Source organism: Panthera tigris, chromosome B3, assembly GCF_018350195.1.
Source record: "Panthera tigris isolate Pti1 chromosome B3, P.tigris_Pti1_mat1.1, whole genome shotgun sequence".
NCBI classification, from domain to species: Eukaryota; Metazoa; Chordata; class Mammalia; order Carnivora; family Felidae; genus Panthera; species Panthera tigris.
Window position 1 is genome coordinate 55,838,485 of NC_056665.1, and position 144,179 is coordinate 55,982,663.

At 40.9% G+C, this 144,179-nt stretch overlaps 1 protein-coding gene and 1 pseudogene across 1 annotated transcript; one reads left to right on the top strand and one right to left on the bottom strand.

The window, feature by feature from the left end:
- The first annotated feature begins 2,514 nt into the window (after positions 1-2,514).
- LOC122240018 lies at positions 2,515-2,641 on the top strand (annotated as a pseudogene).
- A 50,752-nt stretch (positions 2,642-53,393) lies between these two features.
- Positions 53,394-108,269, bottom strand: SEMA6D (semaphorin 6D). Its single transcript, XM_042988938.1, has 20 exons — positions 108,002-108,269; positions 106,839-107,011; positions 67,913-68,075; positions 67,387-67,498; positions 66,766-66,826; positions 66,604-66,666; positions 66,394-66,495; positions 66,072-66,162; positions 65,282-65,401; positions 64,500-64,588; positions 63,546-63,763; positions 63,305-63,436; positions 62,843-62,998; positions 62,579-62,752; positions 61,637-61,777; positions 61,465-61,542; positions 60,936-61,036; positions 60,515-60,571; positions 58,886-59,053; positions 53,394-57,098 (listed from the first exon to the last, which is right to left on the bottom strand). Exons 3-20 carry the CDS (start codon positions 68,019-68,021, stop codon positions 55,810-55,812), a joined length of 3,261 nt encoding a protein of 1,086 aa, XP_042844872.1. The 5' UTR covers positions 68,022-68,075; positions 106,839-107,011; positions 108,002-108,269; the 3' UTR covers positions 53,394-55,809.
- Positions 108,270-144,179: the final 35,910 nt, after the last annotated feature.

Below are 144,179 nucleotides of genomic sequence, written 5' to 3' on the forward strand. Positions count from 1 at the left end.
AGATTGCAGATGGCAAGTTGTGGAATCTCCCAGCCTCCACAACTATGTGAGCCAATTCCTGGTAACAAATTTCTTTATATACATACATTTGATTCTGTTTCTCTGGAGAATACTGACTATTACAGTCCCTTATCATGATGTGACTGTGGCTTTGTGACTTTAGGACAACTTGATATCTGGTCCCTTCTGGCCATTTATCTTCGACCTCCAGCATTTCCCCATCAACAGAGGTCAACAGAAGTAATCAAATTGATAGCCCTGTCTGCCTTTTTACCTTTCAGGATGGTCTACTATTCTTTATGACTTTCAAGATTCTATCTTTCCTGATTTCCTTGCAACTTAGTCTTTCCTATCAGAAAAGGACAGCTTTCCACTTTTGCCTTTGAAAAAAAAAAAAAAAAATTTTATATAGCACTCTCTTAAGACAGGCTAGAAATGGTTACCAGACCTGCAATTTAGAGAGAAAAATTACTGGCTAAAATCTTCACAGGCATTTGTTTCAAAATGTTTTAAAATGAAAGCTAAAAGGTAGCTTTAATGTAACTTTCAAAAAAAAATGTTTATTTATTTATTTTGAGAGAGAGAGAGTGTGTGTGCATGTGAGTGGGAGAGGGGCAGAGAGACAATCCCAAGCAGGCTCCACTCTGTCAGCAAGAGCTGGATGTGGGGCTGGAACTCACAAACCATGAGATCATGACCTGACCTGAAATCAAGAGTCAGACGCCTAACTGACTGAGCCACCCAGGCAACCCCAGAATGATGTTTTGAGTACTTGGTGTTCATCTAGTTACTGAGCGAGATATGAACAGGTTTCCTTCCTATTGGGATGCAATTTCAAAGGGAAATATCTGTGTTTTTTGGTTTTGTTTTTTGTTTTTTTTTTTCTTTCTGCCACTTTTGAACACTAGGCTGTGGTCATTCCAAATCTTAGGTCTTATCATATCCCTTACTTTTTTTGACTGTGCCTTCTCCCCTCCTAAAATGTATTTCTGTCTCCTATCTGCCAGCCTTTCCCATGAATGCTTGGGCAGAGAATTTCTTTCAATTTTCTGGAATCTCAGCTTCTAACATCAATAAATAGTCCACCTATCACTTTGAGGACTTGCTGACCTATTGCTTCTTATCAACTTGATACATTTTTATTTTTTGTCTTCGGTTTTTACATATTTTTGCCTCAGTTCTCTGGTGTGGCTTCTTTTCACTTTTCAAAGTTCAGTACAATGGCTACCTAATTTTGGCTCTTCAGACCCTCACCTTCCCCTTCATCTCTTTTGTAGAGGCCCCTCCACCCCCAGGCTCTTGTTCTGCTGCTTACTGATCCTGCCCTTGCTCACCAGGGGTCTGTGTGCTGCTGAGCTGCTTGGGTCACAGCTTTTCTCAGACTCCGTTCATTTACCGCTGTGCCCTTACCCTCCTCCTTCTCTTGCCTATGCTCACTAAATTTCTCTTACCTGATTGTGCAAAACACGATTGTCAGAAATTAGAAAGTCTCTGTACCCACCCTCCCCCAACCCCAGTCCCCATCACCACTCATTGCAGTGAAACAGTGGTTGCTCACAAGAGATTGATTTAGCTGGACAATACTGTGAGCAATACTGGAAATGCCTCATGGCCTCTCCCGGGTACAGTGTCCCCTCTCTTCTCCCTGCTTCTCATCATCTCTTTATTGGCTACAGGGAACCTACTATGCAAAGAGATTTGGGTAATATTTTATTTTGACAGTTTCAACTTACAGAAAAGTTACATAAATAATAGAAGAACTTCCCATAGCCTCTTGACTCAGAGCCCCATTCAAGTTTTGCCAAATGTCTCATCAACATCCCTTATTAGCAGAAGGTCCATAAAAGGAGTATCTACTGAGCCAGTTATCAGTGTCCCAGTCTTTTAACCTGGAATGTTCCTTAGCCTTCCCTAATCTCCATGACCTTCACATTCTTAAAACTGTAGTCTAGTCATTTTATGGACTTCTCATCAATTTAGTTTTCCAGTGCTTCCTCAAGATTAGGCCACAATGATATATTTTGTGGAGGGAATATCATAGATGTAAGAGATTATGTAAAAAGCTGTTTCTCATCCAATTTTTTCCCACAAGTTTTGGCATCCTTTGGGTATGTTTTTTGCCTGAATTGATTACTACTGTGATGGAAATTGCATTTATCCAATACTATCATTCCGTCTACATGTATTATTTGATTTCCTATCCCCCCCCCAAAAAAGACTTTGTCTCTCAACTCATTAATTTATTCATTCATTTATTTATATCAGTGTGGGCTCATGGCTTCCTATTTTATTCAACATGTTGTAATGCACTCCCATATTATTATCTATTTGTTCATGCTCAAAATGTCCAAGTTTGGCCATTGGAAGTCCTTATATATGTGAACTTTTGGCATGTCTTCATCATCCCTCCATAATTTCCTTACTTTCTGTCATTAAAAAGATATTCCAGACTCACTTTGTTCTTTGCCTGACCCAACCCTGGGGAATCAGTCATTTATGTTTATATGTGTATACATCGCTTCTTGGCCTTTTGGCTAAGATCAAGTGTATGTTTATATGTGTATATATATGTATGTATGCATATATACATGTGTGTATATATATGCATATGTGTGTACATACATGCATATGTACATATTCTATATTTATTCTCTTTCTAACTCTATTGAAAACCATGGGTACTCACTGATTCTTCTGATTCTAGTACAACACCACAGGGTTTATTCTAACTTTCCTCCTTTCTATACTTGTACTTCCTTTCGCGACAGTGAGAAATTTGGCTCCAGGATTTCCATCACTCTGTATATAACCAATCTCCTGACCTCACCGGGCTGCTATGCTGCTTGTTGTGAGCCCAGCTCCTTCTTGGGCCTGCCACCTTCAGATAACCTACATACTTGTGAATGCCTTAGTGTCTTTTTGATAAAGGAAATAAATAAACCAAGAAATATTTTTTAAGAAGGGAAGAGAAAAAGCAAAAGCACAGTGCTAAGAGCTTTTATCCAAACCACGTGTGTTATTTCCATGTCTCTTTGAACTTAGACAATTACTTCTTTACTATTTGTGAAACAATCTTAAATAATTTAAAAAGGTATCTTTGACTATTTTGCTCCAATATTTTTATTTTGTCGATGTGTGTTGCTCTTTTTACAAATAGTTACTAGTCAATTGTCTTTGAAAATAGATGGGAAAATAAGACACCCTGTTTAGTGCTGTGAAGAGAATAATTTTCTCTTTGGTCAAAATGGGTTGTTAGGCTGTACAAACATGTATCCCCAAAATCTCAGTAGCTTAACACAACAAAAGCTTAGTTCTTGTTCATGCAGCATGCCCAAAGCAGGTGGAAATATGGAGATCTCGGAGACCTAGACTGTTAGAGGCTTTATTTCCAAATGTACTCCCGTTGGGCACCTGGGTAGCTCAGTCAGCTGAGCATCCGGCTTCAGTTCAGAACATGATCTCAGGGTTGGGGAGTTCGAGCCCGACGTCAGGCTCTCTGCTGTCAGCACAGAGCTCACTTCGTATCCTCCTTTGTATCCCTCTCTCTCTGCCCCTCCTCCACTTGTGTGCTGTCTCTTTCTCTCTCCCAAAAATAAATAAACATTAAAAAATGTGTTCTCGTGATTTCCATAGTTGTAGGAAGAGATTATGGTTAGAGACTATGGTTAATTGTATACTGGCTTTTAATGTTTCTACCGGGATGTGAAACATATCCTTTCTGCTCACATGTCACTGGCCAAAGCAAATCACATGATCATACTTTCCAGGAGATGGAGAATCTCTACCACATGTCTTGAAAGAAGTATGAAATATTTGGAGAAGAACACTAATGACTCCCATAGTGTCCTTTTGACAAGGGACATCAAGGCCCATGCTCTGACTTTGGTTTCCCTTTTACCACCAGTCTTACCTTGCATTGTTCTATTTCTTTATCTGCATGGAAGGAAAACCTAGGTCATGTGGTTATTACAAAAAAAAAAAAATACTAAAAGTGCTTTACAAAATGTAAATATGATAAGAAGCATGAAAGCATCATAACTACTCTAATAGTAATGTCCCCAAATGGCAGATAATTTCCCTGGGAGCTTCCATATCCCAGGTGCTGAGGAGGAAAATCTTTAGATCTGATTATGAAAGCAATAGGTGTTGATCATTTGCCCAATACAAAAATACATGAATAAGAAAATACAAATACCTATTATTTCAAAGCAGAACATTGCTTACCTTTTGGTATTAATCTTTCCAGTTTTTTTCTGTGTATAGTTTAAGTAGTTGAAATAATGCACAATATTTCATATTATTACATTAGTGTGCATTTATTTCAAATTATAATTTGAACTTATGTGCAATATTTTTCTATATTTTTACTTAAATTTTTTTCTCATATAATTATGGATTTCTTTTAAATAGTGTTTTTCAAAGCCCACATAATATTTCATAATTAATTAAACATTTATCTATTGTCGAGCATTTAGACTTTGCACACAGGATACGCATGGTTATTTAACTCTGCTGAAGATGGAAGGCATTCCTTGCTGCCACACTACCCCAGGTCTGTGCTCAGGTTTATGTCCATCCCCCTCTGCTCTGCTCCTCATGGCAGGCCTGAGGGTCATTTGGCTGTGGGCTGAATTCACCTAGTGGAAGACACTAACAGAAGGTTGTAGGACATGTGGAAAGAAGATACCAGGCTACTTCCCCTCATTCCACTCTGCTTTGGATAGTTTCTCTGGCAGTAGCTATGCCTCCTCCTTGTCTTCAGCTCTCACCGGATAGGATCCCCTGGACATGACCCCACCCCTAGGCTCCAGTACCACCCCCCCTCCTCCCTTTGTCTCTCTTGCCTGGGTATGATACTGGCTCCCTGCTGTTGCTAGTCTCTGGGTTATCTCATTATCTCCTGATTGGTACTCAGCTGCTCCATCACTTGGGTTACCAATTCCCTGCATTAAATTCTCTCTGAAGGACGGCTGTGTAGGCAGTAAAGTTAGGAAAACCACTGAGACTTGAAATGGAGAAGAGTTCCCTTTATGATGGAAGGAGTGAGGAAAATGGATCAAGGGATGGCTATCAAGTATTGGCATTGATGTTTGGCAGTGATGTTTTAGTATATAAGCTTGATGGTGAGCATAAGTGCAGTCATTTTATTATTATAATTTGAACTAAGTTAAATGTGTGTCTGCGTATATGATATACTTAGTAAAATAAATAAAACATACATATAATACATATATTTAATATCTAATATGTAAAATTGGCCAAAGCTTAATTTTGAGAATAAAGATTTTAAAATGTGTTTCCCTTACTCTATTTCCATTATAGCTCCTACAGAAAACCATGCACAGCTGCAAATATCCAGGTTTTTCTACCCTCATATGAAAATTCTGTGTAGAACAATTGCAACAAAAAGCTTCCTTCTGCTTACTGCCGTGGTAGGAGGCTACTGTAAATTTTCTTGCGTTCTTGGGGAAAAAGAAAGTCACCTGTGGGACTCTTTCTTATGACTCAGAGGTCCTGATTCCTTGGCTATGCCCTGTGTCACAACATCAAGCATACCACCTGGCCACAGCAGCTGTGGATGAAATGTGTTCATTTACCATCTCACTGGGCTCATGCTATTTACTGTTTAATTCCTACTCCAAGTGAACAGGCTATACAAGATGTATCCAGGGGTCACTCCTTCAGTTACTCCCTGTTGGTGTCTATTCTGCTCCCTTTGTCTACAGCCTAAACGTCCATTCTCATCCACTCATTTTCAGGACTAAGGTGTCTCTTGAGGTCCCCCAAAATGAGAGTATCAGCAGAGCCTCTGCTTTTACACCAATTTTCCCGGACAGTGGGTTCCTCATTTGAAACGTTTATTTCTTAACTCATACACACTCATATCTGCACTTTTATTTATATCAGCCACAGTTGAAAGTCATGTCAGGTTGTTAGTCATGGCCATTGACTCTCCTATTTTTGTGGCCAGGTGTCCCTCAAAACATGGCATCTTTCCACTGTCCCAGGGAACAGCCCTCCGCCTCAGGGTTTATCTCTCATCACTTGTTTTCCTGTGGCATTTGCAGTGATGTGCTGGAGGGAATCATAATAGCCAGTGAGAACTGACTGCTAAATATTCAGGAATTTTGTAAGCCACTTGTTAAACCATTGGTAGTGTGAAATAAAATCATAGTGGGAGTGTTTCCACCATGGAAATTGGCAAATGCTACACAAATCAGGGCTTCTCCCCAACCCCAAAAGCCAGGTTACTAGACACAATGGCATTTGGGTAATTAAAGTGAAAATAATGAGAATTGGGACGCCTGGGTGGCTCAGTCGGTTGAGCATCCTACTTCGGCTCAGGTCATGATCTCACCATTCATGAGTTCAAGCCCCACGTCAGGCTCTGTGCTGACGGCTCAGAGCCTGGAGCCTGCTTCAGATTCTGTGTCTCCTTCACTCTCTACCCCTCCCCTGCTCATGCTTTTTTTCTCTCTCTCTCTCTTTCTCAAATATACATTAAAAACAAAATCAAAAAAATTAAAAAGAAAAGAATGAAAATAAAGACATATTTTGTGAACACAGATAATCAGAAATTTTTATTATTGAGAATACTTAGAAAATGTACTTTAAACAGTTTCAGAAAAAAAAAAAAACCCACCCCAACAGGGAAACAAAAATTTTCTAAAGGAAACAAAATTGCTCAACACAAATGAGTTGATAAACTGGACTTTATAAAAACTTAAAACTCATTTTAAAATACTGCTAAGAAAATGAAAAGGTAAGCCACAGGACTAGAGAACATATTCATAATATGGCAAAGAGCTTGTTTCTAGAATATATAAAAAACTTCTATAAATAAGATAATAAAAAGACAATTTAATAGTGAAATGGGGAAAATTTGAATAGACACTTCTCCAAAGAAATATGTAAATGGCCAGTAATCACATGAAAAAAAACCCTCAACCTTGTTATCATTAGGGAAATGAAAATTAAACCGCAATGAAATGCCATTCCACATTGACTAGAATGGTCCAAGTCAAAATAATGTGTCCAGGGTGTGGCACAACTGGAGCCCTCAAACTACTGCTGGTGGAAATGAAACATGTTATACCACTTTGGAAAACTACATGTCAGTTCCTTATAATGTTACACATATACCCGGCCTTTGATCTTGCTATTCTACCCAAGAGAAGTGAAAATGTACCCACATGATTTGCGTAAGAATGTCTAGAGTAGCTCTATTCACAATAACCCCAACCTGGAAACTACCCAACACTCCATCCACAGGGGAAGGAATATACAAATTGTAGTACATTTATATAATAGAATACAACTCAGAGGTAAAAATGAACAAATTATGTATACATGTACATATATGTGTACACGCCATATAATGACATGGATGAATATTCAAAACTTTTTGAGTAAGGGAATTAGACGCCAAAAGCCATGTTCAGTATGTTTCTATTGATATGAAGTTCAAGAACAGACAATACAAACCTTTGGAATAAGAACAGTGTTTCCCATGCAGGGGATAGAGGTGGTTGGGAGTAATTAGAGAGGGACAAAAGACAGCTCCCTGGGATGATGGAGGTTTTCTATACCTTGATTAAGGAAATGGTTACACAGGTATATACATTTGTCAGAACTCACCATCTGTATGTAAATTCAACTCAATAAGATGAAGAACAGAAAGAAATATGCCCCCAATATAGCAACTTAAAAAACACCACTTGACGTTCATCAAGTCTCAGGACACTGAAGTCACATATTCTCTGCTTTTAGTGATGGAAAATATGTATCAGGAGATGATATCACACAGAGTATCAGACTGTAAGACAAAAAGAGCAGAGAGCAGACAGCAATTTAACCTCATACCATTACACATTTGGCGTGATATTACAAGAAACTCTCCACCAATCATTTTATTTCAGCTTAATGGTACCTCAGGAGTAGTAGTTTCACTCCTGGCCTTAAAAAAAAATTGTTTGGCCTGTTTACTCATATTGGTGGAAATAATAAATCTAATAAATCATCGCAGCCTCCCACACGTCTTGGCCAGTGGTAAGTTGCTGACTGATGGTGTAGCCGCTGGGCTTGGCAGGCCCTGCACCCACCAGGCCTGCTAATTGCTGTACAGCTACGGGGACCTGAGAAAGAGCCTAGAGGAGAGGAGTCAGGGAGTTGAGGAAGTCTGCCTAGGAATTACATGATGGCAGAGGTAGCTAAATCAGCATGTCTGAAACCAGATGTGGTTAGTCCGCCCTGCTGTGCTTGGGGCTGAGGCCACCACTGTGCTCATGGAACGAAGTGGTTTCTGTGTCTTTCATCCCCAGGAGGAGCACACAGGGTCAAGGGACATGATACCCTCCAGTCTTAGACTTCCAGGTTAGCTTTGGTTTTACCATTAAAGGAAGATGGCTCCAGCCCATCCCCCATCTTGACTGCCACACCTTTAGTGTCCCCCTGGGCATATCAGAGAATTCCTCGGTGGTCCCCCTGAGCACTCTCTCCAAACCTGGCTCACTGTCTCAATCCCTGTCGGCCTCTGGGGTCTTGGGACCCTTGAGCACAGTGCACTGCAGCAGTGTTTTCATCAGGCGGACCTAAACCTAATGGCTCCTCCAGCTCTCTAGAACTAGCGAGTGGGAACACGGAAAGGGATTGTGGCACATTCTGGAGATAGACTGCTACTGGCTGTGGAACATCTGCGTTGCTGAGCTCTCTCTCAGTGTTGGGTTCCCTATCACGGGGAGACCTTTCATAGCAGCTGTTTCCTCAGGCCCGGCTTCCTCCTCTTATTAGCCTTATTGAACCCCTCCATCCCTGCCCCGCTCTGCTCCTGAGGCTGGGACAGAGGAAATGAAAACCTCATTTCACATGAAAGCAAGCTCTCAATCTCACGATTGCCTTACTGTGCATAATAGTTTAGGTTCTTCGTCTTGACAAGCCCGTCCTTTGCCCTTGTCTCCCTAACAAAAACCCCTTAAATAAAAGAGTAGTGCCTGTCTGACCTCACTCATGATTTCTGCATGCATAGAAACCCTCTACCTGTTAGGCTGAAAAACTGTCTCCAGCTTCACAAAATAGTATTTTTTCCTTCCCTTTAGCTCTTTTGTCTTCAGCTTTTAATTAGTTTTCCTAACGCTGGTGCCATTTGGGCTAGATGTTGGTGGATGCTCAGCCTTGTATTGATAGGTGTATACCTAGCGCCATTTTGCTGCTCATTTCATGGTTGTGTTCGCAGTTCTTCTCTGTTCCTTTCTTCACTCGCTCTCCTCTCTCATGGTTAATTGGCTTTCTTTAGTGATATACTTGGATTTCTTCCTCTTTATTTTTTGCATATCTGTTACTGGTTTTTGATTTGTGATTACCATTTGGTTTGTATAAGAAGCTCAGCATCCTATGGAACACAGCGTAACACAGGGTTAGATGACCGGGAGGAGAAGGCAGCTTCTCTGAGCACTGCCTGCGTCTATCCTCTTGCCTGGCTGTGGAGGCACTTAATTTCTCAATTTTCTGAGCACTGGGATTAGATGAGCCAGTGTCTGCCTCTGTCACTTGGGGCCTTTCCTCCAGGCCAAGGAGCACCAGGCACATGAACTGAAGGAAGGGGCGGCTGCCATGGGCAGCCAAGCTGCCCCCGCTTGGAAGCATACAATGAGCCCACGCATCTGTATTAAATGCTTGGCAGCTGGTCGGTGGCTTTCACGCAGGCTCTCTTCTCTGGTCCTTGTGTGAGGCACCTGGTGAGGGAACCAAGATTCTTTTTACTACTGAATAGAGCCTGATCTGATTTTTCCTGACCACTGTTTTCCAAAGGCTGGTCTCCTGAAGCAGTTTGGGAATAAGCTTTGCCCTTTTTTTTTCATGGAAAATAAGAAAACACCAAGGCCATTTGCTGTTAGCACCAGCGTCAACTGCTCTTGGTTTTATACTGTGGCAAACTCTTTTTCTACAAGAGTTCTGACCCATAGATGAGGCTGGAACAGAAAACAGGGTTACTTGGGGCTGCCTTGCTACAGGCTGAGGCCATCTATAAACAAACCTGGATTAGCATTTTCAAACAACCTCCATAAAAAGGATAAGTATTCGGGACAGAAGAAAATACTACTAGTTGGAGCCCTCTTAGACTGCCTTTAGACATTCTCCCATGCCTTTAGCCTCCTTTCCAGGTGCTTCTAACAATATTTAAATACAAAGAAGTGCAGCGTGAACATGGGACCTGTGACGCTTTGAGCTGACTCACCTGTATTTTCTTCCATTATAAAGAATAAGAAACCGGAGCTGAAAATGAAAATGTTCACTAGCATTTTCTACACCAGTGCATCAGAGGAGACAGCCATGACTCTTCATTTTTTTCTTTCTTTCTTTTTTTTTTAATTTAAAATAAGTAGCAATAGGAGTTGCAGACATCCAGCTCAGCTTGGGGCAACTTGAAAGGCCCACCTCCAGATCCCCTACCAAGATAAGCAGCCCCACGTCAAGCCATTCTTCCAGATGACCAGGTGACCTTAGCTCATGATAGGAAAAGAGGAGAGGTGCTTTTACAAAAATTACATAATTTGACACTGAGACAAGGAAAAACAAAATGCTGGTTGTGTTCCTTCTTCTTTCCCTTGCTTGCTACCCTGGGTGGAAGCATTAATAGGCTTAGTGCTTATTAAGGTGAAATCAAAATGAAAGAAAGACAGAGAAACAGCATGAACAATATTCCTAGAGACCTAGAGTTTGAGGGTTTCTGCTGGCTTGTTTGCTTCAAGAAAAGCACTTTGGGGAGTGTTAGAGCCTCTTTCTGCCTTCATTTAGCATCAAGAAGAAGAAGGAGTGAAGAAGGACATAGCTAACGGAGAGGATGTGATCCAAAATGAAGGGAACTATTCTATATTTTCATCTCAACATTTATTGAATGCCAAGCATGTGCCCAGCACTGTGCTCGATGAGAGAACTATTAAAAGGCTTCCCCTCTTAGCGTCTTTATAATTGACTCTCTCTGAGAATGAACTAGAGCTCATCTTTGTGAAAGAAGGCCTTCTACTTCTGGGATTGCTGAGACAGCCTTCAGTGATCCACACAGATCAGGTGCTAGCAACATTTTAACTAGTGTCCTGGTGTGAGTCATTCCTGCGTCTCTGCGGTGGGGTTGCTGTGGTGATTTTAAGGTCCAGCTCATTCATCCACTCTAATTTGGGAGGTGTGTATCTCTGCCTTTTCCCCCAACATCCTATATCTGAACTCTTTGCACCATAGTGACATTACTCACATGAAACACTGACCGAATTGCTTTCCCATATTCGACCTCAGTTTTTCCCTATGCGTAGTTACAGAACCATCTAGTTTTAACTCATTCAGTGTCTTGGCAGGGGCTCGGCACACTTGAAAGCTAGGGTGTGCTCGTTTCAAGCCATTATCGTTCAGCCCTCCCTGTCAGGTGTATCTGCCTCGTATCTGCATGTGTTATATCTATAAAGATACCTTATTGGAAAAAAAAATCCCTGGAAATACAGCATAATCGTTTCCTTTCCAGTAATCTGGCATTGTTTTCCATTTAATGAATATAAATATTTCAGAAATATTGTGCATTTAAATTTGCCTTCAGGACAGACCGACATTGAAAAGGTCGGCTGGAATTCTTCCCTTTGAGAAAGAATCTGGCTATGTGATACTATCACAAGCCACTGTAGATGGCCATGTTATCTTCGTTGCCTTCTTTAAGCCTAGCAGCCATATGTGTGTGTGTGTGTGTGTGTGTGTGGTTGAAAAGTTGGAATGGATATGAAACTAGACATTTTTGCAGAAATTAAGCAATTACTATTTGCTGATATAATGTCAATTCATAAGTGACCTTTTAATAGCATCAAAGCAAATCACTTGGAAATATAAAAAAATAACCACTTCACTGAGCAAGCAGATGTATTTGTTTAGGTGAAGCATCCAAGAGTTACCTAACCCTTGCAGCTAACCCAGACTGTAAGAGACAGGGCCCCACGTGCCCATCAGCCCGAAGAGGGACTCAGACACCTCCATCGCCTACGGCCCATGGGTTCTGACAGCAGAGTGAATCACTTCTGGGAAAGACAATGACTTGTTTACTTTTCACTGAATTGAAAATTGAAGATATTTCATAATAGGATCTGGGAAAATTTGCCAGATGTTTCATTCCACTGTGTTCTTCTGGCAGGTCTTCAAGATATAATGCTGAGAAAGGCTAATAAATCAAGGTAGGTATGAAAAGCTTAGGGACAAAATTCATAAAAGCTTGAACTGCGGGAGGACACCTTTTCCCTAGCTGCTGGAATATGAAATTTCCTTCCTTTTTTTTTTTTTTTTTTTTTTGGTGCTTCACAGACAAGCTAATATAAACTATAGATCTTACTTTTACGCATTTCTCTCTCCTCTTTTCCTCCTTCCCTTCTTCCTTTCTGCTCCAATTTTGCCAATTTAAGACTCTCTAAACCCAGAATAGGAAAATACATCTTCCAAACTATTTGAAGGACGATCACATGAATAAATAACCACAGCTTTGGGTGTGAGGACTTTTTCACCTGGCCCAAGGAAAACTACACTGAAACAAATCTTAAGATGTTTTAAGTCACAAGTTCACGTTGCCAGAACAAGTACTGAATGGAAAAGTTTTGGCTCATTTTCATCCTCATCAGATTTTTGAGGTGTTAATGAACTATGGCATTAAGTAGAGAAATATTGGTACACGCTATAATGGTCATCTGTTACTTTGGACACAGTCGGTGTCACAGTGACTATTGTCCCAGTTGCTGGAGATATCAATTGCTGAATAATACATCATCCTAACACTTCGTGGCTTACACCTGCAAACATACTGTCTCAAATTTCTGCTGGTCAGAAGTTTGAGAACGGTCTGGGTGGTCTAGCTCAGGATCTGTTGTGAGGTTGCAGTCAGGATGTTGGCTGGGGCTACAGGCAATGAAGGTTTGAATGGAGCTGGAAGATCTGCTTCCAAGATGGCACTTCCCATTGCTGTTGGCAGAAGGTTCAGTTCCTTGCAGTGGGGACCTCTCCATAGGTTGCCTGAGAGTTTTCCTGGCCTGGCAACTGGCTTCCTGCAGAATAAATGCTCCAAGTGAGAGAGTGAAAAAGAATAAGCATAAAGCCACAAGGCCTTCTATGATCTAGTCTCTGAAGTCACACGTGTGCTTTATTCTATTTGTTAGAAACAAGCACTAAGTCCAGTCCACACTCAAGCGGAAGGGAATTAGTCTCCGTCTCTGAAAGGGAGAGGTGTCAATGAATTTGTGGACATATCTTAAAATCATCTCACTGGTTGAGCAGAATTTCTAATCTGTGCAGTTGATATGGAGATATCAATAAACAACAGACATTTTAAAAAGAAGAAGAAAAGAAAGAAAAAGAAAAGCACAGCTCTATTCCCGTTACTCTTTTTTGTTTGTTTGTTTGTTTGTTTGTTTGTTTTGAGAGAGAGAGAGGGCATGAGCAGGGGTGGGCCAGAGAGAGAGCAAGGGAGAGAGAGAGAGAGAGAGAATCCCAAGCAGGACAGAGGCTGACACAGGGCTCAGACCCTTGAACTCGTGAGATGACGAACTGAGCCGAAATCCAGACTTGGTCATTTAACCAACCGAGCCCCCCAGGTGCCCCAATTCATGTTACTCTTTATTCTCCTCCACTAACTTTCAAGCTCCATCCCCAGCCCTCACCCCACTCTGACACTGCTACTGGCTTTAACTAGCTTTCTCCTTAACTCCAGTTGTCGATCTTACGGTTGCTGAGATCTTACAACATTGAGACCTCTCAGCTCCTTAGGAAAAAGAACTCGACACAGGCAGAGGCCCAGGTACCCCTAAAGTCTAGAGTCATAAAGCCTATGCATCCAGAGGAAAAAGGTGAAGTGATATGTAGGAGGAGAGAAATTCTCACAGTTGTGATCCTCTTTTACCTGCTGTCTCCTGGAGTTCTGGGAGGCGTGGCTAAGGCCTCCCAGAGGATACCCTCTTCTAATGATGGGAGCAGACCCTCTCACCTGTGTGGGGCCAGCGCATCTGCTTTCTCACTCATCACTCTTCTGCAGTTCCTCTGAGCTTCCGGGGCCCAGCGCTTCCGGCCTGCGCTGAGCAATAATCACAGTACTAAATCACTCTCTGCCCATTATTATCCAGAGTTTGCCCATGGACATCTTTATATCCCACCAGGAAGTCTGTTCTGATCAGCCGTTCACCGACTTCTTTTCATACTTACAACAGGCAAGAAAAGTGGCTTCAGGGACTAGCAGCACACAGGGTGCAGTCAGTCCTAATGGCCTTATCACTCGGCTACCTGCTCCTTCTTCCCAAAGGGAACACCAGTTAGTGTATGTGAGCCAGAGAGTCTGGCTGAGCCATCCTATTACTGTTTTATATAAAGCACTTACTGAATTCCTAGAGGGAAGAGGAGTCTCCAAGGGGGATTTGTCTCATTAAACTGCTGTCTGCTTTCCAAGCAGCCAGAGAGGATCTGAAAGGTGATGAGCAGGGGGAGGCAAGACCTTTGTGGGTCTCAGTGATGCTAATGCACTAACCTCTGGGCACATGGGCAGCGTTATGGGGGGATAACCTCAGAGGAGAAAATGAGAAATGTACTTTTTTCCTTTGTCCCATTTAATGGAGTTGAAGAAGAAACAAAGATTTTTTTTTTATAGAGTGATAAAAATATCCCCAGTATCAAAGCTTCCAGGTTCCTGTACCTAAAAATGCTTTATGATTTCTTTTCTTTCTTCTTTCTTTCTTTCTTTCTTTCTTTCTTTCTTTCTTTCTTTCTTTCTTTCTTTCTTCCTTTCTTTTTTATAAAGAAAATTCTCCTTCTGTCTCAGTCCTATAGAATTCTCTACTTAGCCATAGATAGATAGAGAAAATGGCTTCTGAAGATGAGATCTTCTAAAAGCTTGGAGAAGAAAGAACAGAAATTTCTTTAAAAGACCTCTGGCCATGGTGTCTTTTAACTCCAGTTTATAGGAACCATTCACAGGAACCCACTGGAAAATTGCTTTTTGCTAAGAAAGCACCACAGAAAACAAGCCAACTCCCAGGTTGACTGGAAGCTGTCTATAAAGATCTTGGGGATTGCATTTACAAAGGTTTCCAGAGGAGACTGAGGCATCTGGATGCAATGGACTCTGGGTGTCAGATCATTGGGGACTTTGTTCTACCGCCAAGGCTAAGTCTGTAGGAAGAGGAGGAAGCCCTCGCCACAGCGGAAGACAAGCAGGGCATGATTTCTGAACACCATTCTGCCCCAAAAGGGGACTGGGAAGCTTCTATTTTTCCCCCTTCTTAGCTTTTCAACACAGAGTGGGGGTGTCCAATTCTCCTCCCTCTTATATGGAGGGTTAAGTAAACACACACACACGAGCCAATCTGAGGAAGAGCGTGTGTATGTTGTCATAGCGGTAATGTTATGCTTGCGTGGTAGCACCTTTCAATACGTGAGAACACCTGGATATCTACTCTGACCTCAAAGAGAGCCAGCTATACTTAGAACAAAATGTTTACTGACTTTCCTTTCCCAGGATGTGATTGCTTTCTTTGGTGACAGTGCACAGAGCTAGTCATTAGGGCTGAAAGCAAATATTCCAGTACTCCTTTAGGAAATTTGGCAGAACTATTTTCCGCCGGCCCCTTTGAAATGAGCTGTGGCCATCTGATTTGCCTTCCTCACTAAAATTTGAGTGGAAATAATTTTGCCACTTTCTGTTGAAGCTTTAAAGTTACTGAACCTCTTCTCTTACCTGCCACGGTGACTGGCAATGGTCTGGTGATGGCTGGTTTCAAAGTGAGAATGACTTGGAACCGAGCCCCTGCCAACCCGTGATGGACGTACAGGGAGAGTAAGAGAATTGCCCTGCTTGTTATGGCAGCATGGCCTGCTCTGTTCTACCTGACTCTCCTAAGCTCTGGGAAGAGGGGGGCTTCTGGCTGCCAACAGAAACAATCATGTTTCCGGTTCATAGAAACATCTTTGTAGATGACTGTTGGAAAAAACCCTTCTCACTTCCAGTCCAGAAAGTATATGTTATGTGGGCCACAAGAAAGAACCAAGGTTCTATAAAAAATTTCAGCTTTATGTGATGTTACTGTGGAAAGATAGAAAATTAACTAGTTTTTTTTCCTGTGGCTTTGTTAAAGTTTACTATTAAGTGAATCTGTCTTCCTTTCTAGGCCTATGTTCAACCTACAGCCTCTCCACCATGTGTGTGTATGCTATTTCCACTTTTTATCTGAATGCACTTTATCCCTTGCACAGAATTGAGGTGGAAGATCATGGCCAATCATGATTCAACAGTAATAAAACCTGGCAGCATTTTCTAGAGCATAATTATTTTCTTAATGAACTTCTACATCTATCTGTGCTCTGCAGGAGAAGCTTTGGGAGAGATCCACTTTAGCACCCTTAAGAGTAAACAAAGGGTTATAAGTAGTGGCCTATCCCAATTTTATTCTTTTCAAATGGGCAAGTAAGGAGTATTACGTGTAAAATTCTGTAGAGTAAGGTTCAGTATGCCTGAGCTACAATTATAAGGATGATTGTCTTAAAAATAGGGAAAACCCTTGGATATATGTGGAACTGCTGGCCTGGGTCCCCTAGAACAGAGCTTAAGGCAGGGTTTAAATGCTGACATTTTATCAGGGGGGTACAACTGCAGGGCATAGGAAGTAAGGCAAGGGAAGCATGCAGAGCAAGTCAAGGGTGATGCTTTCTGAGCAGACCACAGCTCCACAAGAAAACGCAGCTGGTTGCTACAAAGGGCTCTCAAGATGTCAAAAGCAACCACTGCATTTTAAATTTTTTTTTTCAACGTTTTTTATTTATTTTTGGGACAGAGAGAGACAGAGCATGAACGGGGGAGGGGCAGAGAGAGAGGGAGACACAGAATCGGAAACAGGCTCCAGGCTCCGAGCCATCAGCCCAGAGCCTGACGCGGGGCTCGAACTCACGGACCGCGAGATCGTGACCTGGCTGAAGTCGGATGCTTAACCGACTGCGCCACCCAGGCGCCCCAACCACTGCATTTTAGAACAATCTCTTGAGGTGGGGACAGAAGCAGAGTTTTCCTGTTGGCTTCTTCCTGCCTCCTGCCTCTTCCTGGTCATGTGTTGCCTTATTGGGTGTTAATCCCACCAACCTCAGAGCCCTCCTCCCCCCGACACGAACACACACAAGCACTACCAGGTTGTGTTAGCCCTTCTGAGAGAGGGCCAAACCCCTGCCTCATGTCGTAGTGTTTAATCCATGTCTCAAAATTAAGAGGGACTGACCCTTGGTGGATCCACTAAAGTCTGTCTAGGGCGCCTGAGCTACTGCTGGTGGTGATAGAAAGCAGGGTGGCAATAGCCAGGACTCTCCACTGAGCAAAATGCAAGACCTAGGGATGTGAGGGGCAGAGTAATCTGGAGAGGAACATAAACTGAGTCGAACACAGGTACTTGGCTATTTAATTGAAAGAAGTATATGTCTATATAGAGACAATGATGAGAGTCCTTGGAATTTTATTATACGTGGATAATTACATGCTTGTAATTAGAGATGGTCGTCAACCTATTTGGGAGGGCTGTGGAGCTTCTTGGGGGAAAGCCGCTTGGATAAAGTTTAATATTCAGATACTACAAGCTGCTTCAGGAGTGGTGTACCCTGATTGCCCAGACTATTGGAAATCAGGAGGCCCCTTTAGCCCACTGCAACCTTTGTGACTGTGAGATCTGAATCAATTCTGCAAGAGTCGTCTCTCTGTCCTCTGTGGCAAAGCTTTCAAAGACAAAGGGCTAGAGATGACACTCATGATATTGCAACCAAGTAGGGCTCGCCGGCATATAGGCATGCCCGTACTCAAAAAACAGAAAACTGAGGCATTAAGTTACTGGTCACTGAAATAATTTGAATAGTAGGTCATGCTTCCTCGGTACCAGAAATCAGCCAAATATCCAAACATTGGGTATCATATACACCAGTGAATATCCTTTCTTGGAGTGCTTTCCAAGATGCAAGATGATCTGGAAGTAAAGGTCTATATGGTCGTGTGCATTTGGATCGCTACATGCATTGCTTTGTCTTGGAACACGTAAGTAGCATGAAGGCTCCAAAATGTCTGATTGTAAAGCAGCCTGCTTAACATAGCAATCATGTGCCAAACTTATTTCATCATCGACCACTCCCCTTCTGTATCACAATTATCCACCTTCCAAGGAACTTGAAATCCTTAGAGAACACTTAGGCAGGCTCTCGACTATTGAGAAAGGACTTGTGACTTGGTAGAAATTCAGACAGCTAAGAGCCTGACAGTTGTGCTCTCGCACTACTTTGGACGTTAAAGCTCCGTGACTCGACAATGAAGTCACACAACCCCACCTTTCCCCCGTTTCTTTGTTTTCCAGATAGAAATATATTAAAAGGTAACAAGTAGTGGCAAGGTAGCGTGGTACAAGTTTGCCAGGAAGCCCAGATGGAGGAATGGATGTGAAGGCATTTTGAAAAATTGAAGGGAAAGAAGAAACAAGCGAACGGTCTACTTTTCAAATGAATGTTGTGGCCTACGACTGACTCAATAAGCACCCCTCCCCCCCCTGTGTTGAGGATGAATCTTGTGCTGATCTGAGCAGGTTTTGGCTTTTTCAACAGGCTCTCACACAGTTCTGTGAATGCCTGGGACATGGAGAGACTGGTTACCAGCAGGAAGAGAGGAAGCCCCTTCATCAGCTTCCACCAAGAAGTAAGTGCTTGGACCATGTTATCCAAAACCAGTTCTTTGAAGGCACTAAGTGCTGAATAAATGCCACTAAAGTATGCATTTGGCTGCTCTGCTTTAAAGCAGAAAGAAAATGAATAACAGAGTTTAGGGTTCACCGCTGTACATATCTGTTCCTGCACACGTTCCTTCTGGGCAGAAACAGAAAGAGTGTGAATCATCAAGTCCTAGAATGGAAGAATAGGAAGGGACTTTCAGGCTCATCTTCTCCTTCTCTCCACTTGACAGAGGGGAAAACTGAGACCCAAGAGCTACACCAACTTATCTCTTAATGAAATGAGTGTTTGTAATGGAACTGGACCCAGCCCCTTCTCATTCTAAGCCAGCTCTCCTACACTACAGGATGTAGCATCGTTTTCTTCTCCCCAGTGATCTGAAACCATTACTACCAGAGACCCACTAGCCCCTTAAGTGTAGATGAACCACAGAGGAAATTTGTTAGGATTACATAAAGCCTCCAAAGGGCAGCCATGCAGCAAAGCATTCTGTCTACCAGTTAAAGTGGCTTTTCTAGAAGGGGATTATATGGAATGTCTGAGGAGAGATGAGCTGAGTCAGGCTGGGTCCCTTAGAAGCAAAGCCTGACACAGGGCAGGGTAGGGGGAGAAGCCTAGCAAGGATGCGGTCTTGGGTAAAGCCTGGCTTTGGTCTATTCATGGGAGAAATATTCTGGAGTGTGTGCTACATAGAACACCCGTCCCCTTTTAGGCAGGGAGGTCATCTCTCTCTATGCCTGTCGACATCATATGGGCCTCTAGGGAGGGAATTTATCTTCCCAGGCAAGACAGATTCTGTCCTCTGAGGGTGGTTCTCTGGAGAAGGGGGTAGCTGTGAGTCATTAACAGCCACCTCTCACAGCGGGTGGGGTAGGAGCACTGGGCCAGGCCCCCACAGCATCTGCCATAGGAGCAGAGTGTGGGTACAGGAGAGGGAAATGGTTTAATAGTGGGCAGACATAAAAAGTCAGGTTTAATGTCATTTCCTTGGAAATGGGTATTGGTTCACACCCATCAATGCTGGGCAAAACGGTCAGCCAAATGAAATCATCAGAGGAACATGGTCATGGCCAGAAAGCAATGTCCCTCTCAACTTCACATTTCCTTCAGGCTTTCTTCTGCATTTCCATTGTAGTATTCTGAGCAAAGAAAACAAGGAGAAGGACAGATGTGATGATATCTCAATGCGTTGGCAGCCATCCTTAACCCTCATGTTGCCCTGGAGAAGCCATCCAGAACTTTCCCATCTGCACAGTGGGTGGACAACTATGGCAAGCACTCATAGAATAAACATGGGATATGGTACTCTCCTATCCTGATAAGATAGAAAGTATGTCTCTTGCATCCCTTCTCAGTTCTCTTCAGTACGAGAACTTGTGGGTCCAGGCCAAATGAGTAGATGGAGAGGGCAACGTGAATTTATTTGCACAGATATATGTCAACAGTTCTCTTAAAAAACCATTCTTATCATATTATGAAGAAAATACTAATTCTTCACTTTGGAGAGATTGGCCATTATGCTGTGTCACAGCATTTTATTGTTGGGAGAGGCTTTAGGACAATTCTTGTCCAACTTCCTCATTGTAAAATGGAGGAAACTGAGGCCAGAGAAATGGCAATGATTTAGCTAAGAGTGCAGAGCTAGTTAGTGAAAGAAACTGTAAATAGCATTCTTTAAAAGCAGACAAACACACAAACTACTGGATGTCAGAGTGCCCAAACTTCTACTGGAAGCTAAACATTCCAAGTTGGCTAGGACCCAGTGGCCACTCTCTATGGAGGCACCATGTACCATGAACAGGAATGAAACACTTTACAGCATGTGCTCCACCTGAAATCCTCTGGACTGGGAGGGTCCTGGGAGGCAGATATAATGAGCTCTGACTGAGGAATTTGGGCGAAGTCTTTGCAGAGGAAGGGGTATTTATGTTGGCGCTCACAGGGCTGAATCCGATTTTGAAATTCAGGAAAGGTAAAAAGAAGAAGGATAAGAAAGGCACCCCTACAAAATGGACAGCCTAAATTAAGGCAGGGAGATGGGAATGGAAGCCAGTTTTTAGGAGAAGGGGCAGGTGGATATGACTAGCTGCAACGGAGAGCTGGAATGGATTCCAGAGGAGAAATGGTATATGAGCCATGGGTTTGGAAACAGAGCATGGAAGGGGAGGGAGGAGAGAAGGTAATGAATAAGATTGAACTGTCAAAGCAGACTTGACCTATGAGCAGTGATTTGAAGAACAAAGATCAGGGCCTCCTCAGTACAAAATCTCCCTCTGACCCTATACAGCACCATTTTTACCCACAGTGCTTAGAATTCACTGTTCAAGATTTATTTCTTTGGGTATTGATTATGTCTGTTTTTGGGAGAGAGAGAGAGAGAGAGACAGAGAGAGGGAAAGAGTAAGGGAAAGGGGCAGAGGGAGAGAGAGAATCTTAAGCAGTCTCTGCACTGTCAGCAAAGAGTCTGACATGGGGCTGTATCCCATGACCCTGGGATCATGACCTGAACTGGAATCAAGAGCTGGACCTTTAACCTACTGAGCCACCCAGGCACCCTGATGATGTCTTTGTGTTAAATCAGCACTATTAAAATGTAATGTTCCTGGGTGGTTCAGTTGGTTGAGAGCATCTGGCCCTTGATTTTGGCTCAGGTCATGATCCCAGGGTCGTGGGATTGAGCCCCATGTGGGACTCTATCCTGGGTGTGAAAACTGCTTAAGATTCTCTCTGTCTCTTCCTTTGACCCTCTCCCTCCCTCATGCTCTAAAATTTAAAACAAAAAAATGTAATGCTTCTGAGTGAGATAAGTAAAATGCATCAGGTAATACTTCCAGCAATTTGTCAACAAGAAAATGACAGCTAGCTGAACACAAGATTTGGAGGCAAGAAAACAGAGGACACACACTAGGGACTGAGCAGGGTGGCAAGAAAAAGGGAAAGGTGTTGAGAGGGGAGTCTTCGAAATTTGTGCCCGAGCCAGGCCCTGCCTGAGAACAGCATGTGCAGGCCAAGGATGGGGTCAAAAGGAGCTCTGTTTGGCCTGGAGATTGGTGGGGGGTTCCCAGGCCCTAGTTCTGAAGGTGAAGACAACATGTGTTCAGCCAATGGCCTCCAGGAATGAGAGTGTGGCTTCTGAATAGTTCACCTTATTTGATTTGAAGGGAGAAAGAGGGAGTGCCTGCTCACATCAGCCTCCAGTTTCTCTTCTGGAGAAACACGATGAAAGCAACCCCAAATCTGGATATTCTCAGGGTCTGTTAGGAACGTGCTTGTACATACTGCTGACTGGTGGAGATTTTACATTAAATGCACCTCAGTCTTCTGCAGGGTAGGCATGGCCCTTTTGTCCAAATTTGGACTCAATCGCCTGCCCCTTGTATAATAACAGAAATGTTACATAGCTCATAGTGAGACAGCTAAAAAGTTGAAAAGTGAGCTGGCAGAGAAAAGAAATGGAAGAGAAGAATCCAACCATCGGAAAGAAGAAATCCATGTAAAGAAAATACAAAAGGTAAGAAGAAACTGGTTGGAAACATCAGAAACATGAATAACAAGCCTGAGGGAATTATCACTTAAGAATCATAGGAAATGTTTTTTAAAAGTACAGTGATAATAATACAGTGAAAAATATGAAAGCAGAAGGCATACAAAGGCAACTGTATATACTTGAAAGTAGATGTCAATTTCATAAGTATACTGGACTGAATGTTTGTGCCTCCCCTCCCCAAATTCATATTTTGAGCCTAGTGTGGCTGTCTTTGGAGATGGCCCTCTAAGGGAGTAATTAAGGTTACAATAAGCATAGGGCCTTGACCCAATAGGATGTGTCCTTACAAGAGGAGACCCCAGAGAGCTCACATTCTGTCTCTGTTTGTCTGTTCTTGTTCTCGCTCTTGCTCTCTCACTCTGGACCATGTGAGCAGGACGATGCTCCCCAGAACCCAGCCATGATGGCGTACTGATATCAGACTTCCAGTCTCCAGAGAAATTAATGCCTGTTATTTAAGCCACACAGTCTACAGTATTTTGTTACAGTGGTCGATACAGACTTACACAATAGGTGATAAAAAACAAGGCACAAAGAGGTTCAGTAACATAGCCAAGTTCACTTAGAAGGTAAGCAGCAGAGCTGATGTTTGAAACCTGCAATCTGGTTCCGGGGTCCATGTTCTAAACTGCTGTCCTATACATCTCCTCACGTGATACAAGACAAATGGAGCCTTAAAATATTCAGAGATATAATAAAAGAAACTTTTATTGAAACATTAAGAGTAATAGTAAAATATCATATGGCATTCATTGGGTGTCAGGCTATACAAAATAACTTACTGTGTCACGAAAAAACCTAATAAAGTGATCTACATCAAAATAATTCATGATAAAGGATTTTTAAAAAAAGAATCTTATAGCAATCCAAGCTATTAATAAGTATAAGAAAAAATATGAGTGACCTCACACTAATCCATGACAACATGTAATAATAAACTACAATTGACCACTTGTGAGAAATCCATATGAAAAATAATTTTGATTGTTTTAAGTTTATGTTTACCTTAATTTACACTTCTGACCCAAACATATTCACATAGTATATGAAAATTACATTTTGTGTTAATTCTTTATCTCACTACTGTGAGTAGAATACATGTTATGTGAAAATCTCAGTTATAAAAACGTAATAGGTGATTTGGCTAAAATACAAAAAATAAATACCTAATACTTCATAAATTATGTATGTATTTGATCACTTATTTAAACATTAGAAAACATCAGTAGAAGCAAAAATAATTATAAACACTTGTCTATGATATTCGCCAACTGTCAGCCATATGCAGAAACTATAGTTTCACACGTTTTTAAATTTTGTCATTATGAAGGTATGTTTGTTGAAGTAGGAGGTTAAAGAGAATTTCATTTGACAGCTAGCATTTATAACACTTAAATGTTTAGGCACAGGTTAAGTAAGTTTTTATTTTATTGTTGCCACAGACCTCACAAATGTTTGGGCTGGATTGACTAGCTTAAATAATAATAATCAAGAGGTGGGGAGAAAGAGTGGGATGCTGATTTCCTTATAATTTCTAGGAGGGAATCAATAAACAGGAAAGTCAAAACAGGAATTTTTTGAAAAATAATTCTCAGTCTATAAATGCTACCCATAATCTTCACTTTCAAATTTTAGGCGTCTTAGAAATTAAAAAACATTTTACCTGAAGACCGGTGTATGTTTTATTGGCTTTTATCCTGTTAAAAGGTAAAATTAAACTTGATAAATTAGGTAAATTAAACTTGATACATTTTGATAAAAATAACTTGTATAGCAACTTCATTTTTGTGAAATTTGTTTTCCATCCTTCGTTCTTCTGTATGTATATAGATCTCTGGAATGATGTTCCCTTAAGTTCCCTGATACCTCTCTGGGGCTATTTATACGGGGAGCCTTCATGTGGTTTGTTTGTTTGTTTGTTTTTGCTTTGCTCTTTGTACTCTGTATTGCTTGATTTCCGCTGGCCCCGCAACTGGCAGCAATCACTTTTTCAAAAAAAAGTAAGTAAAAGTGGGTGTGTATATATGTGTTTAGAGAAGACAAAGACAATTATATTAGCTTCATCTACCAGGGCACAGTAATCGTTCCACGATCTGTTGAATTGGGGTTCCCTGGTTTGATGATATCAGCCTATGTCATCTCATTCAGATTCCATCTGACCTGATTTGCATCATTCTTGGTGATTTGCATAGTACCATATGCTGTCCCAACTGAATCTTTGCACAGTATGAAGTAATTCCTTTTGACAGGATAACCACTATTACAGCAGGTAGGCCAAACTGGGGGAAAACTGTAATCAAATTAAGGAAGCAGTAACTAGACAATTAGGTTTACCCCACCACCAAATGCTGGCACTAATCTGTTCAGGATATCTAGACAGCATTTGGTTGGGAATGGCTTGAGGGCCACTTAGAGCATTTCTGCAGCGTGAACGTGAGATCTCCTGAAGGTTCTTATTCATGAGCTGTTTAAGCCTTGTTGGTGATGTGGAGTCCTGATTTTTGCCATATTTTGAAAAACGAACATTTCAGTCCATGCCTCAAAACCCAAAGGTATAGTCTCGGGACCAAGAATGCAACTACAAATTGGATTCTCTATTTAGCCCAATGGCCTCGTGCATTAGTTTAATAACCACGTGTTTACATTTTTGTGTCATAGTTTAATGCCTAATTATCTGACTGGAAGATCTGGTTGCATGCTCTGGAACATAATGCTCAGATGATCCTATCTATCCTACAACCCTGCCGTCTTCCTGCCTCCCTTTTGCACTGTCAATGGGCAAGCATTTCAGTAGGTTGCAGAGTGTGGATGTGATTTTACAGTTATCTCAGAGAAATGCCTGCTCAAGTAGGCAGGCCACAGGGCACCAGTAATCCCTTTACACTCTGAAACTTCACCCTTTTCCTTGATCAACATGAGGCACTTGACCTCTAGATTCTTGAGAAAATTGCTGCTTTTTCCCCTCCCCAATGTGTGCACTTGCTCAGAGCTGAGACCCCCCTCCCCCTCAAGCCAAACCGAAGCATCTGAGTTGAAAATTCACTCTGGAAATGATGGAATGTGAGAGGTCAGAGTTCCGTGGGACATCTCTGGGAGCGAGTGAAACTTCTGTTTATAAGGGAGCTGAGCCATTCTGTAGGATGTCATGGAAGTGGGAATGCTTTTTCATGTCTCCTGAAGTTTGGAGAAAAAACTCAAGAGTGTAATTGTGGGGTCTGATGGATTTTTTATAACCTGAGTCTTTAGGAACAGTCAATTAAGGTTTACCTGTTGGAGCATTTTGCAAAACAAATTAATATCTCATTTATTAAAAATGAAGAACCCATAAGCCTCTAATACACATGTGAAAAAGCAGGGAGGCCATGTAGCAATGAAGGCTTGGGGGACTAAGGGAAAAGAAGCATAACATACTTTTATGATTTAAATATGCCACAAAGTCTGGGGTAATGTCACACTGCACTGCATGGCATTCACATAATCAAATTTGCTTACTTTTAGTTTATGAGCTACAAGCTACCGTTAGGCTTGGTTTGTATTCAGTTTCTTCTAGATCACAGGCTCCAGCTCTGAAGGTGGGAGAGGAGTTAAGGAAGGGACTCAGGCTGGACAGAGTAAGCGGACTGCTGGCCTTCTCTGAAATGGAATAGGAAACAGAAAACGTAACCAAGTGAAGACTTCTTACTGAACTTTCCACTTCTAAATTTTGAGTGGGTCTCTTCACCCAAAAACACCCCCACCCCCATGAAACAGTTCCTCTCCCTGTCCCTATACCATAACTTGAAAAGCAACAGGCTGTTGGCATTCCACAAATGCTCCTGCCTGCCCATTCCCCAGCTCAGTCACCGATTGACTCGTCCTGTCAGTACCTGCAACCACAAGTTCTTAAACTTGTTTGTGCATTTGAATCACCGGGAGAGTTTTAGAAAAGGCCAATGCCTTGATCCTACCCCACAAAAATTCTGATATAATCCATATGGAGGACAGATGGGGCATTGGGATTCTTAAATTCCCTAAGTCATTCTGGTGCGTGGCCAAGTTTAGGAACCACTGAAAGAATTGGTGCTTCTTGAAATGTGGTCCTCAGACCAGCAGCATCGGGATCCCCTGGGAGCTTGTCCACCACAGCCTTAATCCATTATCTCTAGGCTATAACTGTCCTTTGACTGGTCTACCAGCTTTGCACGTCACAGGGAAGCAGGCTGATCTTTTCATAAACTTTTCTCAGATTATCACCACAGTTCATCTCCCATTGCAAAGCACTCAGATGGCTTTGAGAGAAAATCCAAACAGGGCATTGTGAACTTTGATCTCTGTCTCCACTTCTGACTCCATTTCTTCCTCACTTCCTCTACTGCAGCCAGAGGAACTCATCTCATCTGTGGGCCTCCTTACCGCCCCTTTTCTCCAGGCCTCTCCTTTCCCAGAAAATTGCATGTCTGTCTTCCTCTACTCAGAGCTAAACTTAAAGGCCTTATCCTCAGAGAGGTCTTTCCCTGACCACACTCTCTAAAGCCAGTTCTCTCCTCATCCTAATAACATTCCAATGTCTAAGCCTATCGCTTTCTGAATCATCCTGTTAATGTTTTCCCCCACTGTTCCTTTGTATGTATCACCACTAGCATAGAAGTTCAGGAGAGCAAATACCTTCCATAAATCAAAGAGAATGGGGGCAGCAGATATGATGAAGGCTCTCTCCATTTCCATGTTAATTCATTTAGTTTTATAATAGTCATAAACAAAGACCATTGACAAAATGAGCGGCGCAGGTCAGAAAAATCTATATAAATGGACTCATACTTGAACCATCAACCATAACCCCAGCCAGCTGGGGTACCTGGTGGTGCAATGGGGATGAATTGCCCTCTGCTCTTACTTTTCAGACCTTGTCTGTATTCTGTACTTGAAGACCTGTATTCAGGTTTATGCTGTCTTCCCACATTTCTTGCCATCCAAAGGAATCACTTCCCACTGAATTTGCCACTCCCGCTTCAGTATTACATCCAAAAGCTACAGGAGACATACCTGGTAGTTATCCATTATTTCACCTATCATTTTACCTTCGTGACAGACTCGTATGACTTAATCACAAAATAGGCAACCAAACAAACAAGTAATCTGATTTAAAGATAGGCAGAGTACTTGAATAGATATTTTCCCAAAGGACATGCAAAAGACCAACAGGTACATGAAAAGATCCTCAAAGTCATTAATCATCAAGGAAAGGCAAATCAAAGTGGCGAGGTATCAGTTCACATCTGTAAGAATGGCTTTTGTAAAAAAGATAAGGGATAACCAGTGTTAGTAAGAACACAGAGAGAAGAGAACCCTTGTGCAATGTTGGTGGGGATGCAAATTGGTACAGCCACTGTGGAAAGCAGTATAGAATTTCCTTTTAAAAATTAAAAATAAAACTACCATATGATCCAGCAATTCCACTTCTGCGTCTGTATCCAAGGGAAATGAAATCACTGTCTTGAAGAGATATCTGTACTCCTGTGTTCGCTGCAACAGTATCCATAATAGCCAAGACATGAAAACAACTTGTGTGCATCGACAGATGAATGGATAAAGAAGATGTGGTGTTTATATACACAATGGTATATTATTTGGCCATAAAAAAAGAAACTCCTGACATTTGTGACAACATGGGTAGACCATGGGGGCATTATGATAAGTGAAATAAGTGAGACAAAGAAAGACAAAAACTGTATATTACTTACATGTGGAATCTAAAAAAGCCAAACTCATAGAAACAGAGAGTAGAATTGTTGTGAGGGGCTGGAAGTTGGGGAAAATGAGAAGATGTTTGTTAAAGGGCACAAACTTCTAATTGTAAAATAGTAAGTTCTGGGGATATAATGGGCAGCACGTGACTATAATTAGCAACAGTGTATTATATACTTGAAAGATGCTTAGAGAGTAGATCTTAAATGTTCTCATACACAAAAATGGTAATTATGTGAGGTGATGGATGTATTCACTTAACCTTATTGTGGTAGCTGTTTCATGATATATAGTTGTATCAAATCATCATGTTGTATACTTTAAACATACACAATAGTTATATGTTAATTATGTCTCAATAAAGCTGGGGCAAGTTACTTAATGATTCAGAGGTATTTGTATGTTCAGCCTACACAATGACTCATGGTCTTTTCTTTCCTCTAGTTTTTATTTTCTTTTCAAAAGATGAACTGACTTTTTCATCATGCTATCTGAGAGATAAATTCTCTCTCTCACACAAGGAGTGGTTATTTTTTCTCTCTCCTTCTCTACATGTACATATGTATACAGATACACACATGTCTGTGGTTTCTCCATATGTCCTCTCTAACATATGAATGTTGAATCAAAAGATCATTTTTGATCTAAACAATTTATTCTCTTCTCATTTCTATACTTGTTATTCCTAAATAATACATCTAAATGTTAGTAGGCTTATTCTTTACCTTTTTGAGAAAGTTGTCTTAAAAAGGAAGGAGAGAAAAGAGAATATTAAACACAGCATTGCCTCAAGTCCATTGGAAATCACAACAACAACTATTATGAAATTGTCACCTCATTAATAGAAACTGAGTTACACTGCAATTCAAATTGAAGTTTAAAACTAAGATCATCTCGGGGCACCTGGATGGCTCAGTCGGTTAAGCGTCCGACTTCAGCTCAGGTCACGATCTTGCGGTCCATGAGTTCGAGCCCCACATCGGGCTCTGGGCTGATGGCTCAGAGCCTGGAGCCTGCTTCCGATTCTGTGTCTCCCTCTCTCTCTGCCCCTCCTCCATTCATGCTCTGTCTCTCTCTGTCTCAAAAATAAATAAAATGTTAAAAAAAATTTAAAAAAATAAAAAAATAAAACTAAGATCATCTCAACTGATGATATATATGTGATAAAGCAAGTATATTCACAATGTTAATGGTATAATCTTATTGGATATACAGTTGTTCACAGCAGCATTCTTCCAAGTTGGTTGTATGCTTAAAATTTCAACATAAGAAGTTGGAGGGAAAAAAGAGAAGAAGGAGAAGGAGATGGACGATTAGATTGCCAATACCTTCTCTTTATTAACTTCTCCCCTTCATGAAATGACTATATATAGTGAAATGTGATATTCATATTTATGAAAAATAAACGAGAAGAGGGACTTAGCAGGACATGGTTACAAATGATGCTTCCATTAAGAATTTCCTTTTTGTTTTTCAAGTTTCAGGTTTACAATTTACGCACTTATAATCCAAGGGGAAAAAAGATGTAGGGATGTTCAGCCTGTTTCCAGCCTGAAGCAGGATCACTTTGTGGATGCCCAAGGGACCTCTGCAAAAGCCTGTAACTGGAGCTCAGGAGGACCTCCCACCTCTCTGATGAGGTCTGAAACACAAACTGTCCATGTGGAGAAGGAAGGCAATGGAGCGGAAGAAAGGACATGATTTTACATCACTCTTCTATTGTTTTCACTTTTCCTTTTGCTACGTCAGGTGTCAGTAGCTAGCTGATGTTTTATTTTAATTCTGTTCACTAAAGTAAGTTGGAAGAAAGAAAGAAAGAAAGAAAGAGTAAAGAAAAAGAAAAGAAGAGAAAAAAAAGAAAAGGAAAGAAAAGAGAAGAAAAGAAAAGGGAAAAGAAAAACGATCCCATCTATGTAAGGTGCTCAACTCAGGCTCCACCAGCCAATCAGCCAAAGTTGTTTGAACACCCAGATCTCAAAGGCTCCAAGTCCCTTACATATTTAACTGCATACCCCACCCCACTCCTTCTCCAGGGTAACTGGTCTTTTTTGGTTCATCTCTACCACTTTCTAAACCTGGTCTCTATCTCACCAAGACTCTGTAGCCCTGCCCTGATGTTTCTAGGGAGAGACCATTCTGATTCTAGAAAGAATGCAATTCCTGTCTCAGTTACTGTTGCTTGAATCCCGCAGAAATTGAAAATTAACCATTTTCCATGTCAGGGAAACTGGAGCGCTACCCAGACAGCCTTATCAGAAGGGGAGGAAGGGGCCGGTCATGTTGAGAGTGGAAGGCAGGATTTCCTGCAGAAAGTCAGATTGAGCTTCAAAATATCACCACAATCAGTGATCCAGCTCTTTCTTCCTCCCTAGGTGAGGCATAGTCCCCCTACCAGATGAGCAGTCCACAGGTCAGCAGTTCCTCAGAGATACAGATGTGAGGTGGAAATCTGCTTGTATCACCACAGCGGTGAGTACTGCCGTCACCTCGCCGAGGTCTAAGGTGGTGTGCCAGATGTGCTTGAAACAAAGGGTAGAAAATGACTTCACTTTTAACTTTGAAAAAGACGAAATATCCAGTGTATGATCATATGAACGGCCCTCAAGTGTTTGAAGATCTGTTCTTTTATTGTCCACACACACACACACACACACACACACAGCTGGATGTGGCAGACTGTAGATGTGGGCAAACTCTCTGATGCACTTTTGCCCATGAATCTAGCTGGCCTGTGTTTGGCTGAAAGTACAGGGAGGTGAATCTACAGTGGATCTTGGCCTGATCTTCACACCTCTGCCCTGACCTCTTGGAACACTGCACCGTCCTCTAAATCCAACAACCCTGCTGGAGAAACTATGTGGAGAGGAAGTGGGCTCTGCTGAGTCCAGCCTTCCAGCCATCCTGCCAAGGCCCCAAGCATGTGAACCCGGTCACCGGCTGAATAACACAGGGTGACCTCAGTAATGCCACCTGATGCAGAGGAATTGGCCAAACCCAGTCCTTTATACAATGGTTGTTGCTTTAATTTACTAAACTGGGGAATACTCTGTTATCCAGCCATAGGTTCCTGGAGTCCTGGATAAGGACCACTTCTACAGGCACCTTCAAGCTGTGCTCAGAACCCCCAATCCCTTTCAGGACATAGGCCTGTGTCTTATCTGACCTTCCTCAACAGATTCCTTTCCCCTGGGTGCAGACATTTTGGGGCCCCTAGAAGTATAGTCCACATGGCACCAACCAGGCTCATTAGATAAGTTGCAACATATGTTCTACTAGTAATTGTAGGTACAATTACTATATGGAAAGAGACACACTCAAAATATTGGAACCCCATTCTCTGCCCAGCCAGGATATCCTGTTATGCTTATTTTACTAGTTGTAATAATTGCTATTTTAAAGCTTTTTCTTAAAGTTGGGTGGGGGGAAGTTTAGGAGATGAAGATTAATCAGGAGAAAACGTAAATATTTTCAAAAATTTTCTTAGAATTTGAGTGGAAGGAAATACTCAAGGATGGAAAGTACATGAATAATTATGGTACTTTACTCCTTCCTTATTTTTCCTTTGTAATCATTATGTTTTCTCTTCCCCACACTCTGATTCCTAAAGCCTGTGCTGCATTTCAAGATAAGAGATCTAAAAGTTCTCAATTAATATTCTCCATTAGAGCTATTTTCTTCCCAATTTCTCTTTCTCTTCCCCTGCTAAAATTAGCGTTCCTAGCTGGGATCCATAGTTAACTCAGTACATCGCTCTAGCTCTGACTCAGATGCCAGAACACCTTTTCAATCTGGTTCCCAGGGTGTTGGCATTGATGTGCTATGCTGGGGCATCAATATGATGTTCAGTGATGCATAGTTCTTTCTATTCTAAGGGCTACGTTTGACTGTTTATAGAACAACAAGAAACAGACTAAATCTTCACCTGCTGACAAAATGAATGTGGGTGAGATGCTTCTAGATTCACAGCAGTGATGCTCGTGACCAGTGATCAGCTGAGGTCGGGTGTGGCTTATAGCAGGCAGGAGCTCACTGGATCTTAGATCCCCAAATGGCCTTTTCATTAGATTTGTGCATGGAGAGACCTTTTCTTAGCTGACCAAAAGAAAGAAGGAGTCAGGAATTTGACATGCCAAAGTTATCATGCTCCGTTTATCAGGGATCTTTAATTATCTTCTGATCTTCTCACAGCCAGTTGCACAGTATTTGTGAAAAGCATAAGAAGAAATAAAGTCTGACTGAAAAAGAACTGAATCGGTTAGGACTTGTTCTTTCAAGTTATAGAAAAAGTAGGGTGGCCATATGATTTATTACCCAAAGTAGGATACTTTAAGAATGAAAGCAGGCATTGCTAATAATTATTCCAGGATAACAGGTATCAACCTGGACTGTCCTAGACAAATGGGACACAGTTTCACCCTTACAATACCCCAATTCAAGTTGACTTAAACCATAAAGGGGATTTCACTAGTCCAGATAACAAGAACTCCTGAGGCTGAGCAGGTTTCAAAACAGCTCAATCAGTTTCTTCCAATACCTCCACTCTGCCTTCTGGATGGCACTTTATCCTAGGACTGGTGTTTCTTGTGCTCCTAGGATGAGTGTCTGTAGCAATTGGAATGTCATGCTGCTGCTTTCACATTAAGAACAGGGAGAATGCTTCTGCTCTGGCCTTCCAAGCAAGAAGTTTGAGGTTTAGACATTTATTTATTTATTTTTAATTTTTAAAAAATGTTTATTTGTTGTTGAGAGAGCAGAGACAGAGTGCAAGTGGGGGAGGGGCAGAGAAAGAGAGGGAGACACAGAATTCGAAGCAGGATTCTGTCAGCACAGAGCCCGACGGGGGGCTCGAACTCAAGTACTGCAAGATAATGACCTGAGCTGAAGTCGGACGCTTAACCGACGGAGCCACCCAGGTGCCCCGAGGTTTGGACACTTGTGTCACATGTCTACCATTATATAAATGAATGGAATGGACATGGAATACCTTGATTAGTTTCAGTCAACAAGGGTCCATTGTTGGAGCTGTAAGCGGGGTCAGTTTCTCACAAGTACTGGGACAATTTGGGGATGAGTGACCTTTTGGTTTTTCATGAAATCCTGGGTACTATTAAGAAACGAGAGGGGGATGGACCCTGGATAAATGACCAGCAAACGCCTGCTCTATTGGAAACAAAGCTGAAATGTGATGACGTGACTTATTTTATGCCGTGATAGTTAAGAGGGGAACTTCCTGGGTGAAAACCCATTCACGTGCGTTAACTATGAGAATTTGGACAAGTTGTTTAACTTGAATCTCATTTCCCCAACTTGGAAAATGAGATATTAACTGGCCTTAAATGGCTGTTATGGCATTAAATGAAATAACATATGCAACGTGCTTATGACACTGTCTGGCTCATAGTCAGTGCTTAATAAATATGAGCCTCTATTGCAAAGGTCATTTAATTGACTCTTGAGGGAGTTATTCACAGGATTTTGTAAGGAAATGTTAAGGTATCAATAATAGAGAAATCCATGTATGTGGTTGAGGGGGAAATAATGAAGGCAGAAATACGAGCTAGAAGAAGGAGTGATGTGAGGGCTGCCTAGAAGAGAGAAGAATGACCACAAATAAGCAGATGAGTAAAGTTGGGTTTCAGAAAATTTAAACTGGTTCCTGTCCAAGGTGAGTCTGTCATTCTTAAACATTACAAGACTCTCTTAGGAGCCTTTTCCAATGTTTCATGGTCAAGAAATTCTCCCTTACATTCAAGGTAAATCCCTCCAGTTGTCACATAAGCCCGTTTTATGTCTTCGCACAGGATAAAACATGGGTAAGGGTTTAACAGACTTGGAGAGCTAGGACAGAACTTTAGAGATGTTACAAAGGAAAAGTGACAAGGCTTAGTGACATTTATTTCTTAGTGATGGGGAGAAAAGGGCAGTGTCAGATGCAGGCCTGTGATAGTGAGCATGAAAGATGAGGGAGACAATGGCATCTCTGACAAACAGGGAGAGGGGAGAGGTCAGTCTGTCCGATAAGGCACCGGATTTATAAACATAAGGTAGTGGTATCACCAGAGCTTTGATAGTAAAATCAAAATGGTGCCAGAATAGTAAAGAAGACATATTCTCTTCTCTCTGTCCTCTCGTAGAAAAGTAAGCAGTTAAAAAGAGAGGAGAGGGGGAAATGTTTCACACAATGCGAACTTTTAGCCATCTGTACACATTCTGGCAAGGTTTACTCATTAGAAAATTTCAAAAATAGATATTATCAAGTTCTAGTTTTTGGTGTCTGGGGAACGGGGTTGGAGATGGTTGTTGGCTTTTCTTTGCTTCCCAGGCACTTTGGTAACAAAAACGGTACTTTTTTGCACCAGTTGTCAATCAAATGAGCCTTCTGCCTTGTAAATGCAGTCTGAACCAGTCACAACAACCACACATGTGCAGTCACTTCAGTGTTTGTTTTCCTGCATTTCCCTGTGGATTTTCTGGGAGACTAGTGTCCTGGATTTAAAAAGAAATTATATTTTCTTACGAATGGTTTCAACAAAAGACAAATTACATTATCCAAATTTTGGTTGCTTCTTAATATAATTGCATTAAATGTAACTTGCCCAACAATTAAATACATTTTTATTATGAAAAGTTATCTGTGGTTTCATAAGTACTTAATTTAACTTGCTATACACATAGCATCTGTTAATCATTTTGTATCAAAAATAAAGAGTAGAGGTCTGCCTCTGAAATTTGTACATTGATTTGGGAAAAGAAATATCTAGTTGTATCGCTGGTAGAAAATTGAAATCCTAAATAGGATTGTGTGCCATGAAAATAATTCGTTTTTTTTCTTCTGTTTTGCTCTCCCAGCATACTCGTGTCTCAAATTATGGATTTTTTATACAACGAACTTATCTCCATTATCAAACTGATTGTAAGTAACATGCTTTTTTTTAAGTAGTAGTTTCTCAAAAGATGAGTGTAAGTGAATGAATAAATCTATTATACTTGAGAAAATAATTCATGAATTTGAGTTCTGAATTTGTCCATGAGTTGCACTGAAATTTTATTGGTATTGATGCAAATTTATGAACACAACAAACTTGCATTTTATATTTTAAAATTATCTGACCCCAATTTATTAATACGTGTAATAACTTAATTCTTGCTTAACCACTTGACCTACCATTGTCCACTAGTCTCAATTATTCAACAACTTAAACTGACACTTAATAAGTATGTAAATGGAAAGCACCTTAACGTAATACAGGTATATTCCTAAGTGCCAATTATATGCCTCAACATTCCCTTCAATTTAAATGTGTTAGTAAGAATCTAATTACACTGGTTTATAGCTGATGGAATTACAGCAGGAGAAGATTTCTCTCCTACATACTTATTAGACCTCAATAAGTATTCCTTTGCAATCTGTTGCTATTCAATTACCAAGTAATAACTGTCTTAATGAATCTAATTGAAATGCTTATTTCAGACTCCTATCACACACACAAAAAAAAGATAGTCTTCACTTAGAATGATTTCACTGGAAGGGGTCTTGACTTGTTTATCCAGAAAGAAGTAACGTCACTGGGAAAAGGTTCACATTTGTGACTATTTTTGCAGAGTTTCAAGGACATTCACATCTCTTTCATCCATATATCATAAAACTGAAGCCCCTCCACAAATCTTTGCTACTCAAATGCATGCCTACAAGAACAGTCACACAATCACTGGGCCTGCATTACCCCTGGCAATGAGAAACTTTGGATTAGCTTTCCTCAATGAAGACAGAACAATAATAAAAATTAAAATATTTAGCTAATAGCTAATATATAGAGTGTATTTCCTGGTGCCAATGCTGCCTGAACACTTTATACATAGAAACTCATTTAATCTCCATAAACTCTCTAAGAAGGATATACGCTATTATCATACCCATTTAACAGATGAAGAAACTGGTTAGTTTATTTTTTGGAGAAGGGCAAATTTGCACGGCATATAGGCTCGTAAATCGCCGAGATCATGGGGCAACCCCAGGTCAACCGGCTTCTGCAGTATAAAGTTAGACTTGAAACATGTTAGATCTTGGTTGATATAATCTTGTTACTTAGGAAATTGAGGATTTGAACTCGCACAGCATAGATGGCACAGCAAAAATAGCTGAAAAACAAAAACAGCAAAACTCTTTGATGCCTTTTTTTTAATTTTTGAGAGAGAGAGAGAGAGAGAGAGAGAGAAAGAGAACGCTAGCAGGGGGAGGAGGAGGGGTCAGAGACAGAGGGAGACCCAGAGTCTGAAGCAGGCTCCAGCTGTCAGCACAGAGCCCTATGTGGGGCCCAAATCCACTGAGCAGTGAGATCACGACCTGAGGCTTAACTGACTGAACCACCCAAGTGCCCCTAAAACTCTTTGAGCTAGATGTTCTGTATAACACTCCCTGCCCTCTCCCTCTGCCTTTTTGTAACTTTTGTTTGGAACAGCAGCCGTTAAAGATCATTCATCTCAAGACAATGACAATTTGCTTGAAAAAATGTATATGAGGACAGCCCAAAACGTACCACTATGTGTATTTTCTGAAAGAAATATAAATTTTATTGGCCAAAAGTCAGATTGATTCAAGGAACTGTGGGTCACTGACAATTCACAATTTTTATGCAGATTTTGTACTGCTGCTGCATGTATATGCAAAACCACCTTTGGAGAACCCGCTAAGCCCCAGAGGTGCTAACACAGATGTGCTAAGCCAAGGGACTCGCTGAAAGTCAAGTTGGTCGCAGCTGCATGTGCTGTCCACAGATTGTGTCCTCACAGTCATGGAGATGGGCAGAAGCCATGGTTCACCTTTGGGACATAGGATGCATGGATTTTCTTCTCCAGAAGTGATGGTGTGCGGTCAGGTAACAGGACAGTGATGGCAAGGATTTCTTCACGGTGTGTCTATGGAGTTTACAAGGATTTTAGATACAGAAAACTATCTGACAAGAAAAAAAAAAAAAAACAGTAAATACTTCACACAAGTTATCTAGGTTTGCTTATGACTTGCATGGATGTGGTCTTTATTTGCAGCCTTTGTTTGATGTCAGCAGGGACCGGAGCCTTTGGGTCCAGTTAAGACTAGCCAGCAAGGGAGTCACTCAGGCTTGTCCCTGTCCCATGGTGTCATCTGTACACTATTCTTATCCTAAACTGCAGTGCTTTTCTGCAGATGTTCATGCTGCTCCGTGCCAATGCCAGGGATTTTAAGGCTCCTTTTGAATTCACTCAGGAACAGTTTTTAAGGAGCAAAGGCCTTTATATCTAACCAGTTAATATAGTATCAAAACAGAGACTTCTAATAGAGCAATAACTTATATGGAAAGGAAAAAACATGATAGCCGTAAGTTATTTATTCTTTTGAGGAAGCCCTAAGTTCCTCCAGGTAGCCAACCAAATCGTTCCATTTATGTGCCAAGCACAGTACTAGGTTCCCAGGCTCAAGGATTTACAGCCTGGAGAACTACAGACTATAGTTTTGGGGAAGCTTCCAGGGATGTCCTTGCAGTGATGTCTGTGGGGAATTTGCAGTGGGGAGCAGGGAACACAGTGTTGACTGGTGGATTGAGGAGGTCCCAAGGAGACCTTGAATTAGCCTGTCCAAAGCTCCTGTTCTCATCATGAGAAGGAATTCAAGGACAGACAAAACACAGAGGATAAGCAGTACAAGCAGGAAAGTTTATTATAGCAAAAGTACACTCTCACGATGTGAGGGCAGGCAAGCTCCAGAGAGAGCTGCATGCTGGGGTTTGGTTTCTGTCTTTTATTGAGAGTTGTTAACAAGGGACTGGAATAATCATTACTTGGGGCAGAGATTTCTTGGAAGCAAGGTTTCCTGCTTTTTCTTCCTTATTTGGTCAGGGGTTTCCGGCTGCCTTGGTCAGCCATCTTGGGCCTGCGTGGTTTGATCTGGCTTCTTGTGGCTTTATTTTGGAATGCTGCCAGGACAGGCCTCTGACTTTCCCGATAGCTGGCCATGACTTCCTCCCTGCTGGCCTCCAGGCATCCGGTTAGAACCTAACTGCCTCTAACAACATGATGGAGAAATGAGAGTTTAACTTATTCCTGTCCTTCCTAGACAAAAAAAAAAAAAAAAAAAAAAAAAAAAAAAAGCCCAGAATAAAGGTTCATGTATACATCCATCAGACAGGGCCAGCTCTATGCAGAGAGACTGGTTATGGGACAAAATGAAAGGATTGTCAAGAATTTTTTAAGACCAAAATTGGTTTGGGTGGGGGGAGATGACTACTTATATGTATGGAAGGATCATATGGATTTGAAATATTTTCATTTGAAATTTTAAAATATTTTAAATGTGACATTGTGTAGGTGTATACAATAGTCACTAGCAATAAATTTAGTAGAGCATGTGGAAATTTTTTTCCACAGGAAATAGATTGCAGAGTATTTACAGAATATATACTACATACTCTATTCTCAATTGATTTTTTTTCAAAAGAGTGGATTGTTTGGTTTTGAAATTCTACAGGGGTTACTTATTTATTAAATTGTTTATTCAATTTTATTTATTTATTTATTTATTTATTAAATTGTGACTATTTTTACTTTGCTGTTGCTTTAAGGTGCAATGTCAACAACCTTTGAAGTCTTTGCACCACCCTACCTCTTATTTCCCACCCCCACCTGTCTCTCAACTCTGCTTTTTCTTGATTGGCTTTTTAATTTTTCTGTTACAGTATCAAAATCAACTTGAGATTCCCTATTTTGGGCCCAAAGAGTGGATGTGGATATAATTTCATAATTTAAACTCTGGGTTTGAAGATCTTGATGCAAATGGAAAGGACACAATCCCAGGCTACTCCTAGTGTAAAGGAAGGTTTACAGGATTGAAGAGTGTCTCTCATTCATTCAACATATAGTTACTGAGTATCAAGTATGTTCCAGAGGGTAAAGCCCTGAATGAAATGAAGTCCTGCTTCTGCAGAGCACACATTCTGATTGGATGAGACAAGTCAATAATACACCAACAAGTTAGAGAATATCTGATGGTGTTATAAAAGGGATAAAAAAGTCAAGGTAGAGCTCAGGAGGAAGGGGATATTTCAAGTACTAAGAACTCCTGTAAGAAGGCAACATGAATTGAGACCTTACAACTTTAGATAACTTCAGATAAATTACTTAACTTTACTGAATCCCTGGAGGGTAAAATTAGGTTAAAATTATCCAACTTTTAGTTTATTATAAGAACAAAGGAGAGGGAAAATATATATATAAAGTGGTCCCACAAATAGTAGCTGTTATTACTGTCGTTGACAAAATACTATGTCAGTTAGGGTCTGAGGAAGAAACGGACAACACACTCATATTAGGATAATCTGAGTAGAGTCTCACAGAGGCAGAATTTACAAACTGTGAGTAAGGTGTGGGGAAACGAGAAGAGAAGTCCAGTGTCTGGGGTCTAGTAAGAGCAAACATGATCATCAACTCTAGACCCACAGGAGGCAACAGAGCATGGTTAGTCACAAAGAGGCAGAGAGGGCTGTGTGGAGCAGGCAGCCAGAATGAGCTAAAACTTCAGTTTCATGGCCCTGAGACGTATAAGTGTCTAAATACATGCAGGATTAGGTTAGGAATTGTTGGGGAGAATTACAAAGGTGTGCTAGCTATTGGAGTCTGCCACCGATTTAAGATCACACTCAAGAATGGGAAATGGCATGCACCTGAGATCTGATTGTGATGTAGACAATAATAAAGCCATCAAAGGAGTTCATAGGGAGACCAAGGAGATCAGGGGCTAGACTGCTTCCAGTCAGCACATCAGAGGAAATGTCAGAGAAGAGGTGGCTGTGCTTGCCCTGGACCTTAAAGCAGGGACAGGATTCACACATGTAGCAGTGAAGACAATGGCAAAACCCTACCTATGCAGGCAATAGGAAGTTTGGTTTGATAGGAGCCCCAGGCATTAAAAGGGGATTTAGATTTATCATTTCTGTGAATCTGTCGAATCTTCACCCTCTTGCCCTTCTCCTTTCCTCTTTCAACCTACACCTACTCGTTCTGTGTTACATTGACGTTCTCATTTTCCTTATGAGAAAGCTTTGGGTGGAAGGGCAGATGGGAGTGAAGGGGGGCTCCATGCAGTATCAGATGGCAGGCTATGCCTGGATTTCCCAGGCTCCAGCTCAGTCCTAGTCCAGACTTCCCATCCCACAGGATGGGAAATAATCGGGACAAGATACAAAACAACCCCAGAATGAAGGCAATTTACTTTATCTCTTTAACCCAATTCCTCTGTTTCTCTCCCCATTTTCCAAGAACCACAATCAGAAAACTTGGGAGAACAGAAGGGAAACAGATTTGAGAGAGAATGTTAGCCTGTCCTTTGTCCCAAGTCTGCCACTGACACTTTCAGGGAAAACATTTTCATGTCACAACCCCACCAATGTGGACAACCAGGTCAGTACTTGAGTCACATGCTTTCTCATGGGTCACAGGGCAGCAGCATTTTCTAACATGCTCTACAATCACCCAGACTAGAGGTTCTTCCTGTCACAGGACAGTGCTGCCCAAGGAAAGACAGATAAGCTCTCCTGAATCTACCTTTATACACTTTCTTCCCACCCTCCTCCTACCCCTCCCCCTCCTACTACCCTTCCTCCTACTTCTCCTTCTCTTCCTCCTCCTCCTCCTCCTTCTGGTTTGTTTCTTCATTCACCATGGAGGTCCAATTAAAGCTCAATGTCTTCCCACTAGTTTCTCTAGGTACTTTCACAATGCTCAGCAGTAGGCACTCACCAAATGTACATTGAATAAAGGAATGTTTGCAAAAGGGTATCTAGGTTGAAGAACCATCATAATTACCACACTGTGTCCACTTTAATTGTCATTTATTATCTTTGTTATTTTCTCCAGTAAGCCTCATCCGGATTGGGAAAAGAAACAATACTTTGTTCATCTTTGAATCTCTAGGAACTAGATGACTATCTATGGCTCACAATAGGCCCTCAAAGCATACTTGTGTGAATGAATGAATAACTAAATTAATGAATGAACAATCCTGGCTTCCAAGCATGATTTAGAGAAATAACGGGAGATGATAAGGTCCCATCGTTGAGGCCATTTTGGCAAAGGCCTTGTATACAAGACTAAGGAAGTTGGGATTTATTTTTTATTTTTTTTTGCTACAGGCAATGATGGAAGCTTTTTTAAGCAATAAGGGAGTAATTTAGTGACCAAGGCCATTTAGAAAAATCATTCTGATGGTGATGTAAAAGATCAATTGCTGTGGAGCAACATCCAAGCTACTGTTGATTTCCAAATGTGACAATGGAAATTTCAGTGAACAAAGGACTTTTTAGTTTAACAGATGTGGCTGCCTTGACTCTATTGTTTATTAATGGAAATAAAAGCACTTTACCCACCTTTCAAGTAATGGAAATAAATATACTTTATTCGCCTTTCATGGTGGAAGAGTGTTGTATAGTTGTGGAAGACAACATGTCCTCATGAAACAAATGTTAACTAAATATGTTCAATTATTTATCATTTCAGCAAAGTTATAAGGTTAGGAGGGACTCCTAAATCCTTAATGGCAACAAGGGTCTCCTCAAACTAATGGAGAGAAATGCTCCTCTTCTCACTATTTGACATTCATCTGGGAAAGAGAATTCTTTGATTCTTGTGGCTCTTTCAAGAGCTGTACAGCAAGTTGCACAATGTCGTCACTAAGATTTGAAAGCTTAGACTTGGAGCAGCTGATTGTTTCTGCCATCTGAGTAGCTTGCACCTGATGGTCATACCTTCACATAGTTTTGGTCAGTCACTTGGGATTTTCTCAGAGCGACCTGAAATATTTTGGGCTCTAGCTGAGAAAAGCTCAGATCCATCTACTTGTGCTCTCTGTGCCTCTAAAACCACACCCAACACTCTTTTGTTAACATATCATCATAAATACCGATTACTCACTATGATATGTTATACACGGCTATAAATGTTTTACTGCTCCTTCTGTCAAGTAGTGGAGTCTGTCTCCCCTACTTCCCGAGTCTCAAGTGGCCTCATGACTTGCTTTGACCAAAAGGAAGTGGCAGACGTGATTTTGTGCGATTTTCAAAAGAGATCTTAGAGCTTCCACTCTCACTCTCTTGGACCTCTACATCTTGAGGCAAGCCCAGGCTAGCCTCTTTGAAGATAAAGAACCTGTGGGGTGAGAGCAAAACAAAGACCATGTGATAATTGAGGCGAGGCCATCCCAGACATACCAGCTGAGGCCCAAGGTATGTGAAGTAATCAAGGACCAGCCAGTATCACAGTCAGCTCTACCAACTGACTGCAAATACATGAGTGAGCCCCGCTCACCCCATGTGGAGCAGAGGTGAGCTGTCCTCGCTGAGCCCGACTGCCAACCTACAGAATTGTGAGAAATAAATGGTTATTGTTGTCAGCCAGGAAATTTTGGAGTATTGTGGCAGACAGAATTCTAAAGATGCCCTCCTGCCAAGATTCTCCTTCTCTTGTTATTCAATCAAATACTAAAGTAGGGACTGCTGTGAACAGAGTTTTCAATATAATTAAAGCCCCAAGTCAGCTGACCTGGTGCTATGGCCTTGACATGATCATTTAAAACGCTGAGATGAACACTTCAAAAGCAGCGAGTTTTTTTCTGACTTGTTACAGAAGGGTACATCAAAAAGATTCAAAGAATGAGAAGGAGTTGTTGTACCTTTGCTGGTTCACAGATAGAAGGGGCCATGTGACAAGAAATATAGGAGCCTCTAGAAGCTCCGAGCAGAGTCAGCTGCTGCCTAACAAGAGAAGTGGGATCTCAGTCAGACAACCACAAGAAATGGAATCCTACAGAGCCTAAAAAGAGTTAAAAGCAGATTCTTGTCCAGAACATCCACATAAGAGCCTGGTTTAGCCAAGACCTTGATTTCAGCCTTGTGAGACCCTGAGCAGAGAACCCAGTCAAACCTGCCCACATTATCTCTGACCTACATAATGGTGTGCTAATAAGTCTCTATATCTATGCTAATTTGTTATTCAACAGTAGAAAATTTATACAGTTTATTTTATAGTCCTGGATGACAAACACACACACTAACATTTTTTTTTTTTTTTTTTACAACACATGGAAACACACAACACAAAGTAGGGGATTTCCATTCTGGCTGCACATTGAAATCTTGTGGAAAGCACTCCAAAAATATTAATGCCTGGGCCCACCCCAGAGATGCTGATTTAATTGATTTAATTGTTCTGGGATGTGGCCCAGGCATTGGTATTTTTGAAAAGCTCCCCAGGTGATTCTAACATCCAGCTAGACTTGAAAACCACTAATATAGAACAAAATATATATGGACAGATAGATGGGAGAGGAAGATTGTCACCCCATCAGCTCCCATCACCCTCCACACTGACATAACCATCTTAAGAACATGCTGGTGACTAACATTCTACTATGAATTCTAATACGAGGGTTTCTTCCCCATACCCAGCAATTCTCAGACACTGGCAGGGTGTCCTACAATTCACCTCAGTTCTGACACTACCTACTTGAAGGTAGTACCAGATTCCACAGGTTATTTGGTCCTACAAAACTGCTCTTCATCCCTCTTCTTCAGTTGCCAGTTACAAGTTCAGGTTGTTGCCTGTGATTCTGACTGGCTATAGATTGGAGGTTCGAACAACCCCTCTTCTTGGGTTCAATGAATTCACTAGAGTGGCTTATAGAACTCAGAGAAACATTTTGCTTAGTAGGTTATGTGTTTATTATAAAAGGGTTTAACTCGGGAACAGCAAGATAAAAGAGATGCACAGGGCAAAGTCTGGGGAAAGGATGTGGGACTTCCGCCCTCTCCAGGCGTGCCCCTCTCCCTGTACCTCCATGTGTTAACCAACCTGGAAGCTCTCTGAACCCTACCCTGTCAGGTTTTTATAGAAGCTTCATTACATTAGCAAAACTGACCAGATAATCAACCGTTGGCCACCAGTGAAACCTCTAATCCCTCTACCCTACTTGGAAACCTTGCCGTGGCGCAAGATGGAAAGATCTAACCCTCTAATCATGGTTGACTCCACTGGCAACTGATTCCCATCCTTAGGTTCTAGGGCTTTCCCAAGGCTGCCTCATTAACATAAAAAAAGACATCTTCATCTTTCTCATCACTGGAAGTTCCTAGGGTTTTAGGAGCTTTGTGCCAGGAGTTGGATGACCACATACATATTTCTTATGAGAAACCACAGTATCACAATGCCTCTATCAGTTAGAGCACTTTTGGCAATGGGACAAGAACATTAATCTATCCCTTAATAGCAAATCCAGATATGAGGGGCTTTAATGTTGACTAGTTCAGGAGCTCTACACAGCCACCAAGGACTTAAGGGCTTTCCATCTCTTTGGTCTGCCATTTTCAGCATATGATCTTTCTCCTAGTTTGCCTTTATAGTACCAATATGGTGGCTACTGATCCATGGAATGTATGTTATGGCATCATCCAAAGAGATGAAGTTTCTCCTCATGTATTCTCTATTAGGGAAGGAACACCTTCCTCCAAAACTTTCCCATGGTTTCATTTAGGTTCTACTGGCCAGAATTGGGTTATATTCATGTCCTCACTGCAAGAGAGAATAGAAAAGAAGTATTTGACATTTTTAGCTTCTATAGTGGGAGGTGAGTGGGCTTTCCCAGCAAGTTAGAAGCAGGAGAAGGTGGGTGGATAGTTACTGGGTAGATTAACAACCATGTCAATTCTTTCACACATCTCCTTATGCTCACATAAAAACATTTATTTATGTTTGCATATATAGATACACACACATGAATGGGATTATATCATAGATGTTCTTCACTGTAGTCATTCTCCCTCTCACATTGTGCTATTATTATTATTATAGTTTTGACTCACTGCACATAACCCCAGTAACAAATGTTCACACCTATCCTTCAGTGCTTTTCTCAGGGCTTATATAAAGCATAAAAAAATGCATATAGTTATGTGATGGAGGTGGGGGGGTGTCATTTATTTAACACAATAGGATCATGTAGCACCTTATGGCAATTTTTTCAAGTCAAGTATATACACTTAGGTATCTTGCTTTCTAATCTCTAAATGTTACCCATTAGTTCTCAACTTTTCCCTGTTTCCTCTGATTCAACTCTCCACTTCCTTCAGCTTTTATCAAAGAGCCCAATTAAGACTGAGTATGGAGCTCTCTAGCCTAACTCCTACTTTGTTGTTTGGGATGTCAGGGCAACAGTATTATGAAGCCAAGGGTCCTCGATGTATTCCTCTAGCTTCAACTGGCTCTCATTAACTAACTTCATCTGACTAACTGCTCACATGCAGAGAAGTTTTCTGGGTCTCCTGCCATCAATTTTGTCCATCCTAAGCTTCTAGAAGCTACATTCTCTCCTAGGGGAATATAAGAACTTGGGATGAATTTTTGCATTTCTAAACATGCCACATTTTCCCATGACTTTTGCTGCCCAAATGGTTGAAGTTTCCTATTGCAGGCTGGAAAGGAATTTGTTCTTTCAGACCCTTTTCCTTCTTTTCCCATGTTTATTCCAAAGGAGAGTTTCTTCACAAAGCTCTAAAATTCAACTGTTCTGCCAAGGGTTTTTGTTTTGTTTTACTGTTATTTGTTTTTAGGAGCTATGGGTTTTCAGTTATTTTTTAGTTAGATGTGAACAAAACCAAACAGTTGTTAGAAACATTTATATAGGAGTTATGTTATAGATTTCTGTCAAACACAGTTAGCCTGAATGATATGTTTCTTCCAAACCACTCCCTCAATATACAGTGTCTGAGAAGAGAAGAAAAGAAGCAAAAGACCCGATCAGTGGAAAAGACATAACACATTCAAAAAAGATTCCAACAAAATTGGGATTCCTGGCCACCTTCAGTTCAGGCACAGGGCTTTGTCGTATTAGAATCTGACCAGATTTTAATCAAACATGAATGATCCAAGAGCAGCAGGGGTCTAGAAAAGTTGTAACTGATGTGTCTTTAGTGTACCCAGGCCAACTATTTTTCGGTATTGGGGATTGAGAAATTAAAATTATTCTGTTGGGGTGATTTCATATGTAAATATGGGAAAAGTACTCTCTTGAGAGAGATCTCTTAATTCCCTGGTAGTAGGTGACCAGTCTAAAACCAAGAGACAAGTCCAGTTATGTGACTAATTAAAATGTTTTTCATACAGAGGGTAATTTTCTTTACAGTGGCTGCATTCTTCCTTTTATATCCCAAGCTTATTTTCAGAGAAAAAGAAATTGAATTGTCTTGGTAATTGACAATCTTGATGCAAGTTAGAACAGAGGAAATACCAATGAAAAAATATAATACAAATCACTTAGCAACAGGGAAATGCAAATCAAAAGCACAATGAGATATCACCTTACACCTGCCAGAATGGCTAGAATCAAAAAGACAAGAAAACACAAGTGCTGGTAAGGCTGTGCACTGTTGGTAGGAATGCAAGCTGGTGCAACCACTGAAGAAAGCAATATGGAGGCTCCTTAAAAAATTAAAAATAGAATTATCATATGATTCAGTAATTCAACTGCTAGGTATTTACCCCCACCAAAAAAAAAGAAAAAATTGAAAACACTACTTTGAAAAGACATATTCACCCTTATGTTTATTGTAGCATTATTTACAATAGCCAAGATATGGAAGCAACCAAAGTGTCTATGGATAGATGAATGGATAAAGAAATAGTGGCATATATATATATATATATATATATATATATATAGGAATATTGCTCAGCCATGAAAAAGAATGAAATCTTGCCATTTGGGGCAATATGGATGGGGCTAGAGAGTATTATGCTAAGTGAAATAAGTCAGAAAAAGACAAATACTATATGATTTCACTCATATGTGGAATTTAAGAAAAAAAAACACACAAATAAATGAATGATAAAAGAGACAAACAAACCAGACTCTTGAATACAGAGAACAAACTAGTGGCCTCCAAAGCGAAGGTAAATGGGGGGATGGGTGAAATAGGTGAAGGGGATTGTGTACATTTATCATGAGGAGCACTGAGTAACCTATAAAATTATTGAATCATTATATAATACGCTTGAAACTAATGTAACACTGTATGTTAATTATTCTTCAATGAAAAAAAAAAGAAAAAATATGACTACATACAGCTAGGCTCCTGAATTCCACTTTGGCTGGCTATCCTGGTTAAGATGATCCAAACACCTTTAATCTCTGTGGTCCACTGCTTCAATAGATAGGAAGAGCAAAGCCCTTCTTCAAAGGGAGAGCCTGTTAAATTGAGAAAATTGAGTCCTTTTTCAAAGTTTTATTTATTTAAGGAATCTCTACACCCAGTGTGAGACTTTAACCCATGACACCTGGGGTCACGAGTTTCACACTCCTCCAACAGAGCCGGTCAGGTGCTCTAAAATTTATTTATTTTTAAATGTTTATTTATTTTTGAGAAAGAGAGAGACAGGGTGTAAGTGGGGGAGGGGCAGAGAGAGAGGGAGACACAGAATCCAGGCGGGCTCCGGGTTCTGGGCTGTGAGCACAGAGCCTGACTCGGGGCTCGAACCCAAGAACCGTGAGATGATGACCTGAGCTGAAGTCGAGTGCTTCACTGACTGAGACACCCAGGCGCCCCTAAAATTCATTTTTTAAGAAGTAGGTGGAGGGGAGGAAACTCAGGGACTTTTGGAAGGGGGTGTGGCTTTCCTGATAGCCACAGAGGAGAGGATTTTGCTCTACTAATTATTTCGTATTTTCACAAGTTATCAGTATTATAACAGTCTCATTGTCCTCAGAGCTACCTGCTCTCCATTCATCAGCTTCCTTGTTTTTGTTATCCTGGAGGCCAGGGACAAGAAGACAAAGGAGAAAATGGGGCTTTACAGGGTTTTGTGTCCTTGCTCTTTGAAGCTGACTCAGCTTCTCCACTCTGGGTTCCTCTCAGCCTGCTCAGCCACTGCTGCCCCAGCTAATCTGTCGCAGTCATGGTTCTGTCCCTTGGAAGCCTCTTTTCCTTCCGCCTTTCAGTATTTTCAAAGTTTCCATATTTCATCAGTTCAGTCTTAGCATCTCCAACTAAAAAAGAAATACTGTGTAGACACTTTAGAAACCAAAGGAGATCACAGACCTCTCCCTTGTAGCTAAATTATACCTTCTAGGAGTTTGGTTTTGGCCACCAATAGACTTCATCCTTTCTTGAGACCAGATAAACAAGCAAAGCCAGAGTCTGTTTCCAAGGTTTTTTCTTGCTTAGAATCAAACTTAAAGAAACTTTTGCAAAATATATGTTTGAGTGAAGCTACATTTCAAAAAAAGATATGTCAATTTTACTGATTATAACCAGTTTTCAATATTTTTGTATGTTTCTTATTTGTTTGTTTATTTATTTAAATGTTTATTTTTGAGAGAGAGAGAGAGAGAGAACATGAGCAAGAGGGCAGGGGCAGAGAGAGAGGGAGACACAGAATTGGCTCTAAACGGGCTCCATGCTCTGAGCCACCAGGACAGAGCTGGATGACAGGCTCAAACTCATGAACTGTGATATCATGACCTAAGCTGAAATCGGATGTTTAACCGACTGAGCCACCCAGGCACCTCTGTTTCTTTTTCTTTTTCTTTTCTTTTTTTTAAATGTTTATTTAGTTTGGAGAGAGAGTGAGAGAGAGAACACGTGAGTGGGGCAGGGGTAGAGAGAAAGGGAGACACAGAATTAGAAACAGGCTCCAGGCTCCTAGCTGTCAGCACAGAGCTTGACACGGGGCTTGAACCCACGAAACGCAAGATCATGACCTTGAGCCTAAGTCGGATGCTTAACCGACTGAGCCACATGTGAGCCACCAGCCATACAGGTGCCCCATGTATGTTCCTTTCTAGACTCCTTTCTATATGTAAAATGATTTGAATGCTATTGCATTCTTCAGTTTGGCATTTTGCTATTTTCATTGAATAGATTTCTAATAAATATTTATGTAAATTAAGCAAACATCAAGAGTTCAACTGTTTATACCTCTCTGGAGGTGGGTTGCAAAGGTAATTGGAAATAATCTCTGAGTAAATCCTGGCAATCAGATGGAGTTAATGAAGGGGCAGCCTTAACTGAAGAGACCATCATCAAGTCATGTTGAATCTAAAGTTTTGACTTTAATTTTATGAGTTGCTGCAGTTACATAAAGACCAACAAACATCCAGTTGCCTGGGCCAGCAAATGGTCCTATTTTTCACCCTGAGATGTTATTGAGCTTTGGAGCCTGACTGAAATTCCAAATGTTCACTAGCACTGGAGGCTTTCACATCTGTGAAAGTACTCCGTGGGTTCCACTTCCCAAAACCCATGGAATGCTCCTTTCCCAGAATGTTTAAAGAATTCTATAATCCTTTTATTTGGGAACCCGATTTTACAAATTCTAAGGGGGGGTGGGTAATATGCTTCTACTGTGCTTATTAGCACTAACAGTTGCAAATGTCCGGCGAGGCTGTGCTACCTGACAGGATAAACTCTGGAGTCATCATTAAATTTGGTCCTTCAACAGACATTTTCTGTGTGCTTACTCTGTGCCTCATGGAGGCCAGGCAGCTCAGGTCATCAGGAAACCTTCTCCTTCATCTCACTGCTCTAGCTCCCCAACTAGAAGAAGCAGTCAAAAAATTACAACCGTATTTAACTCCCAACATGTAACCCCAGCTCAATATGAAGAAATTCCAAAATAAGAAATAAAATGAATGCTCCCCTGAGACACCGACAGTGCACAGATGTCGATCTGGCAGGATGCCCAGAGACTTAGATGGGTACAACTTGGACACATCAGGTTGGTTTCTTTCAACAGCTCTGCACTCATCCTCTTTGGTTGCTTTCAGCCTACACTGTGTCAACTCAATCCATGGATTTTTTTCCAAATAATTGACTTGGCGTGTTCATTAAGATGGCCCAGCATGTGACTGATTCACTGAATGTTTCATTTTTCACTGGATACTTGGCACGTACTCCTGGATACTGTAATTATCCTACCTTTTTTGTTTCGCCTCACTATGCATGAAGTGTTGGAGAGAGGCCATCCTTCCTGATTGAACACTGATATTCCCTGTCAGCCCTTTCGTGAAGGGTGTTTTGGTTTATGCACAGGGCATGAGTCTGAGAACATGTGAATTAGCCCTGATTTGTGAATCGGCTGTCATCTATGTTTCCATAGTTGTCAGCCCCGTTGACCTCAACTTCTATGCCTTGAAAATGGGAATGACAAATCTTGTCCTGTTTCAACTGCATAGGGCTCAAGAGCACTCAGAAAAACCAAGAGAAGTCTGTCCTCCCAACCTGCTGAATCTCGCAGGTACCAATGGATGGGCTCACCGCAGTTTCTAAATAAGAAAAAAGAAAAACAAACACCACATCCTCAAACTAGATCTGTGATTGGGTGATTAATTGTGAGCCCAGATCACTGGGAAGGACAAGGGTCAATATACAAAAGGCACAATGTGTATCTTACCTTTTAATCAGAGTCCAATACCCCTTGGAATTGCTGTATTCAGAGCAGCAGTCTGACCTCTGACAGTTGTGGCAGCAGAAGCAGTGGCTTTCTGGACCAGTGCTGTCCAATATAGCATCTCAATGGCACTGGCTATATTCCACATGCTCAGAAGCCATACACTGCATGCCAGTGGCTACAATAGTGGACAGCACATATACGGAACATCTCTACCGGTACAGAAGGTTCCACTGGACAGTGCTTCTTGACACTGACAAATCTGTCCTCTCACCACTACGCTAACTAGCCTCAAGTCCATATTTACAGTAGCATCACGTGGTTCCATCTCATACAAATGAAGAAAACTCCTAAGCAACAGTGCATAGGCAACGAATGCCATGTTTTCATAATTTCCTTCATTCAGTGTAAGAGGGTAAGATAAACCAAAGGGCATATTACAAAGAGATTTATCAACCATTAATCAATATTTAATTTTAAAAAAGAATTATATCACAGGCCAGGGACTAGAAATATTCTATTTTCTTTTATGTGTGAATCCCAATTGATTCATGGTCTGAATATCCAGGATTTGACTGCCCCCCCCATTCCTCTCACCTCCCCCATTCCTCTGTGAATTAAAGATTGATTTTATTATAGGCCCATTTCCTTCTTGTTTATGGTATCACATCTATTTGATAAAGAATGCAACACTGGCAGAGATTTAAGTGTTTTGCATGTTATATATGCAAAAAGGGTAAACATCAAATATAGACCGGAGCTAAATGGCTTAAAGTGCATTGTTTATCATGCCTTATTTTATTGCTAATCTCACATATATCTCACATCTAACAGGGAACAGACCTCACACACCCATAAAAAGCCTACAAACCAAGCTATTGAAAGAGTAATATTTAAGCATGGCATTCATAAAGTACGTAATGGAATTGTAGCGTTGACAGATATCACGGAACTGTCAACAAAATGGATTCTGAGCCATCTCCTTTCAAAAATGAGAAAACTGAAATCGAGAGCAGTGCAGTGCCACAAAGTTACTTGCTGAGTGACGGAGTCAGAATTAGAACCCAGCTCCCACATGTGGAGCCAGAGTTATTTTGGGTACCTCCTTTGTCGCCCTGCTCTGACCAAGGGGATGAAGATGATGAGCTGGGAGGGAAACGCAGAAAGATGGCCACTCTCAGATGGCAGGAAGACGAGTCCTCCTGGCACCTGGCCAGCACCTAGGCCACACAAGGCCCACTATGGGAGACACGTGGCTGGGAGACACTCTTTCTTCTTAGCCCATACAGGCATTCTCAAGTACGCCACTTGCCTTCAAAACCGCCATTTCCCAGAGTAACCTAAATGCCAATCAATGGGATTTCTGGAACCAGAGTACAGGTGGTCTGTCCTGGTTAGTTAAATTTTTGAGCGTTCCTTTACTAGGTCTTACTTATGAAAAGCTCCAAGTTCTCTAATCCCACTTCTCTAAAATGGCATCTAAGCATTTACCTTGAGGTTTAATAGGTGTGGTTTTAGGGGCCCGTAAATCCCCCGAAAAGGCAAGTGAAAATCAGCTCCCAGTCTATAGTATTCATTAAATTATCAAAGATATCCATGACTGCAAAAGGTCCAAAAAGATCTGCTATAAAGGGAGAGGAGAAAGATGCACTTTCTAGAAGGAAAAAAAAAAAAATCACTGAACCCAGGAAAACAGCATGATGACCAAAAGGTCTAATAAACATCAATTTAATAGAAACAGGCAATGTGAATGAAAAGGGAGTCCAATGCTTAAGAATCCCCGGAAGAAACAAGGTTGAAGACACAGTTCCCTTGTCTCTACCTTCCTTCATTTGTCCAAGAGCTGAGCTACAAATCCACTTCTGCAAGTAAGTGGGATAGGAAAACACCTTCCACCTTCTTCTCCAGCACCACACCCTGAGGGTCCAGGTTGACCCAGACTGCCTGCAACGGTAAGGCAGGGTTCAGGGTGCCAAGTCGGGCTCCATGACCGGTGGCACTGCCTTGCTGCCTACCAGCTGTAAAAAGGGGCAAATCGCCATCCCACGTACTTTACCTGTCATGATAGGATCCTTGCATACCCTTCCTCACATCTTTAGATGACAGTGTGCCATGATGGGAGTGAAAAACGACCCCTGATACACTGAACTAATGTTGAAATACAGCCCCCAAATTAAAGGACATCATGAAAGAGAGCAAGTCCCCAGCAGGAATGTGTAGAAATACTGCTGGGGCTCTTGGAGAAAACCTGGCCTGGGAGGAGGCAGACATGGGCTTCGGTCAGGAGCAGCAGCTGGAAGCCAGAGCACAGAGGCTGCTACAAACACGCTCATCGTCTCTCCCAGAAATTTCGCGACACATTCAACACCCACAAGAGGCCATGACAGCGGCTGCCAACTCATTCCATGCCAAGCGAAGGAGCAAATGGAATCGTAATTTTATCTTCCATTTCAGTACGGGGGGAATGTACCTCTTAATATGTTCTATTCAATGAAAACAATGGAATCGAGAAATGCCAGATACCAAACAGCAAGAAATGTTCACAGGAACCTGGTTTGTCAGCTATGATTCTGGACTAAAATGACATTAAAATTTTCATGGGGGAATACAAATCACGGATTTAAAAAATGTCTGCTGAACTAGATACGCGGACAAGGTGAGTCACTGGTACGCCTGCCTCACGCATTTGACTGCTGATCAGCATAATTCATCTGGTTTTCTGACTCGTGTCTCAGTTTTTCAGTATCAGCTTTCCACAAAGAGAATGGTGGTATAACCATTACCAAATAGCAAACATTGCAGATAAGAATATTCTGGTACATTTTAAAAGAAACTCTCACTGGTGCTGATGGACTATAAAATATTTTTAAAACATGGTTAAGTCATAAATCTCTTCAATACCAAGAGGCAGGGTGTAATGATTTGTATATTTTATTTTGACTTTACATGCGGTGTTAAAAACCCAAAGTACATATTATTTACACATCCACAATACAAGTTTACAAGATATCTATACATGTTAAAGTACTCTATAAAACAGTATAGAGCCACTTCACTTTAGGGTTACTTTTTATGCCGTACCATTAAAAAAGATACAATCTGTGTTTACCTTTGCACAAATGGATAAAGCATTTAAAAATTAAATTAACAGGATAGAGACTAGATTTTATGTTAGAAATTTCAACATAAATACTGATCGAACTCACATTACAAACTACAAGGCAGCACAATGTTACAAAATGTTATCTGGGTTCACATAGAGTTACTGTTCCGTTTTCTGCACGCCGGGATTAATATCAGTAAGGTGAACTCAAACGCATTTGTTGGCGGTGGACTGAGTAGTGTTTACCGTTGGTTGGTTTAATTTACGATTAATCTGTAACATTTTAGTTGCAAAGCTGAAGTGTTTCGAGAACAGAAGTTCTAGATTTTGAGCTTCCACAGATCTCAGGGAATCACATTCTTTAGAAAGCAATATTCTCAAAGGAAAAGAATAACTCTATCAGTATTCTACAATCTGTATAAAAATGCTCTGGTCTTCTGCAACCCATCCTCCCCCAAGTCATATGTATCATCAGTGTTATCCCAAGAAATCGGTTGAACTTATTTGTCTGACTTAAGTCAGGAGCATTCCTCTGCCTGGATACTTTCTAGATTAGGTTCAATAAACCATGGTGTGGTGTGCAGCATATTAACTGCATCAGGGTTACACATCATCAGCTGTAAGTGGCTTCTGCAAAACTACCAATAAATGACTCTATGGTTTCCACAGGTGTCACATTACCCGAGAAACCTCATTTGACTTCACATTATCACTGTTTCATCCTTAGGAAAGCAGGAGTGGAATGTTTATCATGGCAAAGGATGTAATGCTGCTATTTGAGTGGATTGTTTCACAATTAATTGTTCTAGGTTGTTTTAACGATTTTTTAAAAGTCTTTTCAGGTGCTGGTTGAAAAACATTTACAACTGGCACTCGGCAAATGATGTGCTCTACTGAAAACACTTGACATATTTTAGTACTTCTATCATTCTCATGAATAAGGCACAAAATGCACAGATTCAGGTAAACTCACATGTAATATTTACAGTATATTGTCATTACCTGCATGACTTCAAAGAAAACTCTCATATTAACACAACATAGACAACATGATTGCACCACTGTTCGGCTTTCATAGACACTCTCTGTTAGGCCAATTATAATCGCTTTCATACTTCCTTCCTCTGTCTTCTGTTTTGTTCATTTATCTTGGGGGTAGGAGGAGTTAAAGGAAGAGAAATTGTACTACATGGGAGAAACCAAACAACATCAAAATAAAACCTTATTAGTGTGTCCAAGGTTAAATACAGTGAGTCAGGCTTGGATTCACAGTGGACAGGTAAATTTTACTACTGAATACTGGTGGATAAATGAAGGATCCCTCTTAACATCTCTATCTCCTTAAGCTGGCAAGACTGTAATAGAAGTTTTAATGAATAGCAGCACAAAATTACTTAGAACTCTTACATTCTGGCATTGGGGACCATGTAAGTCAAGTTAATCATTTTGATGGTCAGATCAGCCTTGATTTTATTTCTTTCTCAAAGCTGAACCCAATGGACTGCTGTGGGAAGAAGTTATTGTCTCTTGTTCAGTCATGCGCAATGTAAACAAGTCCATAGCACAAAAAGATGCAATGGGCACCAGAACAAATCCTCATGGGTACAGAACACACACACGCACACACGCACACACACACACACACACACACACACACACAGGCAACACAGTCCATTGGTGGCATGAAAAAAAATGCCACCCTTTGAAAAAAATGCTACAGTTTGGGTCAAAGACTGGAGTTTTAGCAAATTGTTTGGTAATCTACAAGTTCATTTCTTTGAGACATTACCATTGTTTTTTGACATTTGTGCAAGAGGCAAGGTGAATGCATACAATTAAAATGTTCACATTTAATGGGAAGACCACACATCATGGTAGTCTAAGTTGAACCCATTTTCAAGTATTTGCTTACAGACTCTTCTGAGTACTGTATCAGCTCTCTATACTGGTAAGGTAGCCCCCTGGGTGCTACACATCTCTTTAGCTTCAAACAAAAGAAATGGAATGACCAGCACCTTCCTTTGTTTTCAGGCAAGTACACAGAAGCTTTGCTGTAGTAGCTACATGTGGCAAGTTCTGATGTTGCCAAAGTTAGAAAGAGTTTCTTTGGCCACTTGGTTCTCTTAAAATACAAGGGAGTCTCTTGTCTTAAGGTACCCTTACAACATCATCCTCTCAACAACATGGACAGGATAAAGCCACACGGAGAATAGCACACACTTGAGGCCTAGTAAGTGTATTTGTTCAGTGGTCTGACAGATGTGGTTTGAGGAACAAAGGAAGGCTTTGGTGGCACATCAGGTTTTAAGGACGGTGTCCTCTTTAGTCCCGTCCTAGGAAGGGTGCCATTACTGGTATAGCTGCTCTGTCTGGAGAGGGAAGGCTGCAGATGAACACTCACTGGTGTTCCCTGAATATAGTCCACCTTTGCCCCTGTGGAGGTGGGCAGGTACCCTCCACGGTTCATACTCGGCTGTCTAGATAACAAAACACCATTTGGTGAGTTTAAGTTTTTAGGCATAGCAGATATAGAGTGCCTCTGGGAGGAATTTTTGTGATAACCCCTTTGTCTTTCCAGAGAAGTCATTGGGACTCCAGGAGTGGTGGGGACATCCACTCGCTTGGTTGGGCTGTTTCTGGGGAGAGTTGAAGGAGGAGAGTACAGCGATGCTTCCCGGTTAGGGACCTTGGGTGGGACCTCTGACATAGGTCCCACAGGATCCAGCATTAGGGTCTGGTGGGCCATCTGGATGTCTCCCATGATGGCTTTGGGGTTGCTATTTGGGTCATTTAGATGCTTCAGGAGATCATTGAGGGTATTTCTGGAATCCACAGAACGCCGGTGATCTCTTTTGCTGGATGACTTTGTAAGTGGGTGGTCAATGTTCTGAAGCTTCTTTTCAGCTTTGTGAGCATTGGAGTTTGAGAAAGACGTGTTGTAGTCATGAGTGGCATTAGGAAGAACAATGGCACTGGGGATATGCCCATGACTTAATGGGGAATGGGGTGGTGGACTAGAAGGAAAAAACTGGGGGGTTTCTTTCCTTGAAGCCCCATGGCCGTGGGCCTTGTCTGAGTGGCTCTTCATGGCCTGCAGGGTCTTCTGGTGAAGCACAGGTGTAGACTCAGGCGTGGGGAGAGCAGCCAGTTCGGGAGGTTGGCCCCGATGGTCCATTACCATGGATTTGGTATCTCCACTGGGTGGCAGCTCTTTCCGACTGGTCAACAGGTTACTATACAATTTGGGAGAATCAATATTCTGTTGATATTCCTTGACTGGGCTGTCAAAGAGACCATTCAGTTTGGCAAAGCTTCCACTGGAGTCTGTGCACGACTGGGCAGATTCTGCATCTTTATGAATCTTTCTGTTTTTCCGAACGAACATGTCGCGATAGCAGTATACTGCCACCCCGGCAATGAACGCACCCAAAACAAAAGCGGCAAAGACACAGGTGATGAGGACATTCATGTGGACCATCTGGTTGGACTCTCCAGACTGGACTTCCCATCGTACACCTGCAACAGATACACAGGAAAAAAGTCTGAGTGAGGTGCTTCTTTCAGACAGTATCAGCCAGCAAATGGCTTCCTGTGAGCCAGCACCACCTTCACATGGTCCATATGCTTAGCTTGGAGGGTCAGGGAGACTCTAAAAGTCCACCTACACATTTTTCTTTAATCGCGATCAGATCCCCAGAGACATATAGGATTGCTGCAAATGCCAGGATAACTCTGATCTCCCACTGATTCCTACGTGCCTGTCTTTCCCCCCAAAATCTCTTGTAAGTAGTTGTTATCTAACATCCAAAACTCCAAGGTTTTTTGTTTTTGTTTTTTTGCCTAAAAATTAAGAGTTAGAAAGTAGGTATTTTCTAAATGGCCAACTTTAAATTCAAGAAATGTTTTGTCTCATGATTTTCTCCTAATTCATAAATCAGGATTAAAGGGCAACTGCTGGAATTAGGAAAACGTATGGATTGGCATGAATGTCCATTATGCTAAAATAATTAAGCAGATAAACTTATGCAATCTTAACTAGAATAAAGACACACAATTGGTTCACAAACTAAAAGCACCTGCTTGGTCACTGTTAGCTACAAATACGGACTTTCATGTTTACTTTGCTAATTTTTTTCATTCCACCTTCAGGTGAAGTACTCTTGAATTGCCTGCTATGAAAGAAATCCAGACAGTCTAAAGAAGTTTAATATGTATCAGTTAAGTAATATTATCCAATTGTCTTGAGCTATTTAAGAAATATTTAAGTTAGACCAGACGAAGAGTGAATTAGTTTATAATTATTGGGATTTTCAATGCAACCACAGACATCTAACAGTCAATCAAAGAAATGTTAGTTTAAGAGGTATCCAAGTCTGTTACATGCCATAAGCACAGTTATCCCAGTATAAGGTAAGTCAGAAGAATTCTGAAGATTCTGTTGTTTTAGGTTAGTACTAAGGCCTTTGGTCATTAGTTGTTTTTAATCACTGTTCGGGATTATGGCATTCAGTGTCATTGGAAAAGACAAAGAAGGAAAAGCAGAAAGAAATGATATTACTAAGGAAAACAAAACAGAAAGAATGATTATAAAATTGCTTACAATGGAAACATATAAAACCCAAATCAACAGATGTAAATCATAAATGACAATGCACTGGCATAAAAACTGATTGGAAACCTGATACCATAGTTTACTAAGCACCAAAGAATAGATTTTTTTTTCCCCCAGAGTAAGATGTCTAATAAGCTACCTCATCCAGGCAACTGTTGTATAACTGCTTCTATTAAGGGCAGAAAATGATAGTTAGGGATAAGTGCTCTGTTATGTTTTATTGCTTGTGACATTCAAGCAACTTACTAGCACCTCATATATCCTTTTCATATTGCATTCGGAATTGAAGTTAAACAGAAGGCTGGGAAAGGCTTTTAGACAAAACATCTGATATCAGGATATTTGCAATTAATGAGTTTTGTGTTTTGATGTTGTTGGGGTGGCCCTGGAAATTCTCTGCCATTGAGCAGACTCTCAGTGTCTTCGGGCAGAAACCAACACAGATGAGATTGTCTGAGTGGCTACGTCATCACCTCTTTCTTTCACAGCTTCCCACCTCTTTCATCTGTGAAGGAATGCACTCCGATACAAGCACAGAAAGCAGAGTGAGGCAGCCAGCGGAGGTGGCGTGAACAACAGCAGGGCTCTGTTTTGGTTCACCTCTGGGAAACCCTAAGTCCACTAGCTCCTCAGAGATATCAGGAATCAGGTTTCCACTCAGCGAGAGATGAGTTCCCTGGTGAGGCCTTACCCTTTGGGATACCTGATAAAGGATCAGTAAAATCAGAAGTGTTTGGGTCATCTTGAACTACAAATTTCCGGGAGCTCGTCAGTTTAGGTCTCCAGGTATCAATCACTTTAGGTGTAATTTCTGGGATACTTGCCATTGTGGTAACAGATGATGAAGATACCTCCATGTCTGTGGTGGCAAACAGATTTTTATTAACGTGGGTAGATTTTTTTTTCTGACTGGTCTGTTGCATTTTTAAGTAAAGTTTAAGTCAATTTTATGAGAAATCCTATTCTATGATTTCATAAAAACACATCCAAAGAGACTACACCAAATTGCTTTCTTGCAAGGGAAAAGAAAAAACTAAAAATGAACAAAAGAGACGTATTAAGCAGATTTCAAAATTAAAGACATTCAAAACACTCCTACCGAAGCCCCTCAGGTGATTAATGACCCTCATGGAATGGGTAACACAAATCCCAGAGATTAATTGCTTTTTTCTCGTCATTTTGTGAGACAGCATCATTTCCTTTCTTTTTGTGTATATGTTTAAAAGCATTTCCATGGACTGTTAGAGATGTATCCTTCACTGGGGAACCTACAGTGTAACTCCATCAGGAAACACCTGGTTATGTCCGTGTCAACACTTGGGTTTTGACCTGATAAAGCAGGTTGCTCTGCTTTACCACGGACTCCCCATCCATCTGTGCACTGAGGCCTCACACCATCCATGGTAAAGCACCGAAGCACGGATGAACCTTGCCTGTACCCTTCAAAATGCTCGGGGAATTTATTCCAAAGAATTAGCAGCAACTCATGCAAAAGAAATGGCATTCATAAGCCAGATAAGGATGTTCTGATACATAAGACCTGCCATCCTTTTCTCCCTTCTGAAGAATGAAACTGCTGTGAGTTTTGGAAGCAGCAATCGGACCAGAAGGAACTTAACCTCTTAGCACGTGTGTTACTGATTTCCACAAAGTAGCTTTGCCCTCAGAATGTAAGCATACGGTTTTAGATTAAAACTCTGGAGACCCCCGTTCAGAGTGGCACGATGGTCACAGACGAAGGCTCCAGAACAGATACAGACAGCGGGTCGTTGAACACCTTAATACATCAGATACCGGCTTCCTTCAACAGGAGCCTTTTTCACAACACTGAGACCACAACATTCAAAGATTCCCGGGATCCCCACAAACCATTCAAAAAAGATGTCTAAAATGTATAAATACACATTTTGGGGAAATGTGTATTTGTTTACTAGGTCTTAGGAAAGGTAAGGAAAGAAGGGGAAAATAATGAAATTCTGCCATCCATTGGATATAGATGGCCAGAGGGAACATCCACAATGCACAAGGGTGAGAGAGAAGGAAGCTTGGGTGGGCAGGCGTGCAGCTGGAATGCAGTCTATGTGAATCCATTTGATTTTTCATAGGGGATGTGCCTTGGTCAATGATGAACTGTTAACATGCTACACAGAGGTGGAGTGCTGAGTAAGAAAAAGTCTTTCAGTACCATCAGTGGGATTATGAGTCAAAGCAGAAACATGAAGGGCTGCCAAACTGCGCAAAAGGAGGGGAGAAGGGGCTGAAAATGCTGAACTGAAGGAAAGAAAAGGTTGTTAATTCAAAAAAATTAAAAAAAACTAACCAGATGTTGGACCGCCAAATATTTTGTAATCTGGTGTAGTTGAAGTAGGCAAAATTTCTAAAAGAATTAAAGGAACAAGTAATCAGTAAAAAGTAACCAAAAGAAAGCAAAAATTTATGAATTCCAATTAACTAAAAAAGTCAAAAGAAAAGACTATAAATAAAAAGATTAACCTACTGGTTAGACTACCTTTCTCTAGATTTTCTACCAAATTGTAAATGGTGAAGGAAAAAAAAAAAAAAAAGGTAAGACTCTTCTCTAATGTATCCCCATGACCAAACAGCTCAGCTTTTGCGAAGTTTAAGTTAAATGCTATGTGGTTATGTGTCCTGAGTCATTAAAAGGCTGATTGTAAAATAATGTTCACGTGCAAATGTGGTTAAAAAGAATTGCCAGGAGGGAAAGGAAGATCCGGTCTTACCGTGGCAGTCCCCTAGGTGGGCCGTGTTGCCGTATTCTGTGTCTTGTTCATATCCTCCAGCACTGTGGTTATGGAAAGCAAAGAAGTCTTCGGTTAACAGCCTTCATAGGGACACAAGTGACAACCAGAGCAGAATCAAGAACACAGACTGATTAGTAAGAAAAAATGGACATTTCAACACAGCTTGCTAAAACGAGGATTCCTGTTCAACATCTGGCCACTAAAATGTTTAAGACAGGGGAGAGAATTGTTTTTTCTCTCCATCCATTTCCCTTAGGCTACTGTCTACAATCTCCCTTCCTTCTTACAACTCCCGATTTTCTTGTTTATTTCTCCCATAAAAAAGAAAGAAAGAAAGAAAGAAAGAAAGAAAGAAAGAAAGAAAGAAAAGAAAATGAAGAAAAGAAAGGAAGAAAAAAAACAAAAGTAGTATTATCGGAATTTTTCTAACATTTCTAGCTTTAGAGACCCTAGAGAAGACAGAGGCAGCTCTCAGAAGCTCTCAGCTAATGTAACAAAACACACTTACAGCATCCCTGGGGTCACTCTGCCACAAGCCCCCTGGCTTAACCAGCCACAGTATGGGTCCCGAGATGCAATACAAGACCTATATAAAAACAAACAGAACACAACTTGGATTTTCTCATCATTGAAGGTCAAGATGCTGCAAGACTCATGGTAAGTAAAGACCCTCAGCTTACTTTTTACAGGATCCGTAACGCTCACAGCGACTGAGGGGGAGGCGAATAACGCAGCTAGAGAACGCCACATACACAGCGTGATGATCTTTATCCAACTGTAATGAGATGACCTTTCTGTCCTCCTCATTCTCAGCATTACACCTATATTTTGGGATGCATTTTGAAGCCATATGTTTAGTAAATCAAAAGCTACATGAAATGTACAAGACAAGTGGGGTTTGGTTGTACAATTACTAAGAGCTGAGGTATCTTAAGGAATATTCCTGGTAGCAAACCAGGTAGGTACAGAGTTTGGGAAGTAATAAATCTGTGGTTCAACTTCTGATGCTCTGCACGGTTGGTTCAATTTCAGGTTGGACAAAGAGTTTTTTTAAGATCACTTTCTTATTCTGGTGACCGAAGGGAACTATGTTTGTGAAGACCACGTTGGACTACAGGGAAGAAAAAGGACAGTGTTTCAATGGACTTAAATTTCGCTGCGCTAGATGTTTCTGGGTCTCTCTTTAGTCTCCTTTGCTCCATTTCCATCACCTATTTCTTCTTTGTTTTAGTGGCCATTATTTTTTTATATCCGAGGTTGGAAGAGTGGTATTGCGTGTGTGTGTGTGCACGTGTGCATACTTACTACCTACTGTCTGCAGCAGGTGACGTCCTGAAACATACCTGAAGGTGTCAGGGGTGGTGCTAACATGTTCTCATTGCCCACAGGTGAACAACATGGGGTGAGTTATTTTAAACTCGTCAACTGTCCACCATTTTAGCCCCAGTGGACTCAGGAAGCACAACAAACAGGATTTATTTCAGGGAGGGGGAAAAAAACCCCAAAACACTCAATATGCCAAACCACTGCTAATTTCAAGGACTAAAAGGAAATTGCTGGATGAAACACACACCGGAAAGCTTTGAGCAGTGCTGAAAAGCATTCTCGTAAAATACACCTACTTTGCGTGGTTGTACGCTTCAATCTCTTCCAGTAATACGCTGTCATTCAAAGAGAAAGGACTGGTCTTTGCCAAAACTTTAAGCACCACGCCAGCTTCAGAGCCAACAAAGATGACTGTATAGTTCCGGTGGGGCCCAGCAGAATGGTCAACAGCAATGGCCGTCAGTCTGTACCTGCCAGAGGAGGTGTGCCAAGTCAGAGGGGAGGCCGACAGGAAGAGAGGGGCTTTGAGGGTGGTGGGCTGCTGTTTCCTGCAGTCTTACCTGATCCGAGTCTTTGTGAACCAGGGCTCATCGGCGATGGGTGGGACGGCAGAGTCCATTAGCGGGTGGGATTTGATGAACGACAGGGTTTCATCAGGGAAATCAATGGAGGTTTTATAGGCTTCAGCAAGGCCATGCTTTGCACAACAGCCAGGCCTGAAAGGAAAACAGTGTGTTTTTTCCCCTCACAAACTATCTAAGGAATAAGTGTCCATTCTGAAAGAAGAGGCCAAGGAAGAAAGGAGAATGAGCGAAACCAAGGAGCATCGCTATCTCCCTGCACTCAGTGGGTTCTCTGCACTCACCCCTGCAGGGCTATGTTTACTGACTTTGTCTGCAGTGCTGCCCAGGGACCCCATTCTGGCATGGGAGGTTGGCCCCCTCTGCTCTCTGAGGATGGCTGCTTCCAGTGACCAGAGGGTTTTGTTAAAGACAAAAACACTTTCTGTCTTTTTTCTTTACCTTGGCTTTGGTACTTTGTCTTCAGGGACTGCTGTCCAAACAGAATCTGGGGTTTTCTGTTCTTTAAACCGTCCTTTGAATACTTTTTCAATGTCATCCATGCTAAATGCACACACTGCAGAACCAGGAATGCTGAAAAGGGGGAAACCATCAGGAAAACCATCAGGCAATCATAGGCCCACTCTTGGGTCCCTTAGGCAAGCACAGAACAGCTTTTGAAGTGCCAGGGATCTGTCCTCACCTGTTGAGCTGTGTGGTAAACACCCCGACCACAGTGGGGATGCCATTGATTTGTATTATGTCTGTGATAGACTGCAGGACATCAAAGTAGAAAAACGAATCTCCGGGGACAGAACAGTTAAGCCGAGCCTTCAGAAATGAAGTCCAGTGTTTCTCCAGGACCCGCTGGGAGCCACCCATGTCATTTTTACATATGCGGGCCACACGGGAATAGACAGCCTGCCCAAGGGACAAAAGCAAAGCAACAGGGTTATGAGCTTGGAGGGGGAATGGAAACAAAAAGCTGCAATTTAAGGGAGGGACACAAAAATGCTAAAGATATGTCTGGCTGCAAAGAATCTAGCAATCTTCTCTCTAGGGATTTGTACAGTTAGAATGTAAAACTAGTTTTACCTGTAAGGAAAAAAAAAGGCCATTTCCCTGTTCTGCCAAACAACCTCCCCAAGAAGCGAGCTCTGGAAATGCCTGAGTGAATGCAAACCATTCCCACAATTTGCCTCCCACCCTGTTTCTTGTATTGTTAATGAAATGTACCATCCTTAAACTTGGCATAACGACGTTGTGATACTTTCAAATTACATGGGCTTCTGCTGAAGCACTCAAAATTGAAAAGTGGCCTCTACTTTCCATTCTGTCTTTTGACTCTGACAAAGAATAAACTACCAACAGATTTCTAAAGTGTTAAAGAAGCATCCATAGCTCAAGGGTGCCTGAAGAACACTCTCTGTAGTGACAGAAAAAATGAAACCTTCTCAAGGCCCAAGGCTGCTGTTCTCACTCTGGTCGTTGTTCAGGTGTTTTCCAGCAATTATTCTCATGATAAGCAACTCACTTCTTTGCACTTGACCCTAAATGCACTGAGTGCTGGAAAATACACAGAGAGCATAACTCTACTGAAGCGGGCTCGATTCCATGCAGGGCAAGTCCATAAGATGAGTCAAGTGCATATACTTGCCTTGCCTAAATTATTATGTTCCACAGCAATTTCTCGAAAGAAGAAATACACATAGTTTCCATATTCTATGGCATGAAGAAAATGTGGCTCTGAAAGAAAAATTGAAAACAAACTGGTTTCTAAAGGATACTCCAATTCGCATAAGACCCCAACTGCTAGGCATGACTGACAGATACTGCATGGCTATATACAAGCCAATGTGAATTTCAATACACCAGTGAGCTCCAGGAGTGCCAGTATGGGGGTGTGGAAGCTTCAAGGAACCCAGAGTCTTTAATGTCAGCTAATGGACTGTAAAAAGCCTACAGGAACTGAACTACAGCAAAGGTCTTTGTTTTAACAGATTTATTCATTAACCTATTTAACTGGGGAAGAAAACTCCTTACACTGAGAATAAAAAAATCTTGATATCTGGACTCCAGAGAACAAGACGGATCTGCAGATATGAACTAATTGATTCTCACTACTAACTCTGCAGGATAGGTAGGTGGGTGTGGACCAGGAGCATATGTGCACTTAGAGGTAGGCACTTTGGCACACAGAAATGAGATCTCTCTTTTTTGAAGTCACTAGTATAAAATCGTAGATGAATCTACTTTCCCAACATGGCTACTAGTCTCCTCTTTCCTTGTCAATGCTCCTGTTCACAACTGAAGCAACTTGGACTTGCCCTCTGTAAACAATATAAAGTCATGCACTGAACCTCCTGATGCCACGGCTCCTGTTCCCACTTGGTCATCCCACCACCCTTGGCATTCGCACACCCTGCTTTCCAAAGGTACCTTTTATCCATTTGGAATCATATTTTATTGTGCGAAGGGCAGATCCATCCCCCATGCTTCGATAAATAACAGCATCACTGGCCAAGAAGTCAGCCACCGTGGCAGAATATAGCTTCCCATCTGAAACCAGAGTTGTAATTTGGGTAAGATGACCATACTAATCCTGTAGTGTGTTATCCTATGTAGTGCTTTCCTTCGGAGTGTTTTCACCTGTTATCCCTATGTATACAAATAAACCTAGATCTGATGCTCATAATCAACCTGCTACAAGTCGGCCCATGGTATTACCTAATTTTACAGGTGAGGGATCTAAGTATCAATAAGTTAAGCAACTTATTCAGGGTCACTGACCTAGTTAACAACAGAGCCATGTGTGAGACTATTTATAATATGTTCACTGTTTAAAATAATTTTTTTAAGTTTTTTACTTATTTTGAGAGAGACAGAGACAGCACAAGTGGGGAGCGGCAGAGAGAGAGGGGGAGAGAAATCCAAGCAGGCTCTGTGCTATCAGCTTAGAGTCTGATGAGGGCTGGAACCCAGGAAATGTGAGATCATGACCTGAGCTTAAGGTGAATGCTTAACTGACTGAGCCATCTAGGTGCCCCTGGGTGCCTTATATGTTCACTTTTAATCCCTGTTTTTGGGAAATTTTTTTTCATAGCTCCTAGACTTCGAAACACCTATATCAAGGTAGCTACCCCAGTTATGAGCTTTTTTCCTTCCTTTAAATTCCTTTTTACCTTCAATGTCATTAATCATTTATATTCATTACACTAAAGGATCTTACCAGCAAAAAGGGCAACATTGGTTTGTCTGGCATCAAATGGGCATCTTGCCAGGCCACTAATTTCCTCCCCGTCATACTCTAAGGTATTCAACTATAAAAGAAAAATAAATAGCCAGTGTCACATCTGTTCAATGTACCTGTTTGAAGGCAATGCTCCTTTATTTGTACTGAAATTCTATTTGAAGAATTTTGTCTTTATTATTCCATAGCATTAGAGATAAATGGGTATAGCAGAAAGGATTCAACTCTAAAAGCATGGCAGTGAGGGGAAAAAAAAAAAAGTTGGTACAAAAAGCACACCGTATGAAATAAATATACTTACCCTATAGTATCTACACATGGGATTGAATGCATTGGTACCACATACAAAAACCATCTCATCGTTTCTTGGGACAAATACTTTAATAAAGTTGTGGCATTCATCCTAAAGAAAGTAATAATTCAATTAATATTAGACATTCCATAGGTGGACACCGTGGGATGAGGCCCACATAAAGACTAACTCTGGCAGACACTCGTCTGTTTTACTTACTTTATGTTTGCCTTTCATGGCACAGTTTTCTCGGTCCTGTTGTCTTGACCGCCATGTCAGTTTCTGTAGTAATCAAGCAAAACCAAAGTTCAATATTTTAACTGAAAAATCTTGGACATTATTCAAGTTCTGAGGGAATGCAAATAAATTTCACTCGCTCACCTTGTTTGGTATGACTTCTGTTTTGGGGATTTCATTTAAGTTTACCGTATAAACTTGATCCCTGTTGGAAACAAGGCAGTACGTCAAATCATGTGAATGCATAAAAATGTTAAGCTGCTTCTTCTTATTTTATTTTTACAGATCTGCCTTTATTGTATTTGGGAGATCATTTGGATTTTCTATGTCTCCCACAAAGTCAACAAAGAGTACTTTTTCATTAGTGAGATGCTTTTATATATTGCTGTGGTTAGAGAGCAAAGAACGCTCTTCTCTTCAGGCATGGGTCAAGCTGCTACTTGGTATTAGCATAGACATACTTCTAATATTTGCTTGAATAATTCCAAGTTAAAAAAGAATAAAGAAAGATTTTTTTTCCTGCTGCTTTAGGAATAAAGAATGGTGTATGATTTCTTGATGGCAGTAATAAAATAGCACCGCTGAAGGCTTTAGCTCTGTATTTTGTTCCTGGTACACAACACTGCCTCTTCTCAGTGAATATTTTTGGCTACTTGCAATTTTTGATCACAATCACATATTAGTTTTTCATGAACTAGACACATTAATGCAAGCACCACAAGAGAAAAGAATTTTAATCTAATAAACCAACCAGAGGAAAATTACCTGCCAGCAATATAAAGTGTGTCTCGAATTTTCAACATCAGCTGAAAGTCCAGCCTGTGCTGGGATTCATTGCCCGAAGGGCGTCCTCTAAAAACCGGATATTGCCTTGAATCTGCAAGTAAAAATGGGCTAAACCATCAGTCAGGATTATGGAGCTGAAGAATCAATATACAGCATTGATTAGCTGTATATACTAGTTGTAGAAGGGTTTTAACTAAATTCCTCTCTTAAGGTCTTGAATATAAATGAATAAAAGACAGGGAGTGTGAGCAAATGGTCTTTTTCTTTTAACTGGAAATATATAACCTATACATGGGTAGCTTTAGAAAAGCAGCCAACAAAGCTGTCCCACTTTCTCTAAACACTAAGAAATGATTATGGATAAATTAATATGCAAAACATTGATTAGACATAAAAAAAAACAAAAAAAAAACACCCCTCTCTTTCTAAAAACAAATACACCTAGAAAATCAAAACCAAAAAAGCTCCCTTCTCAGAAAAGAGGAACGTTCTTAAGGTTACTTACAGTGATAGTCGACTGTATTAAGGGGTTCATCATCTTCGGGAAAGCTGACTGCCCTCAGCTGGGAAATCATCAGGAGCAGCATGTAGGCACAGAGCAAGAAGCACCTCATGGTGGGCCAAGGTGAAGTCAGAGCAGCCCCTCCTCAGAAATCCCACTTAGCTACCTGGAAACCAGAAACAAGTTGGAAAGATCTCTATGGTGTAATGAAACTTTCTCATTTGTAATCAGCTCCATTTGCACCACCAGCTCTCTCCAGGGCCCTCCTCCAGCCAGGAATCCTGGCAGGGCTGGGTGAGGTATCTCTGAAAATACAGGCAAAAGATGGCACCATGCCAGGTCTGATTAAAGCATCTGGTGAGCATATTGAAGGTTTAGGCACATTTGCAAGAGTTTTTTGAGGTAACTACGTATGTCATCGCAGCAAGATCACCAGAACCACAAACAGAAACGCTGGCTGCTGACTTGGCAAGAAGATGGGCTAAGTTGGGATTAGAATTTTAATTAAACTCCAATCTGCTTCCCTTCCCCCAGCCTGAAATACAACCAGTACAGCTTGTCTCTTGACCCCACCCCACCCCCCACCATAAAATGCCCAAGCTGCTTCACAAATTTCCAGGGAGCTGACGGTCCTGTCGCCTCTCATCAGACCTTTGCTAAAGGCATTGCCAGATTCCCAGCATTACTCAAGCCTTCGTCCTAAATCCTAAAGTTGAACAGTTCCCTTAGCTTACTAAGACCAATATGGAGGCAATGACATGAATGACATTGAATCTGGGTGAAAGAGAATTAAAAGAAATGAAATGATTTCACGATCTATCAATTAAGCAGGACAGCACTGAGGAGTCACAGCTGACACCAGACCACTGGGGATGTCTACCTCTTTACATAAAACCATTTGGACACAAACCAATACCCTAAGTATGCCTATCCTCTTAGCTTTATTGAACTTTAGAACCGTAGGGGGCCTTAGGGACCATCTAGTCCAACCCCCTCATTTTTCAGATGAGAAAGCCAAGGGCTGGAAAAATTAAGGGACTCACTGAATTTCAGGGAGCTATTTAGAACATGATCAGGGTATAGACTTACATCACCTGTGTCCCCATCCGGGCTCTTTTCATCAAATTACATGATGAAATTAACTGACTTTTTTTTTTCTCTTCAAAAAACAGCATTACAAAAAATATTTTGGGGGTAATGAATACATTCATTATCTTTGTTAAAGTGATGTTTCACATGTGTATGCATAAGTTACATTTTATTTTATTAATTTTTTTAATGTTTATTTATTTTTGAGACAGAGAGACAGAGACAGAGAGAGAGAGAGAGACAGGGTGTGAGTGGGGGAGGGACAGAAAGAGAGGGAGACACAGAATCTGAAGCAGGCTCCAGGCTCTGAGCTGTCAGCACAGAGTCTGATGCAGGGCTCGAACCCACGAACCGCGAGATCATGACCTGAGCTAGTCTGACGCTTAACCAACTGAGCCACCCATGTGCCCTGCATATGTTACATTTCAACTGCACATTTACATATGTGCAGTATATTGTATGTCAATATCTCAACAAAGTTCATAGCATTAAGTGTATAATATTAACTGTCAAAAATTAAAAAAAAATCTTTAGCTGGTACTAATTTATTTAAAAAGTAAATTAGAGCTCTGTTGGGGCAATGGGATAGGTTTTTTTTTTGTTTTTTTTTTTTTTTGAGACCATAAATGCTCTATTCTACAACAATACTACCCCTTCCTTAGCCATACTTGTCACAGCTACTGTACTGAATGGTATAACATTTAGCTTTGTCACAGTCTCATTTCCCTCATTTCCTAACTTTAGGAGATCACTTCAAATTGTGGGTGAGTCCAACCACTCAGCTGGGTACTTACTATGCCTCTTCTATCATCTTAATGTCAAACACACAGATGTACAGGCGTGTAAGCTATGCAATACTCTCAGTGTTGGTCTTTTTAACTAAAGTAGAAGGCAAGTAATATGGGAGTTTTAGAATTCTAGTTTTGCAAAAAGAGAGAACAATATTGCAATACATTTTTTCCTAGTGGAGGATGAATCCAGCAGTAAGTCAACACACTGAAAATGCCCTGCAAAAAGCATGGTGGAGTGGGATCCGTGGCAGCATCGTTTTGTACTCAAGGCGAAAGAGTGTGAACGTTGGCAAACTCGGACTTGGGCTTGGATGGACATCCACCATTACGAGCTGTTTGGCCGGGGGAAGCTTCTTCAGTCTCTTTGAGCATTCGTGTCTTTATTTGCAACATGTAGATAATACCACCTCATCCACTTGGTGAAAAGGAACTAACTGTCTCCTTCATTCAAATTCTGAGCACAGTCAGTCCTTCTCACCCATTGCCTAGGGGACATCATCACATGACCTTGACCTTAAGAATCCGGGCAGAGTCTGGGAAAAAGATGTCCTAAAATATTAAAGCTATTTGGCCATTTTTTTTCTCAAAGGATTTCTTTAAAATACAAAAATATTATGTTTAGAATAATTTTGTACAACTTGAGCCTATTTATCGAACCTAGAAAAGAAGGTAAAAAACAATCACTGTCAATCCTACCATCCTAATGCAACAAACGAAATGATTTGGTTCTACCTTCTTGCCACATGCACATATTTCCAATCATGACAAGGTGACCTCTTTTAATGTACCAGTTTTTCTGAAGCAGCGTCTTCCTGTCTCACTTTTCCACCATGCTTCCATGTTTTGCCATTTATACAGGCCCTGGAAAGCTGAAGTAGTAAAAAATATGAAATGTCGCCATAAGAAGAAAATTCTGCTATGATACGCATCCCAAACTTCATCCTCTGGATGGAAGGTCACTGGGTGTTTCTGCTGGGTAACAGGGGTAAAGATCAGGAACACCCATCCATCCTAAGGACACTTAGAAATATTTGTGTGAAAACAAGAGGCAGATAGTTCTGTGAATCTTTTTCCACCATGACAGGTAAGTTCACATCATGTGGGCAGAGCCTTGATGTCCCAGACCTCAGGACAGGGAGGGGCCCTCACCAGGAAGGGTGTCTCTCACATCTGTGATTCCAGCATTGAGGCTGAGGATGAAATCACTGCTGACTCACTGGCAAGCACTAAGTTGCCGGCTGAGCTATCATTTCCTATAACTCATTCATCTGACACTGCAGAAAGCAATTTCTCCCCATACCCCACCCCCACCCATCTCATCCTCTAAAAATAAAGCCCCACCACTAATTGCTTCCTGTCCCTGCATAAAGCTTTATTTTAAAAAAAATACTTTCAGATTTGCCATAGAAATTATAAATGGAAGTATTTAATGTAAAATATACATCAAAGTAAGACTAAATGGGGGAGGCACGGATCTAGAAATAACCAAATACCTGAGAGAAATTAACCAAAGAGAACTTCTTGCATGCAAACCCCTCAGAATATCTGGCTTTTACCTTATTTAAGGAAGTATCTCAGAATTGCAGGGCCCAGGAAAATCATAAGACTAGTTTTGCTGAAGGAGGACAAGTTAAGAGGCAGGGCAAAATGCTGGAAAAGAATATAGACCTCGGGGTTTGAAAAGTCTGAGTTCACACTTGCTTGTGCCATTTACTTCCTGGCTCTGGGACCTTGTTTAGGTTGACTTCACCTCTTTAAGCCTCAGTTTCCTTAAGTGCAAATTAGGAAAATTGCCATTACTACCTCATAGGCTCTTCTGAGGATGAAATGAGACAATCTCTATAAAACACCTAACATAGAACCTGGCCCATAGTAAACCTCTAGTAGATTTTCACAGGTATCATTATGACTATTATTGTTATATATTATTGGGCAAAAATGGCCCTAGAAGGAGAAAGAAATGCTTTCTCTTTTATCTTGTACAACTGTTCACAAACCATTTATGTATACCATCGTAACAATGGTAGGGGTGCTCCTAGAGGATTAAGGTACTGCTTCACGGACATAGATGCTTCCAAGGAAGAGGAGCAAGCCACCTTCCTCATGCGTAAGGTTACAGTAAAGAACATGCTGATAAGAGATTTTTCCCTTTAGCCAGAGAACAGGGGAAACTGAGTAAGCATATTTTTGGTATTATACATAGGCATCTCCCACATATTTCTGAGGTTAAAGCCTAAATGTAATGAGAGAAGCTCTTAAAAGCAGTTCAGAGCTGTCAAGATAGCAAGGGCTTGAGTGGCAGAATCCTTGAGAGAAGGAAGGGTGGCAGGAAATTGGATCCACACTTGGCACTTGATTTTATATTATGGAATTTGTTCATTCTTAAGCTATCTAAAAAGGAGAGTGTAGCTATCCAGAAAAGCCAGATTTTGGGCAGTATCAAGTTGAGGACCAAGAAGGAGCCCCCATAAATACCAACAGGCTCTCTTTTGGATCTCTGAAGATCTACATCTTAGGAAGATCCTTCCTAAGGAGAGGAAGCAAACATGAGGTAGACCAAACTACAAAAACTCCAACTTGGGGTCCAATAAAATAAATCCTGGATTGAACAGATGTAATCTCCCACCACTCTAGCTCCTTGCATAAAAGATGAGGTGAGTCCTCTCTAGAGGAAAATAATGTTATCTGGAGTGTACATTTTTTTATACAAAATGCTTAACAGCAATTACTAAACATTCCAATAACTAAGACTAAGAGAGAAAACAACAGAAATAGGCTCATAGGTACCCAGATATTATAGTTATTAAACATAAGTTAAAAAAAATAATTGTTTATTTTGTTCAAGAAAAAAGATGACAAGATAATTTCACCAGAGAACTGGACTTTATTAAAAAAGAACTAAATGGAAATTCTACAACACAAAAGCACAGTCATCAAGCATCTTAATAGATGTGTTTAGCAACACATTTCTTGTAGCTGAAGAAAAGATTAGTGAACTAGAAGATGGGTTAATAGAAAATATCAGATAGAAACATGGAGAGCAAAAAGGTCGGGAAATACAGATTAGGGAGTAAGACACACATAGGATCTTATGAAAACATCTAACATTAGAGTGCCTGAGAGTGAAAAGAGAGAGAGAAGTGGACAAAAGCAATATTTGACAGATAATGGCCGCATTCTTTTTCAAAACTGACAAAAAAAAAACAAACAAACATGTAAGTCTCACATTCAAGAAACTAGAATTTCTAAATACAAAGAAAAACACAGTTAAACACATCATAGTCAAGATGCTGAAAACAAAGACCAAAACAATGTTAGAAGCTGAAAGACATTTTACCTTTGAAGAAACAAGAATAGTACTGACAGCTGACTTATCAATAGAAATGATACAATCCAATAGGCCACAGAATGACATTTTTAAAGTGCTGAAAGCAAATAAATTTGGGGGCTAGAGTTCTATTACCAGTGAAAATATTCCTCAAAAATGAAGGCAAAATCAAGACATCTTAGACACATAAAAGTCAAGAGATTTGTTGTTAGCAGATCCAAACTAAAAGGAATACTGAAAGGGAGTTCTTTAAGCAGGATAACATATAGGGTTGGTTAACACAAGTTCTTTTTATGATTATAGCATAGTGGCCAAATTTGAAATTCATGAATCCCAGATAAATAAATTGGTCTAGAGTTCTTGTCTCTTTGAAACTTATATTTGTGCAAAGAAGTGAGAATTCAGGAATGAAGTAGCCATACTTTATCCCCAGCCCAAAGACCCCAGGGACACACCAGAGACATGCTGATTTTAAAGCTCTACCCTAGCTATCTTCTGGAGATGCCACTTCTTGAAGAGGTGTTCAGGCTATCACGCTGCATACACCTCAGGATCTGAAAGTGGAGTTGGTTCCTCCCACTTTCCCAATCACTTCTCCAGATCTTGGACCTTCATGCTCTTGCAAACAAACAAACAAACAAACAAAAACGAAAACAAAAAAACCCAACAACTTTCTATTTGAGGTTCTACCTCTTCTCCTCCTTTTTAACTGGTAACTTCCTAGTCACTTTCTCTAACAGACTTTTCAAAGATTTTAGTAGCCTCAGTCTATGCTTCCACTTTGGCATGTGTCAAAAGCTTTAGCTTCTTCACCCCAAAACTCATTAAGTCAAGCACTGCATGCTCTGCTGTCAATCTCTTGTCCTTAACGCTTGCTTGTCTGACCACTTTCACTGTGACTGCTCCTCCTTCTCATCAGGGTCATCAGTCTACCAACCGATCTAATTTCTTCTAATTCACTAGCCTTTTGCAATCTGGACATATCACCTTACCCTTCTTAGATGTAACCGGCAATAGTCAATCATTTCAATAATACTTTAGCTTATATTCTAGACTCCTTCATCCTTTGTATCCTTGTCAGACTTTGTTGAAAAGTTCTTTCCTTGGATGGAGTCAATCATTCACCTTCTGCACTGCCCCAGAACAGCTGAGAACCAGTCAAGACAACCACACACCGGGGCAATTTGGTAGTAACACCACAGAATTCTTGGCCCCCCACTACATCTAGCACGATCATCTTGTGGGGATGCTATATTTCTCTATGAGATATGCCTGCTCCCCAAATGAATACATTTAAGCTTTTCCTATTGTCTGAAAAACCCTCATCTGTTCCTTCTCACTTTACTACACTCTTTCTAGATGCCCCACAGCTACCTCACTCAGAAAGTAAAAGCCATGGGATAGGAACTTCTTTACCTCTCCTGTCCCCTTCCCATTACCAAACAGATTCACTGTCTGCATCCTTATCTAGTGTTTCTTCCTCCCGTCCTGTTTTAAGAGAGACTTCCACTTCCCAAGTCCTCTCCATGTGCTTTAAACCCAACCTTTTCTGTCTTTCCTGGAATAGAAAAAAAAATGACAAAAACATGGATTATATTTTCCTCTCTCTGGTATATTCTCTAACTTTTCATTGATTAAATACTATCCATCAGCGCTTAATCTGTCTAAGCTTCTCTCATCTCAAAAAAAATGGTAAAAAAGCTCCTGTGACCCCTGATTCTTCTCTAGCCCCCACCTTCCTTTTTCTTTCCATTCACGGGCACTTAAAAAAGTTTTGTATTCTCACTGTTGTCATTTCCTCACCTCCCACTCATTCTTCTACTTTCTCTGTTCTAGCTCCTCTCTCAATAATGCCTTTCAGTAAAGACAGGATGACCTCCAGGTAGCTAAATGCAATGGATGCTTCCAGTTCTGTCTCCTAGGATTGCTCAGTAGCTTTAGACACAGTTGACTGTTCACAGCTTTTTAAAACACCAACTTCCCTTATATCACATTCTTCTGACCTCTTGCCTATTCGGTCTGCCCTTCGTTTGTCTCTCATGTATTTCTAGATGAAACAAGCATTATCTTTTCAGAATATAAATCCCATACTATTATTTCACAGTCCTCCAGTAACTTTCTCTTACTCTTAGAAGGCCCTGATCTGTGTAATGGGGCTGTAAGACTTTCCGTGTTCTGAGTCCTGTCTCCTTCTCCAGTCTAATTTGAGCCTATATCCTTCTTTACTTGTGTTCTACCACTCTGGCCCTGTGTCTGGCCCTGCAATGTATCATTCCACCTACTTCCATCAAGTACTTTGTTCCTACTTTCACTCTGGATGGCCCTTCTTGTCTCTCATCTTTGGCTTAGTTAAGTCTTACTAAGTTTTTAGAGTCTAGAGGGTATTCTTCTCAGTGTCAGGGGATAAGCATGTGTCACAGTTGTCTATACTTGAGACAATTGTGAATGAAAGGTGAATGAAGGAAGAAACAAAAGAACTAATCAGGTGTCCTGAATCACCATGAGCCCTGCTGAATCTCTCAGGGCAAGATCAGAATTTTGGACTCCCATCTAATCTAAATGTATTTAATACTGTTGAAAAAAACAAACAGGTATAACAAAGAACAGCAGACCCAGGGAACCCTAGGTTCGACTCCCAAATAGCACTATTTCTTTTAGTTGAATATTCTGTGAGCTAAATGAAAGAATGGGGGTAGAACCAGAGCTGCAGCACCAGGGACAGCATTCATTCTATAGCACATGAAATTCCAGGGGGCACTGTTCACACTGAGAATGATAGCCAGCTCCTGGAGTTACAGGAGTTATAGGTCTACTGCCTAACAGCCCCCCACCCCAAGGACAGAATGGAAAGGTAGCAACGGGTTTCGGTTGACTGAAAAAGAGCAAAGAGAAGCAAATTAGTTGCCATTCTTTGGAGCCAACCAAGACAGGGTTGTAACTGAAGGTCAATTACAAAAGGCTTATGTTTATACAGCATTCACTTGTCTGGATTCTATGCAGTATGTCCTGGTTAGGGCTGTAGGTTTTAGTAAATGTTTAGTCAGAATTATATGACAACCAGGCTGACAGCATAGCCTGTTAAATATAAGAAAGTGAGAGGAAGAGATGATGAACCACTATTAGTCCAGAAGACGCTTAAGCAGAGTTGAGGTAGGTATTCTGGGACCTTCTAAGGAGCTCCCTGAATCCAGGCTCACCAAGTGACTCTGGACTGATGGTGTCTCTTGGAGTCTCTTGTTTAAGGAATCTCTACTGCTACCCCACTGACCTCCACCCAATCCTCTCTTGCACACAAGCTTGGGGACCAGGTGCCATATATGAACAAATATACCCTCTCTTACTCTGGGCCAGGAAGAGGTGGCTGAAAGGCCCTTGAGTCTGAGACCTTTCCGTCTTCTGGGAACTTGGGTGCCCAGGTGAGAGGAAAAGGCTTCGAGAGCTGTGATGTTAATGTCACTTTATAATCAACCATTTAAAACACTGCCCCATGGCATGTTGAGGAAATGACAAATCAGCTCTCTGACTCACCCTCCACACAGCTGAGTTCCTGCTGACAGATTAGAATCTGGAAGGACATGCATCTTCAAGGAGCAGGGAAGAGTCCCCGTGGGGAACTGGGGACTTGGAACAAAGAACCTGTCGGGGATTCTTCTCCCACTGACACTGGAAGGAGAGGAAAAGCACCGGAAACCAGGAGATTTGGGATCACAGACTTGCTGCGTGATCGCCAAGTCATTTCACATCTCTGGCTTAGGTTTCTTCATATAATAAAAAGAAAGGGGGCGGGGAGTTGGAAATGTAGGAACACTTCTTTCTCTTAAGAGTCATGATCTCCTGAAGGCTGGAGGAGAGATTATTGCTTCCCCTGCCTACTCAGATAAATGTCCTGGGGTAATCCCCACTGCCCCACAGGTTCTTTCTCCTCAATGTGTGAGCATCCCAAGTGACTCCCATCACAGACAAACAGAATTTTCCCCAATCCTGAGGCAGTTTCTGTTATCTCCCTGTCTTTCACCTCCTCCACCAAGTTTCTTTGAAGAGATGTCTGAGCCCATTTGTCTCCACTTTTTATTAAATTTTTAACCCACTTCAGTTTAACTTCAACTCTTGCCCATCAACCACCTAATTGGCAAACCCAACTCAACCCTCATTCTAAACCTTCTTTCATCTCCGCAAGGTATTTAATCATGTTGACCTCTCCTCAGTTCTTGAATGTCTACCTCTGGCCTTCATAGTTTTTTCCTTATCTATCTAGCTACTCCTATTCAGCAAACTTCCCCAACTCATCCCAACACACTCACTCTTAGATGGGATTCTTCACGGTTCCACTTGGCTCTTTGGAGATTCACTCACCTTATACCCACCTTTTTCACTACCACCAATTATCTGATGAATCCCAAATCCACATGTCCAGCACAAACCACATTCCTCAGTTATAGAGCCAGCTGTTCAATTCTTTGCCAGATATTTTGACCTCAGTAAGATATAAGCAATTTAAATTCAGAAGGGGCAAGCCTGAACTTCATATATGTTGCCCTGACTTGTCCTCCTGCTAAATACCTTATAGAGCACATGGTCTCAGCTCAAAGTGCCAGGGTTCAAATTCATGTACTATAACTTCCAAACATGTGACCTTGGATATATTATTTCATCTCTTAAAGTCCCAAGTTTTCTCACCAAAAATGAGGATAATTGTAGCACTTACATCATTACAGTGCCTCAATGAAATAATCTATGCAACACATATAACTAAACCTTTTGTACATGATAAGGATTCAATAATTACAACTACTAGTATTGTTCTTATTGATATTTTAAATATCCTACTCCATCACTTAAGCCTTAAATTTGAGAGTCATCCTAGATTTCTCCCCTTCATCCTCTCTAATCTGTTAGCACACCCTATTGATTTTTCTCTTCCTCGTTCTAGAATGCACTCTTAACCAGTTTTTGCTCTCCTAGACTTAAGTTCATTCTCCAAAAAGCCACTAGAATGATCTTTCCAAAGCACAAATAGTATCATGTTACTTTTTTTCTAAAAACAGTTTAATGGTTTCTAAAGTCCTCTATGATAAAATCCAAGTTCATTTCCAAGATTTACAAGGTTCTTCACAAGCTGATTCTTGCCAGCTTCTGTCCCTCAAATGCCCATCTTGGAAATTGTCTACTTATCACCACAAACTGTCCCTGGCCTTTACTTCTGGCCATTCTTCCCCCCAACCCCTAATCCCTCTTCTCTGGCCACACTGCTCTCCTAATGATGGCTAATCATACTGTAGTACCACATAAATACTTGTATTACAGATCTTATCATTTCATAGTAATTACTTGTTTTCACAGCTTCTCTGCTGGGATGCTTCTGGGAGAGAGCAGATCTTATTCATCCTCTATCCCAGCATCAGGACAGGAACTGGCATCTAGGAGGTCTTCAGTCAGTATTTAATGAATACAGGAAGAGGTAAATCTACAAAAGAGGTTGTACATGTTACAGGACTCTGCTATGGCACAGGTGCCACATGAACATCTCTCTACCATTGCCTCAAATACCTAGAGTCTTGAGCCTACAATTGCTCTCCTAGCACACAATCCTCATCAGCCCCCAATCCATGAGTTTCCAGGTGCTGCAAAACCAACAGGTCCTTTACAAACGGCAACAGATGTCTCTTTTCACACTTAGCCATCATTAACAAATTGCTCTTTGATCCAGGAGCCATGGGTAACAAGGGCCAAAGGAGTTAAGCGATTTCTGCCACACACACGTTGCCCCTCCACTGGAATTCCTGTTCATTTTGAAGCTTCCCCAGAACAAAGAAAAGGAAAGCAGAGCTGTTCCTGAGATTAAAGAACAGGGTATATGGGACTGGCAGAGAAAGAAGCCTGCTTGGCTCCCCACTACCCAACAAACAAAAATAAAATAAAAGTTAGCCTGCCTAATGGCTGGCTGATGTCTGAGATCCTGCAATGGGAAATTCTTTTCTTTGGCAGATGGCCTTTTGTCCAGTTATAAAGTAAGTAGCGCTAAAGCACACTGCATAAGCCAGAAATCAGGACGAGTACCTTCCTAAGATCTTTTCTTTGGGCTAGATTCTAATAGGAGAAAAAGGAAAGGTGGGAATAGATGCCATGGAAGGGAGGCAGGGGCATGCTGTAGGATGCGGAAGCCTGTTGTGTTCTTTATTAATGCCTTGCTCTTATAATTGATGCTTTCCTCAAAGTTGGGTCAATTTTGTTTATTTTAATTTCATTTTACATGCATGAGGAAAGCTGGCTATTTTAAAAAGTTTTCTGAAAATTAAAGCAGCTTTTTATGTAAGGTTTTCAGTTTAAGTCTGAATTTTTTTTTTTAAGCAAAGCATACCAATATCTCCATCAGTAATGCTTCTGGTCAAATATTAATAATTCAAAAAGGAATTGAACTTAAAAGGAACTGAGCAGGAAGGTACATAAAACAGGATCTAACCTGTCTTTGCCAAATTCTGAGCAAATCAGAAACAGGGATCTCAGAATTGGACCTCTGATTAGAGCCATGGCTCCGGGGAATGTAATTCTAGTGACAACTTGTCTAGAAGTTCTGCCGGTCGGCCCTAACTCAGATTGGGTAACATTTGAAAGCAAAATTGTCCTAGAAACGATCTTCATTTAATGAGAAAGTAACACAAGAAACTAATGAGAGGACGAGCCCCACATCTAAGCAGAGAGAACCCGCCATCCAGGCAGATGACAAACACATCAGCTTCTTAAGAGATCAAGATGAGGACTAGCTTTGTGAAAATACAAAACATAGGAACCTTCTATGATTGACAAAGAAAACCAAATTAGATAGCAGAAGATCGCTGTGGCAGATACTCACACAACAGTGTGCTCTCTTTTCAGGGAGGACTGTGGGGCTTTCGAGGCTAACTTGGTGACAAGAGAAATTAAAAGCCTTTTCTTTTGTTATCTCCTCCACACAGGGAGCTCTGGCCAATCCCGGCTGCTCCCCCAGGGCCTCCAGGAGAGGAACCATTCTAGACAAAGGAAGAGCTCAGGGTTCCAAGGGATGACTGAGATGCCAAAGGACTCAGCCTGTCTTTGGAACATTGGCTTATTCTACCAGATGACCTGCTGGGGCTGCCATATGGCCTGCGCGTGACATTCTGTTCAGGATAAAAGGGCCTGGGTCCATGCCTGCTTCTGCCCTCTGGGCTAGGATGACAGAAGTAGAGCACGTTTGTTCTGATTCTACTGACTTTCTGATGCCGCCACCACTACTGACTTTCCGATGCTGCTTTCAATATCCTCCATGGTGTCTTTTTCAGCTTTTCAAAGAACATGAACAACACTGAGGCAAGGAAAGACTAGGATGAGCTGCTGCTACTATTCCTGGGAGAGAAGAAGCAGATAAATGAAGGAACTTCTACTCCAAGAGTGGTGAAGCCAGTGCAGAACCTAGATGTCACAAGAGTCCAGTGATCTATGCTTACAGCCACTGCCAACAACAATAGCAATTGTTCTGCATTAAAGAGCTCGTGTCTTCACGTTTTATATTCTGCAAACCACCTCACCAGAGATTTCCAGAAGATGTCATGATTTAAAACAGTGTCCGAGGGTTTAGAGAAGGGTTAAACTCTAACAATCCAGAGTAAGAGAAGCAGCCTTTCTTAAAATTTTAAAAGTCAAAAATTCCTGGTTCAAATCCTGTGATTTTCAGCTGCCAAAAACATGGCTTTTATCTGCCTTCTGCATTTGAGTAAGCCAACAGTAATGGTTGCTTGTCCGTGGCAAATATGGAGAACGATTATTAATGGTTTCAAAGGACCTAAAGCATTACTGTTATCCACATTCCATTAGAAAATTCAGTTCCACTTTGTTTTTAAAAATGCCCTTCCTGCGTCAAGAGTATGTGGCCTTTGTACTATTGTTGCAACTCCCTGTGAGGTTATAATTATTTTGAAATAATTATTTATTTATTTATTAAAATTTTTAAATGTTTATTTTTGAGAAAGAGAGAGAGAGGAGAGAGAGCACAAGCAGGGGAGGGGCATGGAGGAAGACACAGAATCCAAAGCAGACTTCAGGCTCTGAGCTGTCAACACAGAACCTGACACAGTGCTCTCAAACTCACAAACCACAAGATCCTGACCTCAGCTGAAGCTGGATGCTAAATGGACTGAGTCATCCAGGTGCCCCTCAAAATAATTTTTTAAAGATTTTTTTAACTGTTTATTTATTTTTGATAGAGAGAGAGAGAGAGAGTGAGTATGAGCAGGGGAGGGGCAGAGAGAGAGGGAGACACAGAATCTGAAGCAGGCTCCAGGCTCTGAGCTGTCAGCACAGAGCCCGACGCGGGGCTCAAACTCACAAACTGTGAGATCATGACCTGAGGCGAAATCAGATGCTTAACTGACTGACCAACCCTGTTGCCCCTCAAAATAATTTTTTAAAAGAAAACTATTTTGTCCCAGGGAGCCTGGGTGGCTCAGCTGGTTGAGCGTCTAACTTCGGCTCAGGTCACGATCTTGCAGTTGATGGGTTCGAGCCCCACATCGGGCTCTCTGCTGTCAACGCAGAGCCTGCTTCTGATCCTCTGTCCCCTTCTCTCTGCCCATCACCCCCACTCCCTCTATCTTTCTCTCTCAAAAATAAACATTTGCCCTACTGATAGAAACGAGATCCCTGGTGACTTATGTTAGCCCAAAAGTCCTAGACTGAAAGAGAGGTTGTAATCAAGAGTGAGAATAATGGCCCAAGTGTATTTTATGAGCAGCACAACCTCTGTGAGGGCCCAGCCTAGGCCTGGGTTAGTTTACCTGTGGATTTTTGAAACATCGGGGGCCACAGAGACAAAATGGGAGTTTAGGTAAATTGATGCTGATTCCTTATTTTTAACTAACTCAACTCAACACCCAGAGGGTATGAGAAAAGCTGGGCCCTTCCTTCTATGAAGGGTGGGGCCTGACTAAAGTATGGGGGTTGGGAACAGGGACTCTGGAGCCACAATGTCTAGGTAGGAGTCCCAGCTTTGCCACTTAATTAGCTGTTTGCTCTTGAGCAAGTGGTTAACTACTCTGTACCTCACTTCCCTGTAAACCAGGAATAATGTTAGCAGCTTTCTCACAGAGTTGGTCTGAGGATGGAATGAGTTATTAAAGCAGCATACAGAATTCCCAGCACATGTTATGTGATTGGGCGAGTACCAGGAAGATGGTGCAAGGCTGAAGGCACAGCCTTGAGAAAGGGTTGTGTGCTTCCAGTGCTAGTGCTGGAGGTAATTATGCTTCAAACGTTATATTACCCCTATCTACATCTATTCTGGCCTCACCTTATGAATCACCTCGGTGGCGGGGGGTGGGTACTAATCTTACCCCAGACATCAAATACACCTGGAGATAATAGGGAGTTAGGAAATCTGGATTCTACCTTTAAAAATTTTTTTTAATGTTTATTTATTATTGAGACACAGAGAGAGACAGAGCATGAGCAGGGGAGGGGCAGAGAGAGAGGGAGACACAGAATCTGAAGCAGACTCCAGGCTCTGAGCTGTTAGCACAGAGCTCAACACGGGGCTTGAACTCACCAGGAGGTCATGACCTGAGCTGAAGTCGGATGCTTAACTGATTGAGCCACCCAGGCATCCCTGGATTCTACCTTTGATTCAGCTTGAGCTAGCTGAGAGGCCACAAGAAAGCTAACGTACATTCTCTGGCTTCAGTTTCCTCACCTATATGATGATGAGAGGGTTGGGCTAGAATGTCCAAAGTCTCTACGGACTCCTCCAAGTCATTAGCTTTTATGATTCTGATCTTATGTGCCTGGTTTGAGAAAGGCTCTTTACCAAAAGCAAAATGATTCCCAATTCACACTTCTGAATTTTTCCTATAGCACTGATGTTGCCTAGGATACAAAGTGCAAGTACTCCTTCTGAATCCCGAGGACTGGGGAGCGCTGTGATCACTGCCTCTGACGTGTAACGCCAAACCACAGACAGGCTTCGCAGTACAAACTGATGGGCTGAACATGGAATGAGTCTCCACTGGCATGTATGAATGGGGATGTGGCATTCTGATGGTGTACCAGATGCAACGGCAGAGGGTAAATTTTTTCCCTCACTGTCACGTGGCTTTGAGAAATACTAGCTTTAAGTGCTGTCTCTAGCTTCTTTGGAACTGGGGATCAGGTGGTGCAAGCCCTCCCACAGGTCAACAGATCACTTCCAATGTCTTTAAATTTCATGATATACTTGTGGGAAGCTTAGCTCACATACACCCAGAAGCCCTAGGTCTCTTCAACTCTCTCTGTCCCCACATGTACTTCATAGCTGACAAAGGTATTTCATTAACTTCTGTGTGTGAGAACAGCCCCCAGGTCTCAGGGATATTCATCCTACTCCAGGGACTGGGCCAATGAAGCTTTCACTTTTATTGTGTTTTATGCTTTTAAAACAAAAATGCCTTGTCTATTTTGGTCCTTAAAGGCTTAGGACAGAAATGATTACCTCCACTGAATTTCATGTCAGCTTCATGAGGACACAAGTTACGTCTGTTCTGTTCTTGGCTTTTATCTTTATAACCACCATGGTATCTGGTACCAGATACCTACTCACAGAATGTTTACCGAGTTAGTGCATGAATTTCCACCACACAGATGAGAAGTTAAAGAACTGCTTGAGGTTAGGCTGTTAAAAAGAGGCTGCTGGATCATCTGTCTCCGGGTCTGTTGCTCTTTCTATCACCTCAGTGGCTAATCTCAGAGAGGCTCAAAATGGAATTGCATAGACAAACATAAAAACTAGGTTCCACAAGGACATTCAGCAGTGACCTTACAAATTCGAGGCCTAAGAGGGAGCAGCGGGCAGCATTTGGATGATGCCTCTCTTAGCCATGTACATTCTGGGTGTATGGAGTCACCCAATTCCAAAATAAGCCTGCTTCCCCTGCCTCGCTGCCTTTGCATGTGCTGTGCCTGCCACTTGGAATGTCTTTCCTATCTTTTCCTCACCAGCTCCTAATCAGAAGTCACTTTCCACCAAGATTTTCCCTTTCCTGCCTTCTGCCACCAAAATCTGAGTTCACCTTTGTTAAGAACACATACCACACAATGTTAGGCTTCCTCATTTCCTCAGCTTCCTTTCTTTTCCCCAGCCCCACGCTGTAAGATCCTTGAGTTCAGGGACTGTCTCTTATATCCATAAATAAATTCCTAAAAAGTGGTTGGGATACAGGTTTTTAATAATTGTTTGTTGAATGAATTGTTGTGTGCAACCCTGTACCTTATAAAAAAAAAAAAAGTTTAAAAATCTCCAAAGAGCACTTTTCCCACTAATGATGAGCCGGTAGCAATGGTCACCCATATGCACCAGTAATGAATACACACCGGCATGAAATTATGCGGCCGTGTGTGTGGGAGGCACTCGTGCTCATAGCTGCTGAATGTGACCACAGTAAGACACAGGCTCCTGCTGATGTTGTGATTGCTGCAATTGCGGAGATAAATACACAGGAGTTACAATGCTCCAGTAATATTATCTGGCCCATTTTCTACAATGACCTGAGCCTTGGACCTGCGGCTCCAAATTCCATCCCAGCCATATAGGAAGTGGAAGCACCCTGGGAAGGTACACACACACACACACACACACGCACGCACACGCACACACACACAGTGTTGCTTACCACATGCAAACAGGCTGAACATTACAGAAGAAAGATTGACAGAAATTAGTCTAATTACTTTTGGAGAGAAAAGTGTGGCTGACTTTCCTTTTCACCACTTACCCTTATTACAGACTTGCAGCTCCTTGGTAAAAATAATTATAAAATCAGGAAGGTGGAAGGTTTGGGGGTCTTTTATGTAAAGGATACAGGGACAAAGAGGGATTATAAAAAGCATAGGCAAAGAACTCTACCAGGACTGAGGGAAAGCAAACAGGAGGGACCTGTAGGTTTCTTCCCAAGTTGTGTCTCTTCCAAGCTGGGGAGAGAGGGAACGCTGCCTCTTTCCTGTTGCACATGCTGAAGGTCCCAGAGAGCTTTTGGGGTAGTGGGGACCCAAGAAGAGGAGGCCATTAACACAGGCACAATCCTCACTCCAATGTGGGTGGGGAGACCGCTTTTCAGAGGCATTCTGATCAAAGGTTCCCAGGCCCTAAACTGTATCTCAAAAGAGCCTGTACCACCTTCTCTACTTCCTGTGTCTTTCTGAGCCCCCAACCTTCCAAGGCAGAGGAGGAAACAAGGGCGCTGTGGAGCACCTGAGGGCTGGACAGAAGGGGCCCCAGCAGCGTGGGCTTCTGTGCCCTCCCACGCTCCCAGGCCAGATCTGTCACCTCTTCTGAAATGAGATTAGGGAGCATTGCTGCTGAGTGCCTCGCCACAGTTTTTTAAAGGGACAAGTGAGAAAATGGAAGTAAAAATACTTTGTAGACTGTAAAGGTGCTATACAAGTGTGAAGAAGTAGTATTATTATCGGTGCTTTATTTAGTTGGAGTCTGCATCAGCACCGTATACTGACATCGCTTACGCTTTGGCTCAAATCAATATGAACATTCCTTATTCCACAGATGCAGCTGCTCCTCGAGTGGCCGGCCTTCGGGGCCTCCTGCCCTTTGCTCCTGCTGTTCTCTGGACCTAGAATGCCTTCCGAGTGAGGATGCTCTGACTGGCAAGTTCCTAATCATCCCTTAGGGCCCATCACCGGTTCGGGCCGCTTTCCATCTCTCTCTAGTCTCCTTTCACAACACCCTATCCATTTCAACTATGGATTTGCCATGGTGGGTAGCACTGGCCACCTTCTTGCTCCCTTTCTGATTAGACTGTGAGTTCCTGGAAGCAGGATGTAGGACTTCTTAGTGGAAATAAGCTCGTATGCCAGTACGTGAGATATTGCCCACGCCCGCCCCACTAAGAGAGCAAAGATGGCCATCGATAACATACTCCTTCGGTTTACAGGCGACGCGTCTGGGGTCCTGTGTAATCTGCACAAGCTGGAGGCTGGAGAAGTGGAGGCCGTAATGATCCATGACAAGCCATGGATGAATGCTAAGGAGGCAAGAGACATTGTGCTCAGCGCCCCCTAGGTTGCTGGTGCTATTTCTCCAAATTTGCAGATGAGGAAATAAAGAGGCAGTCGGCCTTCAGTCCCAAAACTAAATAGCGGGGCTTAAGTCAGTTTGACTCTAATGCCTGTGGTCTTAATCACTACACCCGGAAAAGGTACGGCAGAAGAAATGGACAGGAGAGGAGAGAAGAGGCATTTGTAATTTGCTAAGAAAAGAAAAATACCTATCTTTAGCTTGATTTTATCATTGTTGTTTTAAGATATGGACTACATTAGTTCCCTTGCATCCCTTCTTTCAGCCTGATGACATAGCAGGTAATGGTAGCAAATAAAGGTTCTGTGAAAAACATAAAATAGTAAGAGGTCTTTCATGCAGGACAAGAGCCAAGATCCTGCCTCCCTAAGTCTTGGGGGCTGGCTTCCACCTTTTCCCCCTGTCTCCACCATTGAAGCAGTGAGAGGCCACTTCCCTACCATCCTTGACATAATCAGCAGTCTTTCAGTTGTTTCCAAGGATGCCACAGCAGGAATGCAGCAGGGACCCGCCTCCGGGGCCAGGGAATCTCCCTGTTTGGGTGCTCTTGTGTACGCATAGACTAGGGTGGAAGGCCTGATGGAAGGTGGAAGGCCTCTTTGCTCCCGGGTCCTTCAAAGCTCAAGAAAGCCTGGCTTGGGAACCTGTTCCTTTAAATGTCTGGCAGGCCAGGCAGAGCAGATGTGAGGGGGAGGCGCGCGGCAAGGTAGTCTCTGCCTCTAGAGAGCTTGTCCGCTTTTCAAGTTTCTGTCTTCAAGGACCAATAAGAGGACATCAAAGGGGAAGTTCTCACCCACCTCCCACTTCGGCCCCGTAAAATGGCTGGAAATGCGCTGTCGCTGCATGGAACTCAAGGAAAGAGCAACGGGATGATGGTCCATCTTTTCACCACTCCTGAGAAGAAATCCTCTTATCCAATCCAACGAGGAAACACATTTGAAAAATATTCTGGTTCCACTACCCACTAGATGTGTGACCTTGGAAAAATTACTTAACCTTGCATCTCTGAAAAATAGAAAATGATTCCACTTATCCTAAAGGATTGTTCTGAGGGTTGTAGGCTTAATATACAGCGAACCTTTAGAACTGCCTGGTGAATAAGCGCAGTGAGTACTAGCTATTAGCATGGTTATTGCTGTTGGTATTATTATTAGCATCACTCTGTTTTCTCTCTGCTCTGTTCCCTGCCCTGTGATAATCTAATCTTTTCTGCATATAAACTCTAGAGATTTCAGTTCCAAATTCTCCCTTGTAATATTCTTTGGAAGACTGGACAAAGAAACTGACTTCAAAAAATTTCCCTTTTCGTGGTAGTAGCAATGGAAACACCTAAGTCAACCACTCAGCAATCAGGCAAGATCCTCATAAAGATGGCTGTCGGCACATTAGAAGTTAAGCATTTTGCCAGTATAAATGCACCAAATATATTTAATGTCATTATTCTTCTGGAGACACATCACACACTCAAGCCCATCTCTAATATCTATCTTAATAGAAAAGAGCCCTGACAACCGATGATTAATAGCACTGAGACCTGGCTTCCTGAAGAAGGCTGCGTAATAGAAGGAATACTGCTAGATTCCCAGTAGCAGAAATGTTAGTCCAAGAGATGCTGGGCTGAATTCCTTGTGGGAAAGGTAAATGGGGTCAATGGAGATCTCACTCCTGAGGAATTCTGAAAAGTAGGGAGTGGGAATTACTGCTACAATACATCCCAGGCCGTGATGTTCCAAGTATCTAGATTTTCAACCTCTCAAAGGGTTAGAAATTCTGTATAGCACTTTAAAAACATGGCAACCAAATATTTTTACACTGTTCCCATTTAGAAGTGGGATATACATATACATATATATATATATATATATATATATATATATATATATATCCATATCCTCCCCTGAATCTGGCATATGACTACTTGAATAATGGAATATGCTGGAAGTGATGTGCCAGTTTCTGGGCCCAGGACGTAATAAATGGGCACCTTCCACTTCCGATTTCTTCAGATACTTGATGTTGACCAGTCACCATTGTATGAGGAGGCTCAAGCTGCTCGTGGAGAAGGCCCCTATAATGAGGAACTCAGGCCAGTCCTTGCTGAACTCTCTGCTGAAGAGCAACACCACTGGGCCCCATGTGAATGGGCTGTCTCAGAACTGGATCCTATAGTCCCTGGTTGAGCCATCCCAGACGATCCTACGTGGAGCAGAGTAGTGTCTTCCAAAAAGCAGATCCATGAGTCAAATAAATGATTTTTTTTTTTTTTTTAGTCAATGCTGTGCCCAACGTGGGGCTGGGACTCATGACCCCGAGATCAAGAGGAGAATGCTCCACCGACCGAGCCAGCCAGGTGCTCCTTGATTGTTTTTGTTTTAAACACCTGGTTTTGAGATGGTTTCTAATGCAGCTAGATAATTTGTAGACTCCATGTTTAGGTGAGAATCCCTTCCTGGATCTTTTCTAGGTATTCTATCTTGAAATATTGCTTTCTTTGCTTTCTCCTCTTAGACCAGCAAAAGACTCAAATTAGCTAGCTGTCAGATATATTGCAGAAGATTCTGCTGGCGGTATTGCAGAAACAGAGGGAGCCTTTGGTCAGAATGCAGATGCCATGACAATTCCTCAGCAGCAATTTTCAGATTGTTTTTCTATGTGTCAAGCAGTACAAAACTTGTCCCTAAGATGTTTTGTCCCAGTCTCTTAAGATAATGTCTTCTTGTTATTAATCATAGAAAAGCAAATTATATCAATGAGGTACTATCTTAAATTAGCTTTTTTTTTTTGAAAAAAGGATACTATTTAATGCTAGTGAAGCTGGGATTGCAATATATCTCAATCAATATATTGCACATAGCAGGGTAACTTAGCACAACTAAGTTAGAAAAAACTAACCTTTGACTCAGTAATTTTACCTCTAATGATTTATCCTAAGTAAATAATCTAAAGAAGGAAAAATAAAGAAACTTAATCGAGGAAGATGTTCACTGTAGTCTTATTCATCACGGTGAAAAAACTGGAAGCAGGTTAAATTTCTAAACATGGAGAAGAAATTATATCAAAAGTATATTACATCAGCCTTGTGGAATATTATGCAACCATTAAGATGACAGTAAGGAAGACCAGCAATCCTTGGCTTATGATGTAATAATACTAAATGGGGAAAGAATCAGAATATAAAACTGTAAATCTACTGGCTACAACTTTATAAAGACAGAGATACATATAAAGCAAATATTAAAATGGAAAAGATAAAGAAGGTATTTTATATAATAGCTTGTATCAGTATTTTTGCCTTTTAAAAACAAAACTGTGTATTTTTTTTAATATTTAAAGAAGGTGGGATGGAGAGACGAGCCATTAAACAAATTAAAATTACCCTCCAACTCAATTAAGCAGTTAATTGACCATTGTGGTCAAGATGGTTATTGCCCTTCTGTTGAATAAAACCAAGAACTGATAGTTGGATCCCATGAAAAACAGCTTATTTTAGGCAGTAACTTCCTAGAGAATAAGTCCTCTATCATTTTGTATCATATTTATACTCTGGGTGTTCAGTCAGAGAAAATGGAGGTAATTCAGAAATTGAAGTTAAATTAGCACATTATAATTTTGGCTTTGTTCCTCTCCCCTCCCAACCTTCTACTTTTCCCTTCCTAGACTTTCAAAATATAAACTGCCAAAATAAAACCAGCAACAACAGTTTCTATTTTTAGAGTGAACTTTAATCCAATTTTCACAAAGATCCATGCCAATTCAAAATCACTGCTCTTCTCTTGGTGCTAGTAATACAGTGATTGTCTTTTGCATTAAAAATTAAGAATTACAGTCACACAGGAGAAAGAAAACTTGGCTTCGACTTCTTAGTGGTCAAATGTACACCAGCAAAAGCAAGTGGAAAACTGATTGCCATCGAGTACTTGGATATTTAAAGCCAAAACCATTTTTACCCCAACGGTTCAAACACTGGCATTACGGTCTCCTTTCTCGACTCTAAAATCATGCACAGGGAAGTGGAGAAGGAAGACCTGGCTCATTCAAATCCCAAATTTCCACTTAAAGCCCTGTGAGTGGAGTGGCAGGAAGTAAGGACACTTTCTCTGCCAGCTTTCTTGCTCACTGTGTAGTCATCACCTTCCTTCACCGTGATCCAACCAAGTGACAATCTAAGCGTTAGATTAACTTTCATTTGAATGTGTAGCAAAACATTAAGTACATGTTTTTATAAACTAATTTCCAAGCAGAACTGTTTATATATTTTACCTTAGAGATAAGTGGCTGCTGGAACACTGAATCTATTTCAGAATTTCGTCACACTGAGCCATTTTTCTTAGTCATAAAATAAATACCACAGCAGATAAGGATAATTCTGTACCTCTGTCACTAGCTGTTAGAGCAACAAGAAGTCAGACTTCAGCTCTCTCTACAGCCCTTTTCAAATCAGCCCACTCAATGCTAATGCAAATGTAAACACATCATTCCACCAACCATTAGGACTGAAGAAATCTCTTGGGAGCTAAAATGTGAGCTCCCATTTGGTTCCAAGGCTTCTAAGTGAAGCACTCTATTGCACACAGTAAAATAGGCAGAAGTCAAGATGTTTTCCATCAGGAGAAAATAAAATTAAATAAGGTTAAGTTAAATTAGAGTAAGTAAATAAATACACAACCCCCTAAACTGGATACATTTTAGGAGGCCTTAAGACATGATAGTTGTAGCTCTTGAACGTAGAAAAATTACCTCTCTCTCTCTCTTACAAACACACACAAACCCCCTAAACTATTTCAGTTGTTTAAAAGAATCTACATTAACACTTCTTGATCAAGGCCAAAGGAAAAATTCCTTAAAATTTAAGTGATGAAATCCATGGCACTAGCATCATGGCTTTGATCTTAATTGGCTCCTGCTAGTCTTACACCAGAGTTGTTTGTAGGCTTTTAACCCTGCAGACGGACCCCATCTCTTCGCTCAAACAGGCCAACAGCGTGCCTATAAAGTGGAGAAGCCCACTTGATGATGCAAACGTTTAGGTGGGTGATTAGACACACTTGGAGCATCAACTTGTCTTGTGATTTAAAATTTACTAAAGTAGAAGGTGGCTTCCGGTAGAGCTGAAGGTGTATCTCAAAACAAGGACGCTGAATCTCAGTTAATTTAAAGGCTGTTTTTCTTTGAAATGTCTTTACTCATTGCAATTTGCTGGTGATCTCAACTTGATGAAAAACAAACACACAAACACGAGTGCATCTTAAGTCTGTGCTTGCCATTAAATAGCTGTAAGCTTTAATACAGGATTTGTAACTGTGCTCTCAGAGATGTCAGGATGACTGAACCAGAAGATATCTTGGTTCTCACACTAAGGAAATGTAGATTGCATAGCGGTACCTTATTTTTTACACCTTGGGGAGGCCGAGTCTGTGCAGACATCCAGGCCACCCTGAGTATGGTGGTACCTTTCTAACAGTTAACACTGAGTGTCAGACTACATGGTATATACCCTGAGCTGGTGTTCACTTGGTATCGCATTGTGGAGTCTGTTTTCATTGGCCAGTACCCATGCCAGAGGGCTGGCTAAATATTTTGGCTATCACCCTACAATATACCAAACTTCTTGGATAGTAAATTAGAAAATTCTCAAGGATGCCGGCATTTATACATTAGAATTTTAAGGCCTTAGATATAGATTTCTTTTTAAGTGCAGCCAAAGTACTGGAGTTAGTTAAGTCTCCTCTGGAATATCAGCATAAAAATCTAGAGAGAGGAAAGGACAGATCCAAATGAAATGAGCAGAATAATGCCCATCTCAATGAATTTGATTTTATGTTGTAAAACCACCCAAAAGCTTGTAGGCCTAGTCTAGAGGTCAAAGGTTTCAGCTATACAGCTCAAATTCTCAAAAGGAGTTGTGATTTCCACTTTGTGTTTCTTTTGCTTCCATAATCCCCATGTCTTAATATGAAGTCTTGAGAGTGTAATCATCACAATTACAATCCAAATGCAGGCCTGACATAATTTTATACTAGGATTTTAGTCTACTGAAGTGTGAGGATTGCCGGCAGTGACCCTGGAGGCCATGTCTATTCTGCCTTAGTTTACAACTGAAAGGACCAAGGCCCAGGGAAATTACATGGTTTGTCTGAGTAGATGATGCAGCGGGAACTCAGAGCCAGAGCCCAGGACTCTTTACAACTCATGTCCGTCTACTCAGATCAATACAAAACAAATGCCATTGTTGAAAAGCAGCCATCAGGACAGGCTACATGATCTGCAGGGGCCAGTCCGGTGCAAAATGAAAACATGGAGGTCCTTATTAAAAAATTATTATGAATTTTAAGATGGCTACAGCAGAGTGTTCTTGGCATGGGGCCAAGTGTGACTGCACAGGTAACACACCCAGGAAACTGAACCTGGGTACGATTATTTAATTGTTTACTGGACTTGGACTCATGGAAGGCAAAAGGGAAGAAAGGCTCTTCGAATGCTGGAAATGCTCCAAAATTATCTGTCATGTGGGTAAGTGAATGAGTGAATAAGGAAATGAGGGAAGGAATGCATCTTGGAGACTACGGCTAAGACTCAGCGTCAGGCTGAGTTAATACAGCAAGTCACTGCGAGTGCTTGGTCCATTATTTAAGTGTCACAATTCATAATCTGAAAATACCGCATAACATAATAAACCTTCCCAGTCCCAATACAGATAACTTGCCAGATCTATGTCCAGGACGTGAATGGCAATGCACCCATGTGGTGGCACTACCGTGCTATTATGTGCTCGAGAAACGCCAACTTCCTACCAGGATGGTTTTGGCTTTTTTTCTCTTTCTGCTTTTAGAAGTAGCCGTCCAGATATATTTTATGGAACCTACCCATGTGCAAAATCTTCAAGCCCTTCAGATATGAATATTTCATACATTGCCAGGCATCTTTGATTTAAAAACAATAGTAATAACAATAAAACTACTACAGTATATTGAGTTTTTATTATGTCAGATATCATGTCAAGTGCTTTGAATATATTTCCTCCGGAAGAAGACCCTATAACATCTCTATGAGGTAGATATATTACCCTGATCTTCCAGTGAGGAAAACAAGGCTCTGAGAGGCTGAGTGGTGGAATCAGAATTTGACCTTAGACTATTTGGATTCCTGGAGACTCACTGTTCTTTGAAAGGAAAATAGTGCAGGTTGGATATACCGAGAAGAGCAGAACAGGAGCTATTGCTTGACTTGAAAGAATGAGACTTTTATTTGATAAGGCCTGAGTGAAGTTTCACTTTGGTGAATAGAAATGAAAATCTAGGCGGTTAATTTTCAGCTTACTACAAAGGCAGATCAGTTGTACAAAGGCAGGTAAAGGAGGAGCCTCCTTGCCCACATTTTATGGGGCCTTAGGACTGATTTATTGCGTTACTATACCGGGAAAAGAGGTTAACAGTACAGAGTGAAAGGAGGCTCAGAGCCAAGCTAAGATTTCCACTCAGGTAGTTTGTAGTATATTTGTTTCATTAAGGGACAAGAAAGATTAAAAAAAAAAAAAGTGGGTAACTTTCCTCAGTAGATACAGATTTACAATGTGTAACAGAAACACGTGAAACTTCACAGAGATTTAGGGGCTAATGGTTTTTTGAAGTAGGAACCATAAGAAAATGTGAGTTTAAAATCATGAAATGTCTCAGAATTGAAGAAAATACAGTTAGTGTTTCTGTATCTACCTCTCAAGTGATAAGGGTGCCTTCATAATTATGGCTTGTATTTATTATGACATTTCAAAGTGGCAAGGGTATCTTACTTCTTATTTAAAACAACCTACGGGGGAAAATAAAGGAAAAATGTAGAAGCATAGCAAAAGCAAATTCATTTTTTTATTAAAAATTTTTAATGTTTATTTTTGAGACAGAGAGAGACAGACAGACAGACAGAGGGTGTTAACTATGAATGGGAGAGGGGCAGAGAGAGAGGGAGACACAGCAGGCTCCAGGTTCTGAGCTGTCAGCACAAAGCCTGACATGGGCTTGAGCTCAAGAGCTGTGAGATCATGAATTGAGCTGAAGGCAGACACTAAACTGACTAAACCACTCAGATGCCCCTTAAATTCATTGTATATATGTTCTGTCCACATTTTGTAGCATTGTCCTCTGGTGTCATATCTTTTATAATTTTTAATTGCCAGACTGATTAAATAAAAAAAATCTGCTTTAGATATGCAAAATTTTCAAATAATGGCAGAAAAATATTTTTGGCCAAACACCAAAATTTTATAGATTGAGCACACTCATGAACATGTTTATGTAATAGACACTGTGTGTACACATTATGCATATATAACAATGTATACATACAAACACAGTTTGTAACAAAATGCTGATTTTGTTCACATGTCTGTAGATAAGAAAGTCTTCCCCATCTAAGTCCATTGCGGTGGACCCATCCCCCTGCCCAAGACTACTTTGGGCTTCAGCCATGAAAAGATGTCAATGATTCTATCCACAGAGACCAAGGAGAAATGTGTTACTAGGAAAGGTTTCTTAGTTAGACTTGGTCTCTTGATCTGTTGGATACTCACATAGAATGTGTCAGTTTTATTGGGAATATGAAAAGAGCTCACCAAGGACAAGATGACAGGCTGAGAATGGCAGAGAACACAGAAAGCACCTGAGTCTTTGATGACATTATTGAACCAAAGAAGTTACCAGTCCTGGAGCCACTCTGTCTCATGATTTCTTATAATGCGACTTAATATACACATGTCCTCATTGTTGAGGCAACTTTGAGTTGGATTTTCTGTTACTGGTTGCCAAACCCAACATGACTAACACCTATTATGCTCTAAGGACTATTCTGGCCAATTTCCATGCAATATCTCTAATTGATTTCACATCTCTAAGCTAAGTGATATTTTCTCCACTTAACACAAAAGGAAACTAGGAATTAGAGAAACTAATGATATACCCAATTACTCACATCTAGTTAGCAGATAGGGCAGGATTCCAACCCTAGTCTGTGTGTCTTTGAAAGTTATCATTTAAAATCTCTGTATGTGTTTGTGTACATGTGTGGTGATGTTCCATTTTTATACACATCCATGTTTATATACCTATGGTGAGGGTGTTATCTGTAGCGGCACAATCATTTATCACATTTTGGAGTCTGAAATGTTAAAACGCTGAACATAAACATGTTTAACATAAAACGTTACACACAGGCATTACTGAGGGAATATGCAACAAAAGAAAGCAAATGGCAAGAACTGGGAAAAGTAATCATTACCAGGTTTTCTTTTCCATTGGGAGTTACTTATTTTCCTTCTCATGGGTCAGATAATTCAAGCTCTGTTCTCGGGGCTAGCTGAGACATCAACATCACGCCAGATGACATCTGCACTAAATACTTATCAACCTATATGGATACCATTAGTGACTATGAGTGTTGCAAGGGAGATATGTGTCCCTAAAGAAAATACTGAATCAAAGACGGCAAATTTGCTGTAAAGGGGCTACCATTCACCATACCCTTTTCACAGAAGATTTTACTAATCAGTCAAGGCTTTCCTTTTCTCTCTGACCTTGGATGCAGTCTCACAAATTTCTACAATGCAAGCTGCAACAGCCACTACCAATCCGTCAGGTTTGGCTCTCTACTTTAAAACTCATTTGCCCTATCTGTCCTACATGTTCAATGGGGGATGGCTCTTCAGGGATGTAACTGAAATTACAGGGAAATTGTGCAATGGTAGTTTATCAACCCCTGAGAGCTGAATGAGTGAAATTACTGCTAACTGAAAATACTATCTATGTATTCCTGAAAATTGAGTCTAAAAACTATATTAGCAGCGATGAAGTTTAAGTGATCCCAAAAGAAAAGAGCAAAGTGTTGTAAAATATAAATGGCGATAATAAATTTGAAAGTTGGACTATCTGTGTGTCTGTCTCTTTTTGCGGACACATTTTTAGAATGTGTCTCTTTACGAAGTGAATTCAAATTTTTAAAAATCACCAATAGATTTGATCCTACTACCAAGGTAATTAAAATATGAAAGTTAATATAGCATTAAGAGGTCCTGCTACTAGAAAGAATCTTGGAGATTCTCTAGACTCTGTGCTGCCCATTTCTACTTCACTTTGTTCTAATGAGAGAACTAAAGGCAGCAAGGCCAGTGCCTTGCCCATAGATGTCTGGTAAACCCATTAAAACACCTTCCTTACAATCCTCCAAAATTGTCCTCTAGTCCCCTAAATTCTTCTTCTTTATTCAATCATCCCATGAAAGACACCTTGATTCAGGGACTCTGTAAATGCAGTTAATCAGGTAAATAATACTGAAACTCACACAAAATAAATGAAAGACTATGTATAGTACGCTTAGTAAAAAGTAGGACATGAAGATCAGTATGGTTAACTTTTGTTTTGTTACTACTATAATGATTATTTTTAAAAGCCCCCAATTGATTATTCTAAAAGTAACAGGGCCCTCCTGAGCACTTATGTTCTATGACTTTACTGTATCTTCCATTGATTGACTCAAGAACGTTTTATAGTGAGTGGCTGAGATTGTGGGCTTTGAAGTCAGACAGGCTTGGGCATGAATTCTGACTGCCTCTGCCATCTCCTAGTGAGGTACTGAACTGTGGCAGACAGAATATTGTCCCAACCCCTCCCCAAAGACGTCCACACCCTGATCCCTGGAACCTGTGAAGAAGCTGCTTTACTCGGCAAGAGGGATTTTGTATATGTGATTAAACAAAGGATCTTAAAAGAGGGAGATTTTCCTGGATTATCTGGGCGGGCCCAATGTAATCAGAAGGGTCCTTAAAAGATGGAAGGGGGAGGCATACATCCAAGAAAGAGATGTGACCATAGAAGGAGAAGTCAGAGTCAGGGATGGCTGGCTTTGAAGCTGGAGGAAGGGACCACAAGTGAAGAAATGAAGGCAGCCTCTAGAAGGTGGAAAAGACAAGGAAATGGCTTCTCCCCTAGAGCCTGCCGAAGAAACACAGTCCTGCTTTAGCCCAGTGAAACCCATCTGGGCCTTCTCACCTCCAGAACTGTGAGGTAATAGAGTTGTGTTGTTGTAAGCATCTAAATTTGTGATCATTTGTTATAACAGCAATAGGAGTCTAACTGATGCTCCTCGAGCATCTGTGTCCTGATCTATAAAATGGGAATAAAAAATAATGTGCCCCAAAGGGCTGATGTGATGATTACATTAAGAGAATATAAATAAAACACTTCAGTGCTTGGCAGATTAAAAACTCAAAGAATGTACACTGTGATTATGCATTTGATATCATCATGTAGATTAGGGATTTACATATTGCTGATTATAATAAATGGTGATTCCACAAAATGTAATTCATTTTATCATAATAATACCTTACATAAGAGTAGCATTTAGCTGGCTTTTATGGAGCACATTCACCTCTGATGTCTTATGTGATGCTTATTATAATTGTGAGTCCACAGAGGAGGAGACTGAGGGTCCGAGGGGACAGTGCTTTCTTCATTCACTCAGAGAGCACTCTGTTGGCCACAGGTCATCTGATTCCAAACATAGTACACTCCCAATCTCATCATGTGGTTTACAGAAATACACAGTCATGGTATGCAGAATCCTCACATGAAACAAAAATGATGAAGGCAAAGGATGGTGGGGTTAATCATCACATACCAGCCCATTTCCCATATGATCTCGCCCAGCTCAGTTTCCACTAGGGCCTCCAGCCCCAGCTCTCCAGTGCAGCCTGAGTACTCTGTCTAATGCATCTAGTCAATTGTGCAAAGCACAGGGGAAAAAATTCCATCCTGACCGCAGCAGGCAATCACCTTATGCCCTGAAGCATGAAGTTTGATTACCCTTATCTCAGTTTATCATTAAATCAAAAACTGTTGCTATGAATACTGGCCTAGGACTCCATTTATGAAATGATATAGGCCAGTCAGCAGAAATAAGTGAGTGCCCTTTTTCTTTCTTAATTTCTGCTCACTGTGAAGTTGTTTTTTTTTTGTTTTTTGTTTTTTTTTTGCAACTAGGGGGAAAAAAGCCTCTTTAGCTTTGAGCAGATTTTATAACTTTCTTCACTCTTTCATGAGCTAGCTGGGATGCCTCTGGCTCATCACCATTCTTCCCGTGCTGTAGGGGAGAGGTTTCAGATCTGCTACCTAGTGGCCTGCCAACACTAGACTTGAAGTCTAGCACTTTGTCGGGGTGGGGATCCGTGCTCTGGGCACACCACAGCATCATTTCCAAAAGCATGGTCAAGGGCCTGCAGGGTGTGAGTCACCTGAGATGTTGGTTGCAAACACAGACTCCAGACCCAGCAGAACAGAGCTCCTAGTGCTGGAGCCCTGGGAATCTGCATTTTAACCATGTGTGATTCTGATGAGAGGACCACTGGTAGAGATCGAAGATGTGGGTAATGACAGGACTAGTCTGGGACTGTGCCTAGATTTTCGGGGTGTTATTCAGCTTTTCATCAGCCCAGGGGGCAACCAGCACAGAACACATACCAATCATCTGTATCAGCCTTCAAAACAATCAACAGTAGAAGCCAGATTTCTGCCATCATGAATCTGAAATGACTGACATCAGGGTCAGGGATATGCAACCAGGCATCAAGGTCTGGGTTAAATCTCCAGGCTGCTGCACCTCCCCAGCCAAACTCTCCTTTCCAGTCTGGCTGAATTTGTAGCAAGTATGGTGCATGAGGGTAGAGGGTAGCTGGTTGTGAAACTGGCCTCAAGGTCTCTGTATCAGTTAAGAGATATGATAAAGTCACCTGTGAAGAGACAGCACAGGATAAGGGCTAAAAGCATGGGCTCTGGAGCCAGACTGCATTTACTTTTGTTTAACAGACACTGACGTATACATAGCACTCACTACCTGCCAAGCGCTATTCTAACTGCTGTTCAACTATTAATTCATTTAGGTCCCACAACAACCCTTCCAGGTGGGGACTACCAACATCAGCCACCTTTTATGTGGTGACACTGAGGCTCAGAGAGGTCAAATAATTTGCTCAAGATCACAGCTGATCAGTCACACAGCCAGGACTCACAGCCAGGACTCACACCCTATAGGCTGGCTCCAGAGTTCAAGGTGTTAAACACCCTGCTATGCTCTTTCTCATGGATCTAAGTCCCCTGGGGTTTGACCCTAGGAAAATTACTTAACCTCCCCGACTTCAGTTTCCTGTATAAAACTAGGATATTATTAATAATCATACCTCCCTCAATGCACGCTGATCAAATCATTTAGTATATGCACTTAAAAGTGTATCAGGCACACAGTGAGCACTCAGTAGATGCTAGCTCGAGGTTACCTATCAGTCCTATACTCTCAGGGGTAGCCTGAGGATTAAATTAGATAACATATTTAGAGTGCTGGGCACAGCGCCATGGCACACAGTAAGCGCTAGCTCCTATTATTAGCGCAGTTGAGCCAGGCCAGTTTATTTTAGGTCCTGTCTGGAAGGCAACTGTGCTTTTTATGCAGGGGGAGGCAGCGTGTCCTTGGCTTCAAAAAATAACTGGGTGGGAGCCAGACTAATTATTTGACTGAACAGGTTCTTTGCTTTATGTCACTGGAATATTCCTGAAAAGTTCCTGATATTGAACTTGTATATGCTTAATCCTTTTTCCCCATTGACCTATTTTATAATTTCTGATTGATCTTTCATTGGCAGTGATTCTTTAGACCTAAGTCTTCTCTCAGACTGTCTGTCACGTAACTATTAGCTTGTAAAAGACTTAAATATACCAAGGAAAATTGAACCACAGGAACAATTCTTGGCAAAGTAATTGGCTTAATCATTCCCTAATGTAATTGTTTTCATTTTATTTTTCCTTTATTATGCGTTCTAATAAGCATGTTTATACTATACTGAATGACCCGTCTTTCTTTCCATGAAGCTTAGTACCTCCACCATTAAACTTAACTGTGGTTAAGTGGTTTGATTACAATTTATGTTAACTTGAGGGGTTAACGATGGCTTGGAAACCCTCATACCCAACAGCCTATCTTGGAGTAGGGCTGGGCATAGGAGGGAGAAGGGAGGTGGGGAGGGAGCTGGAAAGGTGGGGTTGTGGGCAACCACCGATGGGGCTGAGTTTATCTTGAAAGCTCAGACCCAGAAAGTGGAGCTGAAACCCCAGGGTCTCTGGAGGATGAGATTTTCCAAAAGGAAGCATTAGTAACTTTCCAAGTTGTTCACTGCTACGTTTTCATTTTATTGGGAAAAAACTGTCAGCTCCAACCTCATTTTTTGCAGAGTTTACCAGGCATGATAGGCTACATCTGCAGTGTAATAAAATGTTAAACTCGATAGACACATTTACTAAGATATTTGTTGCACATCACTCGCTGTGCTACCTTTCAGGGATGAACAGGCAATCCAGCCTCATGGGACCTGCAGGGTGGACTGAGCACCTAGAGTCCAGCTCATGCTATTTCTACTCTCTTCAGCTTCCTCTCTCCATATCCCCCTTTCCCATCTCCAATCCTCCTCATAGATGTACGCAATCTATTCCTTATAGAGTCTATGTCTAGAGTTATTTCAGGTTAAAAAAGATGAAACCAATGAGGCAGGAGCCTTCTAGTTTGGCTCTGCTACACAACCCCGTGGGGGGAACCATCTTGAGGCAAAAATCGTATTTTCCCTTGCAATGTTCTCGTGCAACACTGAACCAGTTGGCAGTTGATATGGAGTTTTTAGCACTGATCACAGAGCAGTCTACTGAATCACCACAAGATTGATCCCATTCATTCTGATGGCTTAAGCCTCGGGGCCATCTGCTGAATGGCTAAGAGGAGTAGACCAGAGATACTCAATAAATATTTGTGGATTGCTTGGCAAACTGCCTCTTCACACCTGAAAGACAAGTCTGTGCTAGGTTATAACTCAAATGTGGACAACTGATCTAGATCCCTGCCCCCACCCTCACCCCAGGGCCTTTGCCTAAGCTGTTCTCTATGCTTGGAATGCCCTCCCTCTCACCACCTCCCCCACTGCCCCTCACAGTCCACCTGTCCAAATCCCACCTAGTTCAAGGACCAGCTCAAATATCAGTGGCTCCATAAAGCTTTCCCTGACTACCCTAGCCAGAAATAACTTCTCACTCCTCTCAATTTCCATAGGTCTGTGTGCATGTTTTCTGGCACTTACAATGCTCGCCATTTTATTTTGGCTATGTGTTCACCTCGTCTTTTCTATACCACTCAATAAGACCCTTGAGCTCTGGAACTCTGTGTCAGTTCCTCTTTGAACCATTTCCCCACCCTGGCACCTACTTTGTCAGAGCAGACACTTGGTAAAAGATGACTGAGTGAACAAATGGTTACCCCAGCAATGACAAAAACAGAAACAACTGCAACATTCTTTATTCCTTCTTCTGCCCCTCCTTCTCCTCCTCCCTCTCCTCCTTCTGTAGCTTTTAAACACCTATTTACTTGATCTACCAATTACCCAGGGGAGGAGGTTTGGGGACTTACTGATAGGTGTAGACAACTCTGCAGACCAAAAAAGCTTCCAGAGACCCCTATAATGACAAGTGGTGCCTAGGCCAACGCAGACGCAGGGGGGAGTCAGTCTCTGGTCTGCTGACAGCCGGCTCCTGGGAATGGAAGTGTTATTTTCTCAAAGAGCTTCATCTGCTCTGGTTCATATGTGCCAGTTCTTCGTCTGAGTAGAAATTCCTGACTTTATTTTTAAATACAGACTCCAGTAATAGGCTAAGTAATTGCAGATCTTCCCGAGGCCTTATTATACATGTACCAACATACTGAACTTCTTAAAACCCGTATTTCTTTCCCGTAAATATATGTTGAACACCTTAAATTTCAGCATTCTGTGTAGTGGTAATGTGTATTTGTTGTTCTCCCTCCCATAGGAATCCTGAATAAGAAAAAAAAAAAAAAAAGGGCAACCAGAGAAATGTTGAGGCACCAGTGACAATTTCTCAACAATGTGTGTGATTATTCGTATAGGTAAAAGGACTCTCCTGCAGCCATAAGTAAGAAAAATGCGTATTACAATATAATACATAGTCAAGCTTCAATAATACACTTTCCATCCTGGTGCCACTAATGCATGAACAGCTGCACCTCTCACTGTCTTTGCTGATGGGGCCCATAAATACTCCTGGGAAATGGGACAGGGATACATAATGGATCTTCACCTGCCAAGATCAGGGAAATGAATGTCAATTGCACCCTGATGCAGACTCACTTTTTTGGTGGAGAGTGATGAATATTGCCATTTGTCCTATGCCACTGTAATCTTGGACAGGAAAGCCTACCATGGAGAAAAATGGCGGGAGAAGAAGATGCTGTTCTAGGACACTTGAAAAGAAGAGTGTCATAATTATTTGGCCACCAGGAATAAAAGTGAAAGAAGAGTGCAACAATATGATTTAGTTTAGAGCAAGGTTAAAATTTAAGAGGACAGCCACACTGTACATATAATTTCATTCAGTGTAAAATTCTCCCTCAAAGTAGGACTCTTTTATTGAAAACAAAAGTCAGAAATATCAGGGAGTCACAAAATAGTAGCGTGGTCCATGTTCCCAGAAACAATTCAGGGTCATGACTAAAGGGTGTGGGCTGACATGTGAGGCAGACCTAAGTTCATATTCTGACTCTACCTCCTACCTCCCTGCTGTACAGCCTCAGGAAAATGACCTGGCTTCTCAGGTCCCTGAGTTTTCTTTTTAGATAAAGCAGTGATAATAATAACAGAGCCCACATAGTGCAGTTGATTGAAGGTTACACAATGTAATTAAGATCAAGACTAACAGTAAGTGGTAGGTATTATGGTTGTTGCTGTTTTCCCCCTTCCCCTTTCTCTATCACCTTCATCACTGTCATATCATCCCAGCTGATCTGTGGCTGATTTCAGTAGCAAATATCAGGGAGAGAAGCGAGAAGACTATCCTGACCAAAATACCAGGCAGTCTCCCCCTCTCACATCAAACTCTAAAAGCAGTACTTCCAATTATAAAAGTTGGTTTTTAAAGTTTTGCAACATAACTTAACAAACGTATCCACCTCATGTCACTCTTGTTTTATCAAACAATTACTGCTGTAACAGGTTATCTTCTTAGAAAAAAGAAGAAAGCCAAAAAAACAAAAAAAGGTGATAGAAAGCACTGGGTTCTATTAGACATGGGCCCCAGATTTAGTTATATCACATGCTCTTTGGGAAAAGGGAGGAAGCAATGACATGTTCAGTTCTCCAAAGAACTTTGACAAAGTCCTTTTCTGTTTTCTGTCATTTGGAGTCACGGGCTAAAGGCTACTTTCATTCTGTTCTTCCCTTTTTCCAAAAGACTGCATTCTGACGGTGAATGAAGAATGGTGTCTGAAAGCCTTCTAATTCTGTAATTCTGGTGCTGTAATTGTATCGAGCCCAAAGAGGCTTTGCTCTGGGCTGTACCAGGCTGTGGCTCGTCCTCGCTCACATGGAGCGCACCGTTGCAAGTCAGCAGAGTCTTACTGCAGGTGTGTGCCCAGAACTGGACGAGGGGCCCAGCACAGGTTGCCAAACAATGGAAACTTCCCGTTCTGGGTGTTAACTTTAGTTACCACAGCCAGACAATGCTGCCAGTGGTGTGGAAGAAAAAATTGCTGTAGCCAGCTGTGCTGTTCACAGTCGGATGGATTCTGTGTAGCTCCAAATGGTGATGGAGCCAGCAGCCTGTTGTAGCCAAGGACAGGATGATGGATGATCTACACACTGTGTCCAAGTAGAGAGAATGGCAGAAGTTCACTTCAGGGTTGTTAAAATGCTAATCTGGGTGAGCTAACAAAAGCTTAATAGAAACGAAAAGTTTGAGAAATAAGTCCACCTCATGTGGTATCTATGTGGACCACTGATTTGATCGCCCTTGGTTACATAAATGGTCGCTTTTCAAAGCAAGGACATTTCCTAGTTTTCCTGTTGGACGAGGGGAAGTAGAAGCGGCCCCACTTGTATCAGCTGCACGTATTAGCTGTTGTCAGGTCTGAGGACAAAAAAGTCCGCCCAACAACAGCCACCTCAACTGAAGAGGGTTCTGATATGCTTAACACAGTCCTATGAATTTTATTCTCTCTATGTGTCATGGGAACAAATCAAAGAGCACTTTTTTCCCTCCGAACGAGAAGTAGGCAGCCGTTCATGAAATAAGCAGCAACCTAAGACACTGGCTTTGGTAGATTTCAATGCTCAGTCTCCATTCACATGAGTTCTCCTGCTCTAATGACAGTTTCAACTCGTGAACTACACTAATAGGATGTTGAATTCTTAGTGTGAATCTTTAGGATTAAACAACATGGTTCAAAAAATGATGCATATTTACATTTCTTGCCAAGGGATCCATTTTGCCATTCTCTATTTCTTTGCATTCTTACTTAAGTTGAACATACAGAAACATGTCTGCCTCACCTGGTATTGAAACATTGGCTAGCACAGCTCCTTGCAAATGACAGGTACTCAATAAACACCGACTGGCTGGCATACCCCGAGTACCTCTTGCTTCCTCTAGAAATGAACCTAGAATATTCAGCCTTAAAGTCTATTAATTGGAATAAAAGGTAATATTTTATCCTGCAATATGGGAGGGAGGGAGTTCACCTCCTACGGTGACACCAATAATGGTTAGGCACTCAGCCAGGCTCCTAAGTCTGTGTTAAATGCATCAGAAGGGTAAAAAATGACCCCATTTCAGATGCATTTTTCACTCTTTGTATCTTAGTGAAACTCACATGCAAGAACAATGACTAAGCTAATTACCAGCGTTCATTATGATGGAGCAGCAAGAAGTGAAGAACTTCTCCAGTTTCAAGAAGTCCTTAACAATGTTGGGCATCTTTGTGAACCAAAGCTCTGGTTCCTGCTTACTTGCCTGTGTGCCTTTCAAGCAATAGAAACCACCACACAAGGATGCAGGGGCCCAGTTACCCAGAGCACAGTTACTGGACAGATCCTTCCTGCGCTGCAAGCGGCCAGTGAACTGAAGTCCACCGGATTTCTAAGTTGCCCTCACTCTAAGGACTAATAGGTTTACATCACAGGCATCTTTCAAATCCATCAAACCAGGGGAGACATGACCAGATGGTGCTATTAGTGGGCACCAAAAAAACCCACCAAAAAACCAAAAAACAAACAAAAACAAAGAAAAAAAAAAAACGAAAGAAAGAGAGAAGACAGAAAGAAAAAAAAAGGAAGAGGGCAGAATGCCCACAAATCGAAATCAAACTGGAGTTAACCAGATGTTGGGTGATGGAGAAGTCACAATATTCCTGGCATACTGTCCTGCATCACAGAAATGTTCCTCAAAAAAGGTAATCTATGTAGCATCTCTGGTAGAAGCGATGACCGGTGGCAATATTCTGCAGAATCCAGTAAGAAACAGTAACTGGCTGTTAATCTAACTAAACGTGCTAATGGAAGAAAATGGTTTGCTAAACAACACATTTTGGAGATCCTAGGGTGATTTACTTAACTGTCTTTCTGACAGCACAAGCCAGGGACCTAAATCAAAGCACAGACATTAACTATAAAAAACAAAACCCAGCTATGGCTTAAGGTAAATAGTTTATTTACCTTAAGATGTTTTAAATGCATGATAATCTGGGGCCAAATCTCAGAGTTTACTTGGCAACTTCTATTTATCTAAGCCGGGTAAATGTTTGTGTAATATTTGTCAGCCTGACAGAATATGCCTGTCACTCACTATGTTAAACAGAACTACATACAACTTAATTTCCCGAGTTAGACACCTAAGAGAGCAATAGGATTTTTTAACAACTTGAACAGACCACCATCAAAACCTATTGTTTAAACTACCAAAAGGACCGTGAAATCCTCACCTTGAACTGTCTGAGGTTTTTCTCAGTTCTATAAGGAAGAAACCTGGAAAAATTTCTCCAAACAAGTATTTCTCCTATTCCGAGGAGCAGAGACGAAAACAGTTTAGAAAAAAAAGTGTTAAACCTTTCCCTAGGACTTTAGCCTTGAAATAAACACAATAATCCACTTTACTACTCCAAAGGACAAGCAGAGGGAAGGACAGTCCTTAAAAAAGCACCTAGACTTTTTACTGCAGACTTAAGATTCTTAGTACCCAGAAGTTCTTAGGAAAATTGCCCCAGACCTTTCTTTTCCCAAATAACTGGAAACACTACCGTTATTTTAAAGAGAAAGCAGCCGTCCATAGTGGTGGGCATGAGGTCCAATTACTGTTTACAAAGTCTATATATCTATAATAACGATCTACTGTCCCTTCTGTGAAAGTCACCCGCCTGAGACTGGTGAGGGCAACTGGGGTTGCTGACTGGTCACCTCAGAAACAGAGAGTGCTACCCTCAGCTCCTTTAATGCCTTAATTAATACTGCTACTTCATTTTCCTCTAGTTCCATGACATTCAGCTCTTTACAAGTTCGGTATTTAAACAATCACCTGACAGAGGTGGTCCTGAGAGTCGATTTAGTAGAAGAAATTCTTAAAACCCACTTCTCATCCACACCAAGTCTTTTATGACCTTTTATTTCAATCCAACACTTACACACGACAGAGCAAGCTTTAAGCCCTTCGAAATTACCCAAGGCGGCTGCTATATCAGTTTCTGCAGACTAGGAACAAACATCATCGCTGTCAAGACGGGAAATAAAAGTTTCCCTACCTTCCTCCTCACCATCCCCCTGCCGACGCGAGCGGCGGCTCCCTCCCGGCTGCAGGACGCCTCTCGCTGCCGGAGAAGGGGCTCATGCAAAATTGACTCTTCCTTATTTGTTTCCATCCATAATTGATGGGTAGATGAGAACGTCACACATCTCAGCGCTGGGCTCTTGCCGCCTGGCGGAGACCCCATCCAAGACGCTTCCGTAAATCATTTCCAGCCGTAGAACAAAGCACGGAAAGTTGCGGGGGAGAGTGGCCGGCAGAAGAAACCGGGGCGCCGGGTGGGCGGTGGGGGGTGGGCTGTGGGCAGCTCCGGGCCCCAGCGCCCGCCCGCGGCGCGCTCGGCCAGCAGGGGGAGAGGGCGGGTGGGAAGTGGCTGCCCTCCGGACTGCAGCCCGGGGGGCTGGGGGGCTGGGGGGCTGGAGGGGCCGAGGACCCGAGCCCCCGCCCCCGCCCCCAGGCGCTGCCGGGGGCCGTCCGAGCCCGGGGCGCACCGACAGGTAGCGGGCTTCCGCGGTGAGCCGCTAGGGTCTCGGTGCCAGCGCTGCGCCCCCTCTACGGGCGCAGGCGAATGCTCGCGGGTCCCCTCCTAGCCTTGCGGGCGCTGCGCGACCCCGATGGTCCCGGCGTCGGCTTCGGGGCCGGCGGGCGGAAGGGGGCGGCCGAGTCCGCAGCCGGCTCTTCGGCCTCGGCGCGGCTCCCGCCCCGGCTGGAGACGCCGTGCCCGAGCACCCGAGCAGCCCGGGTTCCCACTGATAGCGTGCGGGGGAGCGCCGAGCCGGCGCTGCCTGGCAAGAAACTTTTACTTGCCCCCCTCCTTCCGCCCTTTTTTTGTTCCCGGGTGGGGGGTGCACAGTGGAGGGGGGTCTCCAAGTCCATGTGCCCCTCCCCTTAGGCCTCCCCATTGCCAGTTTTGACGGGTCCGCCAAACCTCTCCAGCCCGCTGCGCGTCCGCAGGCGGACAGAGCTGCTGGCAATAGAAATCAACTCTCCAGTGACAACACACACGCACGCGCGCGCGCGCGCACACACGCACACACACGCACACACACGCACACACACACACACACACACACACACACGGGCTGCGATTCGGGCTCTGAGGATCTGGGTCCGATCCCCACCAGGAGCCCAGAGCATTAGCAGATTACAAGATGGTCTTACCTCATGGGGGGTCAGCTGGTAACAATTAAAAAAAAAAAGGAAAAAAAAAAGGGGGAAAAAAAAGCAGCTTGTCACGCGCAGGGAAAAAAGAAAATAAAAGAAAAAATATATAGCCCTCTCTCTCTTTAGGTCTTGGCTTCCTCGATATGATCCTGCAATTCGCCACCACCAGTCCTTGCAGCAGCGACAGCAGCAGCAGCAGCAGCAGCAGCGGGACGGAGCGGGAGCAAAACAAATCGAGGCAAGGCAAATGGTGTAATTCGATCCATCTCCAAGTCAATCCATCAGGCGAGCTGGAGCTGGTTCCCTCCCCGCACTAGGCGGCTCGCGGCGCGGGGCCCACCCCCGGGCTCGGACGGCAGGAGGCGCGAGCGGCCCGGCGCGCTCACCCTCGCCTGAGCGCCGCGGCCAGCGCCGCCTGGAGGCCCCCAGCCCGGCGCCGCGGCCCCGCTGACCCCGCGGTGGCCTCCGCGTCCCTCCTCCCCGGCGCTCTGCCGCGCACCCTCCCTCTCCCCGCCTCTGAAGGGCTGCTCCTTCAGCAACTCCCGGAGCCTCAGTCATCCAGCTCGCTGTGGCTGCCGCCGCCAGACAAGCAGCCCTGTCGCGTCCCTCCCTCTTTCCCTCTTTTTCTCCTTCCCTCACTTTTTTTCAGCGCTTTCCTCCAGACAATCCAGAGGACAAATCCTTGCAGCCTCGAGGAGCAGCAGGCCCAGTTGTTCTGTGAAGTTCTGCCTCGGTTTCCTAATCTAAGATTTATTTTTTAAACACACCCTTACGCACCCCGCCCCCATATTACCTTTCTCGCCCCCCCCCCCCCGCCAACCCCCTCCAATTTCTCTTTATAAACACTAAGCAAAACAGCTGGGAAGAAGCAATCAAACATTGCTTTATCTTTATAAAATACAGAAATTGCCTACTAAAAATCCCATTTCTACTTTGAATGAAAGCCATTCAGTACAGTATAATTTTGCAGGCTAATGAGCCGGTTTTACAGGCAAGTGTTTCGTGTAATATGTTGTGGGAGAAATGAAAATGTCCTTGAAGTGACATCATTTAAAATTGACTGTCACAAATGAAAAAAAAAGAGAAAAAAACAAGAAGATTTTAATCCAAACTTCTTTTCCAAGAACGGGGGCTGTGTTTTATTAATTTCCAGTTGAGTTATGAATCACTGAGGACTCTAAATGGCTGGAATGAACCAAGATACCCCTATTTAAAGAAAAAGAAAGAAGAGCTTTTCCACCAAACTTTTCCTTTTCATTTGAGTATGGTTAGTTACCGTGAAAGAGTGAAGGGGGCAAGAGAAAGGATTTTCCTCTCTTCAATGGTTCCTGCTTTCTCCCCTGCACAAAGTTACATGCTCACATTTAGAAAAAGTACCCTTGTTCTGAGTTGTTTCTGAAACTTCCACTGACAGCCTTGAAAAGGAACTCAAAAAAGACACCCCAAGGAACTGCTGGGGGACCCATCCTGAGCACTGTTTCCTCACTAGTTAACACTTTGTTACCAAAAGGAAGAAGGAGGGAGGAGGACGGAGAGTCTTTTAAAATATAAACTCTCTTCCTGCTGTTCTTCCTATTCGAAGAAAGGGGTAGGGGGCGGAAAGAACAGCTTTGGCAAGGCAGCTCTGTGATTTTTCTGTTGTTGTTAAGGCTTTTGTTGGCTGGCTGGCTGGTGTTTTCTGGTTGTGCTCGGCTCTGACATCATTGCAAGTTACTTGGCAGTCAGGGCCCTTCCCCAGCCAACTTCTGACCCAGAAAGCTGTGCCTATTTTACTGGCATCCAGTCATTTCGTATTTTCTCCATCAAGAAAGGAAGCCCCCCCGCTGCAGGCAGAGGGCTCTGTGCACTGAATGAAGATGCTAGGGGGTGACCAGGGGCTTGATGAGAGTCAAACTGCCTCCCACCTGGAGGCAGAACCCTTAGGAGTTGTTCTGTGTCTGCCATGGTAGCAAAGAAAAAAAAAGTTCAATTCTTTAGATGCCTGAATTCTTTGCAGAAATTCCACGATGGCCAACTTTAGGGGAGCACCACTCCCTGTGAATGCAATTTACCCTGGACTGAGTTCTTAAAGCCAGGAATAAAAAAAAACTTAGGTTGCAGAAGGCTGTGTGCTAATAGGTCATTTGGAGCCAAGGATTAGACACGTTCCCAGTCTGGCTATCAGTCTAGGCCTCTGAGCCAATCTCGATGTTTGGTTCACTGGGGGAGAGAAGCAGGGAAGTGGACAATCCGCTGACATCGGAAGATTAGTACCCTTTATCTTTCGGTCAGGATCCAAACATTATTCTTAAGGATTCATCATGTCCTTGGTTCCCGGAATCTTGACGGTCAGGAAAATGACACTCTTTTAATTTGGCTTTTAGTGGAAAGAAATCTAAGGAAAGTGCTCACTCTATGTAGTTTGTTGGCATTTGGTCCTTTACATTGCTTTTATACACTTTTAACCTTTTGGCCCCTTTACTCCTCTAGCCCCGCATGCTGTCCCACTTTGTGCTTTAGCATTGTGTGGCCCCTTGCAGTCCCCCACTGTGTCATGTTGTTTCAGGTCACCATGTCTTCACCTGTGGTATCTCTGCTTTCTGGGGGTGCTCTTTTCCCATCATTTCAGGTACTTTAATTTCTGTTTTACTTGACTTTTACCAAAAATTTTGTTTAAGTATCAAAATTTCCTTCATTCTACTAGCCCCGGGATGGGTTTCAGCAACTCTTTTCTGTGCTGTCCCAGCAAGTTCATTTATGTAATTTGCCAAATTGTAAGGAAAATATCTGTTCAGCATGTCTTCCCTACTGGCTGCTTCTTAACTGCAGGAATCTTGTCTTTTTACCTGAACAGCCCTAGTGCCTAGCACAGTGCCTGGCATTTAGTGGGCACCCTAAATACTTGTGAAATGGATCAGATGACGGAACCTACAACCTTCTCACACTCTTTTATGTGCTAAACCAAAGAGTATAGTCATTTCTAGACTGTGTGCTCCTCCAGAGTAAGGACTTACTCACCTGTATCCCCAGGGCAAGCATAGTACCCTTGTAAGGATGTTGGTTTAATGAGTGAATAATGAGGGAAGAAGGAAAGAAAGGAAGGAAGGAAGAAGGAAGGAAGGGAGGAAGGAAGGAAGGAAGGAAGGAAGGAGTGAGGGAGGGAGGGAGGAAGGAAGAAAGAAAGAAAGAAAGAAAGAAAGAAAGAAAGAAAGAAAGAAAGAAAGAAAAGGAGGAAGATATCTGGCTCTTTCCACACCCAGAAAGAATACTTAAAGGACTAGTGCTATAGATGGCTAGCAATTATGCTTTATTGTTATATGCATACATCTCCCATCAGTGATAAGTAGTAACTTAATTCATAATCTTTTGTTTGTTTGTTTTCTTTAGGAGTAAACTTCAGAATTTAATTTCTTAAACATTTTTTTAAGTGTATTTATTTTGAGACAGAGAGAGAGAGAGAGAGAGAGAGAGAGAGAGAGTGCAGGGGAGGGGCAGAGGGAGAGGGAGAGAGAGAGAATCCTCAGTAGGCTCCATACTGTCAGCTTGGAGCCCCATCGGGGGCTTCAGCTCATGAACCATGAGATCATGACCTAAGCCGAAGTCAAGAGTCGGACGCTTAACCAACTGAGCCACCTAAGCACCCCGAGAATTTAATTTCTATGTTTCATTTCCAATCTAGTTTTCAGAATAAAAGCTATCTGAAAATTATAGAGAATCTGTGTGTAATAGTCAATGAAAGTATATCAATTATCAAAGAGTACAACTCATTAAATATTACCGTACAAAGCATCAGTGCTTAATATGTGCCAAAGTCTGTTCTTAGCATTTTACAAGTATTAACTCACAACAATTCTGTGAGGTGAATAGTATTATTATCTTCATTTTATAGAAGAAGAAATTGAGGCTTACACACTTCAAGTGACTTGCCTAAGGCCACACAGGTAGTAACTAAGTAGGATCAGAATCCTACTTCTTGCTTAGTTGTAATAGTGGTTAATGGTGAGGTCACCGTTAACAGCAATAGTTAATAGTGAAGGCTTTAAAACATCAGACAACCTGGATTCAAGTCCAGGCTCCTTCTCTCTTGGGATAATTTATTTCACTGCACTCTGCTTCTGTCTTCTTATCTGTGAACCAGGGGTGATAACAATATTTCAGATGGATCTTATGAAGACTGAATTTGATGATGCATGTAAAGTGTTTAGCATCTTACCTGGAACACAGCAAGCACTGAATAAATATTAGCCAATGTTATTACACATGCCCTGAAGGCAGTGCAATCTTGGAATCCTGCAGAATGGATTGGGAAACTTAATCCAACCTCACATTAAATGTGAGATTTAGGGCAAAAGCACATGGTATACAATAGGTTTGCAATACATTTTTGTTCCATTCTATCTCCTTCATTCCATCATCTATGTCTATAGATGTGTTAATTCAGATACACACACTGCTCACTATCCAGCTGATATGCAATAACATTTTTGTATAAATTTTAATGAAGAATACAGTTTAGGATCTAGAATTTCATGTTCCAGAATAAAAAGAGAGGTATTGACATTTCAAAGGTAGCTACAGCTTCTATGATTACTTTAGTTTGGAATGCACATATAGTATTCCTTGCATTCACACGTTATAGAAAGTGCTTTTGTGGCAAGGGATTGCTTTCAAAACTAATCTAAGCTCTCCATGACATGATAAATCATTAATAATATAGACCCAAATCTCGGCATCTGCATGGGCACAGCTGGCCTCCTTGTGTCAACAGTCTGCATATGAAAGTGACTCTGCCAAGATATTTCACTTTAATGAAAAATATTTATCATGGTAAATCTTAAACCTCAAGATTTTACCGACATAATTCATTTCTATTATTATGTACTCTGATAAGATACCACCACAGCTATGCTTATGTTTGGATGATAAAAATGTGCCTTTTTAGTCATTTTGATTACTATTCCTTAGCATGAACAGTTTTTGCTGTATACTCAGAGTAAAAGGAATGCACCGTGCATTTATGGAAATAATAAATCAGTTACTTCTTTAATTTTGCTAATGACCCCACAAGTGCCACTATGTGGAAGGACACTGAGTGATCAAGTCAAATAAAAAGAATCAGTCTTTGGGGTCTCTGGATGGCTCAGTCGGTAAGCATCTGACTTCAACTGAGGTCATGATCTCATGGTTTGTGGGTTTGAGCCCCACATCAGGCTCTGTGCTGAATGCTTGCTCAGAGCCTGGAGCCTGCTTCAGATTCTGTGTCTCTTCCTCTCTCTGCCCCTCCTCCACTCACTCTCTGTCTCACTCTGTCTTTCAAAAATAAATAAATGTAAAAAAAAAATTGGTCTTTTTTTCTCATCAGAAAGATGAGCAGTTTAGATGTTCCTAATAATACTAGTGTTTTTTTTTAATAGGCAAGAGATCAGGAATATTATCACCATTTTATTAAAGATCTTTTGAAAAAGCAGAAGCAGATAAACTTTTTAGAGGAGGGTCAAACAAAAGTGTGATAACTCAGTCCGAGTTGCTTAATTGTACTTATATATACTTTGGGAAAGCGCGCTTAAATGCCAGGATGCTAGCTGATGCCTGCAGAGAGACGGAAGCTGAGACTCTGTGTAAACTCCTCAGAGCCTTCTCTCCACAAATTTACAGTAACCAAGCCCCTGACCTTGAGGAATTGAGGCTAAATCATATCTATTAAATGCTAGAATCTCTTCACAAAAATGAAAGGTAATACAAATAATCCAAAGTGGTAGAGAATTAGAACATTTAATGTTTTTTTAAATATATACTTTTTATTTTATTTTTTAACAATAGACCTCCGTGCCTAATCATCTCCTTCTCCTCCCCGTCCCCCTCTCCTTCTTCTTCTTACTTTTTTTTTTTTTTTTTTTTGCCTCAGCCAATGTTAAAATTCAAATCAACAAAGGGAAAAGAAACTAACTGGGTACATATTACATCCTAGATACTGACTAGCTACAATACTATCTCTTAATTTTTGCCACATCTCTTGGAGATAGACATCATTTAGGGATGAAGAAACCCAGGCTTGTTTGAGCTAACCATCTTGTCAGGGTGTGCAACCTCATAGATGATGGAGTCTAGAATCTACGGTAGGTCTGCTTGGCTCTCAAGTCTAATTTGCTTTCTAGGACACTGTGCTATAAAAAAATGAAAAGAGAACAGGTTTGCAAAGCAATGTGTCTCAGATAAGACAGGAAATACAAATATTTAAAACCTACAACTACACTCTCAGTGCTAAGTTAAAAATGTGTGCTTCAGTTTCCAGTTCTTTGATAGTTGTCGTTTGTCACATACAAACTAGCATCAGGAACTGTGCAACAGGGTTTATAGCATACTTTAAACTTCTTTACATTATATGCATTTACATATATTGCCCACATAACTCCTCTGGATCGCTTATAAATAATAAAAAAAAAAACCTATTTAACAGCATGCAAATTTATATTAAAATAAACTCCACTGAGGGAGGCACCTGGGTTGCTCAGTCAGTTAAGTGCTTAACTCTTGATCTTAGCTCACTCAAGTCATGATCTCACAGTTCGTAACTTCGAGCCCCACATCCAGCTAGGTTTGGAGCTGACAGTTTGGAGCCTGCTTGGGATTCTCTCTTTCCCTCTCTCTCTCTGCCCCTCCAGCTTGCACTTGCTCTCTTTCTCTTTCTCTCAAAATAAATGAATAAACATGAAAAAAAAAAAAAACACTGGGTAGGCTACAAGTGTTTCAATTAATGGTTAGGGCCATATGATGGCACCTTTTGCCAAAAAAAAAAAAAAAAAAAAAAATCCTAACCTCTAAATGCTACTACATGTGAGAACTTCCATACATTAGAGCTATAGAGCCAATTCATTGCTAGAAATCACCAGTGCCACCTGTTGGCCTAAAAAAAAAAAAAAAAAGAATAGGATTCTGGGTAATTTCCATCCTTCCAAACAAGGCACGCAAGGATACCTTTTTTCCTTTCCTTTTGCCTTCTCAGGATGTTTTCCATTATGGACATTTGATTAATATTGACTCTATGAGAGATTTAAAAAATGACACTGGTAATGTGCAAGGGAGTGAAGGGTAATATGTGTATGGAGCACAGGAAAAAGTTGACATTTGGAATAAAAATCAATAGCAAACACTGTTAGCATTCTGGTGTAATTATAGAAGCTGTCTAAAATCCCAAATGCCTTATTAAACTGTGATGAGGTGGCAAGACATAGCAGCACAGGGGGAGATACATTTGGCCAGCAAGTGTTCAAATCTGGGTCTGGGATATCGTGTCACTGAGTCAGCAGTGACACAAACGAGGTGACAGGAGGTAATGCTCTCTCCACCAGCCCCAGCTACTGGGGTTTCATTTATGTCTTAGGAGAATGCTCAGAATAGACCTGCTGTTTGTCTAACCTTTTGTTGGTTCCACAAAGTGGTCTCCCCAGATCTCTCTGGCCTTCGAAACTGGAACCCATCATCAGTTGACAGTCAGCAAGTAAAAACAGTTAAGGATCATCAATTTTACAACAGACTTTTCTTACTGGGATGGTCCTAGCAACCAAGTTATATTTAAACATTATCCGATTTACTTTCATGTAGCCAAGGATGAGCTCCTCAACGGCTGTCCTCTAAAAGTTTGATGTGTGCTGAAAAAAAAAATCACTTCAATCTTATTCTTAGGAACCTTTAAAAAGGAGCCTCAGAGTTTGCCACTATCTTAACTTGTATTTCAATTACAAAGCTAAGAGAAGAAACTGGCTTGAAGCCTTTCTGTAAAACCCAGAAGAGGTCCAGAAGGACTGTTTAGAGGCTTTTAACAGTATCACACACCCATTAAATAGAATCTTTCCATGTTATAGTTGTATTCAGTGGTTGGCTTTTAAAGCTTATTGCATCTGGATACACACACACACACACACACACACACACACACACACACACTGTGTTTGAATTCTAAGAATTCTTGTTTAAAGTGTTAGTGAGTTCTTTTGCTATATTAAAATCTTTGGAACTGTGCTCATAAACTACCCCAATGTGTTCTGAATTTCTGGGTCATAATTACAGAATAAACAGCTTCATTTCTCATCACAAATTTTAATTAAGAATTCTAGTTATGCAATTACTTGCTAATAAATAATACCTACTCAGTACCAAAGCATACTATTAAATATGTTTACTCAAAAGTATGTTTGCTAAAGATACTTTCTATGGTCAGTTCCTCATTTTTAGGTCATTAACCTTATATTTAAAATAACAGGAAAATGTTTATCTCTTATTTTATTGAGATACGTAAGGATTCAGAAGACAAGGATGGTTGCTGGGAATAAATTAATATTAAAGTCTAATCACTCATGATTTCAGCTCCTCAAAAAGAATACTGAATTCTGTGATTTACCTCTTTTAGATCATTTGGCAAAGCTACCCAATTGCCCATTCACTGGCTAGGCTTTTGCCTAGGAAAGGAGTAGTGGAGGTGATCATTTGCCCCATGTTTATTTATTGTGCTTTTGAAAAAACTACCCCAGGCTATGGATTCCCTTAAATATGCTCTTGGTTCCCAGGTAATAAGGAACAATCAGTTTGCTTGCTTCTGATTTATCAACTTTGATGTTGATAACGAAAAAAAAAAAAATTAGTAATCCATTTTGATATCAGGTAAGTGTACAGCCTATAAAGGGAGTGTATTTCCTGGAAATTTCAAACAAAGTTAATCCTTTCAAGTTAAACCACTGGAAACATACGAGAGCTGAGAGAGACTACCTGTAGAAATGTTTCCACTAAGAGACAGTGAGTTCCAAAGGAACAGAGAACCATCTAAATCAAAGCAGGGCATTACAAAATCCAATCAAGGTTACAAGAAGAGATCCTCCAGATAAGAATGTAATGTGGAAGAGGGCAGGATCATTCACTCATTCATCCTTACATATGTTCATTTTACCATTTGTTATTAATAGCAGCAATCTGCTTTGTGTAAAGCACTGTGCAGAGATAAATGAGATATACCTTGCATTTAGACAGCAACTTAGAGTTTGAAAAGCAGCTTTATCAGTCAGAGCCTTGGCAGGGAACAGATGGCACATTTGACTCCTGTAATTTGAGGAGCCTTTAATAAAGGGATTATTTGTAAAGGTGTGGGTAGAGTGCAGGGAAACCACAAGGAGAGGTACCCAGGGGCCTGACTACCCCTAGGGCCTAAGGAGCCAGAGGAGGGAGCAATTAGCAGAACCTAGAGACACAGAGGCAGTGTGGAGGAGACCCTTGCTCAGAGGTCAATTTCTAGAGGCACAGAGGAGAGAAAAAGGACAGAGGGTGGACCTGGTAGAATAAATGGAAACCCATTATTTAATTTTATTTTGATTCCTATGGAATAGTAGGTGGTAGAAACTCTAATTTTGCAAATGAGAAAACTCAAAGTAGAAGAGTTGCCCATCGTAACTTAGTTACATAACAGAGCCGGCCCTTGAACTGGAGTCTTCTGAATCTAAGTCTGGGTGCTTATCAACCTATCTCTCTATTCTCCTCTCTTTGGACTTCCTTGTCATGCTTCTCATATTGAGTTATTGACATGTTTTTCTTAAGTTTATTTATTTTGAGAGAGAGAGAGGGAGGGACTGAGGAACAGGAGAGAGAATCCCCATCGGGCTCTGCATGGTCAGTGCAGAGCTGGACGTGGGGCTTGAACTCATGAACCGTGAGCTAATGACCTGAGCCAAAATCAAGAATCAGACACTTCACCAACTGAGTCACCCAGACACCCTTAACATGTTTTATCACTTATTAGACTTAGCTTCTTGAGACACAGGACTAGGTCTTTGTATCATTAGTATATAGAACAGCAGCTGGGATAGGAATCCTGGAAACATCTGATGGATAGAATGGAGAGAGCATTCAACCTAACTGGAGAGACAGATGCACGAAGCTAACTAACATCATACATAGCAGAATGTTGCCAATGCCAAATCCAGAGGTAGAAAGAAAGTGCTCTGAATGAACAGAAAAAGGGGGAATAGGTAACAGCTTGGGTTGTAAAAGACTGCATGATGTGGGGTCATATGAGCTCAGCCAAGCACACTGAAAGACAAGTGTCAAAGGCAGAGAACTATAACCAAGTTATTGTGGGCCAAGGGGAGAGCAGAGGCAGGAGAGGGTGGGAGGGCATGGTGGAGGTGGGCACGATTGATATTTCTGGAGACAAGTAGTCAAAGATGCGGCTGGAAGGACAAGACAGGATCATAGCATGGACTTTCTGAATTGGTACTTGCTGGGATTTGAAGGCCTTTCTTGGGGTGTTTAGAAGTCATAGATTTTTGAAGAAAAGATGATCATAACCCAGGCTGCACTTTTGAGAGACAGTGCTCAAGCCAAGGGGTGGAAGAGCTTGGAGAAGCAGGAGATTTCAGAGTAACGATGCTAGAACAAGAGTCAGGACAGAAGATGACTTCGGTGGTGCTGGAATCAGTAGATGCCAGAGTCACAGCAGAATGAGCTGATATTTGACTATCGGTGTGCGATGTGAGAGATTTTTCTAAGTTTTCTGGGTCTGGCCACATTTAAGAAAAGTTGAGTTATTGTCAGAGATGGAGACACAGGAAGCAGAGCAGGTTTACGGAGAGGATAATTGAGTTTGGCTTTGGAGAAGTAGAGCTTAAAATGCTGGCATGGTATCCCTGAGGGGCAACAGCAAATTGGAAATTATTCTTAGAATTATAGTTCGTGGACGGGGGAAACTTCCTCTTTTCCAGAGAAACAGCAAAACCTAAATGAGCAAAATACATAGAATAAAGTGAAAGGAAATTTATGCTATATTAGCCTTTATGCCCTCCTAAGTCTCACATGGTCAGAGAATGCTCAGGCAAGAAACTTTAATCTTTCCCATGGACTGTTTCTTACAATATGGAAAATACACACTGGAGAATTACAGAGTTATTCCCATTTCTCACCCACGTGACACAAACAGGAAAAGTAGACCTGGCAATTCGTCATATTTTATCTAATACCTTTTGGGCCAACTGTTCAGTGATATCTTTTCCACCTGCCACTGTTCTAGAAAAATGCTGATGTATACTTTTAAAACTTTTTTTTTGTGAAACTATTCAAAATCATTCTTTTAGAATTCTAGGGAAACTCTGATGTTTCTTAATGTGGTGTAGATGAGAAAAATGTCCAAAAATTGATGGATTTAAGCCATTATAACTCCAAGTAAAATTAGGTATCCTTAGGGTCTGATTATCAATATTTGCTACTGATGTCTAAATGAACTCAGAGAAATAACAGTTCAGTGGTTTCTTCTCTCAATTATTCTGAACAATGTGAATATCGCCATTTTACTTGATTTTAAATGTTAACGTGAAATATAATAGAGAGTGGATCATTTCAGAGCAAGAAATCACATCTTGACAGCCAGATGATAAAATGCTAAAACAGTAAAGATTAGATCACAGCCAATTCCTCTTTACGAAAAAATTGGAAATAATACAATATGACCTTAAATTCTTCAAGATTAGTTTTTCTATTTGTTTTGAAAAAGAAAGTGTATGAAAAGTGAGTGTGGGGCCATGAACATCATGATAGTATTGAATGGTAGAGTGAGAGCTTCAGAGTAACTTCTTTCAAGACAATTTATAATGTAACAGTTACGGGATCAGGTAAGTTTCTTCATTTATGTTATGTAGGTTAAAAACATAGAGTGTTCTCCCCCAACGCTTAAGGGAGAGAGAGAGGAGGGAAAAAGGAGGTGGGAGCAGAAAAAAAGTAGAGCGACAAAATGAAAGAAAAGGAAGGCAAATGAGAAATCTAATTAAAATTAATGGCACATTTCCAAGAGAAAGATAAAGTCTTTAGCAACATCTGCAGGCTCAGTCTCTGAACTGTAGGTACTTACCCTGGCAGGAACTTACGTTTTTCCCCTTTTTGGTTTATTATTTGCCATTAATGGAAGGAGAAATAAAACAGATATAATTTTGTGCAACCCATTTCAAATTGCACGGAATGTCATAGAATGTATGTTTAATTACATAAGCAACCTTTGTATTAAAAAACATCACTTTATTACCCTCTATAAACATTTTATGAATCTGTTTAGTTTATGGTTAAATTAAGAGGAAATGAGAGGCAGGCATAAACTACAAAGGATTCTTTCCTCATCTTTTAAGCGGACTTCATTAGGACCTTAATTTATCGCTAGGTATATCTGAGCGACCTGAGAGTAGAGATGGGGCAAATGTACACTTGTATTACTCAGTCAAATGTTGAAAAAGTAGTGTTTGGCTTTTGATGAATATTTAACATGCCAAGGAGCTCTCAAGATTCCACTTGAGCAGTGAGATCTGGAGCAGTTTTCAGCAGAGACTGAACTGCTGATCTGGCCTCCTGAGCCCCCTCTCCACTTTTCTTCCCCTGATATTCCTTAAGTTGCAGAGAAGTAGAAAAATACAACACCCTGTTGCTCAAACAGTGTCCTATGTGTACTGTGCAAATGAAGTAGATTAGGGAAAGGACCCTGGGACTGAGTCAGTCCTCACTCTGGAGAAGTAACTTGTTCTTGGTTTGAGGCACAGGAGTATGGCTGCCAGAAAAGGTTTGTGACTCCCTGGAAATGGCCTTAGTGTTGAGGGCTTGTTGAAAAGCCAACATTTTTCATACTGCAGCCTAGAATTTGGACCCAATTTGAGTCATGTGGACCCTTCTTTGCCTCTTATTGGCACAAATCAATGTGGGACAAGAACACAGGCCTTTCACAGAGGGCTGGTCTTAGGTACTCCTGCAAATCAGAGGGATTGAGGAAAGCACTGGTTGGGATGGCCTCGTGTGATTAGCAGGTGATTCTCTGGTTGAAGTGGGAAATGGTGAGCTTTTGGGTTAAAAAAGCAGGGAAAAATGAATTCTAGAACCCTCTGTCAAAGATCATGAAAATAAGTCATATATTTCATTATTCAATTGTTTTATGAGGGTGAGTGCACAGGTTTGGGATTTTGCTTAGCTTTGGTATCCTACCAATTCCAAGTTCTAGTTTCCTCTTCTGTATTGTTGAAATATTTAACATGAGGTTATTGTTAGGACTGAAGTAATCAACATGTGAAAACATTATGTAGGTTTCACAGATTAAAACTGTAAAACTTTATATTAAGGTTAGATATTACCAAAGTTCAAGGGCTGACCTGGTGGCCATATAATAATCACTTGAGATGCTTTGTTAAGCCAGATGTGTCACAAACTCTTCCCTTCCTTCACCATTATGATCTGTCCATGTAATGTCCTTCTCTTCTCTCTCATTCAGTATTATTACTTTAGTGATCCACTGTTACACTGTGTCCCATAAGTTTTTTCAGAGTAATGAAAAGGGTAAAAGTAGCTGCTTTCAGAAGTGAGTGCTAGAAAGCCATATTTGTACCTCTAGCACTTAGAACAGTCTCTGGCTAAATACATATTTATCGAATGGAGAGTTTAAATGACAACACAGAGATTATTGCCAGAAAACTGAATGCATTTCTACTACTAGAGTACATCTTTTAAAAACTTTAAATACACTTTAACTACGGCTCTGGAAAAAAAAAAAAAACGAGAATAGGCTAATCCTTCAACATGATCAAAATATAAGCCACTCATATCAAAATCCAACAAGTTCCTAGTGGTAAAATATGAGAATTCCTCTTAAAAATAAAAAGCCATGGATATTAGCTATCAAGTTCTTTTATATTCAAAACACCATAATTTTGAATGTGCTAGCCAAAGCAGTAAGTCAAGAAAGTAAAATACAGTCATAAATACCAGAAAGAAGGAGGCAAACATTGTAAAAGAGCTTATAAGCTCTGTAAGAGAGCTTATAAGGTTAGTAATTTATAAAATAATACAAACATTGTAAGAGAGCTTATAAGGTTAGTAATTTATAAAATAATACAAAAATCACTAGTCTTCCTATATACCAAATACCACCCAAATATTGCAACATGTAATGGGAAAATATCACATTCACAAAGACAAATGAAACATGGATTACCTGAGGATAAACTTGGAAAGAAATGCGCTGGTTGTATATTAAGAAAACAATAATGCTCTTCAGAGGAACATAAAAGATGAGTAAATGAGGTGCCAGATTTTATTCTTACATGGTAAATCTCAATAAATATATCTATGATCTCTAAATCAAACCTGAAATACAGTATTCCTGTAATTAAATTCCCAATTCTTTATTTTGTGGGGGAATTGAATACTGCTTTAAAACCCATTTAGAATTGTGATATGTGACTAATCTAGGTGGTTGTAGACAAAGATGGTGACTCTTTCCTAATCGAGCACTAACATGGATGGTAGAGTTATGACAACTAAAACAATGCCATGGTGATTCAGGAAGCAGCATCCAAGTTAACAGAACGGAGTAGGGTACAGGGAATGACATGAATCTTTATATAAAATTAAATTCATTAATATGCAAATTAAAATATAAATATGGTAGCATTTCAAGTAACAGGGAAAGGATCAATTATTAAATAAACACGCAGAAACAACTGGCTATCTGTTGTGGGGGAAAAAAAACAGCTGGAATCCTATTTCATACCTCATTGTCCGCTGACAAATAGATTTCTAATGGATCAAATATCTAAATTTTAAAAAGAGATTATAAAAAAGTGTCAGTGATTATTTCCACAAACCTAAGGTAGAGAGTTTATAAATATGACAAAAAGCCAAAAATCATAGAGTAAAAGATTGATATTTTTCCTATATAAACATGAAAATTTATATACAGTAAAAAACACACTAAAACTTAAAACACCAACTAGAAACTCTTTGCAATATAAAAACAAAAGGATTAATATTCTTTTCTAAATAACTGCTGTACTAACATATAATTCACATACTAAAAATTCACTCTTTTACAGCATACAATTCAATGATAAGTTTTAGAGTATATTTTAAAAAAAAAGTTTATTTACCTATTTTGAGAGAGAAAGAGACAGAGTGAGCACCCATGCACAAGCAGGGAGGGGCAGAGAGGGAGAGAGAGAATCCAAGCACGCTCCATGCTGTCAGTGCACAGCCCGATGCAGGGCTGGAACCCACAAACCATGAGATCATGATCTGAGCTGAAATTCAGAGCAGGACGCTTAACTGACTGAGCTACCCTGGCTTTTAATATATTGACAGAGCTGTGCATCTATCACCACAATCTAATTCCAGCATATTCTCATCAGCCCCAAAAGAAACCCTGTACCCGTCAGCAGTCACTCCTCATCCCTTCCTTTGCCGGACCACTAATCTACTTTTTGTCTCTATAGATTTCCCTATTCTGGACATTTCATACATGTGGAATCATAATATGTGGCCTTTTGTGTCCGGCTCCTTTCACTTAGATAAAGCTTTCAAGATTCATCCATGTTGTATCATGCATTGATATTTTATTCTTTTTAGGGCTGAACAATATTGTTTTGTATGGATATACCACATTTGTTTATCACTCATCAGTTGGACATTTGGGTTGTTTTTCTTCTGGGCCCTTATAAATAATACTGATCCGAAAATTTATATACAAGATTTTGCATGGATATATGTTTTCCTTTCTTTTGGGCATATACCTAGGAGTGGACTTGCTATGATAAACCTGTCTTCAATTTATTGAAGGACTACCAAACTGTTTTACATATTGGCTGAATGATTTTATATTACTACTAGCAGTGTATTAGGGTCCTAATTTCTTTATATCATCATCAACACTTATTATTATCTGTCCTTTTGATTACAGCCATCTTAGTGTGTGTAAAGTAACATCTGACTGTGGTATTGTTTTGCATTTTTCTAATAACTAATGGTGCTGAACATCCTTCCATGAGCTCGTTGGCCATTTGTATATATTTTAGAGAAACGTCTATTTAAATACTTCACCCATTTAAAAACTGGATTGTCTTCTTATTAATGAATCATAAGAAGTCTTTGTATATTATAGGCAAAGTCCCTCACCAGATATATGATCTGCAAATGTCTTCTCTCATTCCATGGGTTGTCTTTTCACTTTCTTGATTGTGTCCCTTGAAGCACAAAAGTTAAACATTTTGATGAAGCCTAATTTATCTATTTCGTATTTTGTTGTTTGTGCATTTGGTGTCATATCTAAGAAACCATTGCCTAATCCAAGGTCATGAGGCTTTACTCCTATGTCTTCTAAGAGTATAACAGTTTTAGCTTTTACATATAGATCTATTATCTATTTTGAGTTAATTTTATATGGTGTGAGGTACGAGTCCAAGTTCATTATTGTGCATGTAAAAATATTATTCTTAACATCTTAAGTGCACTTCAAAGAGAAAAAAATGCAAAAATGTCAATAATAACATGGACAAATGATATTGAGCAGATAATTTCAACCAACTGACCTCTGAAAAGATAATGGCTTCAAAAAGTAATCAAAATGCAAATTAAAACAATGAGTTATCATTTCTATTCAATAAGTTTACCATTAATTAGAAAGATGGGTAAAACCCAACGTTGAGGAAGTATGGGGACGTACACTCTCTTGCATTTATAGGTGGGAGCAATGGCACCATGTATCTGAACGTAAGATGTACTTTTCTTTCACCCAGAAGGTCCATCTCCATGAATTAACTTTTAAAAAAAGAATTAGGCCACTTACATACTTATGACTATTTATAAAGGCAATACATTTCAAATAACAAATACATTTCAAATAACCTTAATATTTACCATTAGGGGAAATATTGAAATCATGGTGTATTTGGTCAGTGGAATGCTAGATAGCTATTGAAACTGATGGGGCATATTAATATTTTGTGTATAGAAATATATCCACTGCATATGAAGAGATAGACTAGAGAACAGTTTATTTCATATGCTTTCATATTTTGAAAGCAAAACCAAAATGAGGAGTGTGTGTGTGTGTGTGTGTGTGTGTGTATAAATAAAAACGTTAAAAATCCCTATGGTTTTAAGACAGGTAATTTTCTTTCTTCTACACATGTCCATGTATTATCAGAATTTTTTTTTCTTTTTATGGAGAGGGAATTAATTTTATTAGTAGAAAAAACTTAATTGTTTTTGACAAAGTCAAACCTTGTAAAACTTTCAATATATTGCCACATATGATGCATATATGCACATAAACCAACCCCATCTTCCTTCCTCTCCAAAAAAGAGAGAGAAAATTGATGCATTACTTAGTATTGAACCCAAATGTTATTTCTATCTCCATTATAGATTTGGATATTTCAGTAGAGTTTTTTCCTCCCAGAATTATCTGGGTAATTGTATTAATTCCCTACTTTCCCTTTCGAAAATGTAAGTTCAAAGAGTAGGAGCCATCTTTCACAGGCTTCATTTTCCCCCACATGAGGTTTCTGGAAATGGTCACAAAGTGAGCTGCTTCATGATGGATTCTGTTCTCTTTTTCCATAGGAACAGTGGTATGTGTAAAAGTTCACAGAGCTGATCAAAATGTGTCATGTAATTGATATTATGACATAAATAACAGCTTTAGCCAATGTCAAAAATTCAAATATGCAAATGTGCCCCTTTACATTTGCTTTAAAAAAGAAAATTATATTTCATGTCCTATACAAAAAATGTGAAAATATTTTTATTGATTATACAAAAGGTCCCAAAGAACTATGAAATGAATGTATAGCCTATAAAGCTTATAAAAATACAATTCCACCATGCCATAAACTACAGTTAGCTAAAGCTAATGGGTTAGCTTGAGCAAACATTAAACACTTGATTAACAATATGTACATCTGCTTTGGACTTTAGAAATTCTTTTGGAGAAATGTTTAAATAGACTGTCTTTTTTGAAGAAGTTGTACATGGAAATTTGAAATAAGAATGCTTTTATTAATAATAAATTCATAGGCTGTATTCAAAACCTTTCCATATATCCTTTTTTTTTAAACACACACACAAATTGTATCATAATCATTTCTGGGGACGCCTGGGTGGCTCAGTCAGTTGAGCGTCTGACTTTGGCTCAGGTCATGATCTCATGACAGGGCTCATGGTTTTGAGCCCTGTGTCTGGCACTGTGCTGACAGCTCAGAGCCTGAGCCTGCTTCAGATTCTGTGTCTCCCTCTCTCTCTGCTCCTCCTCCGCTCACTCTCTCTCTCTCAAAAATAAATATTAAAAAATTTTTTAAAAATAATCATTTTTGGAACCACTGACAAACATTCTCCTATAAGAAGGTGATTGGAAAGCAAAACTATCTTGAATTGGGTTTTCTTGCTTTTCCTCTGTTTTCTTTTCTCCCGCCAAATATTTTCCTTCTTTTCCTACCAAATTGATACTAAATGCAAGAAGGCAATTTAGGCTGCTTGTTTAGGCATGACTTGGAGGGGCAGCCACTATTCTCTGTTGCTGGTAGCTTATGTTTCCAAGATTCAGTTTGTTGATCTGTTAATAAAAAGAGTGCCAAATGTCTAAGGTATTTTTTAGAGGTAATTTGGTGTAGAGGAAAGAGCACTGCATGGAGACAAATAAAACCAGGTTTATATCCCAATTCCATTCCTTAATAGCTGTTGGAAAAGTTACTTTAATTTAATACATTTTAATTTCCTCATGTGTAAGATAGGAATAATATCAATCCTCATAGGACTGTTAAACACCCAAATGAGATAGCATTGGCAAAGCACTTAGCATAATGCTCAGCACACAGTAGGTTTGCAATACATATTAGGTCTTGTGTTATTTTACTTAAATCCTATGATTATATGGAGGTTAGTTTCAGAGATGAAACACAGGTGCTAAATGAACAGTGTTGAATAACAGGGAAGTGAAATAAAGGTCTTTGAAAGCTGGCATAGGCTTACCCTTCACATCTTCATGGGGCTGGGCATGGAGTAGATGTTCAAAAAATTATACAGATAATTAGGATAAAAAAGCAATTTAAGTGTTACTCTCTTTTCATGTTCTCCCTCTTTTATAATCATAGTCACTTCCTTTTTGCCTGCTCTTGCTCTCACAGCCATTTTAGATGTTAAGATTATCATACAGTGGAGAATGTTATAGCTACTACTTTGGCAGTGGGTAGGCGAAAACAGAGCCTGGAAAACCATACCATTAGGGACCTAGTTAGTCTCTGGCTCATAGGAGGCAAGTAAGTGTAATATATTGTGCCAACTCTGCTAGATAGTGACTGCATGGGATGCTGTACTGACGAAGGAAGATGCTGTGGCCTCAGGAGGACAGGTGGGGAAGAACCCTGATTGATTAGTTATGCCTGCCATGGGTACAACAACATGCACTAGATACCTATGTACTACGTATGTCCATTTCATATATGCGAGTCAGCTACACCAGAGGAGAAATGGAGGAAGGGAAAAAAGGAACAGGTGATTTCCAGACAGGAAGGGAATAATCAATTTTATAAATGTTTCTCGTTTAGTGGATTCACATTTTTAGGTCCCATCTACATCAAAAATTTTTCATTTCCCTCTTGAGGAGTTTTCCTTGGTAGGAAGATTTTAGTAGCCATACCCTGAAGAAGTCTTAAGAGAGTTTTATTTTTATTGCTAGAGGTTTTGCCATAGAAGCAAAAAGCATTTATAAAATTTTGTTCTTGCCATTGGAGAGTTTGATCATTTGGTCTGTTCAATAATATCTAAGCTTATACCGGCCCTCTTTTTCTCATTTTCTCATCTCTTACATTGGTTACATAAAGATAGAGGCGGAACATCTAAAATAGCTTGCATTTAAATGTTTATTGACCAATCCTCCACTTCGCCATGAGCCCTGTTCAAATATTAAATTTCATGGATTATGCAAAATATATATAATCCCGGAGGGATCTCACCAAACCCATATTTTAATAATGGGAAATATCTATTTCGAGGGCAAATAAAAAAAGTATGCATAGTTTCTACAAGCATATGTTAAAGATCAAGGGATTTCTGATAGAATAAACTCAAAATTGAACAGATTCTAAAGATGATCTATGGTCAAGTCTTCTATTTTACTGGTGGGAAAACTGTGGCTCAGGGAAGTTAGTGATCCTTTGGTCTTAGTGAGTTAGGTAAGCATCATGTTGAAATGGAACCCAAGTCTCTTGACACTCAATCATAGCATTTTCTACCAAATGTCACTGCCCCTGAAAAGAGCTGTGTCAGAAGTAAGACGATAAGGATGTGTATTCAGGATGCTAGAGGGCTTATATAACAGAAGGACTAGGTAGGTTCAGGTGGAAAAATGAGGAAGGTTTAAATAGCAACAGACATAGAATTGGATTAATTAGGATTAATGTCCGATCAGCAGAGTTTCTTATAGGAAGAGAGATTTGGAAAGAGACTAATGGACAGTTGAAAAGCAATGAACTAAAGGGGTTTTGGAGTCTGAACCATAACACATGTAGTTTATTGGAGTATTATTTGAAAATAATTCAAAGTTAGAAGTAAAAATAGAATCAACTTTGGAATCCAATGCCTCTCAGTCAATAAATTAGGAAAATAACTGCCATAACATTTGCTAGTGGGAGAGAAGAGGCAGGAGGACAAGATGGCCACAAATGATCATTGTGGGCACACTGGTTATCCTGAGAGGTTTTTAGGGGAGTTCAGAGACAGAAGTGAGGTAGGACTGGCTCTTTTCAGGAGAGTAGGATGACTGCTAATCCTCAGAATGCAGATCAGACTACGCTGTGAGCAGACATGCCTTCCTCTGCTTCTCTGCTCTGGCAGTGAGGAGAGATTCACAACCCCACACCCTGTTCCCTTGTTTCTAGCAAGTTCACAGATATGCATTGCTCTTGCCTTTCCTGGACAAGGTGTGTGTGTGTGGCGGGGTGGGGGGGGGGGGGTTGCAGCTGACACATCCTGGTACATTCTTTAAAACCCAGGCCTGGTGTGAGAGTGAGAGGAACAATAAAGACATGCTTTTCTCTGTTTGATAATTTGATAATTTCACAGCAGTTTATTGGATGCTTAGGAAGTGACGAGCACACCATCACATAGTAATAGGGGCCTGGGTGGGACTTACACGATGATGATTACAATGATAATAAGGATAATAGGAGTTTCTGTGTATTGAGCCCCTACTGTGTCAAGGACTTAATTAGATACTTTACAAATATTAATCTGTATACTAAATCTATGAGGTAAGCATTTTTATCACCAGTAATGTAGGTATATCTATGAAATGGGCAAGCAGTGGTTCAAATGCCAGGTCTATCATTACCTGTGTGACTAGAGAAAGTAACTGAACTCTTAGAGTCTCAGCTTCTTATGTGCAAAATGGGAATATTAATTCCCACATAGCAGGGTTGTTGCCGAAGCACCTTTCACAGTACTTGGCCTCCAAGAAGCCGCAGAACATATGTCAGATCCTTTCTACTGCCTCCACCCTTTCTCTTCACCTTTGGCAGCAAAAGAAGTCACTAGAAGCTTTTGCCAAATCTTCTCACCACAGAGAACCCCTCTTGCTTCCCCCTCTCACCCCTGCTTCTAAAAATAGCTGCTAAGAGTCGTAATCCTGAACGCAATGTCTAAAATACTTTGTTCAGGCTGATAGAAACCCCTGGAAGTCTCTCTTCCCCTTTGAACTTAGCAAGAGATCTTGTTCCTCAGGAGACTTTCAGAATTTCAGTGTCACACAACTTGTACCTCTGGGGAAGGATGGAGAATGCAGAACATCCGACCAACACTCGGATGTTGTAAATTTGTAATGTGACTTGGTAAATTGAAGGCTGAGTCATCTAAAGAAACTTTGGGTTGAAAATAAGTTTGTAGGTCTCTAATAAAAACCTGGACAAAGTGGAGTTCAGCTCACCCTCTTAATGCATCATCAACTCACATCATGGAAGCACACCAGAGGTGAATGAAGAGAAGACTTCTCTTGTGGTGAGGTAAAATATATTTCCTGGTAGGTAGAGGTGAGAATTAAACAGTAGAGATATACATGCACATTTATAAATATGTATGTGTTTTTTTCCGGCAACAAATGTTTTCAAATGTGTACTAAAACTACCAAGGACCTGATTGCATCAATGCATTACTGAAACCCATGCTTACTGGATATACTGATCGCTTACTGGTTACAAAAATGTCAGCTTAGTTTATCATAGATCAATAACTCATTACATGCTCCAGAATATACACAATCCAATATGAATCAACTTGCTGTCACATCCAACCAGTCAAATCCTACAGCAATATGGACCTTTAGTCATATGACTCTTCATTTTTCCTTCCTATACTCTACTAGCTTTGGGGATTAAAATACATTTTATATTTTGTTAGAAAAATAATAAAACTTATGTTTAGATTTCATTTGGAAAACTTGACAGTGGAAGGGAAGTCGTCAGATGATGATAAAAACCAACATCTTCATTTAACGAAACCTATAAATGTGTGTGTGTGTGTGTGTGTGTGTGTGTGCACATGTACACACAACACCTCTCTTTCCTAATGAGAAGTTATCAGGGCTTCCATAATTCAAATTAGCAAATCTCTTTCAGCTGATTTTAGCAGAGACCATTCTTGGTACCTTGTAGGAGAATGAATATACCCTAACTTTGTCCCTACATTATCTATCCCCATAACCTATTAGGGCCTGAAATACAGCCTCATTGAAGGGAACAGAATTTACAGGACTATGCTACCAAGATTCTTACAGGCAAACAAGAACAGGAACACGCTACCTTTTGCTTCTTTTCTTCACTCGAAAAAATAGAATTTAGATTTGGCATTGGTATTACAAATCAGTTTGGGTCCACAGAAGTTTGATTTACATTTGGAAACAAATGAGGCATTTCATTCAGTGTGCCCACCCAACAAGCATTGACCACCTAGTGACTAGACAATCTGCTTGTCTGTGTAACTTAGGTTTTAAGCCCTAGGGGCATATGTCAGGCACAATGTTACCGTTCAATGAATAAATAACCTCCATCAATATTACCTTAATTTTTGCCTAAGGCAATGTCTTGCTCAAGCCTATCATGTTTGGGGCTCTGGATCCTCTCCCTGCTACCGCCATACATCACTACTATCTCAATCATTGTAACATGCGCTCTAATTGGACACAGAGGTATTTTAATTACCAACCTTCTCTGCCATGACTTTTCATCTTTGTCACTTTCATATAAAAATGATTCTGATTTGAGAAAAGATGCTGTATTCTTCCTGTGCCCTGCTGCAAAAAATAACTTGCAGTTGACTGGCTACAACAGACACATGCGTTGATCTTTTCACAGCTGGGTTGTTTGTATTCATGTGAGCCTAGGAAAAATATTGCTATTTGTATCAGGTGAGTGAATGCACGGCTCAGACACAGGCCATGGAGATTGATGGCCACAAGCAGGAGGCTTAGGTTTCTCCCAAGCAGCCCCCAACTCAGCTGGAGGGGGCATGTGGCAGGACAGAAGAAACCTTGTCCTGGGAAGGGTGCTGATTTTGCAATCAAGAAGGGCAAAATGCTCTCTTCTAAATTTATAGTTTGGTGGGTGGGAGGTGGAGAGGAGGGGTCTCAAGTTCTTAAACTGGGATCTTTTGGCCCTATGATATCCATATATATGGCAGGTATACTGCAAACTCTCTGATATTTAATACAAAATTTGGGGCACATGTACATTTTTGCGTGTGTGTGGAAAGCATCCACAACTTTTCAGATTCTCATGAGCTCCCAACATGTGAACTATCGATGTACTAGATCAGGGTTTTTCAAATGTGAGCATGCACCAGCATCATCTGGAGAGATTGTTGAAACACTGATCCTTGAACCCCAAGAGTTTCTGATTCAGTGGGTCTGCTGTGGGGCCTGAGAATCTGCATTTTCCATAATTTTCCACATGACTCTGATGCAACTGGTCTGGGGCCACACTTTGAGGAGCAATGAACTAAACTAATGCGAGGTTTCCAAACCTAGAATCGCTTGGGGGTAGTTTTTAAAAAAATACCAAGCCCTAGTCTCTGCTCCCCCAAATTCTCATTTGATTGATCTGGGGAGCCCAGGCATTGTTTTGTTTTGTTTTGTTTTATTTCAAAATTCTCGAAGTAGTTCCAATAACGTGAGGCCGGGTTTAGAATCCCTCCCTGAGAGGAACAGAGTTGGTGTGATAGTGGGGGAGGGGATGTACTGAAATAGAAGACCCCTCTCACTTTCAATGATTTAGCCATCTGTTTTTTTCTTCCATCTCAGGCAATAAACAGTTGCCTGAGTTTGCCTGGGCTGCTGTACAAAGTGTCACAGACTGGGTGGCTTATATAATGGTAATTTATTGTTCCACAGTTCTGCAGACCAGAAATCCAAAGTCAAGGTGTCTGCAGGGTTAGTTCCTTCTGAGGGTTGTGAGGGAAGGTTCTATTCTATGTCTCTCTTCTTGCCTTGTAGGTGGTGGTCTTTTCCCTGTGTCTATTCAAATTGTTTTCCCTCTGTGCACATGTCCAAATTTTTATAAGGATGCCAGTCCAACTGGATTAGGACTCACCCTAATGACCTAATTTTAATTTGATTAGCCCAGCAAAGATCCTATGTCCATATGGGTTACATTCTGAGGTAGTGGGAGTCAGGACTTCAACACATGAATTTTGGGGGAAGTGCAATTCAGTCTCTAACTCTAATACTGTTGTTTCTAAAATTCCAAGTACCTGGGGGTGGGAGAGGAATACTCTCTGATCCTTTCTGAAGATTTCCCATTTAAACCAAAGCCCTCTATAATTGTAGAAAATCAATCTTAGGGTGCCTGGATTGGCTCAGTTGGTTAAGCGCCCAACTTTGGCTCATCATGATCTCCTGGTTCATGAGTTCGAGTTTGAGCCCCATGTCAGGCTCTGTGCTGACAGCTCAGAGCCTGGAGCTTGCTTCAGATTCTGTATCTCCCTCTCTTTCTGCCCCTGCTTTGCTCATTCTCTCTCTCTCTCTCTCTCTCTCTCTCTCTCTCTCTCTCTTTCTCCCAAAAATAAACATGAAAAAAAAGAAAATCAATCTTTTGTAAATATTTTCTTCTCAGCTTGTAATTGCAGATTCCAAACTTCATGCTATGCTTTTGAAGCAGAGCATTGAGATACCAGAAGGAGGTCCCAGGGTCATTGCTAAACAACTAGAAAATAGACGGTCATTGGTATGCAATAGATGGCCCACCCAGCTGACACCATGGGTCATATCTACAACCAATCCCAAGAAAACTTGAGCACTCTTTCCAGTTCAGCCAGCCAAGAATTTTCTGACAGGTTTACATGACTCTGCTTTATTCTGAGCACTGGAGAATCGGGTATAATGTGTTTTTAATGTAACGTGACAATATTTAAGGTGCTAGACAACCTTGTTTTCACAGCTTAACTCTCTGTGCTGAAGGGATGCTAAGTCTGCAGCATGCTTAGGGATTTTTTTTTAAGCAGAGAAAATTGTGTAATCAGCAAGTGGACCTTAGCAAGATCATTACCAGGGCGGCAAAACAGTAATTGGCACGGAAGATGTGGGAAAGCAAAGATGGTAAGTGGGTGCACCTTAAGTATTCTGATATGTTCACAGTGGAGGAAAAAAAGCCTTGTGGAATAAAGAACACTCTCAACAATGAGCACAATTAAGGTAATGGCTGGGGTAGGGGAAGAAATACATTTCTAATACCACCAATGACTTAGAAAAATGCCCAAATCTGAGCAGAATGCTAGATGGTCAGTAACTAAGAGGGGAAAACCAACAAACAAACTAACAAAAAAACCCCACAAAACCCAAACATGTGAATACGCTTTCTGAAGAGTTTTGGCTATTAAGTACAGGTAGCTCTTAAACTCTTCTCTTCACTGTGTTCCAGGCATTCTGGCCATCTCTCATTTTCTCAAGCATCATAAGCTCCTTCCCATCTTAACAGTCTTTGCCTTTGTTGTTGCTTCTCCTAGAAATGCTTTTCTTCTGGCTCTTTGGACAAAGCAATCCTTGCCACCTTTTGGGTTGCATTATAAATATCACCTCTTGAGTGAAGTTTTCTTGTTTTTCTGTTTTTAATTTTTTTTAATGTTTATTTATTTCTGAGACAGAGAGAGACAGAGCATGAACAGGGGAGGGGCAGAGAGAGAGGGAGACACAGAATTGGAAGCAGGCTCCAGGCTCTGAGCAGTCAGCACAGAGCCTGACACGGGGCTCGAACCCACAAACCGTGAGATCATGACCTGAGCTGAAGTCAGTCACTCAACTGACTGAGCCACCCAGGTGCCCCGAGTGAAGTTTCCTTTTACCATTATGTCTATATGTATTCCCTCTCCCATTTTTCTTTTATAAGAGAATTACATTGTATATGCTTTCTATTTACTGGCTTTTCTTTCATTACCGTGTAAGTTCCGTGAAGGCAGAGACTTTACAACCAGCACCTAGCTTCTGGTACACACTCAATACAGATTTTTTGAATGAATGAATGAACGAGTCAGGCTAAAATAAAGGTTTCATGAACAAGTACAGCTGACCAATGTTACACAGGAACAGAAACATCTACCCTGTGTCCCATCACACATGGTGAATTCTTTTTATTAAGCTCCTACAATGGGCCTGACCCTACATGGGAAGATTTTATTTATAATCTTTAATATTCATCGCTTTTCGGCCTTTTGGCTAAGATCAAGTGTATAATCTTTAATATTCAAATTAATCCTGCAAGATAGATACTATTATCAGTATTTTGAAGAAGAGAAGGCTAATACCTGTCCAGGACCACAGACCTCTGATTTAAAGCGAGGATAATGTGACTCATGTCATTCTCATTTTATCATGAGAGTACTAATAATTGTCCCTTAAGTCACTATGTTCTCCTGCAACTATATAGGCAAAAGCAGCCGGTGGCAGTGGCAAAGATGAAAGACGTGTTCACACTGCCTACCACCCTCAGTAAACATAGATACAAATGAGAAAGACCATGTGTCAGCTTGGTTACAAGCACTCTGAAGTGCACAGTGACTATTATGACGTGGCTACATTGGTTTTGGGGTATCATCCTGGAACTCTAACTTTTATTCATTTATTTGTTCATTTAAAATGAAAAAAAATGTTTATTTCTGAGAGAAAGAGGGTCAGAGTGCAAGCAGGTGAGGAGCAGAGAGAGAGGGAGACACAGAATCCAAAGCAGGCTCCAGGTTCTGAGCTGTCAGCAGAGAGCCCGACGCGGGGCTTGAACCCACAAGCCGTGAGATCATGACCTGAGCCAAAGTTGGATGCTTAACCGACTGAGCCACCCGGGTGCCCCTGCAACTCTAGCTTTTAAAATAATAGTTTCAAAGGGAAAAATAGCAACTTTTACAATAGAGAAACCTGGGAGTCACCACTTCAAGCAAGTAATCAAAATTGACGTCATTAGTAATAAGATATACTGACATCAAGTACCTTCTGATGTGATTCTCTGAGATGGGCTTAATATTACTTCTTTGGTATTTTTGGAAAAAATGCATAACCTCATTTTAATCATGAGTCAACCTAGACAACTCCAAACCGAGTCATATTTCTAACAAATGACTCGCCAGAACTCATCAAATGCTTCATATGATACTGAGGAACAGTCCCAGACTAGGGGAGACCAAGGAGACATGGCAATTAAATGCAGAGTGGATTCTGGGTTGACTCCTGAACCAGAAGGAGGATGTTACTGGAATGATCACCGAAATATAAAGTCTACAGATCAGTTAACGCTATTGTATCCCTGTCATTTTCCTGGTTTGGATTATTGTTCTGTGGTAGTGGTGGTGAGGGGAAAGTTAGGTGGAGGGTATGATAGAACTGTGTGTATATTGTAACTTTTTTTATTGAAGTATAATTAACACAGTGTTATATTAGTTTCAGGTGTACAATATGATTCAACAATTCCATACACTTCTCAGTGCTCATCAAGGTAAGTGTACTCTTAGTCTCCTTTATCATTTCGCCCATTTCCCTTCTCCCCAATTTCTCCTCTGGCAACACCACTTTGTTCTTTGTATTTAGGAGTCTGGTTTGTCTTTCTTTTTCTCCCCTTTTGTTAGTTCATCTGTTGTGTTTCTTAAATTGCACGTATGAGTGAAATCACATATTTGTCTTTCTCTGACCTTTTTCACTTATACCCTCTAGCATTATACCCTCTAGATCCATCCATGTCGTTACAAATGGCAAGATTTCATTTTTATCTCTCGATAATACTCTATTGTGTCTATGCGAGCATCTTCTTCATCCGTTCATCTATGGACGGACAACTGAGTTGCTACCTTATATTTTTATAACTTTAAATTAAGTTTAAAATGATGGCAAAATGAAGTGCTAAAGAAACAGCCTAGTTTCTCAAAAAATAATAAAGATGTTCCAATTTCAAGAAAGTAAACTAAAACACAACCTACCAAAGGGAGTTTAGGACAATGTTTTCTTATAAGTTGGGATCTCTATGTTTGGTGCCACTGGGAACCACTGGATAGTGCCAAAGGTTGCTTAGTGGATTCTGAAGGTACAATGCTTTGTTATTATTGTGTCTCCTAGAGGAGGAATCCAGAAAAAAACCTGTGGAGTCAGCAGTATATCTCTGCACATATGAATGAAAACAGTCTTTGATTCTGCCCCTCCACCCCCCCATTCTTGGGAAAGTGAGGAATTCCTTGTGGAGAATGTAGATAAAGTCTAAAATCAAGAAATGGACACTGACTGCCAAAGTAACAACTAAATCTCTTAGGATTAGTGGTTCCTCTTTTCTCCATCTGTCATGATAGACTAATTCAAGTGCTACCCCTTCCCTATCTTTACCATACATACCACTCCTGAAACACACCAAGAAAAGGTTCACGATAAGCCACTATGGGAACAATGACTTCTCAAATCACTTAAGTTTTGAAGCCTCTGTGCTTTGCAGTAGATGCAAGTTGCTTCCTACTGTAGCTGGCCTATAGCTTCACAATGGGCACAATGCCATGCCTACGATGGGCGGCACTGGGTGTAATAGATGGAGGGAGCCGGTGCCTCTATCTATATGACAGTAACACTCCACTTAATAGAGGAAAAGAGGCGTATGGCCATGAAAGAGCTTTGCAACAGCAGAACCAGGCTTCCCAGGCAGTATGTTTCAGGGAAATACTTCACTCTAAATCCTTGCTTTCTCCTCCCCATAGCAAATCTCCTGAGGCCCTGGAACCCCATGCAGAGCTGTGAATAGGAAAGAGGTGATGATGAGCAAATTCATGCATACAGAAAAGCTGTGGGCCCCAGCAAGCTCATTTCATCAGACTATTGTGGAAACTGATGATTTGAGGAGAGGCAAGTTAAGGAGAAGGTGCATGAAGGCAGTTGGGACCTTGCTGTAAAACATATAGTCCAGCTCATTTCCCAAATAAGGAAATGCAGCTGCAGGTAGTGGCCAGAGAAAATTAGGCTTGTTAAAGGCCAAATCACTCCCTCTGCTAGAACTTTTAGGTTGACTGGGGCTCTTTATGAAAGCTCTGAAGGGAGGAGAAGCCCTTCTTAATTTTCCTCATTGTTCAGTGGAAGGGATTGCTCTTGCTCCCTATTGGGCAAGATAATACAGAAAGCAAACCAGGGTCTGCTTATTTTCTATTTTTTTTTCCTATTACCTCATTGAACTAGAAGTCAGGATCCCTCCTTCCAAGATATAATCAATTGGCTAAGCATGAACAAAATTCTCTGGGAACTGCCATCTGACTGGTAGGATTTTATATGCACTCGTTCATGAAGGAACCAAACCAACTTGTTACATGCTGAGACTGCCTTCCCATAGCAACTTTTAGAACTTCATCCTTTTTTGAACAGGTCATCAGCACCTAGAGATGTTCCAACTATCCATATGAAAATGAAATTCAAAGGAGTGACTAAAATCAGAAGCATAAATTTAAAAGCATCTGAATATAAGTATAATTGTTGAGTATAGTGAGTGTGAATAGATATCACTGATACATTTTGCAGTGTAAAGTCTAAGCTAATATCTGCCACTGCCTCCTCCTTTTCCTGGGTGGGTCTTTGAGCAATAGTAAATCCATTAAACTTGTCATGATTCAAATGGCTTATCTATGACTCAGTATTGGTTTACACTGTTTTTGTCAACTTGCACAATGAGCCAAGCTTCATTTCCTTTGCCTCCCCAGAAGTCTTTTTTTTTTTCTTTAAGTTCTTTCATCCAACCGAACCATGTATGTGATACATTTGCATAATTGAAGTGTATTGGTTACATGTGGGTAGACAGTCTAGTCAGGAGTATCAGCTAAAGAGTATGGCTCTTCACAGATTTTAAAGACTTTAGCAAACACTTTGAATTCCTCATCTTTTTTTATTTTTTAAGTTTATGTATTTATTTTGAGAGAGACAGAGACGGTGCAAGCAGAGGAGGGCCAGTGAGAGAGAGGGAAAGAGAGAGAATCCAAAGCAGGCTCGGCACTACCAGCAGAGAGCCCAACACGGGGTTCAAACTCACAAAACCTTGAGATCATCACCTGAGCAGAAACCAAGAGTCTGACACTCAACTGACTGAGCCATCCAGGCGCCCCTCCTCATCTTTCACTGAGGAAACTGAAGCACAGTCTGGTGAGGTTGCCAGGTTGCATTATTAAATGGTTGACTCAAAACTAGAAAACAAGTCTTCTTCCAGGTTGTTCACTAAAATTTTGTTGCTTCATGTAAGCCCCTCTCTCATCTCCAGTGTGAATCATAGAATGCCATGTTGCAAAGTACATTAAAGTCGTATTAACCCACCCATTCATCTGAGCTTGTCATTGTCTCCACAAGATCCTTACTAGGTCTTCACCTGACTGTGCTTACATACCTTCTGTAACAAGGAATGTACTACCTCCATGCCTTTAATAAATAATTGTGAAATAAATGAATACATAATAATTTTAATACAGCTCCTATGCAATTGCCTTTTTAATACTTGAAGAGGAATCATCTTTTATTTAGACTGAGCACGCGTGCTCGCTTCAGTAATTCTCAGTTTTCATCTTGGTTTTCAGTCACTTCATTACCTAGACCTTCAATTCTGAATCTGCCTCTAGTACAGTGCCCAACAGGGAATATGATGCTCCAAGGAGAACAGGACTCTCCATTATCTTACTTTAGTGCCAAATACGATATTAATGTATGCTATCATTACTTTACCTTTTTGTAAAGCCATATCACATTGTTGACTCTTTGAATGTCGTATATATTAAAAATGTACTCCCTATATATTCTATCGCTAATTTTCTGGCCTCATTTACTCCCATGGCTTTCCTTATAACATATATGTTGACTATCAAACATGTACCACATTCAGTGAGCTTAGATCTCACTCTTGAGTTCCAAATTCTTATGTCCAATTGTACCGTTGTCATCTGTGCTTATATAACCCACAGGAATGTCAAATTCCATAGGACTCAAGTTTGAGTCATTATTTTCTCTCCCTAAACTACAGTTCCCCAATAATTTCATTTCACAGAATGGCACAATCATATAAGCAGATTCTTAAGCCAAAAACATTCCCCTTACGCCTCATATCCAATAATTCAGCACATCTAGCTGCTTCAACATCATATATCTCTTCTGACTTGTCTCCATTCTTCCTGTTACTGGCTATTAGGCTGTCTTGCCTGGATATCCCCTACACACGCCTAGTTTCCATATGATTCCAGGTCGATACTTCAAAGATTCATATGTGATCATGTTGCTTTCCTGCTTAAAGCTGTTAAATGGATTCCCATTCTTTTCTAATAAAATCTAGTCACTTAACATGACTTAAGAGGACTTTCATGATCTGGCTTTTGCTATATTTTCCAATTCTTTGAATAAACCAAGCCACATACTGTTCCCTTCTGGAACACTCTATAGCTCTGCTTTACTTGGCTAATTCCCAGCCAATCCTCTTTGAGGTAGCTTTTCTTGCAGAACCCCGCACCCCTGAACCATATCGTGTCCTCTACACAGTGCATTTGGTCTAACTATGGTTAGATGCCTAACTCTTCATGTCTAGGGATGAAACTTTCACTGATGCACTTTAAGAAAGTTTCAGAAGGTTGGAACTTAGTTAAATGACCCTTCTAAAACATCTAAATGCTGAAAGATTTTTCCTTTTACCCTGGTTTATGATTTACTTTTAATTTTACTTGTGAATCATTGCAAATGATTTTAGAATATGACTTATTCTCTTGGGAACAAGGTAGCTTATGAATGATTTGATATATATTTTGCCATGTGCAGGAATGTATCAACCTCTTCTTCCATCCAGATAGTGGCTGAGATTGAATATCCACATTTTTATTTAAATAAATAAATAATATCCCATATTTTCATTTTTATTCCTCTTTGCAAATCCAGACCCACTTGCTCTCCAGTGGGATTTATTTTTTAAATGTATATTTGTTTATTTTTGAGAGAGAGAAAGAGAAAACACAAGTGGGGGAGGGGCAGAGAGGGAGAGAGAGAAAGAATCCCAAGCAGTCTCCATGCTGTCAGCATGGAGCCCATCATGGGGCCCCAACCCACGAATCACGGGATCATGACCTGAGCTGAAATCAAGAGCCAGCGCTTAATCAACTGAACTACCCAAGAGCCTCTCCAGTGGACTTTATGTCAGTAATCATACACTCCTCCCCTGGCCCATTTCTCAGATATGCTTCTTTTAGTTAGGCTGAATTTTCCCCCCATTACAAGTTCTCCTGGAGGTGTTGAGTGAAGTCTCAAGGAGGTACAAAGCGAAACCAAGAATGTGGCACATCTTCCTGGGGTCAGTTTTACTCATGGGTTTTACTACACTGTTATGTGGTCAGCCCCAGATCCTCTGGGCATCACCTGTCTCTAGGATCCTTGGTCACATGTTTTCCCAGAGCTATTTTGGTTTGAGATTCCTGCTAGGGGTCTCAAGACCTTCCCACCACTTCTGGACTCAGACAAAGCACTACCTCCCTTATGGGAGATGTGACTTGCTCCATGGCTTATTGAAAGGGCTGTGTGGTCTAATTCAGCATTAGGGGGGTTAACTACATGTGGGTCAAATTTTAATAAATATGGTAGGGAATCAGCAGATAAATTCCTCCCATTCCTTCCTTCCTCCACCCCCTCCAATGGACTGTCCCCATATGGCCTTTAAAAACACTTCTGGCCAGACCACACAATTACTGATACAAGTGAAGGCTAACTTGGTGATGTCCCTCCATGTTCGCTCTCTCACCTTCTCTGCCTCATTCTTTTTCTCCTTTCCACCTGCCTCCCTGGAATTTCACTAACCAATGAAGTGTTAGCATGAAAGCATTTGCCTCAGGCTGTTTTCTAGGAATTGTGCAAAAACTTATTGGATGGTATTGGAAAAAATTTTCATGAATTTTATGATAAAACATTAATCTCCAAAGATAGTTAATGCTTAAAAAGGACCCTCATGATATTCAACCAGACCTCTTGGAAGACAGGTTTGTTCTCATCTATGTTAGAAATTCTTCAGTAAAAACATTTAAGAAAGACTGGAATAAAGTGTGAGATTTTCAACATATTATTTAATCTTGAATTTTAGTCCACCCTTCCTTCCTCCTCTTCCTTTTTTTGTGACACAATAATTATTTCAGTTGGTTTATTGCTAGATTTTTAAAAATAAGTTTCCTCATGTCTCTCATATTTGGCATTGAGCCTGGCATATAGAATCCAACTAATAAATATTTTAAAAGTTGATCTGTAAGTGAACGAATGAATGAATAAATAAGGGGATGGAATAACTTTCTTTCCCTACCATAATGATTAGATTGAATAACTAAAACTGGTTATAGTTGTAATAAATCTTCCAATTTTTTTAAAAAAAATGGAATTCTCATATTAAAAGGTCTTATAATTTGTTAAATATTTAACTTTCAATTATTATTGCATAATTGCTGGCATAGTAATCACTGACGAGCTACATTCATTCGTATATTCAACAAATAATTATGGAGACCATGGTATGTGCCGGGCATTATTACAGACCCTGGGCAACAAAGCAATGTACTAAACAGTCAACTGCTCCTGTGTTCATGGAGCTTATGTTCTGTGTCATGTCTCTGTGCTTTAATACGAGCTGTAAAATGGGTATACTCCCTATGTCAACCTGCTTGAAAAAGAAAAAAAAATGGGGCTACCTGGGTGGCTCAGTCATATAGGCAACCAACTCTTGATTTCAGCTTGGGTCATGATCTCACGGTTTGTGAGTCCAAGCCTCGTGTCAGGTTCCGTGCTGACAGTGCAGAGTCTGCTTGGGATTCTCTCTCTCCCCCTCTTCCTCTGACCTTCCCCTATTTATGCACTCTCTCTCTCTCTCTCTCTCTCTCTCTCTCTCTCTCTCTTCTTCTCTCTCTCCCCCTCTCTCTCTCAAAATAAATAAGTAAAGTTAAAAAAGAAAAAAAAATGATTATACACACACACACACATCCATAGTTTTTAAGGTACTACCCAACATATAGTCGACACTCAGTAAATGCCAGTAGTTGTTATTGTTGATTTTTTTTTTTTATTATTAGCCTGGGGAATGTGTCTTAAAACTGCACAGCCCACATGAAGATAATGTAAGCATGACCACCCATTTGGTGCAGGCAATATTTGATATGAGCTTTGGAAAGCATCGACATCTTTTAGGGAGAGGGGAATGAAGCCTCTAATACTTTTCTTTTGGCTAAAACTGCTTAGGGGTGAAGACCATGAGCCTGCTTTTCTGAAGATGACTCCATGTCAATCAGTACAAAACATATCCATTCCTTTAAAGAATCCTGCCTCTTTTGTCATCTATCTTCAGTCCTCTTGGATTTTGCGATCACTGGGTATTAAACTTTAGGAGTGTTGCTCAGTGCATGTTGCTAAAAAATGTTAACATTAGTTACACATTACCAGAACTGAACTGAATGAAGACACAATTAATTTTCTTTGTGTAGTCAATATTTCATTCAGTCATGGCCTTTAATGACTGGACTCCCAGAGAGGAATGAATCATTCATGTTTTAGTACAACCACACTAATACGTAGGAAAAGTAATTCTAACAGTAGTAATACTTAAGTAATTATTTTGAGTGTGCTCATATATGTGACTTCTGTTGATTAAAAACGGGGCAAATATCAGTACAAACCCAATAAAATGTTCAAAGATGATTTTTTTTTCTGAAAATAATGCAGCCTAAGATAAACTAAAACTTGTGTCACATTCAGATAAGCAGGAGGTAGTTAACACAAAAAGTACTATGCTTTGCAGTTTGCAAAGTTTATAGTACAACACAAATTTAAGGATTTTGAGATTTTCATAAACTACTAGCTTTTCTATTTTCAGAACGTGGACATCACTGCTTTGAGGTGGAGATCTTGACATAAAAATACGCACACAGACTAATAATTTCTCTTCATGGTCTGCTGTTCGGAGTTTTGATGCAGCCACGGGAATTAAACACGAGTGAATTCACTCTGTTTAGGAAATCAATCAACAGCATTTATATGCTCAGCATTAGTGGTGAGCATGTTCTTTTCCTGGGGAAATAGGCCCCCTTCCCTCAAATGGTTTTTGTGTGGTGTCCCGGTTTCTATCTTCATTTCTCTCAGTGGACATTTGTGAGAAGAGTTTTATGTACTGCTCAGGCCAAATGACTCAGATCAAAAAATGATTTAATTTTCAGCTGAACTAGGATATTATTATTTGGCAGAGTTGTGTTATTCTTAGAGTACAATATAGATTGGCTTGCAATAGTTTAATGGGTCTTTTACTTGTACAGAATGATACGGTTAAGCCATTCTGGTAAAGAACCATCCCAGACTTGGTATTTAGAATGAGGAGAGCAAGTGAACCAAACCCTGGAAATGGGTGACCAAAGAATGTCACTGAAGTCATCAATTCTTGACACATTTTAGTTTGTGATTTGAAGATATGATTTAGAATGACATGTGTATTGCAGACACAACTGATACAAAAGTGGCACGGATTGTATGCTGAAATATTAACTAGTTGAGAAGAAACCTAACAGCTAACTTTACTCTTTAGGAGTTTATGTATATTTCCTAAATCACACCTTACTCAGTCACACTTAGTAAGATTAATGTTACGGAGCTGAAACTTGACTTCTATAAAAATTGAATATTATCTTAAACAACTAGGCCATTAGATCTAAAAGCTTTTTCTTAGAGAGTAATTTTTAGGATAAATATTTTTTGCACTGATCACACTTGGGAAATTTTGTCAACATCAACTACATCCCCATGATGATCTCTCCTTTAGGTGAAGAAATACTAACGCAGTTTATGATAGCAATAATAAACTCAGCTTTCATTTCATAATGCTTTTCAATTAATAATCAT

What these genes read in the sequence shown, in the direction of transcription:
- SEMA6D (XM_042988938.1), bottom strand. Translation starts at nt 68,021, where the DNA reads ATGAGGTGCTTCTTGCTCTGTGCCTACATGCTGCTCCTGATGATTTCC. An exon ending in CAGAAGTCATACCAAACAAG is followed by an intron (nt 66,667 to 66,765) that starts GTGAGCGAGTGA and finishes TGATTACTACAG; the next exon opens with AAACTGACATGGCGGTCAAG. An exon ending in CCATGAAAGGCAAACATAAA is followed by an intron (nt 66,496 to 66,603) that starts GTAAGTAAAACA and finishes TACTTTCTTTAG; the next exon opens with GATGAATGCCACAACTTTAT.